This window comes from Triturus cristatus, chromosome 3_1 (assembly GCF_964204655.1).
Source record: "Triturus cristatus chromosome 3_1, aTriCri1.1, whole genome shotgun sequence".
Taxonomy (NCBI): domain Eukaryota; kingdom Metazoa; phylum Chordata; class Amphibia; order Caudata; family Salamandridae; genus Triturus; species Triturus cristatus.
The window spans coordinates 754,992,581-755,136,759 of NC_140583.1; the positions used below are offsets into that span (position 1 = coordinate 754,992,581).

Here is a 144,179-nt window from a genome sequence, read left to right on the forward strand (position 1 = left end):
TGAGTTCCCCCCCACCAAGGATTTCTTGTAACCTAACATTATCAGAGTCCGTAGAATCCTCTAGGATGTTACATCTTCTTTTTCAGATAAATACTTCCACTAAACCACATTTTAGGATAAGATATCCTTTTTAGAACAGGCACTAGAGTGATTTTTCTTTCAAAATGATAAATCAATTCCTGTCTCAAAACTTCACAGACTTTTTTGTTTGAAAAGGCATATCCCACTATAATTGCTACTGTAGACTTTCATCGTCCAATCAGGATCCATCATTGTTAGTGCAATTTAATGTGGTGACTCTCCTTGAAACAAAAGACCTTATATTGATTAAATGCACAAATAATATAGGAATTGCTGCCTTAAAATACAATTGCTAAGCATGTGTTTTTACTTTTTGTTATCTCATTAACATGAAGGAATCTTCACTCACCAGGAGGAATCAGATTCTCGCCAACTTTGCAGTGGCAGGTAGTTGTAACAGAAGTAGTTGTTGACGTGGACGTTTCTGTGGTGGGGGTTGGAGAGGAAGTTGTGCGAATAGAGGTGGTAGGTGTTGCTGTAGATTCCAGAGATGTGACAGGAGATTTTGTGGTGGTCTCTGCTGTACTTGTCTCCGTAGCTGTGGAAGGAGTAGTAGTTGATTGTGTAACAATTGATGTTGTTTCCTCTGTTGATGGCATTGTGCTACTGGTGGTAGTTGTGGGTGTTGTGCCAATGGGCGTTGATGGTGCTCCTGTAGCACCAGTTGTTGCTGTGGCTGTTTCTGTGACAGCTGATGTTGGTGGGGCAGTTGTTTCTGTGGTTGTGGTTGCAGTTGTTGTTGCACAGTGTGTGGTATCACAGCATAGAACTCTCATCTTATAGTTATAACACTTCTTCACATCCTCCTCTCCAGTCTGGTCAGCATTATTACACACCAGCCCAGTTGTTACATTACACTTTACAATTTGCCCAGTTTCAGCAATGTCCTTTTCGGGAAAGTTTACAGCCCGACACTCAATATCACTTATTTTCTCTGATTTTGCACAAATAGTTTTTCCGGATGCTATTATATTTTCAAACTTTTCACTGTCACCATCATCAGGTTCTGAGGATGGCTCCTTATCATCATACCAATCAGACCATTTACAAAGTGGTTCACAAGCAGTTACCGATCGGAAAGTAGTTTCTGTAACAGCAGCTGATGAAGGTGTAGTGGTAGAGACAGTGGTGGTTTCGGACGTAGTAGATCCTGAAGTGGTTGTCCCTTTAACAATTGTGGTACCAATGTTTGTGCTAGGTTCTGTACCAGGTGTCAATGAGGACCCTGTGCTACCAGTGGTCGTGGTTGTGGTTGGCTTTGTAGTAGGTGTTAATGGTGTCCCCGTAGTACCAGAGGTTGTGGGTGGTTCTGTACCAGGTTTAGATTCTGTCCCTGTACTACCAGTGGTCGTAGATGTTTCCGTTCCAGGTGTTGATGGTTTTTTTGTAGTGCCAGTGGTCGTGGTTGGTTCTATGCCAGGTGTTGATGGTGTTTCTGTAGTGCCAGTGGTTGTCTCTGTAACAGGTGTTGATTGTGTTTCAGAGGTGCCAGTGGGTGTGGTTGGTTCTGTGCCAGATGTTGATGGTGTCCCTGGAGTGGCACTGGTTGTAGTTGGTTCTCTGCCTGGTGTTGGAGTCCCTGTGGTACCAATGGTCGTGGTTGATTCAGTGCCAGGTGTAGATGGCGTTCCTGTGGTACCAGTTGTTGTGGTTGGTTCTGTGCCAGATGTTGATGGTGTCCCTGGAGTGCCAGTGGTTGTAGTTGGTTCTGTGCCTGGTGTCGATGGTGTTCCTGTAGTGCCAGTGGTTGGTTCTGTACCTGGTGTTGATGGTGTTCCTGTGGTACCAGTGGTTGTGGTTGGTTCTGTGCCAGGTGTCGATGGTGTTCCTGTAGTGCCAGTGGTTGGTTCTGTACCTGGTGTTGATGGTGTTCCTGTGGTACCAGTGGTTGTGGTTGGTTCTGTGCCAGGTGTCGATGGTGTTCCTGTTGTACCAGAGCTTGTGGTTGCTTCAGTGCCTGGTGTCGATGGTGTTCCTGTGGTACCAGTGGTTGTGGTTGGTTCTGTGCCAGGTGTTGATGGTGTTCCTGTTGTACCAGTGGTTGTAGTGGGTTCTGTGCCTGAAGTTGGCAGAGCCCCTGTAGTACCAATGGTCGTGGTTGATTCAGTCCCCGGTGTCGATGGTGTTCCTGTGGTACCAGTGGTTGTAGTGAGTTCTGTACCTGAAGTTGACGGAGCCTCTGTAGTACCAATGGTCGTGGTTGACTCAGTTCCCGGTGTTGGTGGGGTTCCTGTAGTACCAGTGGTTGTTGTGGGTTCAGTGCCAGGAGTTGATGGTGCTCCAGTGGTACCAGTGGATGTGATTGGTTCTGTGACAGATGTTGTTGGTGTCTCTGTTTTACCAGTGGTTGTAGTGTGTTCTGTGCCAGGTGTTGATGGTGTCTCTGTAGTGCCAGTGGTTGGTTCTGTGCCAGGTGTCGATGATGTGCCAGTGGTACCAGTGGTCGTGGTTGACTCTGTGCCCGGGATCAATGGTGTCCCTGCTGTACCAGTGGTTGTAGTGGGTTCTTTGCCTGGTGTTGGAGTCCCTGTGGTACCAATGGTTGTGGTTGATTCAGTGCCAGGTGTGGATGGTGTTCCTGTGGTACCAGTGGTTGTGGTTGGTTCTGGGCCAGATGTTGATGGTGTCCCTGGAGTGCCGGTGGTTGTACTTGGTTCTGTGCCTGGTGTCAATGGTGTCCTTGTAGTGCCAGTGGTTGTGGTTGGTTCTGTACCTGGTGTTGATGGTGTTCCTGTGGTACCGGTGGTTTTGTTTGGTTCTGTGCCAGGTGTCGATGGTGTTCCTGTTGTACCAGTGCTTGTGGTTGCTTCAGTACCTGGTATCGATGGTGTTCCTGTGGTACCAGTGGTTGTGGTTGGTTCTCTGCCAGGTGTCGATGGTGTTCCTGTTGTACTGGTGGTTGTAGTGGGTTCTGTGCCTGAAGTTGATGGAGCCCCTGTAGTACCAATGGTTGTGGTAGATTCAGTCCCCGGTGTCGATGGTGTTCCTGTGGTACCAGTGGTTGTGGTTGGTTCTGTGCCAGGTGTCAATGGTGTTCCTGTTGACCCAGTGGTTGTACTGGGTTCTGTGCCTGAAGTTGGCAGAGGCCCTGTAGTACCAATGGTTGTGGTTGATTCAGTCCACGGTGTTGATGGTGTTCCTGTGGTACCAGTGGTTGTGTTTGGTTCTGTGCCAGGTGTCGATGGGGTTCCTGTTGTACCAGTGCTTGTAGTGGGTTCTGTGCCTGAAGTTGATGGAGCCCCTGTAGTACCAATGGTCGTGGCTGACTCTGTCCCCGGTGTTGATGGTGCTCCAGTGGTACCAGTGGTTGTAGTGAGTTCTGTGCCTGAAGTTGACGGAGCCTCTGTAGTACCAATGGTCGTGGTTGACTCAGTCCCAGGTGTTGGTGGGGTTCCTGTAGTACCAGTGGTTGTTGTGGGTTCAGTGCCAGGAGTTGATGGTGCTCCAGTGGTACCAGTGGATGTGGTTGGTTCTGTGACAGATGTTGTTGGTGTCTCTGTTTTACCCGTGGTCGTAGTGTGTTCTGTGCCAGGTGTTGATGGTGTCTCTGTAGTGTCAGTGGTTGGTTCTGTGCCAGGTGTCGATGATGTGCCAGTGGTACCAGTGGTCGTGGTTGACTCTGTGCCTGGGATCAATGGCGTCCCTGTTGTACCAGTGGTTGTAGTGGGTTCTGTGCCTGGTGTTGGAGTCCCTGTGGTACCAATGGTCGTGGTTGATTCAGTGCCAGGTGTGGATGGTGTTCCTGTGGTACCAGTGGTTGTGGTTGGTTCTGTGCCAGATGTTGATGGTGTCCCTGGAGTGCCGGTGGTTGTACTTGGTTCTGTGCCTGGTGTTGATGGTATCCTTGTAGTGCCAGTGGTTGTGGTTGGTTCTGTACCGGGTGTTGATGGAGTTCCTGTGGTACCAGTGGTTTTGTTTGGTTCTGTGCCAGGTGTCGATGGTGTTCCTGTTGTACTAGTGCTTGTGGTTGCTTCAGTGCCTGGTATCGATTGTGTTCCTGTGGTGCCAGTGGTTGTGGTTGGTTCTGTGCCAGGTGTCGATGGTGTTCCTGTTGTACCAGTGCTTGTAGTGGGTTCTGTGCCTGAAGTTGATGGAGCCCCTGTAGTACCAAGGGTCGTGGCTGACTCTGTCCCCGGTGTTGATGGTGCTCCAGTGGTACCAGTGGTTGTAGTGAGTTCTGTGCCTGAAGTTGACGGAGCCTCTGTAGTACCAATGGTCGTGGTTGACTCAGTCTCAGGTGTTGGTGGGGTTCCTGTAGTACCAGCGGTTGTTGTGGGTTCAGTGCCAGGAGTTGATGGTGCTCCAGTGGTACCAGTGGATGTGGTTGGTTCTGTGCCAGGTGTCCATGGTGTTCCTGTTGACCCAGTGGTTGTAGTGGGTTCTGTGCCTGAAGTTGTCGGAGACCCTGTAGTACCAATGGTTGTGGTTGATTCAGTCCCCGGTGTTGATGGTGTTCCTGTGGTACCAGTGGTTGTGGTTGGTTCTGTGCCAGGTGTTGATGGTGTTCCTGTTGTACCAGTGCTTGTAGTGGGTTCTGTGCCTGAAGTTGATGGAGCCCCTGTAGTATCAATGGTTGTGGTAGATTCAGTCCCCGGTGTCGATGGTGTTCCTGCGGTACCAGTGGTTGTGGTTGGTTCTGTGCCAGGTGTCGATAGTGTTCCTGTTGTACCAGTGCTTGTAGTGGGTTCTGTGCCTGAAGTTGACAGAGCCCCTGTAGTACCTATGGTCGTGGCTGACTCTGTCCCCGGTGTTGATGGTGCTCCAGTGGTACCAGTGGTTGTGGTTAGTTCTGTGACAGATGTTGTTGGTGACTCTGTTTTACCAGTAGTTGTAGTTGGTTTTGTGCCAGGTGTCGATGATGTGCCGGTTGTACCAGTGGTCGTGGTTGACTCTGTGCCTGGGATCAATGGTGTCCCTGTTGTACCAGTGGTTGTAGTGGGTTCTGTGCCTGGTTTTGGAAACCCTGTGGTACCAATAGTTGTAGTTGGTTCAGTGCTTGGTGTTGATGGTGTTCCTGTGGTACCAGTGGGTGTGGTTTGTTCTGTGCCAGGTGTTGATGGTGTTCCCGTAGTACCCATTATTGTAGTGTGTTCGGTGCCAGGTGTTGATGGTGTCTCTGTAGTGCCAGTGGTCGCGGTTGATTCTGTGCCAGGTGTTGATGATGTTCCAGTGGTATTAGTGGTCGTGGTTGGCTCTGTGCCCGGGATCAATGGTGTCCCTGTTGTACCAGTGTTTGTAGTGTGTTCTGTGACTGGTGTTGGAGTCCCTGTGGTACCAATGGTTGTGGTTGATTCAGTGCCAGGTGTGGATGGTGTTCCTGTGGTACCAGTGGTTGTGGTTGGTTCTGTGCCAGAAGTTGATGGTGTCTCTGGAGTGCCAGTGCTTGTAGTTGGTTCTGTGCCTGGTGTCGATGGTGTCCCTGTAGTGCCAGTGGTCGTGGTTGTTTCTGTACCTGGGGTTGATGGTGTTCCTTTAGTGTCAATGGTCGTGGTTGTTTCTGTGCCAGGTGTTGGTGGTACTCCTGTTGTGCCAGTAGTTGTAGTTGGTTCTGTCCCTTGTGTTGATGGTGCACCTGTTGTACCAATGGTGGTTGTTGGTTCAGTGCCAGGAGTCGGTGGTGTTCCTGTCATACCAGTGGTTGTAGTTGGTTCAGTGACAGGTGTTGATGGTGACCCTGTCGTACCAGTGGTTGTAGTTGGTTCAGTGCCAGGTGTTGATGGTCTCCCTGTCACACCAGTGGTTGTTGTTGGTTGTTTTTCTGTTGTTGTTGGTGTCCCTCTAGTGCCAGCGCTTGAAGTTGGTTCAATGCCAGGTGTTGATGGCATTCCTGTCGTACCTGTAGTTGTTGTGTGTTCTGTGACAGGTGTTGATGGTGTCTCTTTAGTACCAGTGGTAATTGTTGGTACAGTGCCAGTGGTAGTTTCTATAACAGCTGATGTTGATGGGGCCCTTGTTTCTGTGGTTGGCCTCCCTGTTGTGGATACTGCTGTTGTGGCACAGTGAGTGGTGTCACAGCATAGCACTCTCATCTTATAGTTATAACACTTTCTCGCATACCCCTCTTCAGTCTGGTCAGCATTATTACACACCAGCCCAGTTGTTAAATCACACTTTACATTTTGCCCAAGTGCAGCAATGTCTTTTTCGGGAAAGTTTACAGCCCTACACTCTATATTGCTTATTTTCTCTGATTTTGTACAAACTGTCTTTCCTGATGCTATTATATTTTCAAACGTTTCACTGTCACCATCATCAGGATCTGAGGAAGGTTCCTTCTCATCAAACCAATCCGACCATTTGCAAATTGGTTCACAGACAGTTGCTGGTGGAGATGTCATTTCTGACACAGTGGTTGTGGAGGGAGTAGTGGTTGATTCTGTGATTGTGGTAGTTTCTGAAGTTGTAGATGGAGGTGTGGTTGTTTCAGTAACAATTGAGGTTGTACTAGTAGTAGTTGTAGTTGGTTCTGTGCCTGTAGGTGTTGATGGGGCCCCTGTAGTTTCTGTGGTTGTGGTTGGTTCTGTGGCAGAACTGGTCGTTGATGAAGGCGTAGAACCACAAGGCACATAGGAACAACATAAAAAGCTGACCTGGTAATTGTAGCACTTGGGTGCGGGTGTCTGATCTTTGTTATTGCACTTAAGTCCAGTGTGAGGGGTGCATTCCACTACCTGACCGACTTCTTCCAAAGAGGAATCTGGAAAATCTGCAGCTCGACAGCGGACTTCTTTTGGCGTTTTACAAACCTTCTCCCCCTTTTCTTCCATTAACTCTAATGTCTCATAGTCTCCATCATCAGGTCCTGACCGAGGGTAACTATGATCAAGCCATTCAGTCCAGCTGCACACCTCATGGACACAGACGGTAGGAGTGGGTGGTGCTGCGATGGGCAGAGAAAAAGACAAACAATATTACCTATTATTTTACTCATTGAGAAAAAGAATCACATGTCCTTTATGCCAGAACTTTACATGGCACTGTACAATAATTGAGAAAACTAGTTGAATCCAACCCTTTGCATGAGTAAGTCAATTGGCATAAAATACTGATAATTAAAAATCTTAATGAAAAATTCAAGTTGGAATACATTGTAGTGTTATTTTTCCCACTTGCTGCAGGATTCAAGTGCAGCTGCAGTACCAAAGTAACTACATTGCCTCAACTATTCGCAATTTTCCTCAAGTTCTATAGAATAAAAAGCTATCCATCTCACTCCCACGTTTAATAGTTGGTGTCTCTGCAGTGACCCACAAATATTGAGTCGGGTAGCTCCAGTAGGCACAATGATTCTGGTACTGATGGTGCCTGCTCATAGGAAGTCACACAACCTTTGCTACAGAATGACTGCCCTCTGATAAGAAGGGGGAATCTTGAAACCAAACAGCGCCTGCAATGCTAAAGTAAGCAAGAGAATGGCATCTTAAAGTTTACTGGTGCCAAAGCAGGAAATTACTCAGAAATAACAGTCTCTGTGCCAAACCACTGCCATGAACACCTCCATAGGGCCATCCAGCTCTATTACTGGTCCTACCCACTGATCCCACCAATGACTAAAGGAAATCTAAATACCCTGACCACAGGAGCAATTTTATCAGAGAGAACACAAATAACCTACCGCTGGTGTGCGAGGAAGTGGCCATGCCAGTGGTGAAGGTGAAGGCTGTGGTGGGTGCTGCGGTTGAGCATTCTGTAATCTGACGGTTGATTGTGCCATTGGCTGCACAGGTTGCTAAAAAACAGCCTCCCAGGTTATCTCCTGTTCGGTAGATTTCTTCACCATACTTGTACTTCTTGCCATCGTAAGAACAAAAACAGGCTGAAAAACCAAGCATGTAGTCAGAGAATATTCACATTTCTAGGAAGTCCAGTGCAGTAGCAAAAAAAACTATACTGCGCATGCGACCCTTGTCCTCTTACCTGTAAGGTCGTAGTTGCATTTCATGTCATTGCCAATGCACGTGCTAGTTGGAGAGAAGGTAGACATGAGTTACAAGCCTCACAAATGTTCATGCTTTGTTACTTTTCAAGCAAAAAATGTAATTTTGTTGCTAGCAGCCACACACGCAAACGCATACACATTTTAATCAAACAAGTAAACATGCAGAGGTATTATTTTCCCTCCATCTCAGAATTCAAGCATAGGTCCCAAAGACCCAACGAGAGGGCTATCACTAGGCAGGAAAACCAAAAATTATGATTGTTAGAAATGGGGGTCTCTAGTTGGCAATGGCTGGCCACTGTCCAAGTAGGGACCCTTCTTCCTAAGTCAGAGTAAGCGGGCTACACCCTTTGATAACCCCTGCTCAACCCTGTGGTAACATAGCATGAGCAGCTAGGCTTATCTCAGAGGCAATGTGTGAAGCATTTTTGACCATACACAGTAACACAGTAAGAACACTACAAAGGGACACCACACAAGTAGTTATAAAAAATAAGTATCTTTATATATAGATTTAACACAAGACCAATAACAGGAAAAAGCCACAATACTGAAAAATAGGATTAATCTTGAAATGCTGTAAAAATAGTTCAAACTATGCAAAGAGGAGTTCAGTTTAAAGCAGTGGTCTCTGCGACCCTTTTACTCACAAAATACCTGGATTCTGTAGCAAAGCAACCAAAATGTCGCTAAGAAGTTGTAGCGATGATTTTCTCACGCGTGACCAGCGATGCGTTGAATCCTTGCCGCAAGGGAGGATGATGCGCTGATCTGTGTGCAGGACAAAGCGACAAACTTCTCCACGCTAAGCCGGCGATGCGTTGAAATCCTTGCCGCGAAGGGAGGATGATGCGCAGAGCCTGTTGCGTGTGCGATCTTGTTGCGATGAAAAGAAATGGCGCCCCGCGAGGGAGCGACGATCCTGATGCGATGCGATGAAAATGGCGAACGCTCGGTGTCCACGCTGCGATGTCATAAAGCGATGAAATCGATGCGATGATCTTTGGTTAGCGAGCACTTGGAGGCCCGCAAACATGCGATACGATAATCTTTGGGTTATCGAGCATTTGGCAGCCGTGTGATGTGATGATCTCCGGTAGCGAGCACTCAGCGGCAGCAGCCCGATGATTTTCCTTACGCTCTTCAGCTGCGGCGGCTCGCAAACGGGCGTTAGCGACGATTTTCAGCACTCTCTTCTCTGCAGTAGAACTAGAGGCCCTGGTACTCACAGGAGCCTCACCTGCAGATAGAAATCCTCGCTGGGAAGAAACAGGAGGCTGGTGGTGGAGTCTGATGTGCCTGATACTCCAGCAGGAGGCTAGCTCTCTTCTAGACCTTGGGTGATTGCTGTAGCAAGATAAAATAAAAGTTCCTTCAAAGTCCTTTTCCTCTTCTTCCAAGTCCAGTAGTAACCACTGCAGGCCAGTCCAAGAAACAACACACAAGCACAAGGACACTCCTCTCCTGCAGATTTCTTCAGTTACACGGACAGAGGTTCCTCTTGTTGTCCAGGAGCAATACAAATTGTAGGGGTTTTAGCACAGATATTTATACCCCAAAAGTCTTTGTTCTCAGAAGCTACAAGCCACTGAACCCAGCCAGAACCATTTCTCCCCAGTCCTGGAGCACTTTGTTTACCAGGCTACATCCTTCCTTTCAGAGTGCAGGGCAGAGACATCAGATGCACCACAGGAGGTGGAGCCAGCATTGTGGAGGGAAGCCACAGCCCTATTCAGGTCCCAGGTGCAACTCCTCCCACCCATCTAGATGCAGATCTCTCTATTCACCACTGGGACAACTCACCCTGTCTCCTGGAATTCCCCAGCCCTGTCACTCCAAAACCAGACAGCCAATACACATAACAGCAGAGCACACTGGAAGGCTTAGGCAAGAAAATACCTACTTTCTAAAAGTGGTATTTTCAAACACAGAATATAAAAATAAACTTCACTAAAAGATGTATTTTAATATTCTGAGCTCAGCCATACTAAATTCGTGTTTCTACCATGTTCTTTGGGTCAGTTAGGACTATAGAATGTAATAGTCAAACTGCCCATTCTGGCCTATGGAGAACAGGTAGCCTTACAGTAGTGAAAAAACAAAATTGGGTGTAATTCACTACCAGGACATGCTACACACAGCAGGGCATGTCCTATCTTACACATACAATGCACCCTACCATGGGGGGACACATGATGCCAAGGGAAGGTTCAGGGGCTGGGAAGTGACACACTTTACAAGCTGCTTCTGTGGGTGGCGCAAACCAGCGCTGCAGGCCCACCAGCAGCATTTGGTTTACCAGCCCTGGGCACACACAGACCATGCTACTAGGGACTAAAAGGCAAACCAAATAAGCCAATCATGGATATACCAATTCACATGTCATATTTACTAAGGGAGAGCAAATGCACTTTAGCACTGATCAGCAGTGGTAAATAGCCCAGAGTCATAAAACCAACAAAAATAGGTTAGAACAAATCCAGGAGGAAGGCAAAAAGCTTAGGGATGACCCTGCAAAAAGGGCAATTTCCAACAATGATGATTACCGACGAGGAAATAAAAGAAGCCATCAACTACTTATCCAGGAGGTCACATACAATATAATTGCCGTGTTACTCATTCCCCCTTACCAAGACATGCAGTTTTCCACACTGGGGATCTTGGACCCAGGTCTGTAGAGGTTGCCATGATTGTCATAGCAACCACAGTTAGCAGTGCAGGCCATGTTCTGCTCATCGAAGTAGGGTCGGTCCTCTGGGCAGCTGGGGTAGCAACCTAAAGATTTTCAGAAGACAACAGATGAAAAGAATGAAAACACAAGGGAACGGTGAGATGGAAAAAACATAGCTTTCAATTTTTTTCGAAACCCAGAGTCGAGCTGGCAGGGAGGATGGCCTTCATACTGCAATGTTGTCTCATTTTTGAAAGGCTGTTATTGGAGGAACTGAAATTTTAGCCATCTTTCTTGCTCCTTGCTTGTAAGCATCCCTGGCGGTATAAATCAGATTTGAACTGGCATCTGGACAAATGAGAGATTTAAAAACAATTTGGTACCTCAAAGAAGAGCTAAGAACGGACAGGAATGTGCCAGGGTAACCGGCTGAAGCTTTCATGGTGGAACTCCATATACCTTTCCCCCATGATCAACAGTATTTAGACTTTAGAATGGTTGGAGAGAACGAATATTGTCGCTGACATATCTAAGGAAAAAAGCTCTACCTGCCCACAGATTTCCCCTGTCAATATGTTGGGCCTCCACACACCATAGTCTCTGTTCTGGAGTCCGACCATGGCAGGGCTCTTAGCTTTGAACCCCAGCACAAGCCTAGTTTGGGAAGACAACTTACAAACTTCTCTCCTTTGCATCCTGACTACGTCTCTACTGTCCAGTATGGACTGTTTCAAATGATCATAGCTGCTGAAAACAGAGCAGAAAATGGAAAAAGTCTAGTTTGTTTCTCCCATACCTTCCAAGCCGGGCAACTCATAAAGGCATTTTCCACCAGGGTTGGTGCAGGTCTTCATGCATGGGGCACCGCATGGTTTGTAGTGCCACTCACAGTCCCCATCTGGGTTGTAGAAGTCGCAGAACAGAGCTGCAGAGAGAAAGACAATGGAGCACCTCTTGTCTTTTATGTATTTTGCTATTTCAACAATGTTTTTTGAGCTGTATATGGCAAGATACATGCAACTTGATGCTGCTGCGAGGGCACAGACTAGCAAAGGCCTGACAGGCACAATGTACACGAGGGAGCGGGGTGAATGTTTTAGCAAGTTCGGCATCCATAGTTTGCCTGATTTTGTCTTACAGTATCTCCTTGCATTAGCCGATCCCATCTGAACATCTTCCTTTGTACATTCTCCATTGCTATATGCAAATGTGACCCAATTCATGTCTGGTTACTGAGGGATAAGCTACCTGGTTAACACTAGTTGGTGCTAAGACTTAGATCCCTGGCTGGCGTTTCCCTGGAAGCAAACTTTAAAGACTTCACCAAAAATACTCAAAATGGATTTATAATCTGAGTATTCTAGTAACCTAGGAGTTGAGTTACAGTTTTCCAAACAGGGTGCTCGCGATATGGTTCCCTATCTGTCAAACTGATGGCCTCCCACCCTTTTTAGGGTGTATGATGTGATGTCCTTTTTTTTCTCCTTCCTTGCCAGGTAAAACCAGGCAGGGAAGGACAGAAATAAACAAAAGATGAACCCCATATCGAGAGAAAAAGGCCGGGTGTGCAGGTTATTAGTTTTTGTGTTTTTCAATAACAAACAATGGGAATTTTTTTTGTTAAAGTTTTGTAGACTGCTGTAAAAACCACCAGCAGCTGTCCACCAAACCTTTTGTACCTTAACAGCAACTGCTATAACAGCAGTCCTGTCAAGATAGACAGACAGACAGACAGATTATCCAATCTCATGACATCAGTAAACCCTGGGTAATTAGGAGTTGGTGGTCCGATTTCATTATTGTACAATCTAAATGTAAAATTAATGTGAACTGTAGAGATCTTGTGCAATGTCTAGTCTCAATTGACACACATGTATATGAAAACTAAAAAAAAATGTTTCTTTTTTTCTGGAAAGTGCCATTGAATGCAACACATTTTTCTCCAATACATCTTAACATTTCTCTCAATGTAAGCAACATTATCTCTCTCTCTCAATGATTTATGCTGCAACTTCTCTAGCTCTGATGTTTTTCAATTGCATGTTCTGTCCATGTATACGTACGGCATATATTTGGCGTTCTCCAGTGGATGCAAACTCCAACCTCACTGCAGGCCTGAGCGTAAGCGGCAACAGCCGTACAGAAGCACTCACAATCTCCTCCTGTGTCGCAAGCACAGGAATCAGTCACACAGGCCTCGTAGTATTTGCTTGGGTCAACCTGTGATTAGAAAGAAACACAAGAACTGGGAATGGGAGGATACAATGCGTACACCCTATCTAAACTTTCTGAGTAGCAGAGAAAGTAAAAAACTTCTAAGAAGAGTTGTGCTATGGTATCGCAGATAGAGATAATAGTGTGGTTACAAACACACCAACCTGGTAGGGGAGTCAATGTGTGTTATCAGATCACTAGAAATCCTTCAGCTTGGTGGATGGTTTCAGTGGTAACGTTTTTATTATACATAAAGGGGGTTGTGACTTGATACGCCAAGCATAATTGTCTCTCAAGAACCGGACAGCGTTACCTGTGAGTGACATGTTGAGAATGCGTCGCTTTTGATGATGCTGCACTGCTTCTGGGACCAAGCTTTTCTGTACGGGTTGGCAGTATAAGCGTCCTTGGCTTCCAAGGCATCTGGGCAGGTGGGATTGGCTTTCCAGCTGTTCCCGAATTCAAGTACATCGCCAACCACAGACTGGCTTCTGGTAGTGAAGTCATTGATACCATTCGAATCAAAGTTGCCACAGAGACCACAAACCGTGCCCTGTGTAAAGAGCCAAACAAGTGTAGGTTATTAGTCTTTCATCACAATCATTAACAAATCAAAGAAAAAAAGGCTTGCAGGGAGGTTTGTGCCATACCCAATCCAATGCCCCAAGGCACAACATTGCAGTCACAGAGACTGTTGCTTTTTCGTGGGGAAGGGAAGTTAGAAAAACCATTTAACCTAAACCCTTGGAGGTATTAAGCTACTGAAGGGATTATTGTGTCCTCCGAACACATGTAGTGTCCTTTGATTAACTCCGCACCTTAAATTTTGAACTGAGCTTGAGGAACATGCTGGTCTTCTTGTCCCACATGAGGGCCATTCCATGCTTTGTCTCAATCACCATGTAGATGCCCGTGGAGCGGACGTTGTAAGGCATCTCCACCGTGCTGTCCCTTTGCACCACATCGATGTGTTCCTCATGCAGGATCAGTTCATTGCCCTGGAAAAGACACAGGCTCAATTAGGTGATAGGCAGGTCAAAAAACAATCTCAGTTTGCACTGACGACCAATGAGTGTGTGGCTTTAGCAGTAAACTACTCCATCTCTGTGTTTCACCTGTTAACATATGCAATAGTGTGGAGTATGCTGTTGGACTTAAGCTATTTGCCAGAATGCACGTTTGACTCATCTATATCTATCCAATGAACAATCAGAGTCCTTGAATGACTATTAATGGAGGATGTCAATTTTCAGTGCATGAAACCTGGCACTCCATTCGTGCCCAAATGAGAAAGTGAATGAGAGCTGGCAGTGTAGCTTTCAATTTCCGTGCCCAATCAAGGTTCTGTATCTCACTTCTATGGCTAAGAGGGGTAGCTCAGACTTCAGGCTCAGCCTCAATAATGTCCATTGTGCTGGCTCTCTAAGCAATGAGAAAGATCCTCAGATTTAATGGCTGTTCACTCCTCGGCCTCCACGCTAAAACGTACGGAAGGATGTCAGTACTTAGAGGATTGAGGGTGGCTTGCAGAAATGTGGACAAGGGCAGCTGTGCTGACGTTACTGAAGCATTATGCAAAGATCCCTGGTCTTCCAACAGATGGGAATTGCTGTAAATCCAAGACGCTGAGCAACAAACACTGGTGCACTCAACGTCATGATCAGTCATATTCTTAACAGAGGCATCATGGAAGAAACCCTTTCCTAGACAGAACACATGTGGGTTAATCAATTCATTCAGAGCAATTGCAACTCTTTGAAGCAACAGGGAACAGATCCTTTTCACATCTTCAACCACACAATTTAATCAAGTGTGTATTTATTGTGGTGATGCTAGAGCGATATGTGGCTTTAGTTTCCAGCTAGAGCTCCATCCGACATCCAGACATTTCCATTCATACGCAGTACGCGCTACTCACCCCGAGGAAGAGCCGAATGGATTTGGAGCAGGTGGTGCCAGTAGTGCCGCAGGGGATGTTCTCGGTGATCACTCGGAAGGTGCCAGCAGTGCTGTTGCCACAGTAGTCCTGAGGAGAAGGATATTGGTATTGATTTGCAATGATCCTCAGCAGGTGGCAGGCTGCGAGAAGGGGCCTTATTAGAATACTTCATAAATACCTGAGCCAGGGTGTATTGACAGTCCCCGTTGAAGCTGAAGCGCTTGCTGTCGAACGTGATGTAATGTCCATCGCCGTACACAGTGCAGGTGCCGAAGCAAGGTTTGTCAGTGCATTGCCACTTCCGGTTCTTGCAGGTGCTGTTAGCAAGAAATCCTCTCATCAATCAATGAAGCAGTGCAGTCGAACAAGTGCACCCTTCTCATGCCCGCAAAACACATTCCATGCCCCATGCTTTAGCGCTCTTGGACGCAGCTTGAAATGCAGGGAGATATTTACAAGAAAATGTCAGAGTGTGATGTAATGCCAAATTTGGAATTGCCGCATTCAGACATTTTCAAAATGCAGGGATGCACCGTATTTACAAAAAACTGTGCACCCCTGCGTTTCACCTAGCGCTGGCACTAAAAAAGCTGCCTAGCTCAAAAAATCACATAAACATTCTGCACATTAACAGTCTTTACAGGTGATTTACCATTTCTATGTGTGCTCCAGAGAACAGAACACATTGAAAGAGCAAAATACGAGGAGAAATTATTAATTTCTCTTCGTATCGCCATCCTAAGACCAGGTTTTACCTGGCCTAAGTTTTTGGCGCTTCCACATCGTTGTAAATATGGAGCGGCGTCAAGAAGCAATGGGTGTTGCAGTGGAATTCCCACTGCAACACCCATCGCCTGCCCCTTTGCAGCAGCGGAATACTGCGGAAAGGGGCATATGTACAAGGTGGCATTAAGCCATGTTAGGTGGCTTAAAGCCACCATGTAAATCTGGGGTATGGAGAAAAGCCACCGGAGCGTCAGAAAAAGTGATGCTCTAGCGGCATTAGGGGCTTGTAAATATGCCCCTCAGAGTTATTTTCTAGATGCAGCAGATTGACACACCTGCCATTAGGTAACTAGTCTCTTTAGTTCAAAATACTGTTTCAAATGTATCAAACACTGAGGCACACTTCAACATTTAAACCTTATTCGCTACCTCAGTTGTCTAATTACAACACCATCCTTCCCATCTCTTTTTAGCTCTTTGAAGTGGAATATTCTGATTAAGCACTGGCCTCAGCTCCAGTGCCTATGAGTCTCATCCTGGTCACTTCTTGCTCCAGGTGGCCCTTGATCGCAGCGTGTGTAGCAATGAGGGCTTACTCAAGTGAAGCAGACACAGGCAACGAGAGGGGACAGAGTGCATATATTTAGATGTGTTTCTTTCTTCATTATCCTCATATGACATGGAAAGGGCTTGCACCTTGTACAAAGGTGGCCTCTTGCCCATCCGTTCTGTGGCTTCTATCCGTACTTTTCTTTAATGCAGGAGAGTCCCATCCTCTGAGGTCACTCTGATGTCTTCCTCTTTACAGCAGAGGAGCACAACGCTGTATTTATCTATTTCATAACATTTAGACCAGCTGAGCTTTCTGATCTTTTTTGATTGGATTACAGTGCATGTGTCTTCTGTGAAGTCTGCCATCTTTCCTAATGCCCAATTTTATAATGTCAACAAACTGTTAAACTAATCCTTGAACACCACTTTTTATCCCATCACTTGATTAGTAATCGCCCTACATTGAGCCATGACCTACTGAAAGTATAATCTTTTCCAAGCAAGAAACCACACGCCTTCTTAAGAATTTTTGGCTTAAATGAGTTAATCGATGCTTTATTCAAATCCTAACATCCATCTTCAAGCTGCCTGTGCCCTTGACTATTTCCTACCACCGTTCAATAGATCATGATTTCTCCATGACATTACACAGCAGAGATATCCAGCACTGTTTCAGAATGCGCCGATCCATGCCTAAATCTAGGGTGACCGCTGACTGCACAAATGATTTCAATTTAGGTTCACGGCAGATACATATCATAGAGGTATTCATTAAATATAATAAGATGTTGGTCCTTTGGGAACCACTGCAGACAATCCAGGAAATGTGACCTGGCTCCACGTCTTTTGAACGAAAGATGCCAAGTGAAAAGCTATACCATGGCCCCAACCCAGGTGGATCAAAACTGGTCAACTCTGGTGTGGCTCAAGTAAACTACACTCTCTTTCTTTAAAATATGTGCCATTTTGTACCAGAGGGCAAAACGATTTCTTGGGCATGATTTTAACAAAGCCCTGTTGGTTTGCATTAAATCAGTGATCTTTAGCAAAAGTAGTTCACTTGTATTACCCCATAGGGCCTGTTCTATTAGTCATTACTTGCTTTCTCTTGGTGGCGGAGGAGCTAGAAGGCATCATATAAACACAAGGTGTAGGAACGATGTCTAATGGAGCCTAGACATGTTTAGCTCGCCCACAGGCTACGCAAACATTCTTCTCTGGGCTACAAGAGTTATTGGATTATCAGGCGCCACATCTTAGGCTGCTGCAAAGGACCCAACTGTCAAAGGCGCTGTCTGGGGACTGTAGCGAGACGTCTCCTAGGGCCCATTTTCACAGCCAGGACCTGCACACGAGGAGTAACACACAGCGACCAGCCCCAGCTTCCTCTTCCCAGCCTGAGTCTATAAAGGATGGTGTGCCTGACAAGCGGTTGAGTGGCAGTGCCTACCAGGTGTTGCAGCTGACGGAGATCTCCTCTCCAGGTTGGTATTCAGCCTCATTGTGGAGGCAGGGACAGGCTTCGGCCTGGATGCAGCCACCTCTGCCGTCGAGCACCCTCCCCTCTGGGCAGACGCATCCGGACACGCAGTGGGTGCTGAACTGTAAAGTCAAGGAAGAAAAGGCTGTGTTAGCAGGGCCCAGGGCAGAGAAGCAATAGAGCGGACATCCGGTGCTGGAGGAGTCCACGATAAACGCATCACAGTCTGCAAACATTTCACAGCCATTAGACAAGTCGTGGTTCCGGCGTCGTGTGCTGAACCTTGAGACCTTGGGCCATTGGACAACAACATGGAGGGTCTTCCTCCCCCCCGTCCAACGTCTCCAACAAAAGAAAAGAACAGGCGCAGGCAAAATATTGTTTTAAATCAAACCATCCTCTCCATGTCTCCCCAAGCCCTCGCCCTGTGTGCCCCCGAAACCCCTTCACCCCACCCTACAAGACACTCACGCATTCCACGTCAAACGTCTGACAGCTCTTCTGGCACTCGGAGCCCTTGGCGTTCGTAGAAACATTTGCGCAGTCAAAGTACACCATGGGGGCCTCGCATTCTGGAGGGGGCGACAAAATGAGAGGCGTGTGAGATATCGGCATGTCTCACTTCCGGAAATTATGCTTTCCAAATCCCGATTGCTCAACGAGACGGTGGGTTTCTAAGGACACAATTTAGCCGAAGTCAGAACCCGATATGCAGAGGTGAAGCGATGGAGATTGACACAGGAGTGTCTCGGCCCCCCCTCTACTGGTCTGCTTGCCTAGCCTGGGAAATGAACCTTTTCTCCACTGATGAATCTGTGACCATAGATGATGAATTAATAAGCAAAGACGTGAATACATTGTACTCAATGGGAGAGGAAAATTCACCCCAAAGACAGAACGAGAGAATATTATTAATGCTAGTGGTACAGCATTGGGATAAGAGAGTGCCAAAGGGCGACAAACACGGATTTTGATTGCAGTTTCCGCGGATTGGCGGTGAAGATTACCTGGCTCTTTAACTGTCACTCCCAAGCAGCTGACCTTCCCCTGTGAGCAGGTGCTGTGGAGAAGAAAGGAGGAAGACATCAAGGTGTTAGACAAGTGTTCTACTTGTTCTGCTTTCTGTGAAATGTTTTTCCTTTTCTTTTTTGGCGGTTCATCGCCACCTGGTGGCTAATGTCAGGAGTTTCTTTCCGGAGGTCTCGTGCTTATCATTTACTGATTACATTCACTGGTTGTTGTTTTAGCACCTGCGGGTGCTGAACAGAGTGGTTTTGTTTTTACGTTTAGCAGCATGGGGCACAGAAATCAATAATCATCTCACATGTTTATAAGACATCTTAAAATAAACAACTTCCTGATCGATTTTATTTGCAGATAAAAGAAATATGTGTATTTTTCCATGTCCTGGTGCAGCCTGCGCTCTCATTCATGTTTAGAAACTGCAAACGCACAAAAAGCACAACAGCTGGAGTCACAGAACTTGTGTAAAATAGTATTAGATGCCATGTATTTTCTCTGCAGGAGGCTGGGTTGCCGAGGCTGTCCTGCTGGATTTTCAAAATGCATCCTTTGCTTGTGCCCAACCTCTAGAGCTGGCTGCCCACGCAGGATGCATGAATCTGCACAACTTCTTGTAGTGGACAGCTGCACTGCTGCAGAGCTATAGCTCAAGATGTGGCTGCGCGCGCAGGACGGTGTGTACCTTGCCACGAGATTTATGTAATGTGGTTGTAAGCAATGAGTACGTACGTGTTGGTGAATCAAACAAAGGCATTACACCTGCTAATCCAAATATTGAGTATCACCTCTTCCCATCTAACTCGAAGTCCTACCTTTGCTGGACGGTTTTTTAAAGGTACCCACAGGGACACAAGTCCTACGACCGTCCTAAGGGGGACTTATCATATGCAGTTAAAAAATGACGACATAGCAAGTCACGTCATTGCCCTTATAATAAGCTTTACTTAAAATCTCAAGTGTCTTTCTTAAAGCAACAGCAACTTGACATGATCACAAAGCAAAAAAACAAAAAGAACATTTTTGGTTTTACTTTTTTACAAATCACGTATTTTTCCACATATCAAAGGTGCCACTGAGCTTGGAAATGGCAATGTTTTTAAACAGACAGGTGGAACTTGTCAATTAAATTTTTTAAACAGCTTTTAGTCACTAAACAAAATATGCTGGATGTATGTTTTTTAATATTAAACTGGCTAAGAGTGCACGTTTATTTCCTGATTATGTTCTTAAGCTCGCCTCTCTCCAAAGCCCAACAGTGCTTTAAACTTGCAGTTTGTTAAGCAACACCTCTCATCATCGAAATAAGGGGAACGAGTCCCCCTTTCTAAAAGTAATGGCGGGGGAACTCCACAACCCTGAGTCAACACCCGACGTCTGCCCTGGGCACCCAGCTGAGACTAGTTCTGACCTAGACAGGAATGGCAGGACCCTTTTGCTGAACTCACCAGATAGCCTTGTTTTCGTGCACCACCTCCCCGGGTGACATGGAGGAGGCCTGGTAGTAGCAGCCGCACTCTTCGACCTCCACACACTTGCCGCTCTCATCCAGGTACATGCCTTCTGGGCAGATACAGCCGTAGACAGGTAGTATCTTTACACCGCAGGAGTTGTCGGGCTCGCTGAGGGACCGGCAGGTGGCCTGGCACGTGTGCGCGGAGTATGTGTAGGTCTGTGTCGCAGGACAGTCTTCACTGTACTTGCCTTGGCAGAGGAGAGGTAAACAGGAGGTTACATCTCACAGGCCCAAAAGTTAAACCAGCGCACGTCAAGTGTATGGGAGTCAGAGTGCTGTGGCAACCACAATGCAGAGCATGGCTAATTCATCATGGCCGCCGATACATATATATATATATATATTTTTTTTTTGTGTTATATCCTACTAGTGAGGTGTCATGTGTACCCAAGCTAGGACCCGAACAGTAGCAGTAAGTTTTATTTAGTTTCAGACCCCCTCCCCCACTCACCACATATCTCGCTCCTCCAGCCTTCTAGGAAGACCCCCTTGGCTGCGCATGCGCGCACGTAGGACGAGATGGCTGCGCACATGCAGTCCTCAGTCTTCTCACAGTTACAAGTGTCGAACATGCAGTTCTGGGAAGAAAGAAACGCCGTCGCCCAGTTAGAATTCAACACATCAGGGTGTTTAAGCCCCACGTTATTTTTCACCATAATTAACTACTGCTTCGCTCTTGTGCTCCACGGGTCTTTGGTTCGCCGATAATCACGGGCATGCATTGTTATAAGAAAACAAGACTATAAACTCAACACATTACTCTAAAATCCTTGGGCGATGGCCTGTAATGTGATGACAACTGTAATTTAGAATGATTCAAAAGCTTTATGGGCACAACACCAAGATGAGACACGTGACACGAAGTGTGAAAGTGACCGTCTGTACCACGTCCCAGCCTTACCTGCGTTCTAGTGTGCGCTAAACTCGCATACCTGATGTGGGCTGCATGCTGGCAGTTCACCTTCTGCGGAGAGAGCCCACGGCTTACAGTAGAATCTCTAATGTTTCCTATAAAAACCTCCCTCGTTTGTATTCTTGTTTGCTGCCAATTGTGTTTAGAAGGGGCATGAACCAGCAGTGCCAACTGGTATTCGAATGCATATTTCGCCTTGGGTAGGGCGTGCACTCGTATTTATAAGCTTCAAATTTGTACGACAAAACTAATCATCTCCCTTGCTCAAAAATTACCTTGGAATGACTGGAAGTGGAGTAGGGCAAGATGGCGGCCGCTTCAGTGGCCGGTTAAGCTGGTGCTCTTCACCTCTGCAGGCTTACCGATGCGTTTGAGTTAATGGCGACCTAAGGTACTCAAGCAGTCCACAGACAAGGATTAATGTTGTAAGATACCGCCGGCGCTGTCTCTGTCGATCGTTTCCCGCACTTCCTCGGTACTTTTTTCGAGGCTATCCCGCCCTTGCTGTGGAGTCCTGTGAGCTGAGACGTGGAGCCGGCACCGGCGTTTACAGCGTAACGGCGATAACAGCGTTTTCAGTGCTTTCAACGTATATAGCATTTCCGCTCCGCTGGGTGCCGCGTTTACTTGCAGATGATGGCAGGAAAGAGTCTTCACCAGCGGTCTGGACGGAATAGAGGCAATGTGCAACCGACTGGTACCCCGGCAAGAACGCGGCAGATGACAGCCGGTGGGAAACCGGTGGAGAAAGCGGAGAAGGGGGGAGAGGGGCTCGTGGATGCCTCAGACAAGCGGCAGGAGGTAAATGGTGCAGTTAACTCATCCAATGCGGCTACTGTGGTGGTGGAGGCGGCGGGGGAGAGTACAGCAGTACAGCATATTCCTGCAATGTTTAAACTTAAAAATATGCCTCGAAAGGATCGAGGTGCAATTAATGATCCTCCCCCAGTGGTGGTTGGAGCACAGCAGAGCGCAGATACTCAGAAATCTCAGCAAATTACTCAATTGACATCAGCTACTCTTGCTTCAGTCAGCCCGGAGAGTGGGATTCTGGGTGATGTAGTCCTGGAGGGGGTAAACCAACTATCTGTACAATTGGATGACGAGGAGGTGGTGCCACAAGCGATGCAGCCTGGCGACAAGGGGTTGCTGAGAGAGCCGCCCGCAATACTTGATAAGGTTTCAATCATGGAGGATTTTTTCTCATTATCAGATAGGTCCTCGAATGATAGCGCAGTACAGGACTGGCTCGATGGGGCTAATTTGGTGGCAGAGGAAGAGGTTCTTGAGGGCGCTGCAGAGTTTTCGGTGCAGCCCGGTATGGAGGTTAGATCTGAAACCAGGAGAGGCTCAGAAGCATCGTCTACATGGGATGAACGGAGTTCGCCTAATTTTGCCGGGGGTGCTACATTGGGTGAAGTTACTTTATTGGAGAAGGGTCAAGTAACAGAAAGAGATCCAGCATCTGGGGAGATTACATTAGCTACAATCTATGACTTAATAATGACGCACAGGGCTGAGACTCAGGCTGGTCTAACTCGCACTCAGAATGCCTGTAAACGTTTACAGAATGGCGTGAGAAGAGTCGCCAAATCATGTTCGGATATGGCTATAAGGATGAACGAGGCAGAGACAAGGATTTCCACCTTGGAGGATGAGCTAGGGGCTCAGAAGAAAGCTGTCGAGTCCCTTAAAGCAGATAGGGATGATGTACATTTGAAAGTTATTGTTCTTGAAAATAGATTTAGACGTAAAAACCGGAGAGTATTGGGTGTGCCGGAGGGGAAAGAGGGATTGGATCCAGTGAAATTTGTGATCGAATTGTTAACAGAAGCCTTTCCGGATCTTGGACATTGGGAGTGGCAAAAAGAGGTTCAAAGGGCACACAGATTCCCTTTTGTGCAGAAGAAAGTGCAAGGTGTAGATTACCCTAGGGCTATTTTGATCTCTTTGAATAACTTTCGTGCAAGAGAAGAACTGTATGATCTAGCACGACCGAATAAACGGAGAAAGGCTAAAGGGTGTGAATTTTTTGTCCGGCCGGACTTTTGCCAGCCTACAGTTGAGCAACGCTGGAGGCTTAGACAGCTTATCCCGATGTTTCAAGCTAAAGGGTTTCAGGTGTTCCTTCAAATTCCGGCTAAACTGAAGGTGGTCAGGGGTGGCCAAAGCCAGTTTTTTACATCTGAAGTCAAGGCTAAAGAATATCTTCAGTCAATTTAAGTACTTTCTCCTCGGCTACTGGACTTCTAGCTGTATCTTTTTTTTTTTTTTTTTTTTTGCTATTTGATGTAGGGTATGCTATTGCATGTTGGTTAATGGATTGAATAATGGATTTTTTGACAATTATGGAGATATAAGGACATTTAATTGACTTTATTATGATTCTCTGTGGACTCTTGGGTTACAACATTTGTCAAGTCATGGACTTTTTCTTTTTTGTTTTCTTCTATACGTTTCTGTATCTGTAAGCTGCAGAGGAGGAGGCTGGGCATCAAGCTTTACCATCACTAGGGAACAGGTTTTCCAATGCCTCATGAGGGGGGTAGGGGGTGGAAGGGGAGGGGATTAGGAAGGATAAGGGGTGGGTTTGGGGTAGCTGGGGGGGTTAGGGTTCGGGGGGTTTTGGTGGGGGGGTTGGGTGTAAAGGATTCTGCGAGGAGGAAAGACTCTACGTTTAATGTGAATGTTAATTTGTTTTATTGCAAAAAAATAACCATACAGCACATTGTCGATTTAGGCGCTAGAGGACAGCAACTGTATAGTGACTCATTAAGTTTTCTGATAAGAATCATTTGGTTTAAGAAATTTTGTCACATTAAAATTGCTTTCGAGTCAAAACCTGGAAATGGGAAGGATTCCAGATGAGGAAATTAATATGTTGTACTTTAAATATATGTAGGCTGAACAATTTTAGGAAAAGACAGGTGCTAGCCGGAATTATATATTCTTGTTCATGGGACCTGTTATTTTTGCAGGAAACTCATATAGCATGGTCTAATAGGGCCTGGCTTAGTTCTTTTGGACTTGATTTAATAGCTTGTACATCCCAATCAGTCAATATAAAGGGAGTGGCAATATTAGCTAAGAAAGGATTGTTGGAAGTAAGGAAGCAAAAGGTAGATAAGTTGGGACGGTGGGTTATGGTCGAGGTAGTTATATCTCAGCAAGTTATTACACTCTGCTCAATATATGGGCCAAATTTGGATGCTCCGGATATTTTTCAGGAGATCAATTCAGAACTCTCACTGTATCCACAACCTATGATAGTTTGTGGCGACTTAAACATTCATCTTCCGTCAGGGTTTAATCTGAGATCGGTTGAACCTTATATGGGAAGGAAGCCGAGCGGGTTTAGGGGTTTGCAAGCATTTGTCCACGACCAAGGGCTTTATGATGCCTGGGTCGAGTTGAATCCAGGCCAAGATGGCTACACATTTTTTTCTGCTCCACATCAAAAGATGGCACGATTGGATTATTTTCTGGTTTCTGACGCTATTTTATCAAGGTCAACTATTAAGGTTTTACCTAAAATAATATCGGATCATAACCCGGTTATACTGGAATTTGAGTGTACTGGTTTAATTTCTATGACTAGAAAATGGACGTTTGATAGAAGGCTCCTTCTTAACGAGGATTATTGTAGTTGGATGAAGAAATGGATTCTTGAATTTCTTCAGATGAATATAGGCTCAGCAAGGGTTGATATTGTCTGGGATACATTGAAGGCGGGGGTGAGAGGGGAGACACTTAGGTTCGCCGCAAGGAAACACAAAAATGATCGTTTGAAGTATCTAAAGGTTCTAGCGGCCCTATCTCGGGTGGAGCAGAGGTTAGTTCAGGAAATAAATGTTGGGGGTAGGGTCAAGGAGGTGCAGGCGGAAGTTGCTGCCAGTCGAGCGAAAATATACCAAGGCTATGCAGATGAGGAGGCAGCAAAGTATCAGGTACACAGGAATCAATGTTATGAATATGGAGAGAGGGTCGGGAGAGTCCTAGCTAATAGATTACGCCAAAAGGAGGCGTATTCCAGGATAGTTAAAATTAGAGATATGGATGGAAAATCTGTAGAGACTCCGTCTCAGGTTCAGGATGCCTTTAAAAAATACTATGAAACATTATATATGGCTGAGTCAGTTTTGAATCCTGAGAGTTATCTCCATAAAATGCCTTGTGTAGGCTTAGAGGATATGGATAAAGACTTAGAATCCCTTTCTTGGGAGGAGATTAAAAGTGCAATGCTTTCATTAGCTCCAGGGAAGGCGATGGGGCCCGCTATGATTCCTCTGGAGTTCTACGTTAAGTTTAGGGAGCTCTTAGAGGAGATAATGATGTTAGTATTTCAAGGGGCGTTTGATGGGGTACCCCCAGCGTCCTGGTCTCAAACAGTAATTGTGGTCTTTAAAAAAAAAGGGAAAGGACCCTCATGAGCTGTCCTCGTATCGACCAATCTCTTTAATCAATGCTGATAATAAAATCTATTCGAAATGTTTGGCTAAAAGATTGGGGGTAGTTATCCCTCCATTAGTGTCATTATACCAACATGGGTTTATTGCAGGGAGGGGGACTACGGACCATGTTAGACGGGTTATCTCTATATTTGACTGGGCCCAGGGGATGAGTGTTCCTGTTGGGGTGGCCCTTTTGGACGCTGAAAAAGCGTTCAATAGGGTCTCCTGGGAGTTTCTTTGGGCAGTGATGAGGTGGAAATCATTCCCTGATGGCTATATACGGGCGATACGCTCAATGTATTCCACTCCGGGGGCAACAATACGGCTGATCGGAGAGGAGTCACAGAGGTTTTCGATAAATAGGGGCACCCGGCAGGGGTGTCCCTGTTCCCCACTTTTGTTTGCTCTATTTATTGACCCTCTCATTTCTAGTCTGGAGGCCGACCCGAAAATCAGTCCAGTAATGGCGCATTCGTACTCAGTTAAAGTCCTGGCATATGCCGATGATTTGGCTGTTTTGTCTAGTGATATGAATAAGGCATTGCAGAGAATTGAGGTTATTACAAAAGAGTTTGGGGCAGTGTCGGGTTATAAATTAAATCTGAGAAAAACGCAAGTGCTACACACAGAATGTGGATTAGTATCTGGGATGGAGGTGGTTACAGAGGCAACCTACTTAGGGATAACTATCTCACCTCAGATTCAAAGTATCCCAAAAAGGAATGTGGAGCCGATGATTGTCTCCGTTAGCCAAACTTTGGAGCGTTTAGATCGGCTGCACTTGTCACTGTATGGAAGGGGTAATGTGCTGAAAATGTCTATTTTTTCAAAATTTTTGTACCTCTTTCGGGCTATTCCAATACTTTTTCCTAAATTTTTGTTTACTAAAATAGAACGAATGTGTACACGTTTTTTATGGGGTTATCACCGATCTAGAAGGGCAATCAAATGGCTTTATCTCCCAACGGAACGGGGAGGTTTGGCTCTCCCAAATTTCTATTCATATTACTGTGCAACGCTACTTCAATTTATGGGCGTTTTGGTCTATGGTCGGATAGCGATTTTGGATGTCGCTTTCTCACCCTCAATATATGAATGGTGTCTTGGTGATTCAGCACAAGGCTTATTGCTAAAAATTCTGGAGCCGAGCTATTACAAAAAAACTAAGTTTAAAATTGTTCAGGCAGCATATTCAGTCTGGAAGGGTTTAGGTAAGCAGTTGCATATTCCGAGTATTTTATGGGATACACCATTAGATTCGATGGGTATCTTACCTGTGATATTTCATGACGTAGTTATGCGGAGGTGGGCCCAATATGGTATTAAAAGAATTGGGGATCTGCTGGTCCAGGCAGAGATGACCTCGTTCTCAGCTTTGCGAGGGAGATTCGGGGTTACTAATTCAGATTTTTTTAAATATCTGCAGCTGAGAAGCTTTCTTCAGGGTGCAGTCACGGGGGGTAGATGTCAGACCCGACAGATTCCAATTTTGGATTTAATAAAACAGAACTCTAAAATACGGCAAATCTATATGGAGATTATGGGTATGCAACGGGATGATATGGCTAGACAGGAAGCAATATGGAAGGAGAAACTGTCGGTTACTAATTTGGAGTTAAAATTGGTAACACAAACTGCTGGCTCTATCTTGTTGTCTGGCAGCCTTAAGAGTCAGTCATATATGGCTCTGTTTAATTTGTATTATACGCTACGCCGGCAAAGATAGCAAAATGGAAGGGAGGGAGGGGCGACAAATGTGCAAGATGTGGTTTCTTCGCAGCAGATTCAATTCATATGTTTTTTTCTTGCCCTGCTCTTCAGCCACTGTTACTAGAGATTGAGGGTTTTATGACGCAATCTTTGGGAATACCGATAATTATTACAGCAATTTTGGTTTTGTTTGGAATTGAATTTGAATCTGTCTCAGACCCGATGGGTTCTGTGGACCCCCATAGAGGTTTTAAGTTTATGTGTATGTCGGTTCTGAGGCTCTGTATAACGTCACAGTAGCTTGACTCGGACCCCCCCTCTTTCTGTAATTGGAGGGCGAAGATAATCTCAATATATAACACTGAGTCAGCCTTGTATAAATTAAAAGGTCTCTCAAAGAAAAAATTAGGGGCTCAGATATGGGAGCCGATAAGAAACTGGATACAAGAATGATGGCCATTGTATGCTCTTTTGTATGTATTATTTTGTTTCTTTGGTGCTGTGTGTAGGAGATTCTCATATATTCTTGTTTTAATATCTAATGCTTCCTCGCTGATTCAATAAAAAATAAAAAAATAAAAAAATTAAAAAAATGAATGACTGGAAGTGATGTCAAGCTCATAGTTGTGTGGCATCAACTAAGTATGCTGGCGATAGCAGAGGACAGCAGGACAGCGGAGGCCAGCAAGACATGGCGACTATATGGACCTGAAAAGCTAGGGTTTGAGATCCCAACAAACTGTAGGATGAAAAGAAATTACTCTCAGCCATTGCACACCAGCTGAGAATGCCAACCTTGGTTTGACTCACCACGCTAGATCAACTCACCGTCTCGAAAGACGTTGGAGCCAGGAAAGCGTGGCAGGGTTCGAAAGGTCCCAATGGGTCTGACAGCATCTCGCAGTGGTGCTGAGCATACTCGGCTGCACATAGAAAGAAGGAAAAGAAGGGGTTATGTCCCAGATACGCGCATTTTAGGCAACAGCCACTACCAAGCCACGTCAGTTCAGGTGCGTATGGCTGGCGGTGTTTGACACTGTGTGTGAAGATGGGGAGGTTGAGTGGAAGTCAATGAATAACCAGCACAGCTCAAGAGGTGACATGATACACACATAATGGCAGCATTTGAAAACCACTCAATGTTTACCTTCAGCTGTTAACATTGATAAAAAACAATTTTGTCTCACACTTGGCATACATGGTCGATGTCTATATAGCCTGGCACACAGAGTGAGGATGGTCAAGAAGTCAAAAAGTCACGTGTAGCGAACTGAGTCAGAGACACTGGTGACAGTGCAGAGTAAGAATTCATGGAACGGCATATGCTAGCAGAGATCAGCCTTCCACCCCACAACCCCGGGGGGCCTCTCTGTAGGCATCACATGATAACATTTATGAGCCTAGGAGGTGCCAGTTGATCACAGCACAAAGGGCTCCAACCTTCCTCCTTTAGAGATACAATTTTTCAAGACTACACATACCGTTCTGTACACTGGAGGCACACGGATCCTCATGGATGTTTTTCACATTGGGACAGTCACTGTGTGTCTTCCAGTTGTTACCAAAAGAAGCGCCAGTGCCCTCCACCACTCCGCTCAAGGTTTTGAATTCATCGGCTTGATCTTTGTTGAAGTTTCCGCAGAGACCTTTTTGAGAAAGCAAGACACATTTAAAGTGCAGTCCCACAGGTGTTGAGAAGCGGTCAGTAGATGGGTGAATGAGCTTCATATCAAGAGCAGAGGGAGACTTACCAGAGGTCTTCCCCTCGAAGTGTGGCTGCAGCCGGATCCGAACTTGCATAAAGGGCTTCACTTCGATCTCAACCTGGAGGCCAACATTTGTCTCCACAATTATAAAGAAGGAAGAGGGCTGCAACACGGTAACACCATCTGAGGGCACAGAATGCGACTGATCAGGAACGATAGAACACAGCCTTCACACCTTGCATGCAAGTCAAGCAAACAAAGAAAGCCAAGAGGAAGCCAGCAATCCAGAGATAGGTCTGAACTAGAAACTCACCTGAAACAACAGGCAGCTCTGCATGGACCATGTTCATGAGTACAGTGCAGTCTGGCCTGATGAAGAAAGTCTGTAGATTGGAAGAGCAGAACACAAATCAGACCAGCCATTCACCTTCTCTGGACTGATCTACACAACACCAAAGCACCATTTGCTCTAGTCGAAGGCAAGGGGGCTTCACGTAGCCCACTGCAAAATCTGGGAGTAGATTTATATGGAGGGATTTGGCTAATCTGTCAAACATGATCCCATATGCCAAATGTCAACACTAAATGAGAGCGCCCTTGTATTTATTCAAGCAGAGAGCCAACCTCACCATCTGAGATAGGCTCTGGCAACCAGATCTCCCTCTTTAAAGGGATTGGCACGTCCAAACTTAACTAACTTCCCAAACAGCTCAACCAAAAGCATTGTTGTGTCACGTGAAAGGTGATATTGTCAGGGGATTTAGAAAACATCTCATTACTGTCTAAAACGCCTGTTGTTTTATGCAATAAGGCGCGGATGGTGGATAGCATTTCAAGAGTAGGAACGTCTCTAAACTTTTGGAGAAAGGCAGATTGAACAAGGCACATCAAAATGATAGGTATGAGAGTTGTATGTTTACTACTGGGATTTATTCTGCGTCATCCTAAATCCACCTCATTTATTCACTTAGTATTTATGAGCACCTCCCTTATCTTCCCTTGAATCTCTTGGACCGTCTTGTCACCTCTTTCCCAGCTATTACCTCCATAAACACACTGCAAGGCTCATATATGGGGTTCCTTCCCCACCAATGCAGCGATCTGAGTGTCACTGAAGGAACTACATGGATGGGCAACAAAACTACCAAGTGTCTAGAGCTTTTATACTGCATAGATGGAAATCTTATCTAAGTTGTATCATCTACGGCAGTGTTTCCCAAACTGTGGTCCGCGGACCCCTAGGGGTCCGTGACACATTCCCAGGGGGTCCTCAGGCAGCAGTTTTAAAATAACTGCAAAGTTCCTTGTATAATAAGAAGTTTTTGAGCAACAATAAAAGTGTCAAGATAACGCCAGTGATTAATGTTCCTGCTGGAGAGCGATGAGAGTTTTGTCCAGTGGCAGCTTTGACTTATCTAATGTAGTACAGAGGGTTAATATGCCTATTGCAAAGAATGTGTACCTGCATTTTTAACAAAAACTGTGTTTTTTCTGCATAGGTCAGTGGGTTACTGCTTTTGTCACATAGATTCTTTAGTTACTGTGCAGTTTATAAGTGACAATCGTGATCTAGCACAGTGACCTATAAACTGGCATCAAAAAGATGTTTGCAAACTGCATGATACAAGTTAGTAACTTATGTTTTTTCCCAGTCTTTCATTATCCTGATGCTGCTAAAAAGGTTTATTTGAATGGAAATAAAGTTTTATTGTTAAAGTCAATGCTAACCACTGTGTCATGACCTGAATCCTGAGTTTCTTTAAAAATGCCTACCAGTATGAATGACATGTGAATCCTACAACTTGTAGTCACCTTTGCCTTATGTAACATTTTCTATACACTGGTTTACATGTATAATTCATTGTCTCTATAGGGCAGATTTACAAGGAAACTGACTCAGTAAGTGCTGCAAGCCATTTGGCTGTGCCGCAATTAGTCACTTTCAAAGCACAGGGATGCAACATATTTACAAAAATGTGTTGCATTTCAGTGCTTTCCCTTGCGCTGGTGCACAAACTGCTGCCATGCGCCGGCACTGGCACCCTTGCACCATGGTGCAAGGATGTCTGCGTTGTGTGGGGATTGTTTATGTGCAGGTAGGGTTCCCATTCTGCACATAAACAATCACTAGAGGGGATTTCATCTTTCTATGCGTGCTGCAGAATGAAGCATGCATAGAAAGAGGGAAAAAACGAGGAGAAATGAATACATTTCTCCTTGTTGCGCCTCCCCACGCCTTCCCTGGGGAGGCGTAGCATCCAGACACATTTCCAGATTTACAATTTCTCGTAAATCTGGAAATGTGTCTGGTTTCATGGGAACACTCACAGCAAAACCCATGGAACGCACCTTTCACACAAAGTGCTGGGTGCAAAGGGACCATATTTACAAGAACAGGAAAAGTCACACAGGGTGACTTTTCCTGTCCTTGTAAATATGGGGCACTAAAATGCGCCGCCGGAGCATCACTTTTTGTGACACATCAGTTGCGCAAGGGCTTGTAAATCTGCCCCTATATGTGTGTGTTGTAAAGTGCTCTGACATCCTACAGTGGTATGAGAGATGCTATAAAACAAATGAAATGCATGTGACAGAGGGACTATGGAGAGATTAGAGGCACTGTTGGAGGGTGATAATAAGGGAATCATTGAAGAACCCCAACAAAGATTGTCGAATCCTGGGGCATAGTAAGGTCATCATTTACTATTCTTTAAAAGCTAATACAATTCAATATATAATGATAAATGTGTTGTAGAATGCACTATTGTTTCCTAAATTTTCTTTGGGGAAGAGCCTCCCAAAGCCCCCTTTGTAGTGGTTAGGCTCACTCACTGCACTTGGTGTGCGCCGTATGGGGACTGGTCTGAAAACATTTGCCAGGGCTGCTTAGAGTTTCCAGTCTGACCCTGGCAGGAGCAGGAGCCTCATACTGCGAAATAAAACCAACCATTTAAAAGTTAGTCACGGAGATGCAGCACCAACCTTCCCAATAAAGTTTTTTGCAGATTCTTTCAATATAAAATACTAAAATCCTTCTTAATTCGAATATTTGTTTTGTGTGCACACCTGTGTTTATTTTTTCCGAATTACTGTTTTAATGTTTGAAATTTAAATCATTCAGATTGCTTGGGGGTCCCCGGCTTCCAGTGGTGACTCAATGGATGGGGGTCCTCAGGAGTCAAAAGTTTGGGAACCACTGATCTACGGGGTACTTAGACTGCATGCTAGCTCTGGGAAAGGTAGAAGAGAGAGAAAGAAAAGAGAGATAGAGAGAGAAAGAATAGGTATTTGGGGTTTCTGTGGTTGTCTCATGCCGTACAATTAATCCATCTATGCATTAACATTTATTGATATCATGAATACTTCTTTTGAGTTCCCTCATGACCATTCAATACGCACAAAACCTTGATGCCCACCTTAACATTTACTACCCACTATATTGTGGAGCCACTGGAACTTTGGTGTTTGGAACAAGGGGTAGGGACCTCTCCTCATATCATTTAAGGAAATCATTAGTGACATCTCTGTTGCTTTCTGAAGAGCATGGTGTGTCCTGCAATTAGTAACCAATTTGTTTTCACCCAGCATCTCATTAAAATTATGCTCACATCTCTGCCACTCACTTCTCTCCTTCCTCACTTATGACCTTTGCCAGTAAGATGTAGCCACATACCTTGTCTCCTCCGTTGAGGCTGATCGAGACACTTTTCATGCAGGTCTCGCTCTCCGTCCTTCCACACATGCGCATCTCTGCCATGACACTGAATGAGTTACCAACGCTATCCTAGGAAAAAATGACAAGCGGCGGCATTAATGACTTCCAGTGGTTGCAACTGGATAGACAGACAAATCAGTGGAGTCCCTGGTGCCAGAGCCACATGGACCACTAGGGTGACAGGTTCATAGCCACACAGCTCTTGGCCTGGAATGGCTATAATAGCATATCATCAGGAGATTGGACTTGAAATGTTTTTCTTTACAGTGCTCGTGGGATGTATGAGTTTATAACAGAGGTATTAAGGCTTGAAAGGTTTATATCAGTAGGAATTATAGTATGTAAAGGTCTATATCAGTAATATTGAAGGCTTGTAAAACTTATAGTAGGACGATCCATGTCCTGGCGGATTTATGATGCCAGGACCCATGGTCTTGAGGGTTTTTTATAGTACAATTAGAGGCTTGCAATGTTTACCTTACTAGGGTCACTAGTATGAATAGATTATAATGGTAGGAAGCCAGAAAATACAGGTATATGTGAACAGGATCATGGAAATGAACAATATAATGCAAATGCTCTTGTTGCTTTAGAATACAGTACAACGAGATCCCCATTCATCCCTCACACACAGCAGCATTACCGGAATTGTCTTTGTGAATTACCTTGGCCAGCACGTAGCCACAGTCGCCATGGAAGTTGTAAAGTGTCTCATCAAAGGTGCTGATGTGAGAGCCTCCATCGACTGAACACGTCCCAACGCAAGGTAGTTTCTCACATGCCCACGTCCCTCCACCACAGGTGCTGCGCAGAATCAGTAGATTTACAAATCAGAACACATGATATGGCTCTGGACACCTTAACTTGGATACTGTTTGTCTAGCTTGCACACTTTCATTTGCTGCTATGCAATTCGAGCCCTCTTTGACTCCTTCCATCAAAAATTCGCGTAATGGACCATGAAATGCAGATTGCCCAGACATCATCTCAAAGACCACATCTTTCTTTGAAAGTCATACTCTGTAACCTACCAAGATCTAACCTGCTCTGGCTCCTCTACTAATCCCGACAACCAACAGTTTGGACTCACATACCCCTCAACTAATGATCACACCTAACTTCTACTAATTTAATCTACCACAAAGAAACTGGACTAAATGCATGCAATGGTTTCCTTGAGAGTGCAATACTGATCATCCCACTAATCAACTATAACCAATCACCACTGGATTGACCACTGACGTTGGGTTCAGGAGCAATGTGCTGCCCAACATGAAGTGTGCCAATGCTATATAAATTCAATTGCAATATAATGCAATACAATTTGGATGTATTTGTACTTGGAATACTAAAGTCGACAGTGAGAAATTGCTTTTCATAAAAAAAAGAGGAACAGTAACAAATGTAGATGGGTGCCTCAGTGATGTAAGGTAAGATTCAAAAATCAAATCCAATAAGGTAGTGGTGTAAAAATGCTTTTTGGGGCAAATAGGTTTTTATTTTTCCATATTATTCACGTGGTTTGCAGAGTTTTCACCTTTCCTTTCTCACACACCCAAGAGCATGTTTTCCACGATTAATATCATTCATGTACTAATACAAGACTCAATGAGTTTTTCATTTTACGCTCTCTCATCTCCATCATTTTCGACTTGATCTCAAACCTTGTGTTGTTTTTCCAAGCGAACAAAATTGCAAACCAGTGGACCAGACATGGCAAAAGTCACACATTTCCTAATCACATACAGGTAGCATCCTTCACACATCTTGTGTTTTTGGTGAAAAAGTAAGCAGAGATCACAAGAAGAGCCTGTGCAACTTCCCTTAAACAAAGGAATGGAAGTGGGATTAAGCAGATGAGATGGGAGAGCGAGAAGTAGGGTGTGAGAAGCAGAGCAAAGAGACTGTGAAGGAACTTTGAGTGTTGCAGCATCAAATGGACTCCAAACGATGACCACCATTGTATTAGAGAATGCGATAGAGTATCGAAAATCAGAGATGCCAGCAGATTAGATATGAGGCTTTGTATGTGCAAAAGAGCGTCAGTCAGAAACAAGGAAGCTTGATCAGAAATGCTTCAGGAGCATGAGCCAGATCCAGTGAAAGGGAAACATTGGAAATCTAGGGGAAAACAAGGCTTTGCCGGTAACCCATTGCTCTTTCCAATTTAAAACCAGGGCCTGGGAGGCCGGCTTGCCGGTAGTCTTCCAACATCATGCAGGAGAAAGGAAAGGCAGGTTATTTACCATCTCTGACAGGCCGTTGTGTAATTGGAGCCCAGGGCATATGTCTTGCCATTGAAGATGCAAGGGCAGTCCTCCTGCTTCATGCAGCCGGAGTTGGTGATGTCATCGTACACAGTTCCTGATCGTAGACAAACGATAAGACATGATGGACCCTACAGAGGAGTATGTGACGGTGCCAAGAGGATGCCTATCATGTCAAACCATGTCCCTTCTTTCTACTTAACTGGGCCTACAAAAGCCCCAAAATTAAAGCTAGATGGGTATATATATTTATTTATTTATTTATGTGTGTGTGTGTGCATGCGTGGGGGTGTGTATACAGTACAAAGCGGTGAAGAGGAAGAAGCAGTATATCTCTTTTATACAACATTATGATATTCTAATTCACCCAGTATATCCTCGCGACTCTCTCTTTTATTTGTATTCGGGTCATCTTGGTCATATCTCAATATCTCAGAAGTTGAAAATAGAAACATGCAGAGTGGATGCCACACCCCCCGGGGTAGCTACACTGAAGTACAAACGACCATGAAACTAGAACTAATATTTCCTCTGCGGTGTCCGTATCTGCTCTCCCTGCTGCTTCTGGCCTTCGAGGCTTGTTTCGGATGTAGACAGAGGCCCTCTGGAGTGGGTCTCCTCAGCAGGGGGAGCTAGCGTTTGCAGGCTGGGATTGCTTAACAGGGTCAGGGAAAGCCCCGGTGTGCTGAACCCTAGGACTTCAGCTCATCAAGAGCACTAAAGCAGCATAAGGGCGAGAGGGCGGGGCAAAGCCCGGTGTAGCGCATCTCCACATCCCCACACTTCTGTGGACGATCACCTACCTGCGGGGCAGAAACATCCGTCGGAGCAGTGGTCATCGCAGAGCGCAGACTGCTCGTTGTTGCTGCAGGTGTCCACGCAGGGCAAGCTGCACTCCTCGTAGTCCATGTTGAAGGGGCATGTGATTGCTAGGAGGAGAACCACAACGAGATGTTAACTCTTTCATCCACGAGAACCGTGGCCAACTGCGCGAGGCTCACACCCTCCCCTGCTCCATGGTGCTGGCTCTGCAATCAAGATCCTGTCACCCAACGGGATAATTTAATGCAATTGTATCACACAACACCTAAAACAGTGGTATTTAGGGGTCCTCCAAGCCCATGAAGATAAACTTGTTCGTCCTTCATTGAGAGGGCTGAAATGCTACCCTGGCAGAGCCCTTGTTAACCGCTGCTGACCCTGAGGAGTCACAATAAGCATCACAGTGTAAGGCACAGTGGCCCATCTAATTAGGAACATCTGAGATTTGTTAAATTAGGGGTGTGAACTGGAGAGACTGCTTGGTGTCTGAGATCATGGAATCCCGCAGTGCTACATGTCAGCTATGTACGCTGCTATTTTCTGGTCATCTTACGGGGAAAGAGCGGTACTAGAAGACAGTTTTGCTCCTCTCTTGCTTTGGAACATATAAACCATCATACAAACAGAACAATCACTGGACTGGAATACTAAATACCTTATTGCATAGATATGTGCTGAGCATGCTCAGTATCCATATTCAGTATGAGTAAATCCAACGAGGGTCCCTAGAAGACATCAAATCATATACACACCACGCCAGGCCCAGTGGCACCTGTGGGGTGTGAGGGATGAATATAGCAGATAGCCGGGGCTGGTTCCCAGCTCCATTTGGTCTAGCCCCCTTGGGCCCCATCACTGATGCTGCCAGATTTTCTGAGATTCGATACAGTAAAAAAAAAAGGTACTGTACTTTTCCACACACAATTTGTCAAACACACAGTTTGCCCAACTAGCCCACATTTGCTTAAAATGATTAGATATGACTTTGTTTGCACCTGTGCTTCTCTATGTCTAGATGTATACACACCTATACAAACCATATACTATTCACTATATACAGTGCTAGATTTAAACATTTTAAGAAAACATGCACATATATACGCATATTTATAAATATATATAAATATATATATATATATATCTTTATCCAATGGTCCAAGCCTTTAGGAGTCACTCGACAGCTTTCCCATTTCCTCTACATGCTGGAAGGAGTTTGGTAGCCTGCCTACAAGAGACTTCCCTGCGCCAGATGAAAATAATAGCCAGCCCCTGAAGAGAGGCAAATCGGCCTCGAAACGCGTAGGGCTACCAAACTCCTTCCAGCATGTAGAGGAAATGGGAAAGCTGTCGAGTGACTCCTAAAGGCTTGGACCATTGGATAAATATATATATATATGTATATATATACATGTATGTTTGTATTTTTTCTCACCACTTAGTCTCAATTCAGTAAAGAGCAAGCAGCACTGTAGGGCTAGACTTTCTAAACATTTATTGTTTCACCATTAGTACAAAATTACAGGGACAGTCGACGCGTTTCGGTGCTTGCCTACCACAGGACCATATATATATATATATGTATATATATATATATATACGTAAATGTGCATCAAACCTGGAAGTCAACTGTGGAAATCAGGACGTGTGTGTGTGTTCACACAGTCTTTAAATTAGAACTTTGTAAGTGGCCCCACCAATTTCATCTGTGGCCCAGTTTTTGCCCTGCCCAAAAAAACACTTCTAGAGACACATCTGATCAGGCCCTAGTGACCTCTTGCAGGACGCTATCGTATGCATCCTGCCTGTCTCTGACTCAGCTCAGTAGTCTTAGATGTGCTACAAGACTATGTTTATATCTCAATCCAATCTAGAAAAGGTTCGCTATGCCAGGCCTAATCATCTACGTCATTCTACATTACATTGCTTCATTGCTCTACAACGTGATGCTGACTCCCTTGCCAAAACATTACCTGGGGAGACAGCGGCCAGGCGCTTCTCCTCAGCTGCCTCGACAATTACATGCCTACTGCCTGCTTGCTAACAGCAAGGCCCATCCAGGAGAGCCACCTACTTCTCTGTGGGACACTCATGTTCAACCATCTACGGGCCCAGGAGGATTCTAGTTGTATGCAGAGAAATATTGCACTCCTAACCTGAACTATTTACTCTTTCCAGTGTCTTCCACGTCAGTCCTTCCACAAAGGAAATACCCACTAATGCAACCCTAATGCGCCTCATGTGAGAGCTTTTTGGTGCTATTTAGACCCAGGGCTGTTGAAACAGTGTTTCATATCAGGAAGTCAGAGAGCCTGAGCAAGCCAGGGCAAGCCACGGCTCCAGGTGCTCTTAGGGGGATAGGCAAGCCGTTCCATGAAAGCATGAGGTTACAGATTCTGAAATACCTCGGTCAGTGAACACTTACGGCATAGATCTGCTTTCCTCCAGTTCAAAGGCTTGCTGCCAGTATGGGAGCACTGCCGGGAATACTCGGCGAAGGTGTTGCACAGGCAGAAGGACTGCGACTCGTTATTGCAGCGGCACAGGTCCTGTGCACAAGCCTCAACGTATGGTTGGACATGGATGGCAGCGTTGCAGTCAGCGAAGGCACTGGAAGTCAGGATGGATTCACAATACTCGACCTGCTGAGGCAAAATGGAGTAGAAATTGTGAAACAGCATGGATAGTGTTGACACCTCCTCATTCGTCTGGAGCACACTGATAAACTGCAGCTCTTTTACAGTACTTCTAAATGAGGCAGAATGTGAAAGCAGCAGGCATGCGCGTCATTGGCCTCTGGATTGGAACATGTAAGTAGCACCGTGAGGCAAAATGCATTCTACGCCAAGATCCAGTATGTGCAGAGCCCTCTCCATGTCTGACTGTGTGAACGATGAACTCTTTAGTCTGCAGGTTTGGAAACCGGACATGGATTCCCAGTCAGTCCTCAAAACATGACATTGTGTTGGAGATGGCCTCTAGGATATGCCGTATTGGTTCAGCCTGGATAACTTAGGTTCTGATTTAGATATTTGAAAATATGTCACTCCGTCTCAACGGTGATGGATTTCCCGCCAAAATATGAATCCCATTATATCCAATGTCACCGTTGTGACAGAGTACCCCATCCGCTAAGATCTAAATCAGGCTCTTAGTCATGAAAAACTCATACAATGGAGATTTGGAAGGAAACGTCAGGGGTTCAGTTTCCAAGGGCTCTTAAATGCACTTCTGCCAGAAGTCAAGGTTATCGTTATTGGTAATTGCCATGAAAAACTGGTGCATCGGTGTAAGCTATATATAGTTGACCCATGCATGGTTTTAAAGCACGTTTAGGTCTGCATCTGAGACAAGAACATTACCGCTAGGCATACATGTGCATTGTTCACTTGTGCTGCAAAGATGCTAGAAAAAAAAACGCTTTGGGAGCAATGCTTCACACTTACGTGACCGGTGCAGTTGTTGAGAGGTTCAATGATCATATCTTCACACTCCTCTGTGGGGTCGTTCAGCTTGTGAAAGTTCCCATACTGTTGGGGGGTCATCTCGAATCCTGCAAAAAGAAATGTGGTAAAAGGTTTAGTGTCTCCATTGCAGTAATACATTTATCACTCCCGCCATGATACCCATGGCTCATTTTGTTCTCCTATGATACAATAAAATCATGTGATTGGTCTTCCAACAGCCACACACAAACACAGAGGGCAAGCATTCTAATATACACTTTGTTGTTAAGGTTAACTTTCAGGTTGTTCGATGCCGGAGATGTTCTCCATAGAATAAAATTACAAACTGTCCCTTGATAATATTTATGCTCGGATCATTATTCAGAGCTTCGACTTTTAGTCCAGGCTGATCCCATTCAATGACAATAAAGATTTAAGATTGCAGACTAATGTAATCCAATCTAGATAATGTAGATTCCAGCATCATTCTGTTTTGAATACTATTAGTACAAATCGTGCCAGTATAAACACATTCTGTGAACTTCCTAAGAGGCACAAGCATTTGATTTTCTCTCTACAACTGGAGGAAAGGAAATTGTTTCTGATCCTTACCATTCACAAGGAACTCGTCCTTTGAAATGTTGTTGAAGTTTCCGCAGAGCCCACAGGTTGTGTTGGCATAGTTTGCACCTAGCTCAACCTACAAAGAAGAAAGAAAGTTGTAGGATCATCTTGTGTGTTGTTTATCAGAAAAAAATGTGTATTCCTGGTTAGAAACATTGGGCTGCAATGACCGAGGAATTCCGCTGCTGCATGATCCACCACAATGCTCAATGGTAAAATAAGAAACTTTGAGGAAAGAGCATTCGATGAAGATGATTTGTGCTTATTTATTTACAGTTTGATGGAGCTCATTCACGGGCTGAAACTTGCATTGGCCTTTACTGGTGCGACTGGAGGCACCACGAAGGCATCCACAGTACATGTCTTGTGTTTGGCTGATCCTTCCTCTGTAGTTTCCTATCAATCTTTCATTGTTCTATTTCACCATACATGAAATACTAAGGCCAGTAGTATGATGGCTGAACAGGGGCCATATGGGCCACATTTGAGCTCATGCTTTGGAAGACCAAGCAACATTCATCAACCCAAACAGGAGCACGAGGCAGCTCTCCTAGTTCTAAACAAATTTACTGCAAACTTGATACTTGGGATTTTCCTGCTTCATCTGTGTTCTTTTCAACAGTGCATTAGCTCAGTGATACTCCGGAGCTTTACATGCGGCCCCCTGGTCAACAGTAGCACTGGGCTGCTGTTTACTTGACTCAGCATTATGATAAATAAACAGTCAAGCTTTATTTAAGCGTCAATTGAAGTTAAAGCAAGGAAGTAACTAGTTTGTCCTGCACTGCTTAACTTTAGGAAGACCTTCATTTTAAAGATATCTTGCAGCAAAAGCGTAAACATTTGATAAGGTCTCTACAAAAATAAAAAAGTGTCTTTTATTAACATGCAGAACCGTTTCACTTTAATACATCAGATGATATCAGTGCATTGAGAAGTATTTTCTTTTTAAGTGATAGTTTTCAAACAAAAATTCAGAAACATTCATTCTTTCCCCTCAGCCTGAAAATAATGCCAATAGAGAACTAAGAGGCAAGTCAGTTGTTATGTGCACTCTTTGGGTGGCCTGACTGCCTATTATACATAAACAACATTATAGTTTATTAAATCAAACACAGGAGAAGGTTTTACATGGTGCAGAGCCTGAAGTCATGCAGTTTGAGCAGGGCCGGACAGAGAACCCAAAGCAACCCTGGCAATTTTGTTGGACTCCCTCCCCCATCCCCCCAGGTGGGGGGGGGGGGGAGGCAAGCACTAAGCACTGCTGCTTAACCAAACCAGCCCCCAGCACCGCTGCTTTTGTTACTGGGGGGGTGATATTGCAGCATCACTGCAAAAGCATCCCCCAGAAACACAACTGGCCCCCAATGCTCCAAAAGCAGCCCCCACCCTTCCAGCCTCCCGGGCAAATGCCTGATGCCTGCTTTGGCCTGATTTTGAGGTTCTCCTTTATGTGATAATGAAGTAAAAGTAGGGAAAGTGAAATAAAACAATTGCTAGGATCACGCAATTTGGTAAAGTGGAGAAGCCGGGATAAATCCCAGGTTTTCTAGTTTCATATTATGCAATTCAGCCACTAGATGAATGCTTTGCTCCCTCTATACTCACCATACTGCCAGAACCTCCGCCAAATGCCCGCTTCATTCATGACTGCCACCATGCTAGCATCAATGCTGCCCTCGGTCACATCACAAACCAAACTTTGTGGCACCAGGGAAATTGTTTGCGAGTACCCATGCATTAGACGGTGGGGGCAGCTGTGGTTTCCTATGGTAAATGAGCCAAGACACCTTGGTGCTTATGCTGTAGTGAGCATTGTTAGACTAAAGGAAAGGTGGCACATTAGCAGGGAGATGCATTGACAGGGCCTGGGTTATTCTCACAAATGAAGAAGAGAAATGCCATGAGCGAGTACTTTCCAGCTGTCAACGCTAGACTATCAGGAGGTACTGCAGGTTGGGCTGATGCGGCTTGGGAGAGGTCAGTTTCTGTTCCTCTACTGAAACAAAACTCTGTACTGTCAGTCTGAAATGAGATGTATTGACAGAGCTTTGTATGGGTCCGTTGGCTGGAATAGCAGGAGTGCCGCATGTCAGGATAGAGACCGTTCTGCAGACCCAGGCGAGTTAACCCAAAGCCTGAATAGAAGGCATGCAGCAGGTCAGGCAAGAGTGATATGGCAGAGCAGTGTGTGTTAGACCCACTTCTACAGAAGGGGGTGCAGAAAGAAGCAACTGAAGTGCCTCAGCAGAACAGGATCTGTGACCCCAGTGGGTGCATCTGTACAGGACTGGGCTACTTTGCAGGGCTGCTGGCATTATAGGATACACTGTGAGAAGTCTGACCTGAGTCAGTATCATTATCAACATGAGTGTTGTATGCACTTTTCTGCCCTGGTAAAAACACAATGTGAAAGGAAGTGCAGATGCCTAAACACTGTTGTGCAGTTCAAGTCAAAATACAATGCTTTTTACAGTTGTGCTTGTGTTGGGGTTGATCTTATTCTGCCCTGCAGTATAGAGGCCAGTGCTCATAGGATTTCCTTGAAAGTGATGCTTTACCATGATGGCATCTTCTTCGTTCCACATGAAGTCCATTCCTTCCTTAAAAGCCACGCGCAAGTAGAGGCCGTTTCGATCCATCTGGATCCCTGAATGGCTGTATGGCAACTCCGTCCTGCGGAGGGAAGGAGTAAAGGAGATTTAGCATGAATAATTTTGGCTGTGCAGATGAGTGGAAGCCAACGCTTCATAACTGACAGTACAAGAAGAAACAGACAATGATCCTTCAAGGCGGATGGGCAACACAGACCAGGCCAGCCTTACAGACCAACCTGAGCGCAAGATTGGAGTTAGGAGTGGCCACACACTCTGGAGTGGTCTGCTGTTCTCCAGGGCATGCCTTCGCTGGAGCATGGAGACGATCTCCTAGTTAGATAAATACACCCTGAAGGTTTTGGTGAAGGATGTGTGATTCTGGGCTAGGTATACCTTCAGGTAAAGGCTTGGAGCAGGGTGAGGTTTGTGAGAAGTTGCACCTTTGGAGGATGGAATGAAACGGAGGTTAAATCTGGAGACAGTATCATGGTCGTAACAATATTTTTCTGACTGTGGTGAATTTTTCCAAACACTTATAGTTCATCTGAGCAAAACAAAAACTCATGGAAACAGTCCGGAGTTCAGGACAAATGGTTCAGAACAGTTTCTGAATACCATGAGACTCTGCAAGGCTTTCTAGTTGAAAACAGAGAGTCATTGAAGGCTAGGCAATGTTGGCAAAAGTCCATCCACCTCCACGCAGCCCTGGAGCGCCAGATTTTAGGATGGCCTGGGCAAGGCGAAGCGCTATCATTATGGCGGTCGCGCCAGACCCCGGCTGTGAACTGGAAGCAATTTAAGTGCTTCCGGTTCACACGAACGCCGGACGTGGTGGAGGACTGGTTTAGACCAGCCTGCCTGGTGGTCTCACTGCCCCCTCTTAAAAGGGGGCGGTGGGTGCATGTTAGAGTCGGGGATCTCTGGTTGGCGCAAGGTTGCCCTTGTGTCAAGCAGGAACCCTCTCCTCCACGTCAGGGCGCAGGATAACCCCTCGCGAATGACCCTTGCTCACCCTCTAGGTGCGTGGCGTGAGCAGCCAAGGCGATTCCTCAGGCGTTGTTGGTTAAGCACTTACAATCGTACACACAGTAAATACATCAATCCCCCCAGAAACGGACACCAGACTTGGATATATATAAAAATACGTTTCTTTATGTAAAAATAAGGTATATATATCTCAACAGACTTATCACAAGACCAATAACGTTTTCGCTAGGCCACCAGGTTATACAGCAGGCGAATGTTCTGGGTTCGTAGTTTCAAATGGATACTTTGTAGTCTCTTTACTTGTAGTTCCAGTACTCACAGAGATCGACTCCTGCGAACGGGGAAATAAGGCGTTGCGGGCCCCGAGCCCGATACTGGAACTTCTTTCGTGATGTGGAGAGTCGGCACAGGTCGGTGCGACTCTCAGCTTGGAAGTGTTCTTGGGTCCTCAATCAGCAGGTGTGGGCACGTAGGCAGGCGCGGCCAGCGACCCTGTAGCACGGCGGTGCAGGAGGGTCTCCACAGCGGGGGCGGCGCGGCCTGAGATGTCCGGGGATAGCGAAGCGGGGTCGCAGGGCACGGTCAGTGCAGCTGGATGACCCGGCGTAGATCACAGTCGTCGGACGGCTTCCGGCAGGAGGGGTGATAGCGCGTTCAGCGCACTCCAATGGCAGGCGGTGACAGGGATGCAGGCGGCCTGGCCCGGGGACAGAGAGCGGCTCGGGACGGAGCGGGGCTCTCACGGGTTGGAGGCAGGCGAGCTTCTGAGTGTCACGGCCCTAGGAGGGGCGATGAGGGGCGCAGTCTCTTTTCCAGCGGGATGCACACACGGCTCGATTTGGAGGACGAGCAAGAAGCACAGAGAACCCACTGTTCCTGGGGTTCAGTTCAGGGGGCAAGCTCAGATCAAGCCCTTGGAGAATGTTCAAGCACAAAGTAGCAAAGTCTTTTCAGTAAGTCTCTTCCTCTCCTCTCTCAGCAAGGCAAGCAGCAGGCCAGCTCCTCCGGCGTCTTCTTCTCCTTCTAGTCGGGCAGAGGTTCTTTGTGGTAAACAGGATTCTGATTTCTTAGGAGCCAGGCTCCTACTTTTATACACCAATTCTTTTGTTCTTTAGCGCCAGGGGGCCTAGGCCTGGCTCAGTCCAGTTCTGGAGCACTCTGTTATGGTGACTCTGCTCTTTCCTTTCAGCAGCAGGGCAGAGACATCAGCCGCCCCACAGGGGGTGGCGCCGGCTTTGTGGTGGCAGAGCACAGGTCTATTCAAGAGTCAAGGTGTACTCCTCCCACCCATCCAGGTGTAATCTCTCTACCCACCACCTGGCAGCCAACCTGTCTCTGGGGATCCCCCCACCCTGCTCCTTACTGTTGCCAGGCAGAACACATACACACAGCAGAGGCGGACTGAGATGGTCAGGTCAGTAAATACTAACTTTCTAAAAGTAGTATTTACAAACCCAGGATATTAAAATAAACTTGACTACAAGAAGTATTTTATCATCCTGAGTTCAGGCATACTAAACTTGACACTCTACCATGCTCTCTGAGTCCACTGGGGTCACAGCGTTGGCGGGATCCCAGCAGCCCATTCTGGCCTATGGAGAGCAGGTAGCCTTCAATAGTGAAAAACGACAAGGGCTGTAATTCACTACTAAGACATGCCACACACATCAGGGCATGTCCTACCTTATGCCTACAATGCACCCTGCCCTCGGGCCTACCAGAGGGGTGGCTAATATGTAGGTAAGGGAAGGTTTAGGGACTGGCAAGTGGGGGCACTTGCGCAGTCAGCGCGACGGTCCCGGACCGCGCACAGGGTCTGCGGTGGCAGACCCTAGACACACGTTACAAGGCCGCTTCCGTGGGTGGCGCAACCAGCGCTGCAAGCCCACCAGCAGCATTGGCATTCACAAGCCCTGGCACCCCTGGTGCACTTTACTGGGGACTGACAGTGAATCCAATAAACCAATCAGGAACATCAATTACAGGTACACTTTACTTAGGGAGCACTTGCACTGCGGCACGGATTAGCCGTGGCGCAGTGCCCTGAGCGGACAACACCAGCAAAACAGTCGAGGCACACCATCAAAAAAGTGGAAGGGAAACTCACGCCAAGGTGCCAGGTCTAACACGTGTCCCCTCCAGCTGAAATGTGGGGAGAACTACCCTTGCCCAGGGGGTTCCTCGTCACTAAGGCGGAAATACCTGGACAGACCGTCAGCGTTGGCGTGATCTGTACCAGGACGGTGTTCCACCGTAAAGTCCATACCCTGTAGGGAGATGGACCACCTCAACAGCTTCGGGTTTTCACCCCTCATTTGCATCAACCATCTGAGGGGCCTGTGGTCCGTCTGAACCCGGAAGTGAGACCCAAACAAGTAGGGTCTTAGCTTCTTCAGCGCCCAGACCACAGCAAATGCTTCTCGCTCAATTGCACTCCACCTACTTTCCCGTGGAAGTAACCTCCTACTGATGAAGGCTACGGGTTGGTCCCAGCCCTCCTCAGTCATCTGTGAAAGAACAGCCCCCACACCATGCTCTGAAGCGTCTGTCTGGACTAGGAATTCCTTGGAGAAGTCAGGGGCCAAGAGCACGGGCGCCGTGCACATGGCAGTCTTCAGGGTGTCGAAAGCTTTCTGACAGGTGTCAGTCCAAATCACGTTCCTGGGCTGCTTCTTCGAAGTCAGCTCTGTCAAGGGGGCAACGATCGTTCCATAGCCCTTGACAAACCTCCTGTAGTACCCAGTGAGCCCCAGGAAGGCCCTCACTGCGGTCTGCGTCTTGGGGGGTTCCCAAGCCAGGATGGTCTCAATTTTGGGTTGCAAGGGTGCCACCTTGCCACTCCCCACTTGGTGTCCCAAGTACACCACGGAACCCTGCCCGATCTGGCACTTGCTTGCCTTGATCGTGAGGCCTGCTCGGCGCAGCGCCATCAACACTTCCCAGAGGTGGCGCAGGTGTTCAGGCCAGGTGGCACTGAACACTGCGATGTCATCCAGGTAGGCGGCACTGAACGCATCCAGCCCAACCAGTACCCGGTTGACCAACCTCTGAAAGGTGGCAGGGGCATTCTTCATCCCAAATGGCATGACTCGGAACTGGAAGTGCCCATCTGGTGTAGAGAATGCTGACCTCTCTTTGGCCCCATCGGTCAAGGCGATCTGCCAGTACCCAGACGTTAAATCAAACGTACTGAGGAACCGGGCAGCCCCCAGCCGATCAATGAGCTCATCAGCTCTGGGGATGGGGTGCGCGTCAGTCTTCGTGACTGAATTGAGTCCTCTGTAGTCCACACAGAACCGGAGTTCAGGTGTGGCTCCCGGCGCAGCAGCTTTGGGGACCAAGACCACGGGGCTGGACCAAGGACTGCTGGAGGACTCAACCACCCCTAGCGCAAGCATCTTGGAGACCTCCTCCTTAATGCAAGCTCTGACCCTGTCAGTTACCCTGTAAGCCTTGTGCTTCACAGGTAAGCTGTCTCCTGTGTCCACATCATGGACGCACCAATCTGTGACACCAGGAACCAGGGAGAATCGGTCGGAAAATTGTCCCAGCAGGTGGCGGCAGTCTTCCTGTTGTTCAGGCGTCAGGGTGGGTGAGAGGTTAACTCCATCCACTGACCCATCTTTCTCAGAGGCCACTAAGAGGTCAGGAAGAGGCTCGGTCTCCTCTTCCATTCCATCATCAGTGGCCAGCAGCATGCCCACTTCGGTCCTCTCTAAGTGGGGCTTAAGGCGGTTAACATGTAGGACCCTCAAAGGGTTCCTGGGAGTCTGCATGTCCACCAAGTAGGTGATAGGACTTTTGCGCTCCACAACCTCAAATGGACCTGTCCACTTATCCTGAAGTGCACACGGCTCCACTGGGGCCAAGACCCACACCTTTTGTCCAGGTTGAAGCTCTACCAGAGTGGCATTCCGGTCGTACCACCGCTTCATCTCCTCCTGGCTGGCTTCCAGATTTGCCTCAGCAAGTTGCCTGAAACGCCGAGTCTGGTTTCGGAAGGCCAGCATGTAACTATATACATTCTGGGGAGGTTTCCTGGGAGATTTCTCCCAGCCTTCCTTTACCAAACTCAGAGGTCCTCTTACCGGGTGACCATACAGAAGCTCAAAGGGGCTGAATCCTAGAGACTTCTGTGGCACCTCTCGGTAAGCGAAGAGCAGGCATGGCAAGAGGACGTCCCACTTACGCCTCATTGGACCGTCCAGGCCCATGATCATGCCTTTGAGGGTTCGGTTGAATCTCTCAACCAACCCATTTCCTTGGGGATGGTAAGGAGTGGTGAACTTGTACGTTACCCCACACTCCTTCCACAGGGATTTCATATATGTGGATATGAAATTGGTCCCCCTGTCGCTCACCACCTCTAGAGGGAATCCCACTCGGGAGAAAATTCCCATCAGTGCCCGTCCCACCACGGGGGCCGTCACTGTCCTCAGAAGGATGGCTTCAGGGTACCGGGTGGCATGGTCCACCAAGACCAGGATGAACCTGTTGCCCAGGGCTGTCTTGGGGTCCAGAGGCCCCACAATGTCAATACCCACTCGTTGGAATGGCGTACCGACCACAGGGAAAGGTTGCAGAGGAGCCTTGTGCTTCCCTCCGCTCTTACCACTTGCCTGGCAAGTCTGACAGGTTCTGCAGTAGGAATCGGAATTCTTATGCATTTGGGGCCAGTAAAAGTGGGTGACAAGCCTGTCATAGGTCTTGTCCATCCCCAAATGTCCTGCTAACGGCACATCATGAGCCAGCCCCAGTAGGAAGGTTCTGAACTTCTGGGGTACCACCAGCACACGGGCTGACCCAGGTTCAGCAGCCTTAGGCTCGGAATACAGGAGGTCACTCTCCCAGTACACGTAGTGTGTTTTGGCCTGAACACCATTGGCCTGGTCTGCAGCCTGCTGCCGCATACCTACGAGAGAAGGGCATTCTTTCTGCTCCCTGCAGAATTCCTCCCTGGAGGGACCTCCTTCTTGCTGCCAATGGGTCAGCTCAGGCAGATCTCCCAGTTCGGCAATCTGTTCCCCGGTAGGCTCCAGAGCATCCCCCTCAGGGTCTACTTCCTCCTGGGCCGTGGGAACTTCGGGGGCCGGTTTCCCGCGCCTCCTGCGCCTTCTCCCTAAGGCCGGTTCCTGGACCTCTCCCTCAGGCTCCAGGACCCTCTCAACACCCCTACTGGCTGCCATGGACCGTGTGGTCACGCACGCCCAGTCGGGTAGACCCACCATCCTCAGATGCGTGGTCTTCTCCACCTTCTCCCAAGGGGAACTCTCCAGGTCGTTCCCTAGCAGACAATCTACAGGCATGTCCGTTCTCACAGCGACTTGTAGAGTACCAGAGACCTCCCCCCACTCAAAGGGAACTTGAGCCATTGGACAACGACTCTCTACGTTGTCAGCATTGACAACCCTACAGTAGGCATTGGGTACAATCTGCTCTTGAGACACCAGGTGTTGCCTCACCGAGGTCACGCTGGCTCCTGTATCTCTAAGAGCCTCAACCTTCTTTCCATTGATGGTCACCACCTGCCCATATTTCTTAGTGTTAGAGGGCAGGTAGGTTACAGGGACCATCTCACTGTCTTCTAGCGAGACTAGGGTCATCTGCCCGGGACCCCCACCCTCCTGGACTGCTACCTCCTCCCCAAAGTTAACACTAGCTACTTGCCGGGGTGGAGCACCAGTGGGTGCGGTCTTACCAAACAGGCGACACTTAGGATCAGAGGCAATGTGACCCGGATCACCACACTTATAACAATTGAAGGGCCCCTTTGGAACAGGTCTACCTGTCGGGGCCCCGTTCTGCTGCGGGGTTGGGGGAGGCTGAGAACCCTTCTGCTGGTTCCCTTGGGAATTACTTTGGGGGCCTTTTTGGAACCCCTTCTGCTTACCCTTGTCCCCCCCACTCTTCTGCTGGGGACCCTGCCCACCTTTGGCGGAGTCTCCCACTTGACCCTTGTGGACCCTGGTGCTGAGCCAGCGGTCCGCCTCCTCAGCAAGCTTCCTCGGGTTGGACAGCTTGCTATCTATCAGGTGCTGGCGTAGCTCAGGAAAACATTGACTGGACAAGTGCTCCCATGCAATTAAATCAAGCAGCCCTTGATAATCATTCACTTTGCTACCCTTCACCCAACCATCCAGCGCTCTGCAGAAAAAGGTCACATATTCCACATACGTACTCTCAGGGATCTTCTTGGTCTCCCTGAACCTCTGTCGATATAGCTCCGGAGTTAACCCATACCTGGTCATTAAAGCTTCCTTCATATGGGGGTATGAGGTTTGGAGATCTAAGGGTAAATCTAACAGTGTGTCACGCCCTTCAGCAAGGAACCTTCCCCACAACCCCGCTCCCCAGTCTTTCTCAGGGACCCGGTGTGAGGACATGGCCACCTCGTAGGCCCTAAACCACTGCCCTATGTCATCCTTTCTAAAATACTCCTTTACTACATCTTTGGGGATGTACACCTTGGACTCTACCTGCGCTGGTGGAGTGCTGCCACCAGAAGGAGCGGTGTCCAAACTTTTCGCCTTCAGCTCCAACTCCTTCAATCTGATATCATGATCCATTTGGCGTTGTTGTGCCTCCAGGGCCAACTTCTGCTTTTCCATTTCCATCTGTCCTGCCAACTTTGCCATCTCCATTGCATGCGCCCTGTCTGCTGCCCTGTCTGCCAGCTCCTCTGGCGACCGGACTCTGCTGGGCTCCTCGAGATTGTCGGGTGGAACGATGTCCCCCGCATTCCGTGGGTCTCGTGACTCCTTCCAGGCTCTCAGCGCCTTGAGGTACTGGTTCTTCTTCCTGAATCCAGCATGGGGAACTCTGAATTTTACACTGTAGCCTTTCAATTGCTCCGTTGTGTAACCTTCCAGTCTCTCCCAATCCACCTCATCGATTCCAGAAATCACAGAGAGTGCTCTCCCAGCGGAGTGTGAGCCAGGCATGGTTGCAGTAATGGCAGATGTCTCAACAATTAAAAACCTGTGGCTGCGTTATTTGGTCTGCTCTCACTATCTGGTGATTAATAATTCACTGTATGCAAATTACAAGTGCAAATCCGAAATCCCACCCGCTGCCAACAATGTTAGAGTCGGGGATCTCTGGTTGGCGCAAGGTTGCCCTTGTGTCAAGCAGGAACCCTCTCCTCCACGTCAGGGCGCAGGATAACCCCTCGCGAATGACCCTTGCTCACCCTCTAGGTGCGTGGCGTGAGCAGCCAAGGCGATTCCTCAGGCGTTGTTGGTTAAGCACTTACAATCGTACACACAGTAAATACATCAATCCCCCCAGAAACGGACACCAGACTTGGATATATATAAAAATACGTTTCTTTATGTAAAAATAAGGTATATATATCTCAACAGACTTATCACAAGACCAATAACGTTTTCGCTAGGCCACCAGGTTATACAGCAGGCGAATGTTCTGGGTTCGTAGTTTCAAATGGATACTTTGTAGTCTCTTTACTTGTAGTTCCAGTACTCACAGAGATCGACTCCTGCGAACGGGGAAATAAGGCGTTGCGGGCCCCGAGCCCGATACTGGAACTTCTTTCGTGATGTGGAGAGTCGGCACAGGTCGGTGCGACTCTCAGCTTGGAAGTGTTCTTGGGTCCTCAATCAGCAGGTGTGGGCACGTAGGCAGGCGCGGCCAGCGACCCTGTAGCACGGCGGTGCAGGAGGGTCTCCACAGCGGGGGCGGCGCGGCCTGAGATGTCCGGGGATAGCGAAGCGGGGTCGCAGGGCACGGTCAGTGCAGCTGGATGACCCGGCGTAGATCACAGTCGTCGGACGGCTTCCGGCAGGAGGGGTGATAGCGCGTTCAGCGCACTCCAATGGCAGGCGGTGACAGGGATGCAGGCGGCCTGGCCCGGGGACAGAGAGCGGCTCGGGACGGAGCGGGGCTCTCACGGGTTGGAGGCAGGCGAGCTTCTGAGTGTCACGGCCCTAGGAGGGGCGATGAGGGGCGCAGTCTCTTTTCCAGCGGGATGCACACACGGCTCGATTTGGAGGACGAGCAAGAAGCACAGAGAACCCACTGTTCCTGGGGTTCAGTTCAGGGGGCAAGCTCAGATCAAGCCCTTGGAGAATGTTCAAGCACAAAGTAGCAAAGTCTTTTCAGTAAGTCTCTTCCTCTCCTCTCTCAGCAAGGCAAGCAGCAGGCCAGCTCCTCCGGCGTCTTCTTCTCCTTCTAGTCGGGCAGAGGTTCTTTGTGGTAAACAGGATTCTGATTTCTTAGGAGCCAGGCTCCTACTTTTATACACCAATTCTTTTGTTCTTTAGCGCCAGGGGGCCTAGGCCTGGCTCAGTCCAGTTCTGGAGCACTCTGTTATGGTGACTCTGCTCTTTCCTTTCAGCAGCAGGGCAGAGACATCAGCCGCCCCACAGGGGGTGGCGCCGGCTTTGTGGTGGCAGAGCACAGGTCTATTCAAGAGTCAAGGTGTACTCCTCCCACCCATCCAGGTGTAATCTCTCTACCCACCACCTGGCAGCCAACCTGTCTCTGGGGATCCCCCCACCCTGCTCCTTACTGTTGCCAGGCAGAACACATACACACAGCAGAGGCGGACTGAGATGGTCAGGTCAGTAAATACTAACTTTCTAAAAGTAGTATTTACAAACCCAGGATATTAAAATAAACTTGACTACAAGAAGTATTTTATCATCCTGAGTTCAGGCATACTAAACTTGACACTCTACCATGCTCTCTGAGTCCACTGGGGTCACAGCGTTGGCGGGATCCCAGCAGCCCATTCTGGCCTATGGAGAGCAGGTAGCCTTCAATAGTGAAAAACGACAAGGGCTGTAATTCACTACTAAGACATGCCACACACATCAGGGCATGTCCTACCTTATGCCTACAATGCACCCTGCCCTCGGGCCTACCAGAGGGGTGGCTAATATGTAGGTAAGGGAAGGTTTAGGGACTGGCAAGTGGGGGCACTTGCGCAGTCAGCGCGACGGTCCCGGACCGCGCACAGGGTCTGCGGTGGCAGACCCTAGACACACGTTACAAGGCCGCTTCCGTGGGTGGCGCAACCAGCGCTGCAAGCCCACCAGCAGCATTGGCATTCACAAGCCCTGGCACCCCTGGTGCACTTTACTGGGGACTGACAGTGAATCCAATAAACCAATCAGGAACATCAATTACAGGTACACTTTACTTAGGGAGCACTTGCACTGCGGCACGGATTAGCCGTGGCGCAGTGCCCTGAGCGGACAACACCAGCAAAACAGTCGAGGCACACCATCAAAAAAGTGGAAGGGAAACTCACGCCAAGGTGCCAGGTCTAACAGTGCAGGAACAGTCTTTTGTTCCTCGCGCCCCCACCGGAACACACCCGGACCATCGGCGGCCCATAACTTGTTTTCCCCACCCACCATCCCCTAGGGCAGGCAGTTTGACTGTGCATTACAGGAATAAGTGTTGTGCTTAACTTTTTGTTGCTGGTATCTGTGATATGTTTCAAAGTGAATTGTGATATGTTTGGCAATTTGGTAATAAAAGTGTGTGTTATATGATGATTTTTGTTCCAGGTAACTTTAGTGGCATGCGTTTGTTAATATTTAATGTGATATCAGTTCAGGATCATAGTAATATGTGAAGTTTATAGGTCTATGTTGCAAGTAATTTTGTCGTATTTTAGTAATGTTTCCCTGGTCAGTGGTAGGGTCATGATTGGTTAGCATAGTCTTTGGCCCTTAGCGGCCAGCACCATGTAACTCCAGGGGCAGTGACAGCCGGTCAATAGGCTGTCGGGGTGCGGGGGCCAGGGGAGTCACTCTTTCCAGTAGGCCAGTGGCCACCCTCGCATGCGCATCAGGGCGCAAGTATGCAGAATTACAGCACCCGTTTATGGAGTTTAAAGCTTAGGGCGTAGGGGGGGGCCAGGGAAAAGTATCCGTCCGATATGCTGTACCCCCTACACAAGCTTACTCTGGTGGAGTAGTATTTGTAGCTCTACCAGGATCTGGGGCTGCCAGTGCCCCCATTATGGAGTCAAGGCTTAGGGAGTAGGGGGGCCCGGGGGAAAGTATCCGTCCGATAAGCTGTATCCCCTACGCAGGCTTACTCCGGTGGAGTAGTATTTGTAGTTTACCCAAATCTGGGGCTGCCAGTCATTGACCTTGCCGTAGGCTCTAGAGGGGACACGCAGAAAGTAAAGTATCTACATTTGTAGATTACGTTAGGAGTGGAATTTGTATTAGAGCATGTTAAAGTTAGACAAGTGACATGTATCTATCAATGCATCTGGACTTTCTGCGTAAAGTGTACATAATAAAAATGAATAATTAATGTTTTTTAATATGTAATAAAATACGGCCGGGGGGTCACTCCCCCAATCCAAGAACAGTGTGGTTAGAAATGCTTGCCATGGGGGGGGGGAGGAGGTACCCATCCATCCAAGGGCGGATTCAGGGGTTTTCTTTGTTAAAAAATGGGTATTAGGCAAGTACCAGGCCATAATACAACTATCTTTGCAGCGAGTGAGAACCATTCTCCTGAGCACACGTTACCACCAGAGACAGTTCTGTACATCATGACCTGCTATTTCTATTCTATTGCTCACCAACGTGGTAACAGGCTATTTGTATTATAATCATTGTGGGATAACGAGCATCAAAAATGTAGGGGCACGTGCCGAGCATCCCATTGACAAATGTGTACTGAATACGAGACTGCACAGGAAGCACCTTCTGCACCCCAACAGCCGATCTCTGCGGGAAACCTCCTGTCAGTGCAAAAACCTCTCAGTGCCAGAGATGCCCCCTTTCTTTTCTCATGAGAATTAAAAGTTTTTTATTGAAACACAAGGCTTGTTCTAACCTCCTTTTGAAAACATCTGAAAACCTGCCTCTTTTCATCTTAGAATCCTTGATTCTGAGCTGCGCCGCTCTTGCCAACTCATCTGTCCTGCAATAGCGCTTTGGCACCTTTGGGTTTTAGTGTGCTCTAATAAATGTTATCCCCTCCTATCCTATCCTTGTCATTGTTCTATGTGTAAAGCGGCGTATGAGCTAGCAGAGTTTGCCTCAGATGACATGGTTGCATGATTCAATTGCAAAATAAAGCCTTCTTCTCTATCTCTGTAGGGATTGAAGGCAGCGTAGAGACCAAGTGGAGAAGCTCCAAAAATAACTGAAAATTGGAATGACAAACTAATTTCTATGCTTGTGGACTCAAAGTATCTCATCAACATGGCACCAAGGAAAAACTGGCATAGAGAGGACGGAGTCCATGAGGAATCAAAAAGCAGCAGGTGAGACTGAAAAAAAGGTCAACAGAGGCTGGTCTTCAAACTCTTATGTTTCTGAAAGTCATACTTTGGGTGTGAAAAGTCTGCAGCCTAATAGCCATGAAAGTGGCATTACTGAGGAAGTGGGCAGTTAGCCGAGTTTCTTTATAGAAACCAACATCTAAGTGTCAATGTGCTGAGGGAGTCATTGAGAGTGGGAACTTAAGGACAACAGACAATTGGATATTCTTTTTGATTTAGCAGATTAATATGTCACACAGGACTATTTTCTTCCTTCCACTATCAACAGTGAATGTCTTGTTTACTCTTTCAAACCTTCCTTTGCCGAGTGGGGCTTGCTGACATTAACCCTTGGTTGGACAGGTCTCAAATCCAAGAGGGATCAGAAGGAGACACATGCTAATTTAGTGATAAAGCACAACTAAATTTGTTGTTTGCCTCCGATTAGCTGTAGACTCGAATTATTAACATGCAACTTGAGATGTTCACCCAATTCTGGCAGTAGGATAGAAACTTTCCTCACCTCCATTGCAATGTAAATTAGGTAATAAAATGGTTCCCTACAAGAACACCTCTTTTCCTTGCCCCCCATAGTACCACTGGGAACTCAAACATACTCTTCGTTGTTGACTATCACGGTTGCATTCTTCAACTGGATGACCACGCCCTCCAGCACCATTGTGATGCGGGTGATAGTGGGAATGTTGTTGACCACCTCGCGCCGGATCTGAATATTGAAGCTCTCATATGTGCTCTTGCAGTTGGAGGCCAAGACGTAGTTGCAGGTCCCCGGAAAGTGGAAGACGTCACCATCGAAGGTCTTGAAGTGGGAGTTGCCCCATGTGCTGCATACCTGGTCATTGTGTGCCTCAATAAGAGCTGTGATTGCAAAGCAGAGCATTAGGCAGGTATGGCACAATAAATAGTATCTTAAGGACACGTGGTGGCATTCTGTTTGTCTGTCTCAACAACTATCTACACATCTCTGCTTAGAAACATTCACCAGCGTTTCCAAACCAGTAGCTATGAATTGTGTAACATGGTTACTAATGCTTAGGCCCAGCACCACAGTGGATAGACCCCTCAATGCAATGAGTTACACTTCTAGGTACCTAATTAACAGGAAACTAACTCCAGTTAGGGCCCTAAGTACAGAGAGCAGCAGCAATCATTGCAGGATACAATTCAACGCGCTTATTTGCAATCAGCAATTTCTGATCACAACAAATCTACCATTGATGAAGGATCTCGACCTCTAAGTCTGTATATCTGTTCAGCTATGCCTCTATCAGTCTGTCTCCAGCAGGAATATACATTATTTACTACCTCGTATACTTGTCTCTTCCTGTATCTCAAGTCATAGTTTAGTTGTCTATCTATTATCAATCAATCAATCAATCAATCAGATAATTTGTAAAGCGCACTACATGCCCGCAATGTTTCATGGCGCTGAAGGGTGGGGAGGAAGGGGGTGCTGTTGCTACTGGTCGAACTGCCAGGCCTTGAGTTGTCTCCTGAAGGTTAGAAGGTCTTCGGTTTGTCGTAGGATGAGGAGGAGGGTGTTCCAGGTCTTGGCTGCGTGGTGGGAGGAAGGATTTGCCTCCGGCTATGGTTCTACGGATGCGTGGGACGGTAGCCAGGGAGAGGTCTGCGGAGCAGAGTTTCCTGTTGGGTACGTAGAAGGAGATTTGACTGTTGAGATAGGCTGGGCCGGTCTTGTGGAGTGCCTTGTGTGCGTGGATCAGGAGCTTGAATGAGATTCTTTTGTCGACAGAGAACCAGTGCAGGATCCTCAGGTGGAGGGTGATGTGGTCGCAGCGCGGGACGTCGAGGATCAGGCGTGCAGAGGCATTCTGGATTCTTTGCAGTTTGTTGATGAGCTTCATCGAGGCTCTGGCATAGAGGGTGTTGCTGTAGTCGAGTCTGCTGCTGACTAGGGCCTGGGTGACTGTTTTCCTTGTGTCTGTCGGGATCCATCTGTAGATTTTGCGGAGCATACGGAGGGTGTTGAAGCAGGAGGAGGAGACAGCGTTGACTTGTTTGGTCATGGTGAGTTTGGAGTCGAGGATGACTCCCAGGTTGCTTGCGTGGTTAGGGGGGTGTCCCCAGTGATGCGGGCCACCAGGAGTCATCCCAAGCTGAGTAGTTGGGCCCGAGGATGAGGATCTCCATCTTGTCTGTGTTCAGTTTAAGGCGACTATACTCCATCCAGTCGGCGACGGCCATCATTCCCTGGTGGAGGTTGGATTTGGCGGTGAGGGAGAGGATCAGTTGTGTGTCGTCGGCGTAGGAGATTATATTGAGATTGTGATGTCGGGCGATGTGTGCGAGAGGCACCATGTAGACGTTGAACAGCGGGATGCCGCTGATGATCTCGGAGGCTTCGGATCGGAACGGGGGAAGGCAGACTCTCTGGGTTCTGCCGGAGAGGAAGGAGGAGGTCCAGTCCAGGGCCTTGTCTCGGATCCCTGCGTCGTGGAGTCGTGTGCGTAGTGTGCGGTGGCAGACGGTGTCGAAGGTGGCGGAGAGGTCCAGGAGGATGAGGGCCGCCGTCTCGCCGTTGTCCGGTAGGGTCCTGATGTTGTCTGTGGCGGCGATGAGGGCGGTCTCGGTGCTGTGGTTGCTGCGGAAACCTGACTGGGAGGGGTCCAGGATGCTGTTGTCTTCGAGGTAGCGGGTGAGCTGGATGTTGACTATCTTCTCGATGACCTTAGCTGGGAATGGAAGCAGGGAGATGGGCCGGAAGTTTTTCAGTCCGCTCGGGTCTTCCTTGGGTTTCTTCAGTAGGGCCTTGATCTCGGCGTGTTTCCAGCTTTCAGGGAAGGTCGCGGTCTCGAAGGAGAGGTTGATGATATTGTGTAGGTGGGGTGCGATGGAGCTGCAGGCTTTGTTGAAGATGTGGTGTGGAAAAGGGTCAGACGGCGAGCAGGAGTGGATTGTGCCCATGGTCTTGATTGTGTCTTCGATGCTCACGTTGGCTCAGGTTGTCAGGGGGTCGTAGTCGGTGGGGTGAGTTGGGTCCGGTGTGTTGGGGCCTGTTAGGGTCATCCGGGGGTTAGAGATATCGTGGATGTTGGCGATCTTGCGGTGGAAGAAGGTGGCGACGGAGTCGCACAGGGCTTGCGACGGTGGGATGTCGTTGGCTTTGGAGCTGGGGTTGGAGAGTTCCTTCACGACGTTGAAGAGCTCCTTGCTGTTGTGTGCGTTGTTGTCGAGGCGGTCTTTGAAGGAGGTCCTCTTGGTGGTCCTGATGAGGTGGTGATGGTTGCGGATGGCGTCTTTGTGGTTGCGCTGCTGCCCAGCAACTTCTCGCTGTGCCATATGTTCTCCAACTTCCGACGCTAGGAGTTCCGGGGTGAACCAGTTGGCTCTCTTGCTGGTGTCTTTGAGGGTTTGTTTTTTCAGTGGGGCTAAGGTGATAGCGCAGTCGTCCATCCATCGTCTGAGGGTGTGCGCACCATCGTCGGGGCTGGAGGGGTTGGTCGGTGGGTTGAGTGCGAGGTTTGTCTGTAGTTGTACTTCGGTGATTTTGCCCCAGCAGCGACGGGGGATCTGTAGGGTGCGGTGATGAGCGACGGGTTTCCGGAAGGTGAAGTGGATGCAGTGGTGGTCGGTCCAGGTGGGTTCGGAGACGTGGCTGAAGGAGACTTGTGGGCTTGAGGAGAAGATGGCGTCGAGCGTGTGTCCGGCGATGTGGGTCGGTGATGTGACGAGCTGTGCCAGTCCGAGGTTGGCGAGGTTGTCTATCAGGGTGGAGGAGTTGCTGTTGTTGTTGTTCTCCAGATGGAAGTTCAGGTCTCCTAGGAGAATGTAGTCGGTGGAGGTCAGTGCATGCGTGCTGATGAAGTCGGCGATGGCGTCGCAGAATTGTGGTCGGGGTCCGGGTGGTCTGTAGATGAGGGTGCCTCTTAGGGTGGTCTTGCGGTCCATGTGGATCTGGAAGTGCATGTGTTCGGCGGTGCTGAGAGTGTCGTCGGTGTTTGTTGAGACCTTCATGGTCTTCTTGTGGACGATGGCGATTCCTCCTTCGACTCCGTTGGTGCGGTCTCTGTGGGCGATCTTATATCCGTCGGGGATGGCTATGGCTATGTCTGGGGAGAAGGCTTAGTTCATCCAGGTCTCGGTCAGGAAGGCGACATCTGGAGATGCGGTGTCAAGTAGGTCCCAGAGCTCGACGGCATGTTTGCGTGCGGAGCGGGTGTTGATCAGGATGCATCGGAGCTGGTTGTGTTTTGTCGTGGCGGGTTTCTCTGCGTCTTCAATGCAGGAGAAGCTGCAGTTCTGGCAGGCGAAGGGACCGTGGGTGCGCTTCGGGGTGGTTCTGCAACAGATAGGGGTTCGTCCTGGGTTGAGAGCGATGAGGGTGCTGGCGTCGTATCGGAGGTGGTTTTCATGGCTGGTGCGGGGGCCAGGGGTTCTGGCTCTGGGCGCGGTCCAGACGCGGACGGGTGCAGACGGGCTTGCCTAAGGCATGCCCGCTGCGCGCGTCCGCCATTTTAAGGGGAGGTGGGAGGGAGGAGCAGCTGGGAGGTGGGAGGCAGAGGTCAGCGAATGGGCGTGGGGCCGCAGGGGCAGCAGCGGCGGGAACTGCGAAACAAATGGGTATGGAGGAGCAAGGAACGAAACGCAATATGGTCACACAGGGAAACAGAGAGCGAAATGGGCAAACAAGGAAACAAAAGGTAAAAATGGGCACACGAGGAAACAAAAGTCCAAAAAGGGCACACGAGGAAACAAAAGGCAAAAATGGGCACAGTGGAATAGAGGGCACAAGGACACTCAAGCGCTGGGGGAGCTGCAGCGGGGGGGGCGACCTACCTGGCAAGGGTCGCTCTACAAGGTATATCTCTACATGTCTAGTCATCAGACTGTTGCTGACCCTCCACTCCCATGTTTTGTTGGCCACCTCTGTTCAGACACCTCCTTTTGAATGGAGACTCGTATTTTTAGCAGGCATGCATAGATGCTGCATCACACTCTCTCCTCCTCTTGGTCTGAGATCCCAGCTGAAGTAATGTAGAACTAGCAATGTCCACCTACAGAGCTTGTCATGTGTGTATCTTTTGAACTGCTTATCTATTTCGATCCCTCTATCTCTCTCTCTCACACACACACAAACTCTCTTTCCATCTCATCCATATATTCATAAGAGATGAAGTCTGGGTCTGACTGCTCTCCTCTCAATGTCCTCACCCAGCCAGTATTAAATTCTGGGGACATTTGGGATGTTCCAAGGTGGCCATCACCAAGTACTTACGCTTCGGTATCTGCCTCAGAGCACCACGAGGAATTCCTCCAGATGATACTACAGAAAAAAGAGAAACATATAAATAGTATTAGATGCAGCAAAAGTCACTTCTGGGAAGTAAAAAAATGAAGTGCACCCAGATATGGTGGAAGAAAACAAAATGAAACCTAGTCAACAAAATGATGATATTAATGAAGAAAACAGGAGGGCCTTGCAAATGCGTGAGGGGCATATTTTCCGCTGTGGGCAACTGTTGTTCTCGTAAGCAAGGCCAATGTCAGTCGTTGGCGTTCGGGGTGTATGGTGTTCTACACATCTGGGACTCCATGGTTTCTGAGACCAAGTGTCCATAGCACTATTTGTCAGCCTTGGCACTTCAGCACTTCAGCACTTCCAGCAATGGCTTTGTACTGAAAGCTCATCACCAACATGTTGTGATACCTACACTGCTTTGGCGAACTAGAGTTTTTGCCCTATTACGCACAGTAACACCTACATGTTCATGCACACACACATGCACTCACATACACAAACAAATCAACATCAACATCATCTTTGTAACTTTAATTAGCACCATTTCCACTAATGCTTTGGGGACGATTCGTGCAGACTTCATAGCTCCTTACAAGTAAACATATCTCAGCAGACAGGATTACTGCCACCCACATGCCCGTGGCTCAGCCACAACACCAGTTGTGACGTAACTGGTGCATTTTTATCCTTTCATCAAAATGCCATTGGGCTGAAAAGATTCTTTGGAGCGTCACAGTCGGAATTTATCCATTTTATTTATATATTTTTTTTGTAAAACGGAACTTATTGAGCATCTAACTAGTTTTCCTTTATTTTTTTTATAAAGTATTGCTTTCCAGGTGGGACCCTTCAGATAGGCAAGAATAATGAGCTCTTGCACACCTGTGGTGCAGTGATGACAGAGGAAGGAAGGGCAGGCTTTAAGAAGCTATGCACTAAAGGCGTTCTCATAAATATGTCAAATGCATTAAACTGGTGCCTGCAACTCATTACAGAACTATGTGCCATATATTAAGTGCTCCAATTAAGTGCCCTAAATCAGCACCATGAGTCCCTGTGTACTATTATATATAAAATAAAAAAACAAAAAAGATAAAATAAATGTTTTTCACTCAGAGAGACATGAAGGAAACTTCCCGATGCCATTCCCACTCACTGTAAACCACGCGCGCCTGGTGCTAATCAAGCTTACAAATAATTCAAAACAAAACATAGGCAAAGTGCCCGTCCTAAGCGTGTTTAAAATGTGTGTTTTTAACTGACGTTGAGCAAACAAACCGCGTAGCCTGTGTCTTTGTTGACGATTGGCTGGATTTAAAAGCTCAGGGAAGAGTAAAACACTCGCCTTTAATACCTGTCCTGATAGAAGCAGACACGCAGGCAACAGTGCGTGTCCGCACTCCGCAGGGATGAAACGGATATCCGGCATCTGTGGGGTGCGGCAGTGGGGGAAATGAAGAGCGAGCAAAATCACACATACCTTCGTCATTCTGGTGGCCATAGTCGGAAACCTCTTCCGGGTCATCTGCCTGCAGGACGCCCGCCTCCGTCTGCGCGTGGGCTGCAAACAAGCACAGGAAGAAAGCGTAAATCAATGCGACCACGCGCCCGGCGGTAACTTTGTTACACATTAAATAAACAATCAAAGAGTTCTTACATTCTGTTCCTAGTTACTCTTCGAAACCCCAGTGTGGTCCATTACGACTCGTGTGTATGCCCTACACTACCCCCTACATTTAAATCAAGAGCAATGAACAAACCATTGACCAGTTCAAACGCCTGGGTAAACACAAGGAACTGGTGGACTGGACCGAGCGCTGAAACTTTTCAGACACTCACCACCATCACAGATCTGGGTTGAATCCATCATCGTTCTTTAGCTCACTTCACCACCCTAGTTCAGACCCAGCTATATGCAAATCAGTCTTGACCCTGTGCCTTTTGGGAACAGTCCAGCCCGTCCTGCCAAGCCATGTCTTCCCTGTACCGGAAACAAGCATCCTGGGACCAGTTTTGGTGTAACACCCAACGCTAGGGTAGGGTGGTAAACGGGAACTTCACGTGCAGTTTAACAGCCCTCGCAAGCTTCCTGCCCAGAGTGGAGGCCCCTAAAACCATCATGAAGCCTTTTAGTGACATACCACACCCTGCTGCATAAAGTTATGAGTATTTCCACAAGAAATGAAAGTCAGGCGGGGAAAGAGACTCCTTAGGTGTGTTTTTTTCAGTTTTGTGTTAGCTGTGGTTCTTCTCTGAGTATCTGGCTGATCCCCCGAAATCATAACGGGAAGCAATACAATTTCCAACCCTATGTTCTTTCCAGGAATTCCATTTTCTTTAAATGACTAAGTTCATGGCCGCGGTTCATAATGGATTTTAATTAGATTACATACAAACACTCCACGGTGGATTCACTGCACTGCAGCACTTCCAGAGAATAGACTAGCACGTCTAACAGATGATCAGTGTAGGTGCGGGAATCCAGAAGAGCCACAGACGGGTGTGTGTGGATCCAAGAGGGTCTTGGCTAGATGTGTGGGTCTTGAGGAGGCCTGGTGCAGTGCAGTGTCCACGAGCGAGTGGAGCGCGGTGTGTGAATGTAACAGGGCTCTAGGGCAGTGTATGTGCGTTTGTGTGAGAGGGAGATTCGAAACACCATTGGAACATGCACTCAGCGTGCCATGTCCCTTCCACTGTACAAGCCACAGCAGAGTGACCATGTCTGCTCGGTTAACATGTATCCCTGCGTGGACACTGATTCTGCAATGCTAGCCTTGAGCACAGCGGGGAGACCCGGTCTCTGGGCCTTTGTAACAAACATGTCTCTTACCCTCTAGAGTGCAATGGTGACTCTAGGAGTGAATTTTGAGAGGGGGCTCACATTTGGCCACATATAAAACCTGGTGGGGCCTTCTACAAAGTCTGTCTATATATGTGCTCATGCACTTATGTACACATTTGCTTAAAACTTTTACATATGACTGGAGGTATGGGGTGGAGCAGCCAAGATGGAGTTTCCCATCTCAGCAACCCTCTTCAGCTCACTTCTACTTGCACATTCATCGTACTGCGCCTTTCTTGAAATATGCGACGTTCAGGCTGTGAAAGCCAATTCTTTTGTTCCGCACAAACTTCCTCCTCCTTTAAATCATTAAGGGCTGGCACCGGATCAGGTGAAAGTGCCTGCAGTGCCAAGTTGAAGCCCCCTGGATAGCCTATTAGGGCTGGAAAGCCTTTCTCTGTACCTGGCCAGCATTGAGATTTGGGAGCAGTCTGTGGGTTTACTGGAATGCCTGTAAAAGACTTTAGGCAGGGCTTTGAGTGGGCCGGGTTCTGCAGGTGATCAGAATCAGCAGACTTCTAACAAGCATTGGTAAATACATCAGGTTTCACCTATGTGATTAATGATACGCAGTTTGTTGTTGTAAGTTGTAGCTTGCTGAGTTGTTGTACAATATAAGTTACAGCAAGTCTGTTAAAGTGGTATGGCTTGTTTATGTACAAAAAGGCAATCTATTGGGCTGTTAATTATGCAATAGCAACATTATGTGTTTAGAGGTGTTCTGACAACTTTTTGACCCAGTGCCACTGCACCTGCTGCACCATTCAAATCTTGATCCTGTTGTCTGCAAGATAACTGCACATGTTTTATTTTTTTATTTTATTTTACTTAAGGAGTTTTATATAGCGCTGGCTGGACCTGGGTTATCGGAGCGCTTTACAGCAGTTTTTCGCAAGAGTCATATAATAGAGCTTGTTATCTTGTTATACATATTGGTTTGGAAGTCCAAGTGTGCTGTGCAGTATTGAGGTAGTACGTGCCTCACGCACTACCTCAATACTGCACAGCACTCTTGGACCTCCGAACCTATATGTATAACACTGTTCTACTATATGACTCTTGCAAAAAACTGCTGTGGTTCAACCCAAGACAACGTGCACTAATCGAGGCTATCTCAGGACTCACGTACTACCTCAATACTGCACAGCACACTTGGACTTCCAAACCAATATGTATAACAAGCCATGGTTGTTGCTTATTCATATTATGCAACTAAGAACAATTGACAAAGCCAATAGTCCTGGCTTGTTTCTTGTCGTAATATATATCTGGATGCGATTACAAAAGCAGAAAAATACCAGTCGGAGGGCAGACTATGCTAAGCACAGATTTTCAGCTTACTTGTTTCGAAACCATGCCCTTAATGACATGGGCCATACCTCTTTGGCAGACCCCTACCCCCCTTAGTTTTTTCATCCCACTTAAAGCCCTGTCTTAGGTGGTCCTGTAGGGGTTCACTGTGCACCAAGGTTGGGGCACCGCACTGCATGCACCCAGAGACTAGGGTGCCCTATCCGCCCTGCCTGCTATTGGGCACTGAAAGCCAGAGTTCCCACTTACAGACTTTCACCCCCTGTGATTTTTCCTCTACGCTCAGCACTAATAGGACGACTCTGTGGTTAATGTACTTGATACAACAAATAATATGTTCGTTAACAGCAACACAACCAAATGTAGGTGGATAGTCAGGGAGTTAATGAACCGACTGCCTCGATTTGTATATAATAGGCAGATTGTAGATTTTCATTCTTCTTCTTGGGTTTAGGGACTAGAGGCAATTCCCTTTGCATTGTGTGGAAGATAAATGAATACTGTTATATGTAGGTCGGGGCAAAATTTCAAGTACCCTAGTGTATTTTGCATAATTACAGAATTTTCGCGTTACATTTTACGAACGGTCAACCAAAGCAGGGGACCATGGCAATGTATGACTCGCACTTGAGCCAGTAACAGGAGAGATAATACAAAAGGGGAGATGACCAGCTGCCCTTCAACACAAAATCAAAGTGAGGAAAGCTGCTAAACCTGTGGTTCACAGAGCACGTCCTGTAACTTTTCGCTTGAGAGAAATCCTCAAAAGTGAACTGGATAAATTGTGCGACATGGGCGTCATCCAACCCATAGAAGCATCCGAATGGTTGGCCCCCCTTGTTCTAGCTTCTAAAGCCAATGGTAAGGGTATCCGCATCTGCGTGGACCTGCGCAGTCTCAACGAGAACATCTGGGTGGAGAGGTTTCCCCTGCCTAATATAAACGAGATGTTGAGCACTATGGGTAAAGGGTGTTTTTTCTCGGTCATTGACCTTTCGATGGCCTACCATCAGGTTGAGTTACACCCAGAATCTAGACCTCTGATGGCATTCTCATCGCCGTTCGGGGCCTACATGTTTATCAGGATGCCGTTCGGCCTTGCCTCAGCGGCTTCTATTTTCCAAAAAGTAATGCAACATGAGTTGGAAGGCATCAAAAACACCCTCTGTTTTCAGGACGATATACTTATGCATGGGTCGACGGAGGAAGAACATGATGTCATGATGAGCAAATTATCTGAAGAGGTTTCTTAGTATTTTTTCACAGCGTTCAGTGGCTGTCTGTTCTCTATGAACGGACTGAGCATCTCCTGTTAGTTGTTAAGTACTGATTGGGGATTGGAGGTGTGTCAGTCCATAATTAACTCCCCTGTGACCCCTATGTACATTGTGTTTTTGGTCATGATGTCATCCTCAACACAGTGTGCCAAAGGTTGTCCGGAGCAGGATTAACTGTGAAACTCGACAAATGCAAAATCAAAGTGACCTCGGTTGATTATTTGGGTCACACCATATCGAAAGATGGTTTCAAGCCAAAGTACAGCCTGATTCAAGCCGTCAAGGATGCTCAGAACCCCTCAAACAAAGATGAGCTGAAATCATTTCTAGGACTTGTGGAGTACATGTCCAAGTATGTAAAAAGTTTTGCAGATCTATGTGACGGTCTGCGTGAGCTATTAAAAAAAGACAAAGCGTTTGTGTGGGAGGAGAAACACAGCATGATGGTAAAGTCAATAAAGGAACGTATCCTAGAATCACCCGCGTTAGGATCGTTCGACCCACGGAAAAAAACCATCCTTACTATGGATGCATCCAACAAAGGGTTGGGTGTGATGCTTTCTCAAAAAGGAGAGGGTCAAGATACTATTATAGCATTTGCATCACGGTCCCTCAACTCGGCAGAAAAGAACTATTCAGTCATTGAGAGAGAGGCGTTGGCGTGCTTCTGGGCAGTGAACCATTTTAAATTCTTCTTGTGGGGGATACAATTTGTCATACACACTGACCACAAGCCTTTGACTTTCATGTTCTCGTCCAAAAGTGTGCATAACAATTCTCCACGCATTTCAAATGGGTTCTGGGCCTAGAAAACTACTGCTTCAAGGTGGAATACCTCCCAGGTCCTGAGAATGTAATTGCTGATTACCTGTCCAGGTCTCCACTCTTGGATTATTCGAGCGAGGAGCAGCTAGATGTTCCTATTTTAGCCATGCATCTCCCTTCATTAACTAAGGAAGAGTGGGATGCGAGAGTGAAGGAAGATAAAGATATGGGGATCCTCAAACAGTTCATCCTCAATGGTTGGCCTGAGAGTCGCTCACAGGTTCCTGATTCGGTCAAAGACTTTTGGGAGGTGAGGTACAAACTTTCTTTGCTGACAGATGTGATACTTCGAGGGAGCAGAGCAGTTCCCCCCAAGGATCTGAGGAACAAAATAATCGACGTGGCCCATTTGGGTCACTTAGGCAGGAGCCTCACGAAGAACAAGGTAAGGGGCTGCTTTTGGTTCCCAAGAATGGACTCCATGATTGAACTCAGAGTCAAGGAATGCATTAGCTGTGCAAATAGTGACAAAAGCAAAATTACACGCAATGCTCCCTTATCCCCTGTTGAAGTTCCGGAGGTTCCATGGACCACATTATCGGTTGACATCATTGGTCCCATGGATGTCCTTGGTACTCAAAAAAGGTTTATGTTTGTTCTAGTAGATTACACCTCCCACTGGATAAATTTTAAATTCACATCATCTACCACAACGTGAAACCTCATCTCATTTTTGAAGAGTGTTTTGTGTACGAGGGTATTCCAGCCACATTGGTGACAGACAATGGGGTGCAGTTTACCTCAGAGACAATGAAAACATTCTTGGGGGATAAAGCATGAAAAAACTGCACTCTATTGCCCCAGAGCTAATGGGTTGGTAGAGAGGGCAAATCGGTTAATTAAAGACCACATTCAATTGGCCATCACTAGTGGGTTCAATGTCGAAGATTTCTTAAGAGAGTGCATCTGGGCATACCATACCACTCCCAATCTCATCACAGGAGTGTCTCCCTTTGTTTGCTTGAGAGGTAGGGAACCCTGTACCAAAATGAATCCACATTGGTTGGGAGGTGGAGAAAGGGCAGTTCCTGATCTGATGATGAGCAAAGAGAAGATTTCTCAACACCAACGGAAGTACAAAGGTTGGTATGACCGGAGACATGGGGTCAAGGACCAGGAGTACAAGGTTGGTACCACAGTGGTAGTTAAGAAACCCACACATGTGCAACCGGGTTTAAGCACGTACCATGCACCCCAATGTGTGGAAAAATATGGAAGGAATGTGGTTCGCCTAGATAATGGACAGACTTGGAGTAAGGACAGAGTAGTTGTCTCATCTCAACCGTAAGGGACTGCATTTCCCGTGTTTCCCCATATAAGGAGATGTGTTGTAATCTCTTATGTATATCTCATGATGGTACAGTCCATGCCTCCCTCCCTGCCTGCCCTGTTGGTACGGCTCAGCAGAGAGCGCACCTTAGAATGTTGGCTATGAAGTGTTCTTGACTTAGGAGAGTGGATGATCGGAATAAACAGGTTCTCTTCTCACCTCGTTCTGGAGGTTCTTTCTTCAATATAACACATTTGTTATGCAAAATTTACAAGCTTCAACATCGCACATTTTGCTTATTTACTTGTTGTTCACAGTTACAATTTACTGCGAACATGCAGTCTTCTGCAAATACACAGGAAGAAAATGAGCACAAGCAGCTTTTGCTTTTTGCACTACTTTTGTTAGCGTGAAATGCATTCTCATGTCAAAAATTGATGCAAAGACACATTTTGTGCTAAAATATAGTACTAAATGATAGATTTGCATTCCATGCATTTAAGCAGAATTTTGGAAAAACTAAGCATAATAATGCAAAAGCAGGTATGGAAACTTCGCACACCCCTAGTTGTCATTATGTGGTGTCCTCCATCTTGGAGTAGGCTGTTTGTCCTAGGTTGTAATTGTGCAGCGCCTGTTGTGTGAATTGTGACTCCCACCAAATACCCTTTGCTGTTCAAACCTTGGGCAAAGCAGGCTGTGCTCAGATGAAACAAAGATCAATTTCAATGTATTTCGTTTTTTGGGAATATATTTTAGAATCAGAATACTGTCAATTGACGCAAGCCTTCCTCATCCAAAGAGGAGGACGACCATGAGCAGCCGCCATAAGACCTTTTGGTGCGGTCAGACAGGGAACAGAATAGCACATTAGAGGGGTATCTCTTCAGAGGGTTTCTCGTTCTCTGGTTGCTTAACAGGTTTTTTCTTTGCCCATTATTATGTGTGACCGCTAAGCATATCCTCGTCAAAAGACATTGAGGGCTCAGAAAAAACAATGCAAGTTTCACTCGGCTGTAGAGACCTGGTACAAACCCGTAAAGCTGTTCAAGCTTCGTTCACACTTACAGATCTAGTACAAGCCAGAAAGCACCAGCTCAAGCTTCACTCATACATATTAATCTGCTACATACAAACTAGACAGCATGAGTGCAAGCTTCCTTCAGACATGCCTACCTGGGACAAACCTGGTACAAACCCGTAAAGCTGTGCAAACTTCGTTTACACTTACAGATCTAGTACAAGCCGGAAAGCACCAGCTCAAGCTTCACTCAAACATATTAATCTGCTACATACAAACTAGACAGCACGAGTGCAAGCTTCCTTCATACATGCACAGATCTGGTACAATCCAGACAGGAACAATGCAAGCTTTCCTGACATATACAAAACTGGTACAAACCAGGAAACAGTAGTACAATCTTCTCTCACATTTATAAATATGGCTGAAACCAGACAACCGCAGTGCAGGCTAACCTCACACAAAGAAATCTGTCACAAACAGACTCTGCTAGTGCATGCTAGTGCACTAGATACTTCACTCTCTGCCCCTAGGACAAGGTTTATCCTGCGTTTGGCATCTGTTATCCATGACCAACTCCTATGAGAAATCATGGTGTTCGGAGTAAGCCAGTTCTAAGCGATGCTCAGTAATCGCGCTTCCATGACCTCCAAGAGCTGGCTGCTGGCTTAGAGCAGGGACTGTCCAGGAAAGCACTGGTGATCGGGCACTGAAACTTACCTGTGGCCTTCTGGAACGAGAAGTCAGCACTTTCTCAAGTGGAAGCAAAAGGATGGTAGATATTATTATATCATGTGTCCTGATGTGGGTTTGCTTGAAGCGGGCACCTTTTGCATAGCCTCCACCATACTTTGATAAGGGTGATTTTGTATTTTTTTTTCATTTTCTCTTTCATACTAGATAGCATGCTTCCGAGCACTCCTATTTTCAGCAGGTTAAGGGAAGTGCGGCACAAGGACATCCAGTGATGTGACCAGTATGCCCATAGAAACCCAGCGTGCCTCAACACTAACACAGAGCAATGCTCCCTCTGCACTACCTCGCGCTCACAGGATATGCTGCAACTCGAAAGGATGGCACCCATCGCGATGTGTGTGTACAGACCGTTGAGTCCACTCCCTGGCGCCTTCCAAGCACTCTCCTAGTCAGGAAACTTGCAGTTGTGATTTCGGTCACACTTTAGGATGGTGCAGGCGTCCACGTTCATTCATTCATTCATTTAGGATCACAAAGTGTGTTGAAGTGGTAAAGCAGCATTGGAATGCATATTATTAATTCCACCACCAGTATCTGCGCTCATAGGTCATAGCTCTCTTCCTATCCCTTCTATTACAAGTCATAGATTTCCTTACTGTCTCGTCACGTGATCTCGGGGGTACCCTCCATGATACATGCCGCACAGACCCTGACAGCAGTTTTGAGGGAGTGCTACCTGATAGAGTTTGGAGCAGGAAGTCTGCATCATGACCATCGTAGCCATGGCCTTCTACACCGCCTCAGAGCGTGGTATTGGAGCTAAGTCAGGTGCTAGGGGATGTTGTCTCAGGGTGAAGGAGGCAAGGTCTCCATAACAACCCATCTCTTGCACTCTCTCCAGACAGGTCCTTCTTCTGAAGTGTGAGGTGACTTCTGTCTCTATGAGCACTCATTCCATGGACTCTCAAGAGGGATGAGTCCCCAAGAAAGTGAGACAATCGACATCTCCAAAACTCATCTTTCCTTAGGCTCTCAAGATTGGGGTGCACACACACTCAATTCAATTCAATTCAATTCAGCTTTATTCGATTAAAAGAAACATTAATCATAAAAGCGTAAACACAATACATAAAAAAAGCATTAAACATGATTAAATTAGCAGCTGATTTCTTGACTTAAAAATGAATTTTACACACACTCATTTCTTAGGGACCCGAACTGGATATCAATAAACCCGCTTGGACACTAAACGTCCCAAACATATTGGAATACAAGCCTCACTACTGAGACACATACACATTTATGAATAAATAAAAAAATATTAAAAAATAAATAAATATATATATATATTATATGTATAATTTTATACTTACATGAAAACAAAAATATATATCAATAAACCACAAACACGTTTAGAAGCTTGATTGTGTAGATACATATATACATCTTCACACATCCAGAAATTCTAAAAACTTTAAGCGCTAAAAAGTGGACTAACAATCCTTGGTAACTGAAACAAAGCTCAGGGCTCCAGATACAGGTCCACAGTGGACTGGGCTAGAGAGATAGGCTCTTACCATATTGCTGGAAGCAGGTGGCTGCCACTATAAAGATCCATACGGGCAGCGGGACCCCCCTACCTGAGCCCATCCTTCTTGGAGTTTGGTAGCTGGTACCAAACTGGAGATGTCTGGGGAGTTACGATTCTCTTGGGGCTGACAGGCAGGTTTTATAGAAGAAGCCCTTGGCTCTGCCCCAAATTCCTGCACTCGCCCTGTCCAGGGGAGTGTCTTGCAGCTAACCAGTTTACCTGGGCAAGTAAACAGAGGATGCTGAGGGAGGCCGGGCTTCGCTGGCCTGTTTGAGATTTGGGAGGGGATCTTACCAGCATCACCCGAAGACAGACATCGCATGAGATCGGAGCAGCCTCCGCCCTGTTGCTGAATCACTGCACATCCTGGTTAGTAGCAAAGAGTCCAGGATCTCGCAAATCATATTTTCAACATGGGAGAAAAGGGTTTTTTTCACGTTGTATTTAATTTTACACCATCAATGTGCCTGCGTATCCGAACGCTTCTGGGGTCTGAAATTATTGTCAAAAGTCTTCTTCAGGGCTGAGCAGCTTTTGAGAAACTGGAGAGAGAATTTCCCTAAAAAACCTTTGAATTATTCATAGTTTCTGCGCCTTGCACTTGTGCGGCGACTCTCTGTTAGGTATTATTTCAAGAACTCCAGCTTCCAAGGAAATCTCAATCATGTTTGTGTGCCCCTGAGCTGGCAACTCACAAAAGGGATTGTGAGAAAAAAGGGAACAAATGGAAAACCGAGTAAAGTGCATCGAGTGGAATACTTGCATCCAATTCATAAAAGCAAATAGTAAACTGTACTACTAATGAAATGCAAAATGAATAAAGTTCGCTGACAGACCCGACAGAGGGAATTCCACCCTCGGTATCATATTGTCCACCTCCGACAGAATTCCTTCTAGAAGAAACAAAGTCCCTCAGGGAAGTAGTGGCTAGGGCCACGCTTAGCAAACCAATCTAGAATTTGGGGACATTGTGCACTTTTGCAGACAAAGAATGCAAAGTGTCAAGTCAAAACAACAAGTAGCACCTAATTAAATGACAGAGGGTACCACACTGAAATAACATCAACAACCTGGAACAACTTTGAAAACACAATAGATGCTGATCTAACTAATGAGTTCAAACCTCATATTTTAAAACTAGGCTTGACAAAAGTTTAATTAAGTCGGAGTAATAGGAGCAATTTCGATAGTTCTGCATTACTCTTGTAATACGAAATTACCACATTTACACGATTACGCCCATTCGTGTAATTAAGAGTAATTTGGGGCAAAAATCCTACTTCAAGGGCACAGGAACAACAAACTAAGAGAGGGCAAGTGGCTGCTGACTACTGCTGTTCATGTTCTGTTGCATTTAGTGGTATTTTCTCAAAGCAAAATGCATCCTTCAGTCCATTTGACATGCAAGCGTGTATTTTGCGCAAAGAAAATTGTGCTAAATACTGGATTACACTCCTCCTTAATTATGCATAATTTTGCAGTAATTCCACATAATTTTGCTAGGGAACATTGTTCACACCCCTGCATAAAACACTTGTGTGTTACATGGTTTTTTAAAGAAATATCATCTGTAATATTCAACCAACTGCATTGTCATCAACATATCACTTGAGCAAGTGACACAGTGCTCATTGGAACAGCCATTAAGCGTATCCTTACACACACTGTGTAAAAAGGGTCCCTAAAAAGCCAAAGGAAGAAACGTTCCATTTACCTACTTCATTACACTGTCATTTAACGATTGGTCATGTATGACAACTGGGTACCTACAAAAAAACATTGTAGAACTCAAAACCTGAGAGGTGGAACAGAGTCTATAATTTATACTCGACAAGCTTGAGAAGCAGAAGGAAGCTTAGAGATGACTGGCAGCGTTGCTATTTCTTGGTTTGTTGGTCACCTTTGATACAGTATCTGACACTACTACACTCCTTGATCACTGAGTGATTCTAACTACTAGCTCATGCAGCTGAAATGGCAGGAGTCTTATCTCCTAGAACATTCACAGCCAGTAAAACTTGGATTTTTCTTTTCTTATCTTTTTCGTTGCTGACGTGGTGTGCCGAAAGGATCCCTACTCATCATACTTTTTCCTAGCCTTGCTGATCGAGGGACTTACTTTGTATCTGCAGATGGTTCTCAGCTCATGGTCCTCACTGAAGTGGCACTGGAAAGGACTGCACTTGAATATTCTAACTATATTCATCACTTTCAGGAGGATGAACATCAATGTATGAGGTCAAACAGGTGAAAGTGCAGATCCTGGTGTAGAGGCTGGACACTAAGAGCCGGCTCCTGCTCACTTAGCCAGATACCCCAGGGGATGGTCAGGGAAAGGCCAATAAGGACTCAAACCCATAGGATATGTCTAAAAATTACCTCAGCTTTAAATCTGAAGCAGACAAGATATCTAGTCACTGCAACTGTTGTCTTATTGTTGGACACACAATCATGATTTACCTCAAGAGGAATGAAAGGAGATGCTTTTCAGGGAGCTTATGTTGGTCGTCTGACCTGTTTGTAGGTCCTGGAGGAAGCTGGAGGAAGCTCCTACGTATTTCCAATGCAGTGGCTCCCTAAAATGTACTGAAGACTTCCCAGGAGGAAGTCACATTCAAATGGTTTGCTCAACAAACATTTTGAATTGAGTAAATAAACCACCAAAGTTTTGCCAAAGCAGGCATGGAAAATTACAACAGTCGCTTCACCCTTAGTATGGCAGACGCACCTTAATTGTGGTCTTGGAACCCTTTGGCGGATAGAACTCCATGTCAAAGGCTCACATTGGCAGAGTATTAAAGGCTTCATCGATATAAGCACAGTGCTTCACCCAATTCTAACCCAGCTACCAAAAGTTTGTGGGTCAAAGGGCCATCACTGATTTACAGAGGTGGTACTGCTCCACCAAAACTCTAAATTAGACCATGTGTGATGAAGAAGCATGTATTAGTGAAAATATCAGTGCACTTTTGCTTTGTGCAACTCATTGGAGGGGTGAGGAGTTAGTCACCTTGAGGGTTAAACATTTGGGAGACACTTTTCCCTTTGAAAGGCAGAGAAAGTTCTGGTACTATGGGGTACTCTGGCTGAGTCAAGAAATCAAAGGAATTCCATAGCCTTCTCTTGGATCTCTGGTGAAGGTTAAGACAACATTGTGTTGAGATATGCAATATTGAAGCATCACACTCTACATAGTTGACAATGCCCTTTTACTCAATAACATAAACGCCCCTTGCCTCCCGATCCTGCTCGACCTCTCTGCATCTTTCAACCCTGTCAACCATTCTCTGTTAATCCACATCCAGAAAACTCACATGGGCTTCACTGGCACAATCCTACAATGGTTCATTTTGCACAGCATCAACTAACAGCAAATTGTTAAGATGAGGCCTATGAGATCCCAAATCCTCCCGTCACCTGTGGAATCTCCCAGGGCTCCATCCTGTCACCTATCATTTTCAACGTTCTTAGGAAACCTTGGGACCTAGACTTACGTACAGCAACATCAAGCTCCACCAATATTCTGATGACACCCAAATCTCTCTCTCAAAATCTCTTTTACCAATGACATAGAGGGACTCAAAGTCAGACTCAAACGCATCCATACATCGATGCCAACAAACCTCATCATGTTAAATGCCATGAAGTCTGAATTCCTCCTACTTGCAAATAACAGCAACATCAAATCCAGCCTCTCACTCAGATAACACACTGCGAAGAAGACTAAAACAGACTGGTTGCAACTCTCTCTCCTCAAAAAAGTAAAACCTTTCCTTCCAGGAGCTGATTTCATCAAGGGGCTAAATAAATACAGTCTTATTACCATCATATTAAATTATCTATTCTGGGTCCCTCTGGAAGCCTAGTTCATCTTCAAGATCAGTTGGCTCACTTACAAGGCTCTTTACACCAAGAAACCTGTTATCCTAGCTAACCAGCTAAAATATCTCCAAGTCAGTGCCAGGTGGGAAGCTCCAACATCATCAGATTAGAGACTAAACAGTGTAAGAAGGAGAAAATAAGCCTTCTCAGCCTGTGCCTCAGGATCTGGGACAACATACCCTCCAACATCAGAGCAGCACCAGCCCTCATACAATGTAAGAGGAAACTGAAAGCTCGCCTTTTCAAGGAACACTAACTCCAAAAAATGGACTTCTTAATCATTCAAGTAGCTCTACTCCCTCCATTTGCTCCTCCCCTGTATCTCCATTAGAGCTTGACCCATCCCTGTACAACACTACGTTGCTAGATAGCTAGGTTGCATCTTTAGAAATAACAAACATATAACCATTCATACATGTAAATGCAGGGAAGTAGAAGGAACAGACTGCCAGCTTGCAGAAGCTGACCTACTTTCCAACATATATGGTGGGGTGATGCCATCTACAAATCCAGCTGAACTCAACTCCACATTAAAGCACAGGAGTAATCCATCAATTTTAATGGTATGGTGTCCCTTTGACCTATACTGACATTTCCACATTGGCAAATAGCTTGAGATTTGCACAAAGAAAAGAGTTCACAGAAGAGCATTCACAAGCAGGTGTTCATAGAGATACTTATACTCAATCTGAGTCAGTATAAACATGGAGAGCTCACAGAGCAACAAAACATCAGAACAACAAGAAGAAGATTGCAAGTCAGAGCTGCCCGTGTGTAGGCCTTGCCAGAAATACGAAAACTCTGCAGGAAAACTCCAACACCATTGCCCCCCAGTCAGGTTGTCACAACGCTACTATTGATAGTGTGTCAAGGTTTTATTCCAAACTCCCAGGATCGGTGCGTTGCTCAAATGGGTCCACCTCTCAATCGCTTCACTCTATGATGCTATAACAGCGCAGAGGGTAGGAATGATTAAGCGAGGGAAGGAAAGGATGGGGACAGCTGGAGGGAGACCTACAACACAAGAAACACAATTAAAGGCCTGTCACACTTCCTGTAACACATATCTAAATACACATAACATATACTGAGCAGTAACTACCTGTAAAGAAAAAAAAAACTTGCATTCTTGCAAACCAATTCTTTGATGAAGGTATCGTATCATAGGAAGGCTCTTTATATGCAAAAGGAGAAAAGACACCATATCACGAGTTTCAACACACTAAGGGCATACACAACTCACACACCACGCTCACTCAGACTGTACCCACCACAATGATTGTTGGTACTTGCATCACAGAGGGGGTTGAGCATAACTCACACCAATGCCCCTGCTAGGAAGAAGGATCACAAGAGCCACATAAAGTCTTTAGTAATACTCATCATCATAACGAAATAAACTGTACTGGCATTAACCTCTCATGCCTAGCACTCTACGGCTGTTGAAGCACAGCAAATGTCATGAATAAAGATTCCACTAATAATTCACTTCGTATGCTTAACCACCATGAATCAATCTTCCATAAACAGTACACGTTGGAGGTATTAACTTCCCTACCTCAACATGATTGTCAAATGCTAAGAAAATGAGCAAAGCGATCCAAATTACATCCTCGTGAAGTAACAACATATGCCCCCAGAGCGTTGACAACGTCACCCTTACCGCCTTGCATGCTAGCATCCAAATGCCAATGATTCACTTTAGCGTGGGTCTTCCTCTCTGCGGCGTCTTTACCAAACAGAATTCGCGGCATCGCATCGCTGCTGCCGCCCTGCATAAGAGGCTTCTGGGTAGGTGCATCATGAGTGCGCGTGCGCGCCTACTCAGAAGCAGGACACCTGGGAAATCTAGGTTTTGGGGCGCGAGCGAACGCTGCCACCACGCTTGCCTCTCGCCCAGAAACTATTGTTGGTTTGACCTCAAGTAGGTGTGACATAGTGTCCCCAATGAAAAGTAGGGGCCCGAAATGTACGTGTTGTTTTAGAAGGGGCTGGAAGACCCTCCATCTTCACAGTTTGCACAGTTATTCTTCAGGATATACAGTTCCGATTTTCATAAATGGAGGAGCTGAGCACCCAAAAGTCTTCAGCCAGGCACATATCAAGCTGATTGCAGGAAGAATAAAGCCCATGGTATTTTCACTCTTATTTTTGGCAATCTTCCCAGGGGCATAGCATTGGAAAGTAGTGGAAAGAGAAGGGAATGTACGTGTTTTTTGGGTTTTCAATGTTGAACAGGTGCGCCCCGCGCCTAGGGGAGGGCCGCCCTTAGTAGATCCACGGGGCTGAACCTCCTCCGGGGCCCCTGGACAAGGAAGGGGTTGTCTGGCTGAGGTGATGTCATCGTGAGGCACAGTGAAATGAAACCTAGCAGAAACTAAACGTAGCGGGTATTTAAGGCTGTGCCCTGGGGGGTTTGGTTCTCTTTGTCCCCTCGGACCACAACCTGAAGTTTTACATGTAGTTATGGTGAGTGATTAACCGCTTCTGTGCGCAGGACGGCCAGGAGCCGTCCTGTGCCACGGTGCTCGTGTGCGCAGGGCGGCACCCGGCCGTCCTGGCACATGGCACCAGCAGTCCCTCTGGTGGAGGCACCAGAGGGATTTGTATTCCTCTCCTGTAGCCTCGGGAGCTGGGGAAGAGTTTCCCCAGCTCCCGAGGCCCCCCCTGTTTCAGCGAAATGGCGATCGCGCTCACGTCAGTCATTGAACCGAAACCAAAACTGAAACGAGCCTTTAGGCTCATTTCAGTTTCACTTTCTACATGCTCAGGGGGCTATCTCAGCCCCCTGAGCACGTAGAAAGATGACAGGGGTATCATTGGAAAGGGAAGAATCTCCCCTTTCCAGTGGATCCCTACTCGGGGATCACCACAGGAATGTGATCCCCACGCAGGGATCCACCACTAGTCACCAGGGAGGGGGGAGCGGCACTTTGGGCAAGGGCCTTGGTTCCCCCCAAAGGATATATTGGCCATATTCAGTCTTTCTGCCTCCCCGGGGGGGCAGAAAGCACACTTGATGCCAGGGATTTTTTATTGGCATATGTAATTAGAGTGGGAGCTGCCCAAAACGGGCATGCCAATGCCTCCACCCCCTACCACCATTACAGCCTTTCTGCCCCCCTGGGGCGGGCAGAAAGCCCACTTGATGCCAGGGATTTTTTTATTGGCATATGTAATTAAGGTGGGGGCTGCCCAAAACAGGCATGCCATAGCCCCCACCCCGCCAAAATTACAGCCTTTCTGCCCACCTGGGGGCAGATGGGGCAGTAGCCCCCAACATGCCCCCCCCGGTGGGGGCAAAAAACCCAATAGATGCCAGGGATTTACTTTGGGCAATTTGAATTAGGGTGAGGGCTGCCCAAAACAGGCATGCCAATGCCCCCACCCCCACACAAAAATGACCCTCTGCCAAAATTACAGCCTTTCTGCCCCCTCTAGGGGACAGATGGGGCAGTAGCCCCCAATTTGCCCCTCCCCGGGGGACAGAAAGCCCACTAAATGGCAGGGATTTGCTTCTGGCAATTTTAATTAGGGTAGGGGCTGCCCAAAACAGGCATGCCAATGCCTTCACCCCCTCTCTACAAAAATGGCAGTGGCCCTCTGCCCCCAAGGGAGGGCAGAAAGCCCACTAGGTGCCAGCAATTATGCTGACTTTTTTATGCGTGGGTCTGGAGGCTGCCCAAAATGGGCATACCAATTACCCCACCCCCACAAAAAATAGCCAGTCTTTCTGCCCCCCTTGGCGGCATATCGGGATGAACCCCCCTCCCCCGATTCCCCCCCAGGGCGGCAGAAAGCCTACTAGGCACCGACGTTTTCTTTAGCAATGTGCCTACCTGTGGATTTTGGGCCTCAATTTGTTTTGGGCCCTTGCCTGTCGAGGGTACTTGGGCCTCCCACACGAGTGAGGCACCATTTTTATTGGGAGACCTGGGGGAATGCTGAGTGGTAGGAAATTTGTGTCAGCTCGGTGATGCCACAACTTTCCTACACAAAAATGTGTGGAAAAAATGATTTTTTCAACTAAATTTGAGGTTTGCAGGGGATTCTGGGTAAGAAAACGTTGGGGAATCTATGCAAACCATACCTCCTTGGAATCCCTAGGGTGTCTAGTGTTCAGAAGTTTGTGGGTTTGGTAGGTTTCCCTAGCTGGCTGCCGAGCACGGGGCTAAAAACCCAGGTGACCCACCTTGCAAAACCAGGTTGTTTTGTGATAGGCAACTTTGATGTCGCCTCAATACATTTTTGGCCCTTGCATGTAGTGGTTACTTGGGCCTCCCACACAAGTGAGGCACCATTTTAATCAGGAGCCCTGGGGGAACGCTGCGTGGTAGGAAATTTGTGTCAGCCGAGTGATGCCACAACTTTCCCTCACAAAAATGTGTGGAAAAAGTGATTTTGTTCAGCTATATTTGAGGTTTACAGGAGAATCTGGGTAAGAAAACGTTGGGGGATCAATGCAAGCCATACCTCCCAGGAATCCCCTGGGTGTCTAGTTTTCAGAAATGTGTGGGTTTGTTAGGTTTTCCTATCTGGCCACCGAGTACAGGGCCAATAACCCAGGTGAACCCCTTGAAAAAACAGGTCGTTTTGTGATAGGCAATTTTGATGTCGCCTTAATACGTTTTGGGCCCTTGCTTGTCGCGGGTACTTGGGACTCCCACATGAGTGAGGCACCATTTTTATCGGGAGACCTGGGGGAATGCTGGGTGGTAGGAAATTTGTGTCAGCCCGGTGATGCCACAACTTTCCCACACAAAAATGTATGGAAAAACTATTTTTTTCATCTAAATTTGAGGTTTGCAGTGGATTCTGGGTAAGAAAACATTGGGAGATCCATACAAGCCATTCCTCCCTGGAATCCCCCGGGTGTCTAGTTTTCAGTAATGTGTGGATTTGGTAGGTTTCCCAAGCTGGCCGCCGAGCACGGTGCCAAAATTCCAAGTGACCCCCCTTTCAAAACCAGGCTGTTTTGTGATAGGCAATTTTGATGTTGCCTCTGTCACAGGGTGAACTTTTATGTTCTCGGGGCACTGGACGAGGGCGGCTTAATTTGAGGGGGTGCCTCTACATAATATGAGAAAGCACACGTGTAAACGATAGGAATTAAATCAGTTTTGTCTGCACTTTATTACAAGGAAACCACTTCCAACATGAAGTGAAAAGACACACTTTAAACTTCAATAATGAGCCTGGGAGTCTTAGCAAAGACTGGGCATTTAAAGACACATTTCTGGAATGAAGAACAAACTCATGCAATGCAAATATATTTTAGATCAATGGAAATGCAGAAAAGCAAGAAAGAGACAATTTCAAAGTACAATAATCAAATATAGCTTCAGCCAAAGATGCTAGATAGATGGCTGAAGGGAATCACACATGCGTCAGTGACCAAAGGGGTCACTTCTGCGAGGTAGTTTGACGAATGGACTGGGGGCAGATCATTTATGCTCTTTTAATGAGTAACCATTGACCACAAAATCATGACATTACCAGGTGTTTTTGACCGCAGAACATGACGCACTTTGGTCACTTCTCAAAAATATTTAGGAACACAGAAGTGACACCCACACTACAAAAAAGTTTCCAAAAGGTCACTTGATGTTTGACCATGAATCATAATGAACTTGAACATCTACCGAACAGGATTTGCATCACTTCAGGGACATTTTTATATGTTTACAAGAGTTCCTCTTAGCTTGAGGAGTTCCGTGTTTTTGTAGTTAGTTATCTCTCAATAGGTGGGAGAAGTGACAAACTCATCTTGTGCAAGGAGAGAGTGGGGGCTCGAGGGAGCTGGTGCTTCGCTGAGGAGATTTCTTGTGAATTTGTCAGAGAGGCACAGGGCCTACTTTACAGGGCCAACTGAGTGGGAGGCCCAAGTACCCGTGAGAGGCAAGTGCCCAAAACATATTGAGTTGAAGTAGAGTCTAGTTTTACCGTATAAATACCTTAGCCTATTCCTACCCACACCTGCCCACACCTTAGACCCTAATAAGGCCCTACCAGCTAGCATATAGAAATCTGTTAAATTGTGATGCCACAACTTTCCCAGCTTGGCAGCTAAATTTGAGGTTTGCAGTGGATTCTGGGGAAGAAAATGTTGGGGGATCCACGCTAGCCATACCTTTCTGGAATTTCCCAGGTGTCTAGTTTTCAAAAATATATAGGTTTGCAAGGTTTCCCTAGGTGCCTGCAGAGCTAGGGTTCAAAATCTACAGCTAAGCACTTTGCAAAAAAGGCTTCCTTTTCACTGTGAAAATGTGGTGTGTCCACGTTGCGTTTTGGGCTGTTTCCTGTCACGGGCACTAGGCCTACCCACACAAGTAAGGTACCATTTTTCTCAGAAGTCCTTGGGGAACTCGGGGTAGGTGGAGTTTTGTAGATCCACACAGATTCCAGAACTTTCCACCACAAAAATTTGAGGAAAATGTGCTTTTTCTTTCTTTACAAATTTTGAGGTCTGCAAGGGATCCTGGGTAACAGAACCTGGTGGGAGCCAGTCAAGTCACCCTGTCCTGGATTCCCCTGGGTGTCTAGTTTTAAAAAAATGTATAGATTTGCTAGGTTTCCCTAGCTGCCGGCAGAGCTAGGGTTCAAAATCAACAACCAGGCACTTTGCAAAAAAAGGGTCTGTTTTCACCATGAAAACATGTTGGGCCCGATTCACAGAACTAACTTAAGACAAAATCCTAAACTTACTACCATTTTGGTATTCACAGAAGGCACTTACTCATTTCGGTATTCACAGAAGTTAGGACTCTTAACTTTAGGACTCCTAAATGCCTTCTGTGAATACCGAAAGTCTTAAAGTTAGGATTTTTCTCAGTTTAGGAGTAGTAAAGTTAAGACTCCTAACTTTAGGACTCCTAAATGCCTTCTGTAAATACCGTAAGTCTTAAAGTTAGGATTTTTCTCAGTTTAGGAGTAGTAAAGTTAGGACTCCTAACTTTAGGACTCCTAAATACGTTCTGTGAATACCGAAAGTCTTAAAGTTAGGATTTTTCTCAGTTTAGGAATAATATAGTTAGGAGTCCTAACTTTACTACTCCTAAACTGAGAAAAATCCTAACTTTAAGACTTTCGGTATTCACAGAAGGCATTTAGGAGTCCTAAAGTTAGGACTACTAACTTCTGTGAATACCGAAACGAGTAAGTGCCTTCTGTGAATACCAAAATGAGTAAGTGCCTTCTGTGAATACCAAAATGGTAGTAAGTTTATGATTTTGTCTTAAGTTAGTTCTGTGAATCGGGCCCGTTGTGTCCACCTTGCGTTTTGGGCCGTTTGCTGTCGCGGGCTCAAGGCCTACCCACAAAAGTGAGGTACCATTTTTCTCGGAAGACTTTTGGGAACGTGGGGTGGGTGGAATTTTGTGGATCCATGCAGATTCCAGAACTTTCCACCACAGAAATGTGAGGAAAATGTGTTTTTTTAACAAATTCTTAGGTTTGCAAGGGATTCTGGGTAACAGAACCTGGTGAGTGCCAGTCAAGTCACTCCACCCTGGATTTCCCTGGGTGTCTAGGTTTCAGAAATTTATATGTTTGCTAGATTTCCCTAGGTGCCGGCAGAGCTAGGGTTCAAAATCTACAGCTAGGCACTTTGCAAAAAAAAGGATCCGTTTTCACTGTGAAAATGTGGTGTGTCCATGTTGCGTTTTGGGCCATTTCCTGTTGCGGGCACTAGGCCTACCCACACAAGCGAGGTATTATTTTTCTTGGAAGACTTTGGGGAACGCGGGGGGAAATTTTGTGGATCCACGCAGATTCCAGAACTTTTCACCACAGAAATGTGAGGAAAATGTGTTTTTTTTTTTACAAATGTTTAGGTTTGCAAGGGATTCTGGGTAATAGAACCTGGTGAGAGCCAATCAAGTAACCCCATCCTGGATTCCCCTGGGAGTCGAGTTTAAAAAAATGTATAGGTTTGCTAGGTGCCGGCAGAGCTAGGTTTCAAAATCTACAGCTGGGCACTTTGCAAAAAAATGGTCAGTTTTCACTGTAAAAATAAAGTGTGTCCACATTGCGTTTTGGACCATTTCCTGACGCGGGCACTAGGCCTACCCACACAAGTGAGGTACCATTTTTATTGGGAGACTAAGGGTAACTCAGAATTGTAGAGCAACTGTTATTACCTATTGACTTTCGATGCATTTCTGCCTTCCAAATGAAAGACAATGGGGCAGATTTATGTTGCACTTGCGCCACTTTTGCGCCGCCGTTGCGTCACTTTTGTGACGCATCAGCGGCGCAAATCCTGCACCATGGTGCGGGGTATTTACAACGTGACGCATCTGGGAGATGCGTCACGTTGTAAAGCCCTGCGCCACATGTAGGCGTTCCAGGGCAGGTGGGGGCGTTCCGGAGCAGGAACGCCTCCTAAAAGTGGCTGAGTGAAATCTACAAGATTTCACTCAGTCACTTTTAGGCCCATGCTGCGTCAAAACCCTGTGCCTGCTTGAAGCAGGCGTAAGGATTGACGCAGCATTGTACAGATAGGGCCCCCAGAGCATTGCTGGAGCTGCGTCGCGCTTGCGACGCAACTCCAGCAATGCGCCACTTTTACGGCACAGATGCGTCACACATCTGTGCCGTTTTTGCCTCATGGTGCGCCACATTATAAATGTGGCGCATCCATGGTGGCGCAGCTGTGGCGCATAATAACTGGCGCATCCCTGCTGATATGCAGGGATGCGCCAGTTATCATAAATCTGCCCCAATGTGTATAAGTCTCATGCTAGTATGGGTACTCACAATTTCGGAAATGTGCAAATATCTATTATTACTTAACTCTATATTTTGTTCCAATTTCAGAAATACATAGGTGTCTTTCATACCGATTTTTCCATGAATATATTTTCCCAAATGAATTGCTATATACCCGGAATATAAGGAAAAAACATTGCAAGATGCTGCTCAGTTATTGACTCTGGGTTCGTCGGGTTCTTGGTGAACCTACAAGTCCTATATATACCCACAACCAGAAAGGTCTAGTGGATGTAACGGTAACAGCTGTCACAATTCGAAGACGTTACAGGTGAAAACGTTGGCACAAATGGCTGTTTTTTTCAATGAATGTTAAATTTTTCCTATATTTAACTGTTAGTTTCTATAAAGAAACCTTGATGGATCTACACAAATGACCTCTTGCTGAATTCAGAATGTTGTCTACTTTTCTAAAATGTATAGCTTTCCAGGCTCCATTATTGTTTTCATACCCATTTCTACCATTAACTGGAAGGAGGTTTAAAGCACAAATACATTTCAAAAATAGGCTATGTCCCAGAAAAATGCCATAACTGTGCAAAAAATGTTGGTTTTGTGACAAATGTCTGCTTGTCCCTGAAAGCTGGGAAGATGGTGATTTCAGCACCACAATCCCTTTTTTGATAATATTTGCAGGGAAAAAAACAGACACTTTCATCTGCAGCCCTTTTTTCCCCCAAAACATTTTTAGCTGTATTTTGGTTAATGTTTGGGTCCCCGCCAGGGAAAGCCACAAACTCTGGGTCCCTTTAGCATCCCCGTGATGTTAGACAAAAAGGATGCAAATTTGGCGTGGATACCTTATGTGGTCAAAAAGTTACAGGGGCCTAAGCTGAAGTACTGGGTATTTTAGACCCAGCGGTGCAGGGGCACACACCCTATGACTTCTGGGTTCATCCTGTTCCAGACCTACAGAAACACAGAGTCTTCTGGGTGAAGTCAAAGAATCGTTTATTGGCTGCAGACCAATTACAGGTATCCTAGAAGTACAACAGCGTGTATGTTCTCAGGAGACTGCTGAAAATCATAGAAACGGACTTCATCTTAAATAGGCTTTTTCTGGCCTCAAGCATACATTCCTAGGTTTTATGATACGGCCATATACAAGTGTACATTTCAAAAGAAAAGGCAGAGTCATGATGACCATCCCACATTCCAGTTCGGCCAGCCCACAATGATTTACACAGTAAGGTTCAGATCCCACATCGGATGTAAACAGACCCCCCAATAAACATGAGCATCTCCTGTTTTAGGAAACAAGTCATAAAGCAGGAACAGCCAGGTGTGAAAGAGATTAGCCAGGGGCTTGTGTAGAATGAAAGGGTTTTATGACGGGTCAAGCCCTGATGCTAATCACAGGTGGACGGAGGAAGGGGAGCTCGTGAGACCAGTTTGACCCGGGGCAGCAGAGCCAGCTGCCCAGGTCACAGAGAAGTCAGAGGAGAAGCCCATGTACTGTGAGGCCCGTATTTGCTCCATTATAGCCTATGTGAGGGCAATGACAAGATGGCCACTGCTTCCAAAATGGAACCCGCGTAGTGAAGCAGAATAACGTGTACACAGTGCATTCATAGCTAGAACGATATATAAAGCACTCGTACATGCCGCATTTACCATTTGCGGTTTGCTAATACCAAGATAGACAGGGGTAGGGCCCTGTTCCCTACGCGGTCACGGAGATTAAAGTACGACAGACCCTCCTTTTGCCCTTACATAGGCAATCACTATACTCATCTTAATCCGAGTCTAGGTCAATGTTCACGAAGTCATGGAGATGTTGCTGTAGCATCATCCTATTACTTAGCTCGTCCCTCGATACAGGTTTCCTTACACATAAGGTAGCACAGAGGCCGCATATCGCAGGAGCACACTGTATACACAGACAGAACAGGAAAAGAATGGCTAAGATCATTCCAATGACCATTAGAACTTTCCAACCCCAGGCAGATATCAGTTCCCAGAACCACCCCACCAGTGACCAATCTCCTTTATCCACGTGTATGGATTCAGATATTTTATGGAGTTTGGAGATGGCCTGATACACTGTTGGAGCGTTATCTGGTATGAAAATGCAGCAACTGGATTGGATAACCTTGCATACCCCACCGCGGTCTGCAAGAATAACGTCTAGAACCATGCGGTTCTGCAAAGTCATAAGGCGATCCGCTTGGAGCTCAGCTGTCAGATTACCAAGGGCACCAGCCGTTACATTGACAGTGGACTCAACCACACGCGTCAGCTGTCTCAGGTTCCTACTATTGACCATAGGTCCCCAAAACGGCAGGAAACCCAAGAAGAAGTCTCCCGCTTCTTGACCCGCAGTGTCCTCCTTACTAATCACGCCTCTCACAACTCTGGTCTTGTGATAATCGGAGGCAGCAGTAAATGTTGGCGGTAGTAAGTTCGCAATATAACATGTGCCCGAGAAATCAGGGGGCAACCGTGTATATGCTCGGTCATTGCAGATGAAATATGTACCCTTGGCAGTCAAAAACGCAGGGGAAAACTGTGACGGGAAAGTGTACGTTTCAGTACAGTCACTTCTTCCCAGTTGAGCTCTAGGATTCTGACCATTACCCTGTAAGCAGAACCGACCCATGTGGGGTACGACGCAGATTGGAGATGAGATTTTTCGCTGTCTTTCACCCAGACTAATACTATACCCCGTCGCGTTCCATCCTACATAAGGTCTCAGCTCTTCTTTGGGAATGGATGAGTATGCATCAATATCCCTACTCATATCGGCAATTCCTTTCATCAAAGCCTTATTATTGGTGATAGGTCTGATGGAACGCGGTTGGCGAGGGGAGTACGTATCTAGAGCATAGAGAAACATGGTCTGGAATGCCCATGACGATCCACTGTAACTATATGGCAGCACCAAATAAGGAATACCCTTGTTAATGGTATGTGGCATTAACCCACACACCCAGCAATTGGTCGTATTCATTACTAGTTGGTGCTGGTGCAAGAGCTGGATAAACGAGTTATTTACGAACTCCGATCGTCTGGTCTGTTCGTGTTCAGGCAAAGGGTGAAAAGAGTGAGAGGAGGCGGTAGAAAGAGGTATAGGCTGTTCAGTGGGTGCAATGGGCTTTTGAGCGGAGAAAAACACAAATCCTACGATAAACATCATTATGCTACACAGTGTAAAAAGGCACAGAAATACAAAACATTTACTTTTTACAATTCTACACATCCTTGCGTTAAAGTTCATTTCCTCAATCGGTCTCTCCATCTTAAAAAACTCCATCCTCTACTCGGGCCGCTCGCGGCGGATGAGTTTCTTCTGCTAAGGAGTACGCCTGTCAGTCCAGGGAAACGCCCTAGACCAACCAGAACCGTTGACCTAACATCTTCGGCCTGTACCCCAAAGTCTTGGCACCGCGACCCTGCGGCAGAACCCGGATGGTGGTTCGAAAAACAAAAATCAAGAAAGTCCTTCAGATGGGAGAGCAAAAAAATGTCAAAAAGGAAATAGTAAGGAAAATCTTTATTTGTCCATGGGCCTTGGTCTCAAATTATAGCGGAGACGGCCTGGTGCTGTTTGGTCTTGGAACAAAAGTTCAGGCTCAGTGGTGTCCTGTCGATTTGATGGCGGCACAGCTTCCTGCAGAATATTGTCACTCTCTTGGTCTGAAACTGTGTCTCTTATGCGTGCGTCACTGAATGGTACAAAACGAGGTACAGTGTCTGCTTCAGAGTCGGCGATACCCTCCTTGACCCACTGGTCATATGGCAGAGGCAAGGGGACTACTTTGCAGTGGGTACCATGGATCCAGTGCTTCTTCCCTTTTACTCGTACCGCTGATCTCGTTGACAGAAGCACAAGGTGAGGGCCGATCCAGCGAGGCTCGTCGTTGCTCTTACGCTGGAAATTTCGGATCAGGACCCACGAGCCAGGGTTGATAGGGTGTCCAGGAGGTTCAGAAGCTTGGGGAAGAGTATCATGTACCTGTTGGTGCAAAACACGCAGTTTAACAGTCAAATCATACAGGTAATCGAGTAGTACTGGATGCTCAATCTCACTAAACTTCGTAGGCCTCGGTACACCCCATACGTTGGCCGGGCGGCCAAAAACGACCTCGTAAGGACTAAGTCTCACTCGTGAGTGTATAGTCATTCTGGTGGACAGGAGTGCTAAAGGCAGAGCGTCAGGCCATTTAAGACCGGTGCTCGCCTGAATTTTGGCCAGCTTGAGCTTTAAGGCTCCATTGTAGCATTCTACTAGTCCAGCTGATTGGGAGTGATTTGCAGCGTGTAACTTCTGCCTTATGCCTAAACCTTCACATACATTCTTCATCACTTTACCCACGAACTCACTTCCATTATCACACCACACCATTCTTGGCATTCCAAACCTAGGGAAAAATTCCTTCACAAGGGCTTTGGCTGTGGATAGGGCAGTGTTATCTTTCAGAGGATAAGCCTCTATCCATTTTGAGAAAGCACAAACAACCACCAGTACATATTTTAGGTTGTTGCATCTTTCCATGTGAATAAAGTCCAGCTGCAAAACTTCGAATGGACATGATGGGGGTGCAAAGTGACCGGCTGGAGTTGGGGTTCCCCTACCAGGGTTGTACTTCAAGCATACCATGCAATTCTTGACCACATTCTCTGCACACTTGGGAATCCCAGCATTCTGCCATACTGGAGCCAACAACTTACAAATTCCTTTCGTACTGATATGTGCCATTCCATGTGCCATAGTAACCACTGGAAGCACATATGCATCAGGCAATAACCATCGCTTATGTTCTGTCAGATCAATCCAACAACCATTCTCATCCAACTTACCCATACTTTCTCTCCACTTGCTTAACTCCTTCTCTGTGGCTTCAGCTTGAAGCGACCTCACACTCTCTATTGTGTTCTCACACATTCCCACATCATCAACCCATCTTGCGGGGCCTGCAACATACATTCTAGTCTTCACATTCTGTGCTGTTTCTTTCGCGGTCTCATCAGCAAACGCATTCCCACGTCCAACATCATCTGTGACTTTCCTGTGCGCACTGCATTTCATGATCGCAACTTGCAACGGTAGGGTCAGTGACTCAAGGAGATCATTCACCAACTTGCCATTCTGGATTTTAGCTCCATGCGACGTCAGGAACCCACGCTCTTTCCACAGTCGCCCAAAATTATGAGCCACGCCAAAGGCGTACTGGCTATCTGTGTATATATTCACTCTCATTCCTTCAGACAACACGCATGCTCTTGTGAGGGCGATTAATTCTGCTGCTTGGGCCGAATTATGTGGCACTCGTGCAGTTGCCACGACCGTGTGTAAAGTCGTGATAGCATATGCAGCAGTCGTGTCACCATTAGGGAGCTTAAAACACGAACCATCAACCCATAAAGTACCATCACACTCAGTTAGGGGAGTATCTTTCAGATCTACTCTTCCTTTTGTCTCTTCCTCTGTTCTGAACAGACAGTCATGTTGCTCAATCTCATCTGAGTCTGCTGGAATTGGCAACAACGTAGCTGGATTCAGCGTATTGCATCTCTTTATGTGTATGTGATTTGCTAACAGTGTAAGCTCATAGCCTGACAATCGCGCACTAGTCAAGTGTTGTGTCTTGGTCCTATTTAATAATGTGTCTACAGCATGTGGCACCATAACGATCAATGTGTTGTCCATTACCAAACCAGCAGATTGTCGGATAGACATTGCTGCAGCAGCTGTCGCTCTCAGACAGCTTGGCAATGCCCTCGCTACAGGGTCCAAGGTTGATGAAAAATATGCGCATGGGCGCGGTCTGTCGCCAAAAGGCTGTGTTAACACTGACAACGCACATCCATCTTTCTCGTGAACATACAATGTAAAAGGCTTGCTATAGTCAGGAGTGCCCAACACAGGTGCTGAACACAATGCATTGCGCAATTCCAAAAAACTTTTCTGGCACTCTTCAGACCATGGGATAGGATTCGGTGTGTCTTTGCATGTTAATGCTAACAAAGGTTTTGCCAGCAAGGAAAAACTTGGTATCCAATGCCTACAGTATGAAGTGATGCCCAAGAAAGCACGAACTTCTCTCTGTGTTTTTGGCACACTCAACTGTGCAATGGCTTGAATTCTTTCTGGGGTCAGTTTCCTTCCCTCCTTCGATAAGAGATGACCTAAGTAGGTCACTTCTTGTCGACAATATTGCAGCTTAGAGAGAGACACCTTGTGATGGAAAGCGGATAAATGGCGCAACAGTGACAATGTGGCTTCTTTACAGATCTTCTCAGTATCCGCGGCAATTAATAAATCGTCCACGTACTGAATCAGGATAGCGCCACTAGGTAAAACAAGTGCATCAAGCTGCGCTTTCAAAGCTTGACTGTATATGGATGGACTCTCACAGTAGCCCTGGGGAGCGCGTTTGAAGCGGAAGCTTCGGCCTCCCAGACTAAAGCCAAAAATGTCTCTGCTCTCTTCTGCAATTGGGATGCTAAAGAAAGCATTCTTTAAATCGATCACTGAAAACCATGCAGCAGAGACTGGAATCATTGTTAACAAGGCAGTTATATCAGGGACAACCGGAAACTGTGGCACAACAATCTTATTAACCTCTCTAAGATCAATCACAAATCTGTAAACAGGTGGCTGTGAAGGGTCCGTTCGTTTTAAGACAGGTAAAATCGGACTATTGCAAACGTTGCCTCTTGTTTCTTCAATCACACCCTTATTAATCAAGTCGCTGACAATGTCTAACAATGCTTTCTGGCCTTCATTAGAGATTTTGTACTGGGGAATACGCGGCAGTCTGACATTAGCCTTTAAAGTCACCACGTATGGCGGTATCTCCAAGAGGCCCACATCATTGGGACCAGTAGCCCAAAGGGCATCCGGAAGGGATGACAATTCAGGTGGCATTGTATTTTTAGACAAGTACATTGGGGAAATCACTTTCTTGCCTAATGTAAATTGTACTCCTGAAGGAGAACAATACAGTGTAGCGTGCAATCTTTTCAACAAATCTAATCCCAGCAAATTCTCACCACAACCTGTTGTTAGGATCAGGGGCGCTTTCAGCTCGCAAGATCCAATAGAAAGTGACATGGGACTAGAAATCGGGTTCCTAACTGGGGCGCCAGAAAAACCTACTGAAACATTTATATCGCCAGACAAAGGTGCGCCAGAGAGTTTTGAATGCATGATTGAACTCTTTGCAGCACCAGTGTCTAGCAGAAAAGGCTCCGTTACATTTGCTGTAGTCACCTCAACATACGGTCCACTCTGATCCACTGGCACTGAAACAACTCCCTCTCTCTGTCTATGGCTGTCCTAGTAATCATTATTCTCTGCATCGCCATACTCTGCATAATAATCATTATTATAATACTGAGCCGTATTACTAGTCGCGTTAGCTTGCTGATCAAAGCTATTAATGGCGCTTTGAGGCGGAAGAGGACGCACATTCTGGGGAGCATTTCCTCGCCCTCTGCCTCTAGGAGCTTGCTGTCCACCCCTACCTCTTGCGCCATACGCATTACCGTTCCGCTGCATTAATTTAGGGCAACTATATTTATAATGACCTTCCTCTTTGCAGTATGAACATTGGTTGGGACCTACAGGGACACGTGGTTGATAATACCCGTTCATTTGCTGATTGTTCTGAAATTGTTGGGGTTGGTGATAGACACCTTGGGGTTGCCTATAATTATTCTGACCTCCACGTGGCGGATAGGCCTGCTGTAAAAGGACCTTTGTCTTTAATTCCTTCGTTTTCTTTTCTGTTCTATCTTTCTCGTCTTTATCTCTATTTTCATAATACTGTGCAGTAGCCAGTATTTGCGCTGAAGAGGAAACAGCCCAAGAACTTTCTGAATCTTTCAAGTTTTTACACAGGTCAGGAAGTAAATTCTGCACAAACTTATCCACAAATAACCGTTGGCCACCCTCAGTACTCATATCCTGCCCACTGTGGTCAATAAACGTTTCTTCAAACCTAGTGAAGAAGTCTGACACTGTCTCATCTTTCTTCTGCTTACATGCAGATAACTTGTCCCAATTTACGCGCATCGCAGGCATTAGTGTCTTCATATACGTGATGATTCTACCAGGCAGTTCAGCTACTAAAGGTTCTGGTTTCGCGCCACCAGTTTGTCTAGCATCAGCAGCAATAATGTTAGCCCATGTATCCCCTAGTTCTGCATCGTGATCTGCATTACGGATTGACCCCCATAGGGGCTGTGGCACAACATTACCAAACAACATGTCTATGTCGGCCAGATTCATAACGCATGACCCTGCCGTGTGTGACAACTCTTTATAATAACCTGCTGGGTTTTTACGGGGATCAGGTAAGGACTGCTTAAGCGCTAACACCTCAGAGCGCTTCCATGGAACATGCACCCAAACACGCTGGAAATGCGCTGGCACAGCGGGGATACCGGCACCAGCTGCAACTGCTTCCTTCCATACCGGGGGAACATCTCTCATGGGGTATTGTCGCGCTTTTACCTTTTTCCCCACAAGGACATCTTGTTCAAACAATGACTGTTGACAATCATCATTCCTGAAGGACAATACAACCGCAACTGCTTTATCTACCTCGCGGTCCACAATTATACCAGTTCCAAAATCAAACCTCACTCTACACAATTCCTGCGGGCTCGGATTTTTACCACTATCCTCCAATTCTTCACAGAGAATTTCGCACATTTTCTCAAACACATATCTCTGTTTTGGGGCATCCCACTGATGAAAAACGCTGACAACTGATTCCACATCATACAATGAAGGGAAAACAATCCATCTGCGCGCCATGCTGTCTATTACCTTTTTCTCATCAGGGTTAGGCAATTGGCTACGCAATTGCTTACGCTGTAAACTAGGAGTCGCACCAGACGAATCAAAGAGAGGCGACATTAATGTAGTAACCACATTAGCTAAGCGCTGTCGCGCTGAAGGAGAAGCTGAGGCGAAAACAGGGGGAAAAACAGAGGGGAGAAAAGAGGATGTAGAAACAGGTACTGGAGTGGTGCAAGGAAGAGTATCAGGGGAGGCTGTCAATATGCTAGGCAAAGTCGCAGGAAGCGCGGGGGCAGTTGGAAACACAACTGGCAGCCCTTGAGAGGGCTGCGCTATAGGGATAGGAGCCGGCTGCAAAGCAGCTGGCGGTAGCGGCAAGGCTTGCAGTATATTAACTGGAGGTGGCATATTCACAAGCTGGGGAGGTGCCGTGGCATTTTGAGCATACGGGGGCGGCGAACTCAACAAATGTGACATCAGGGGATCTTTCTCCTTTTCTTCTAACTCAGTCTGCTTAGAGTGTGGTAAAGCTGGGTAACATTTGTCGATCCCTAACTTACGCTGCCTGTGCAATTGCTCATTCATCTGCTCCTCCTCATTGTCTTTAAATTGTACAGCTGCTTGCATTACTGTCATACCTCTCTCTCTTTTATTCTTTTTCGCTAGCTTAATTTCCTTTTGCTTGGCTTCCTTTCGCCATAAGCGGAAAGAGTCAAACATCGCCGGCCGGGCTTTCTTCTTAAACAATTTAATTTCCAAATTATCTAAAATATCGGTATCGAAACTACCATTTTGGGGCCATTTTAAAACACCGTCTTTCCTAGTGTAGTGGATCCATACTTCGTTATATGCAATAGGGCCTACGCCATGTTTTACATAGAGCTCATAAATTGGAGTTCCAACCGGAGGAACCGGACATGATTCCTCTAGCTGGAAATCTTTTCCGCAACCCAAACAGAATAATCTACCAAATATTCCAGAACCAGGCATCTTCGCTCACTAGTCTAGATCCAAACGTCAAAGGATTATCGATTACGATAGTCTCGTGAATACACGAGTCCTCTGGCTTTGGCGTTTGCAAACTCCAAATTACCAATTCAAACGATCCCGAAGGATACCAAAACAAATGGGAGACGCTCCACTTATACTTAACTGAATATTGCTGATCGATGGCGTCACCAGAAGACTCTCTCGATTGTTTCGCTCTCTCAAACTCGTCAAGGGTCCAAAACAGGTCGATTAATCAGGGCAGCAGTCCTTCGTAGCCGTCGGGACGCGGAGAACCTCGCAGAAAAGACTTTCGGACCACGTCGACATGCAGGGGTCGATGAAGTGGCGGCCTTCCTCCGGAATTTCCACACGAAGCTCCTCACGAACCTCTGGCTTGGACTGGTACCGCTGAAATCGTCCCGAGTTGGGCGCCAAACTGAAGTACTGGGTATTTTAGACCCAGCGGTGCAGGGGCACACACCCTATGACTTCTGGGTTCACCCTGTTCCAGACCTACAGAAACACAGAGTCTTCTGGGTGAAGTCAAAGAATCGTTTATTGGCTGCAGACCAATTACAGGTATCCTAGAAGTACAACAGCGTGTATGTTCTCAGGAGACTGCTGAAAATCATAGAAACGGACTTCATCTTAAATAGGCTTTTTCTGGCCTCAAGCATACATTCCTAGGTTTTATGATACGGCCATATACAAGTGTACATTTCAAAAGAAAAGGCAGAGTCATGATGACCATCCCACATTCCAGTTCGGCCAGCCCACAATGATTTACACAGTAAGGTTCAGATCCCACATCGGATGTAAACAGACCCCCCAATAAACATGAGCATCTCCTGTTTTGGGAAACAAGTCATAAAGCAGGAACAGCCAGGTGTGAAAGAGATTAGCCAGGGGCTTGTGTAGAATGAAAGGGTTTTATGACGGGTCAAGCCCTGATGCTAATCACAGGTGGACGGAGGAAGGGGAGCTCGTGAGACCAGTTTGACCCGGGGCAGCAGAGCCAGCTGCCCAGGTCACAGAGAAGTCAGAGGAGAAGCCCATGTACTGTGAGGCCCGTATTTGCTCCATTATAGCCTATGTGAGGGCAATGACAAGATGGCCACTGCTTCCAAAATGGAACCCGCGTAGTGAAGCAGAATAACGTGTACACAGTGCATTCATAGCTAGAACGATATATAAAGCACTCGTACATGCCGCATTTACCATTTGCGGTTTGCTAATACCAAGATAGACAGGGGTAGGGCCCTGTTCCCTACGCGGTCACGGAGATTAAAGTACGACAAAGCGCGAACTACCCCAAAAAGCCAAAAAAAGGCATAGCACATGGGGTAAAAGGCCTAGCAGCGAAGGGGTTAATATCACTGGACCGAATGCACTTACACAGAATCATGGATTGCAATTTTTGTACAAAGGCATGGCAAGGAGGAAAAGATGCACAGAATACTCCCCAATTCTGCAAGAAGAGGAAGCAACGAGTGGAAGCTTGATAGCAGTATGGGAGTCATTTGGTCACCCCCAGAGCCTTACGGAACAGAGCCTCTTGTGGGCAGGGAGATGAGCACATCTGCCAGGGTAGACAACCAACACAAGGTGTTCTCCCCAAAGGAATGACCCCAGGATGCACAACAAAGAAATAGTTAGGGGATTTCTTTTTTTGCCTTTTGCGTTGAAGAGGGGGCAATTGTAGGTGAGACAAAGCAGAAAGACTGCTTTTTGACATACAAAATCTGTAGTCACCTGTTTGACTGAGGTCTATTGGCATGTATGTAATTCTCAAATAAAAAGGGAATTCGGTACACGATGTGACATTAGAATCATGACTCAGAGGAGTAACTGTGAAGATTCCACACAGCATGGCTTCACCGTGTACTGAGGGTGGAAAGTGAGAATTAAAGAGCCTGGCTTCAGCAGAGCCCACCTCAGAGGTACATTTTAATCAGTATGTGTTGTTTTATGGAGCATTCTTTGTTGGCATAAACATAGGCGTGCTCCAAGGAAGGTTTATGTTTTAACCTATTGCAGCCCTTCTGAATCAAAAAATGATCTACTCATCTGAGTCCCACAGGGGTACGAACCTAGGATAAGGATCCAGCTGGCCCCCTTCATCCAATCTACCCTCACCCTCTACAGCCCCCAAGAAAGTTCAACGACCTGCAAATGACCCTCAGTCACTGCAAAAATCTTAGTCATTCGATAGTAACATCTTACCCTCTGTGTCCCAATGCTTTCTATCAGCCACCCTCAGCTGTTCTTTGAACACCTCAAATGCCACCAGAGACCTGTGCCATGACGAGAGACAATACCTCTATGCACTCAGAACCTCTCATCCAGGACGTAGAAATCTTTGTTCTGCTATGAAACATTTCCAGGAGGCCTTTTGAGATCCGCAACCTGCCACTAGACTCCCAGATTCTCTCTTACGACAACCCCTGAGCACTCTCAAAGACCCCTAACCAGAACTTTGTGACCTCTATTAAGCATTTGGACATCCTCAACTGTCCATCTGACACCACCTTACAGTATTCAAACAACCCAAGTGTGCTCTCAAGTGTGCTCTTAGAGATCCTAGGAGAGCGCTCAAGCACCACCATCCTGCTATTAGATTACTCAGAGACCCTCAGAATCCACCTACCCTCAGCTGTGCCTTAAACACTGACGATTGGCCCTCATAAACTATTGGTGTGCCATCAGATCCATTCAACATACCCTTAAAAGGCACTGAGCTTTCCTTTGGCTAGCCAAACACTCCACCAAGCAGCCCTTAGAGACTCTCAGTGCGCCATCAGAAACTTTCAGCAGGCCCTGAAGTACTGTGACCTGTTTTAATATTGGTTTCAACTATTAACCCCTTCGGTGCTCATGACGGAATGGTTCCGTCATGACCCACGGTTGAGCTGTGCTCATGACGGAACCATTCCGTCATGACCACGCCCGCGCAAGATTCCGTCAGCACAGCGGCGGAATCTGCGCAGCATCGAAGGGGTTAAGCCGTACAAAATGGAACAAACCCATAGATTACAATATTTAGACAATCAAATTCTCAAACATATAATAAATCGTGCACAATTAAGAAGAATTTTCATTTGGTTAATAAAATTCAAGCATACAATAAAATGTGCAGAACTCATGGGTATAAATATCAACCATGTCTGGTCAATTTCCAGGCTTGAAGATAAACAAAGAAATCATCTGCCAGAGGCAGAGTGACATAGCCTCGCTACAACTCCTTGTGTTATGCTTTATAAGGAGGAGCTGAAGGACCTACCTCCCTGTAATGACCTGCGTGTCATAATGTTCTATTCCCCACTTGGTCTGTAGAGTTCCTCATAAGTACATTCTCTTCCTTCGGAGTGTGAGAGATTAGGAGTATGAACTGTGGCACAGTCTCATGGCATCCTAGTTTATAGGTGAAGAATGATGTGCTGGTTTTGTTGGTGGTCCATCTTTTAGTACAGGCCATGACTGTCAGGTTTCAAAGTCTGAATTTTAGGTAGAGTCCATTTTTCTATTAGGAAATAAGGTGGTCAGATATGGCTCAAAGGTGATCGATGGCATAGTGTGGAGATACAGCCCTAAAAGACAGCCTCCCTTACAGGATTGAACATCTGGTATTCTGTGTCACTTTTTGATTATCTTCAGGCTCTTTCTAGATATGTTTTATTTCAGAAAACTGGGGAACCCATGTCTTTTAGGGTTGTGGATATGTAAAGCCAGCAAAGTTTGTTAAAGCCTTGGATTTTAAAAATGTCCGCAAATGCTTTTAGGGGTAGATTTTCAAAAACGTCGCGCAACGCAGCGCAACCCCTCGCGAGGCTGCACTGCGTTGCACAAAAGGGAGGGAGAAGGAGAGCACCATATCTTCTCCTTTCCCTTGCGCGGGCGCTGATTTCAACTGCCGTGCGCCATGCACACACCTTAGCGCTGCAGCGCTAGGGTGTGTGCATGGGTGTAGCATAGGTTTCATACAGGAAGGGCACCCTTCCTGTACAAAAAACTATGCAAGACACGATGCAAAGCTTTTTCCCACTTTTCATACGTGCTGCAGAGTGCAGCATGCATGGAAAGTCAGAAAAGCATGGAGAAATGAAAACATTCCTCCTGCTAGCGCCTCCTTTGAAGGGGCATTAACTTTTGGCACAAAACCATATTTACAAATCTTTGTAAATCTGGTTTTGTGTCAAAAGGCATGGTTGGTTGCATGGGAATGCCCATGTACCACCCATGTCACGCCCCCTCGGTGCAAAGAAACGCAAAGCAGTGCTTGGCACTGCTTTGCACTACTTACAGGGGATTTCAGTGCAAAACAAGTTTTGCCATAGAAAGAAAATAGCAAAACAAAAATTTGCGCTGGTTGGCATCACTTTTGTGATGCTAAACCAGCGCAAAAGTTTTGAAAATCTGTCCCTCGGTTTCTTAGTCAATGTTTGTAAGTCCATAGCTTGGTGCAGTAAATATTGGCCTGACTGATCTGGGAATCAATGCCATGGAGGTCCAATTCGACCCTCGGTCAAAATGTAGGAGATGTTGAAAAGATCTTTTCCCTACCTTTTGTAGATTTCTAGCCTTCAGGTGGCCCCATAATTCCTCTTCATAGGATCCAACAGCTATTGCTTTTATTTGATAGGTGTACATGACAGGGTCCATGGATCTCCTGCCACAGGAATTTGCAAAACGGATAATTGCACCTGTGCTTTGGCAGATAGAAGTCTCACTTTTGGAAATATATTCAGCCCAGGGTTCAAGTTATAGTTGCTTGAGTAAACTATAACTAGTGAATTGTCTTTTGAGTTTAAAATATTACGATTAAGCCGAAATTTTCACCTAACTATAACATCACTTTGACCTTTGGTTTTTCAGTGAATATATCTATTCACTGAAAAATGTCCAACCCCTCTATGGCAACTAATCCCTCACCCCACATTGCCTTGCAGCCAACGACACTGGTGCTCAACTACCCCTCTGTGCCTGAGCCATGGGCAGCGGGGGATTGGAGGGGGTTTGAGCGCAGGGCAGGGTTGACATTTTAAGTAAGACAAACGTACTTACTTTCTCAAAGGATCAGAACACCAAAATATTAAAAGTAGGCCTTTTTGATTTATGAAGGGATCTTTATAGCAACATGTGTAAAGCACTTGTATTGTCTTTGTTAAAATGTGAACAATAGTTAGAATGAAATGTATATCTTTATAATTCTCACAGTGCAATGTTTAATAAAAGTGATTATAATAAAAATGTATGAAAGTTTAATGAAAAAAATACCAACAGTTCTTTGAGAGTTTTTATAGCATTTCAAACTGAAAAATGCAGCCATAGAACCCTTAATAAGTTGGCTCTGCACTCCAGCTAAAGAGCATAGAGCTCCAGCTAGGAGTGCTTAAAAAACATGGCAAACTCTTCTGTGTCCATGGATTCAATGACCTAGGAGACTTACTGTATTTTTTTTCTTCTGTTGCTGGGGGGCTGCAGCACTCCTTGAAGCCCACCACAACATTACAAAATGCTTTTTGGTGCCCCTGCGCCTCCTAAGAGCACCACCAAGCTGATAAGAATATTTTAAATGCCCTTGTAGAAGATTATAGGGTTCTCCTTGCAAGGATCAGTGGAAAATAAATGAGGGGCTCCTGACGCTCATTTACTATTCATTTCTTTATATTTATTATTTTTTGGGTGTGTTAGTGCCCACCTTTGTTTTTAATTATTGCCTCAGACAACCTTTTCCAGCCTTTATAGACCCCAGGACCCCATTTTGTTTCTGATGGGGAGGGGATCATGCTACCCCCTTTCCAGACACTTTACAGGCCATGGGAGCCCCATCTCCCAGGCCTGCATTATTTTAATAGCACCCTTGGGACCCCAACCCATAGGGCCTTTTCTTTTATGGGGAGTGGGGCATGTGGCCCCCTACCCGACCCTACACTTCAGGGGACCCCATCCCCAGGGCCTAATGTGAGTGCACCGGTGTCCACCCTGGGCACCCACAAGACATCACATTGGGGGCTTTGGGGTGGCCCAGTCCCTGTCTGCTCCCCACATGCACCTATCCTGGGTGCAGTGGGAGCAGGTTTTTTTCTCTGCTCCTGCCGGGAGAGAGCGATCGGACTTTCCCTGCAAGCAAGAGAGTAGGCAGGGAAACAAATGTCTGCTTCCACCCGGATGGAGCATTTTTGCAGCTCCAGGTGGGTGGGAGCAGACAAGCTTTCCCTGCATGTGCACTTGAGGATGGGGGAAACAGTGTCCAGGGAGTGAGCTCCCTGGGACACAGTGATAACTGACCCAAAGGCATTGGGTCCCCGATGCCTTTGTTGGCTCAGGGCAGGGGGCTGCCTTGTTTTAAAATAGTGGCCCTTGGAATGGCAACGCCAGGGCCTTAAGAGGTTCAGAAAGGGGAGTCATACCTCTCCCCTTGGATAATTATGGAAGGCCCCATGGGATGGGGTCCATGGGGATGTAATTGGCTTGGGGGGCATGTACCCTTTCCCCTTTCATTAATGTGAAGGGCCCCAGGGTTTGGGGTCCCCAGGGCTGAAATCGGGTCTGAGAATAGTCCCTATGCATGATCCCTCCCCAAAATAGTGACCCCTGGGACCTCGCCCTCCGTGAGTCATAGAGCTCAATCAATGGCAGCCGGCATTTTTATTTCTACCATTCTGTGGGAGTGCCATTGCGATTGTGGCAAAAAATAATAATTTGCCCCCTTATATACCTTAATTTACTCATTTTTAGGACAGGGGGAACTCTGAGCTAGCTCCTTCTGGTCCTTCACTCCCCCTTGAGTGAAACGGCTGAAGGGGGGACCCTAGGTAAATCAGAAAACTCTATTTTTCCTTTTTTGAAGTTGTGCTCTTTCTCTCTGTCTCCACAGCTATGAACAAGGCTCCACTGATAGCTGGAACGCGTGGATAAATATAAAAATGTAATAAATAAAAGAATGAGAATCCCACAGGAGTGCCAACATGATTTTTTGATAAAGGAATATGATTTGTGATATTCCTACACACATATATATCTATAACTAGATGGATATATATTATCTATCTATCTATCTATCTATCTATCTATCTATCTATCTATCTATCTATCTATCTATCTATCTATCTATCTATCTATCTATCTATCTATCTATCTATCTATCTATCTATCTATCTATCTATCTATCTATCTATCTATCTATCTATCTATCTATCTATCTATCTGTATTATATATGTAATATATATGTGTGTGAATATATATATATATATATGTGTATATATATAAATATAAATATATATATTCACTGAAAAAACTACAGGTTTCAGGGATGTTAAAGTAAGAAATTAGCATTTAAAAAACCTTTGAAATTCACTGAAAAATACATAGGTTTCAGAGACATTATAGTTAGTTGGACATTTCACTCATACAATACCAGTGAAATTTGGCCATTATAGTTAGTTCAGCTAACTATAACTCACCCCACAGCAATGCACTGCTGATGACATCACATATTACATCATTCATGACATGGTCAGTGACATCACTGATGACATCTCAAATGACATCACTAATGACATCTTCCAGTGAATAGTGATTCTGTTAAGTTTAAATATGTTTTAAATATATGTCAATGTGTATTGAAGAATAAGTGGGTGTATAAATGTCTGAATGTATCATTTAGTAGGTGCGTGACTGTCTGTATAAGTGAGTGATTATACGTGTCTTAGTGAAAGCATGGGCTAGTAACTAAACTGTGTAAATGTCTGTATCAGTCTGTCAGTTGGTATGTAAGAGGCTCCATGGGTTTGTGAATAGCTACATGAGTGTCTGTATGGGTTATTTATTGGTTGTCTTCACTGAGCGTATGGGTTCTAGAGTGCGTCTGTGAGTGGCTGTATGGGTGGGTGTGTGTATGGCTGTGTTGGTGAGTGAATGGATGTCTCAGTAGTACATGTGTGAGTATCTAAATGTGAAAAGCAGTATATTTGAGTGTTGGATTATAAAAATGACTATATGTGAGAGTGAGTGATTGTGAGAGTGGCTGTATGGATGAGTGTGTGCTTGTATCAGTGATTGTATAAGAGAGTAAGTATGTGTTAGTATATGTATGACTAAGTGAGGTGGTGTGTGTGTATAACTGTTTAGTGCATGACTGACTAGGTGTGTGAGTAACTCTATCGGTGAGTGGTGGTGTGTGAGTGTCTCTATAGGTGTGTAAGTGCATATGATAGTGCTGTATTGATGAGTGACTGCATGTATGAGTTACTGTATAGGTGAATAAGTGGATGTGTGTGTAGACCTAGGAATCAGTGAGTGGGTTTGTAGTAACTGGTATTGGTGTGTGTATGGTTTCGAAAATGGAAGTCTGTATTTTAGAGTGGATGTATCAAATGTTATATTAGGTTGTGAGGAGGTGCATCTGATTATCACATGGGTGATGTCATCAGTGATGTCTCTGACCATGTCATGAATGATGTAATATGTGACATCATCAGCAGTGCACTGCGGGGGCACGAGTTATAGTTTTCTGAACTAACTATAATGGTCGAATTTCACTTGTTTTGTACGAGTGAAATGTCCAACTAACTATAATGTCCCTGAAACCTATGTTTTTTTCAGTGAATTTCAAAGGTTTTTTAAAAGCTAATTTCTAACCATAACGTCTCTGAGACCTATGTTTTTTTCAGTTAATTTCTAAAGTTTTTTAAATGCTAATTACTAACTATAACTTGCCTTAAACCTATGGTTTTTTCAGTGAATTTTAAAGGTTTATTAAATACTTATTTCTAACTATAACGTCCCTGAAACCTGTGTTTTTTTTTAGTGAATTTCAAAGGTTTATTAAATACTAATTTCTAACTATGACGTCCCTTAAAACTATGGTTTTTTCTGTGAATTTCAAAGGTTTTTTAAATGCTAATTTCTAACTATAACGTCCCTGAAACCAATGTTGTTTTCAATGAATTTCAAAGGTTTTTTATATACTAATTTCTAACTATGACGTCCCTTAAACCTATGGTTTTATCTTTGAATTTCAAAGGTTTTTCAAATGCTAATTTCTAACTATAACATCCCTAAAACCTATGGTTCTTTCAGTGAATTTCTAAGGCTTTTTAAATGCTAATTTCTAACTATGCCGACAGAGGTAGGGCATGTGCAGAATGAGGAAGAAAGGCGCAGAAAGGAACAAGGGTAATGCAGAAAAAGGCAACAGAAGACCAGAACGACAAAGAAAGGTGTAGAAAGAAGAAAAGGATATGCAGAAAGAACCAACAGAGGTGAAAAAAGAGGCCTTGTTGCAAAGTCATCCTGTGCCCCCAACTTTTTCCTGACGGGTACTGGTGGTAACTGACCCTGACGAACCAGACCTAGAGCCAGTTCCACGCTAAAAGACACTTAGAATACAGTGAAAACACCTACATACAATAGGGTACGCTATGGGATCGGGTACCCCTGTGATTGGCATGACCTCCCCTGTAAGGCCCTAGTATATAATAGGGCAGGGGGTTAAAACTACCTCTAAGTCAGAGGTGCAGAACCATGCTACTTTAACTACTAGTCACGTTTGCAGAGTGGTAGAGAAAGGGTGCTGGACTTCGGACCAGCGCTCAAGAATTCCACTGCGTAGGACTTACAGGAGGTACCAGGAGGGTTTCTTGGCCCCCAAAGTCCCTCAGGAGTCACTGCTGGGGGTCTTTAGGGGCCAACGAACTTATCTCTTACCTCCAGTAAGCCCCACACAGTGGGATTGCTGAGAGGTGGACACAGGCCACGCCCCCTTTCTCCACCACTCTGCAAGCGTGCTATCTCGCGCTCTTGATTGGGGGTGAAGTCCCCTTTCCTCATGAGGGTCCCTGGGGGCCAACTAGCCCACCAGGTACCTCCAGTAAGCCCCACACAGCTGGATTGCTGAGAGTGGTCTGAGGCCACTCCCCCTTTTTACACCACTCTGCAAATGCGGCTCCTGGCGCACTGCTGCTTGGGGGATGAAGTCCACTTGTGTCCTGAGGTCCTGAGGACACAAGAGGACCTCATCGCACCACCAGCAGTGAGCCAAGAGGAGCGGTTGCAGAGTGGTGTAAAAAGGGATGTGGCCTCTGCAATCCAGCTGTATGGCGCTTACTGGAGGTACCTGGTAGGCTAGTTGGCCCCCAGGCACCCTCAGGAATGAAGGGGTATTAATCCCCCAACTTAGAACGTGCCAGGGGGGCACATTTACAGAGTGGTGCAGGGAGGGGGCAGGGCCTCCAGCGAGATGCCTGCTTTTCTTTTTAATATTTTTTTAGACGGGTCTGTGTGGCACCCCTTTCTTTTAGTATATATATATATTTTTAAACGGTATTGGGACAGCACGGCCCCCATTCCGAGGCTAATAGCCTCCTTTTTAAAATGTATTTATTAGGAAGGAGGGCCATGTGGCCCCACTTCCCTATGCCACTTCTGGCCCCGGGGACCCCATCCCCCGGGGCCTGCCCATAAATTGCTCTTTGCCAACTTCAGGGTACCGCTAAGTTCACATGATATGTTGTTGGTCCTCTTCCTTCATTGCCAGCACTATTGCACGCTAGAGCCTGATATTGCCGAGCACATCTATGGTTACCACACTGAGTCACCTGCTAACAATCCTGAGACTAATTATAAGAGGACTTAATGCTTCAGCAAAAAGATCAGCTCTACTATCCTTTTAAAGAGATTCTGGTAGTCAGATTTGCTTCTTGTATAAGACACACTTAAAAAAAAGACTGGCGTGCCTACGAAACAGATGGTTCCCACATCAGTATTTTTAATCTGATTGTAGGAAGGAGGGAAAGTAACTATTCAGTTGTCATCCTCATTCACAGAGGAGGTCAAGGAGATAGTTGTGGACTTTAATGGAATAGCATTGGTGCTTATACTGACCACGGAGACTACATTGTCATCATAGAATCTATTTATGCCACCATGTCCTTGATTTCACAATCCCCTGACAAAGAGTTAATACTGGGCGCTTATGTTAATGTGGTTATGGAGATTGCTATGGATAGGTTTTGCATTGAGAAAAGGGCACACTGGAGAACTCTAGTGGATTACTAAAGAATGGCTAGATAATCTTGGCGTAATAAACATTTGTAGAAAGACACATGTGACAGAGGGACTTTATAATGTATTCCTCTGAGCACCATACATATGCTAGATTAAATTGTTTCCTTGTTTCATCCTATATTATAGAGCATGTTGTTAAGAGTACAGTACAAGTTGAATAGATCTCAGACTATTCACTGGTATGTTTCTTTCTTCAATTCCCGTGGTCTAGATCGAGAACAGAGCAGTGGTGGTTAGGAGATAATCTGTTGTGCAATAAACATAATTTGGAATAAATCATGGAATCCCCAGAGTTCTTTATTAAGGAAAATGATAGAGAAGAAGCTCAGGTCTGTATATTATAGGACAATTTAAAAGCTTTCATTGGGAGGCAAATTATCTCCCCAGCTACTAATATTAACGGAAGACAGGAAATGAGGCCTGGTATTGGAGAACAGGTGAAAGAAATGATGCTGGTTCATATGAGAAGAGGGGCAACGTGTATCACTTAGAAGAAGCCTGTGCACAATTAAAATTATTAGATAAAGACAAAGCTGCAAATACATTCCTTTGAGTAAAGCAATCTTATTATGGGAAACAGGACAGGGAAACTATTCTCCTAAATTGAGGATTAAGGCTAAGCAGGAAAGTAAATCCTTCATTAAAAAGACAGCTGGGATTTCATTCACTAAAAAACTGAATCAGGCAGTCATTCCAAGAATATTACAGAACCCTAGAAATAGAGGATAAAGGGGATGAGGATGCAGCATAATATTATATGAAGGGTGCTACACTTGCACACCTAACACCAGCTCGATCAGAAACATTGAAAAAACCAGTAGACACTTCTGAAGTTATACCTGGGATTATTAAATTAAAAACGCTACAAAGCACTGGGCCATGCTGGATTTACAGGCATGTTTTATAAAACGTTCTGCTCTATACCGTCTGCTCTTCTTACACACCATTATAACTCCTTTGTTGCTGATTCTCCAATAGCTGACTCCATGAGGGAAGCCTTGATTGTGGTTATCCCAAAACCGGGAAAGGACCTAAAGCCATGTTCTTCCTTTCAACCAATTTCCTTGATGAATATGGACGTCAAGATTTTCACAGAAATCTGATGAGCCGTTTGTGACCACATATGCAAGGATGTATTGACCCAGATCATAAGGAGTTTATCCTAGGAAGGAACACGTTGGATAACATCAAGCAAGCACTACACTTAATTGACTAAGTACATAGAACCCATAAGAATAATATATTTCTATCTTTTGATACTGAAAAAACATTCAACAGGGTGCACTGGCCATTAATTATTGTGGAAGACTCTTGAGGACTATGAGTTCAGACCCCAATATATAGCATGGATAAGTAGCAATTATGTGGACCCATTGGCTAAAGTATACGTTAATGGTGCGACCTCTGCTTTGTTCCACATTGAAAGAGGCACAAGACAAGGCTGTCCATTGTTCTGTCCTTTACTACTTTATACATGGAAACACTGGCAAACACGGTTTGAGCTAGCCAAGAAATCAAATGGGATAGTCATAACATAAGGAGAACGTCAAATGTTTCTAAATGCAGAAGATGTATTATTGGCCAGTGTTCTTGTTTATGTCTCTCTCAGACAAGCTGGACAGATTTGACTGGCTTCAGGCTTTTAAACAAACCTGAAGAAATCCCAGCTTTTAAATCTATCACTTCCAGCTGATTACATACCTTTCCTCAGTCCTTGACTGAAAACACATTACTTAGCTAGGGGTCAATATAAGATTCCTACTGGAGAAAACACCCTGAGTAAATGGGAACTCCCATTGTCTCTTTGATTGAAATTGCAGAGGCAGCATAGCAGAGGCGTTTTTCAGCTAGGACACATTGCTGCATCTAAAATGACTGCTCTTTCTTAATTCATATACTGGCCTCAAACTCTCCCTGTGCAACCACTAAAAGAGATCCTGGGTGACCTCAAAAGCACATTGAACAGTTTCATATGGGGCAAAAGACAGTATGACTTCCCTGTCGTATAATGTATGCATTGCCAAGTGAATGGGGCCTGGGAGTTCCTCACATAACCAATTATTATTATCATGCTGGCCAGATAAGATAACTGATCGAATGGTGGAGGGCAGAGACAGATAAAGCTTGGTGTTTTGTAGACCAGATAATTGCTGGGGTCCATATTTGGAAGATGTAAGGTAAGGTGAATGTTTAGAATGCTGCTAGTCATACATGAGGATATACAGGTGCTGAGTAGGTGAGTGTAGGTGTGTGGTGAGGCTGAGCCTGAATAAAGGCAATCTTGATGGTCCTCCAAGAAGACTAATTGAAAACGAATTGAATAATCAAGTCTTCAGTTTCTTGCGTGGTTCAAGAAGTGAGGAGGAGGTCCTGATGTGTTGGGGGAGTTCATTCCAGGATTTAACGGGTTGGTAGGAGAATGATCAACCTCCGGTTCTGCTTCTATGGATGCAGGGTGTGTGTAAGTTACAGCGCTACTGAGAAAAGTCTGGTGAGGTGGTGGAAGTGAGGCCAGTGAATAAGGTTTGCAAGTTCCGTGTTGTTTGGTGACTTGAATGTGGGTGTGAGAAGTTTGAACTGGCAGCACTTCTAGATGGGGAGCCAATGGAGCTCTATGAGGACTGGCGTGGTGTGGGTTTGATGCGGGAGTAAAAGGATGAGGTTGGCGGCGGCTTCTTGGATGCTTTGAAGTCTGTGAAGGATATCGGTTGGGATGCCGGCATAGAGTGCATTGTGTAGTCCAATCTGCTTCTAATTAGGGCCTGTATGATGATATGTCTTGCGTGAATAAGAGCCACTTGAAGATTGTATGTAACATTGGTAGGGTGAGGAAGCATGAAGAGGTAACAGTATTGACCTGGGGTTTCATGGTGAGGTTGGTGTTCAGGTTGAGGCCTAGGTTCCTATTGTGGTTGGTTGGGGTAGGTGTTACTATTCCTATTCCAGTCTAAGCAACAGTAGGGAAAGTGTTGACTTCCGAGGGGTGGGATTTACTATTCCCATCCTAAGTATGCAACAGTCAGGAAAGTGTTGGACTTCAGAGGAGTTAGATTTACTATTCCTACTCCAGTCTAAGTACAGTAGGGTTAATTGTTGGACTTCAGGGATGACATTAACTATGCCTACTCCAGTCTAAGCAACAGGAGGGAAAGTGTTGGACTTCAGAGGGGTATGATATACTCTTCCTACTCCAGTCTAAGCAACAGTAGGGAAAATACTTCACTTCCAATGCATTACATATATGAAAAACCTATTAATGTAGAAAAAATCTTAAACTCATAATATAGCCACATAACCATTTATAACATATATATATATATGTACGTATGTTATATATTACCTACCGGCGGTCGCCAGTAGGTAGTTATAGTAAGGACCGATTATCCATAGGAAATCCGCAACATTCTCCTTGGAAAAACTTTGGCGCCGGTTGACGAATCTTCGCGAAATGTATATATATTATCTACTGGCGGTCGCCAGTAGATAGTTATAGTTAGGACCTATTTTCCATAGGAAATCCACAACATTCTATTCCCAATAAGTCTGGCGCCGGTTGATGAATCCTCGCGAAATGTTCCAAACTTTTGGCCAGCTCCGCTCCGCTCCTACCCTGGAAGTTTCGCGGTGATCCGTCAAGCGGGGGCCGAGAATAAAGGGGGTCCCAAAACGCATTTTCCCCATGCAATTTCCCATAGGATCTGTTGTCACAGCTACAGCCCGAACCGCTGAACGGAATGACACCAAATTTGGCAAAGAGGTAGTCCTCAGTTCAGACTCGTGCCTTTTGCATAAATGGTGTGAATCTGTTCAGTAGTTCCTGAGAAAATTAGGGTAAACAAGTTAGTGATATCTATGGCCGGGGAGGATCCGCAGACCCTACCCGCACCGTAAGCGCACCCTCCCCGAACCAAGCCCGCACCCTCCCGATCGCGCGCTGAATGCTAATTGGCTATCGAGTGACTGTCTACATTCGAAACCAGGAACTGTTGGCGGCCATTTTCTGCCTCGGTAGAAGCGAGGCTTAAGAAGCAAGGGGAATAAGTGTGTAAAACATATAAAGGGGGCAGAGTGGAAATACTCTGACCCTCTAGAGGTGCTTAGGGGGTCCCAGAAGGACCTCCAGGGGCACCCTTTTTTAAAAAAAAAAACGGCGAAATGCACGCAGGGTGCGTGCATTCTACCGCATTGGGTGCACGGATTCTCATGCATTGGGTGAGCGGTTTCTAACGCATTGGGTGCGCGGATCCAAGGAAAAAAAAACTGAAAATTTTGGGAGATAAACATGAAGCTTAAGTGATTTGTTCTTGAGTGGCTCTAAAAAGAACCGTTGTGTTCAATGAGATTTTTTGGTACTTATAAGTAAGTACCTATACACAGTCTAAAGTTGTTGAGGAAGACTCTGTTTCCTTCATCAGTAAAGTGTACTCCATCTCTCCTATACATCTCTTGCATATGAAAGCGCAGATTGTTATTGTAAATGGACCCCATTCTATAGTCTCGGAGAAAAGCAGAAACAGATTTATTCACATGTTTCCTAGCTTTCTCAATTCGTGGACAAAAATGATCGGACCAGTTCCATTTCTCCCTTTGGCATATGTTAGAATACACAAAGGCAGTTTTGGTAAAAAGTGAAATCAGTTCTGCAAAGGTGTCCTTCATAAGCATTTCCAGACCTACCCCAGTCAAAGTGCCTAGGTCATTGCCACCACAGTGCACTATTATGAGGTCAGGGTGTTGGATATGCATGAAGAATTTCACCAATGGCATCAATTGGTGCCACTTTAACTCTCTCTGTCCAATCCATTTAAAGTATACATTTGGCAAACTTAGGTCTTTGTGAATGCCTTTGTTTTCTGCATACCTTTGGCTCCAGAAAATATAGCTGTGTCCCACAATCCACACTCTGAGCATTTTGAAAGGAGTTCTGGATGCACTCAGATGGTCTCTGCAAATGAAATGGCAGTGTGGAAAGTAAGATTTTTCTAAAATGGTGGCTAAGATGCAGTTTTGAAAAAAGACAAGAAATCATTGGTTGTTTGACAACCTTCTACACTGAAAGGTAGGGAGCATATTTCTGGTTTTTAAACGTATGATTCTTATTGGTTAACAAAAACTGATTGTAAGGAACATTATATATGATAAGCTGATATGTTGAAAAGTCAAGCACACTTGCTGTCTTGATTAGCAACATTGTGTGCTGAACTTGTGACCTGTGTGCTCAGTACAGTGTTCCATGACCTGTTTCTATGGTAACAGGCAGAAGGCAGATTGGGGGGAGGGTTCAAATTTATGTCATTTGGAAAGGGTTGAAATGTTTAACCAATAGAAAAGTGTGTTTGGTTTTGAATTTATGTGGGAAGGAATGTGATTTGATGTTTACATGTATATGTGGGGAAAATGAGAGGGAAACTTTACCATTCTTTGGTTCTGCTGACAGGTGCACAGTGCAGAGATTCTGTATAAGAAAATCTGGTGTGTGACTGATATTTGGTGTGTGACTGGTATACTTCTTAATCTACAAAACAACTTGAAAGGTGAGTTATTTAATTGTGAGGGTATGTATGTAGATTATTTTGATTTTAATCAGACTAATGTATTTCTCCTGCTAAAGTGTAGGGAGTACTTTTTTTCTCTACAATCTTATTGACAGTGTGTGTGCATGTAGAAACCATTCTGTGATAAGCATTTGTGTTTTTCATGTGGTTGCAGACAGATAACTGTGCTGTTTTTAGATTTTGGTAGAATTAGAAACCGGTCATTGTTTATGAATTTGTGAAATTAGTTATGTTTCTACATTAAAATGTAGTACTCCTTCTAGATGAAGAAATGTGTTTTTGTATAGTGCAAGGGATAGTGGTTGTTGTCTAGACTCACACTGTGAGTCCGTGTGCATTTGGGAACCACTGTGAGAGAAGCATTTGGTAACATTGTGTATTTGGTGACAGATAACTGTTTTAAAACCTGTCATGTTATCAAGTTTTAGTAGCATTAGAAGCCAGTATTTGCTTATGCATTGATAAAATGAGTCATGCTTTGAAACTAATGTGCTGTACTTTAATATATAGATTGTGCGTAGTCTCCTTACCCCTTGCACAGTAGTGAATGAGTTTTGGTAAGCTGCTAGGGATAGTGTTTCTTGTCTAGAATCACACTGTGAGTCTGTGTGCATTTGGGAACCACTGTGAGAGAAGCATTTGGTAACATCGTGTATTTGCTGACAGATAACTGTTTTAAAACCTGTCTTGTTGTCAAGTTTTAGTAGCATTAGAAGGCAGTTTTTGCTTATGCTTTGATTTAATGAGTTAGGCTTTGACACAAAAGTGCAGTCCTGAAATATGTAGATTGTGTGCAGTTCCCTTACCACTTCCACTGTAGTGAATGAGTTTTGGTAAACTCCTAGGGATAGTGGTGGTTGTCTAGAATCACACTGTGAGTCTGTGTGCATTTGGGAACCACTGTGAGAGAAGCATTTGGTAACATCATGTATTTTCTGACAGATAACTCTTGTCATGTTGTCAAGTTTTAGTAGCATTAGAAGCTAGTCTTTTGTTGTGCATTGATAAAATGAGTGAGGGTTTGACACTAAAGTGCAGTGCCATGTAGTATTCTCTTCACTGCACCAGAACTGAACATTTAAAAGTTTTACCCAGGCACTGTCCTAGCAGTAGTCTGATGATTTAGTTTCCAAGTACTCATGTTGTGAACCATACATTACCACATAGATTGCTTCAAATGTCTGTGCAGTATGCATGCAGTCTTCTGACATACTATACACTTGTCTTTCACACCTTCAATTCCCTACTCAGTATCCATATAGTCCAGCAAACATCCTGTCACTCCCTTTGCACTCCTCTAGTGACCCATTAAGTACCAAGTACTAATCCATTCACTGTGTCAAAAGCCAACCACTTATAAATTCACCCAGGCACTCTCCTTGCTGTACTCTAATCATTCAGTCAGTACCCAAGTATTCATGCAGTGAGCCAGGCCTTAGCACATAGACTGCTTCAAATGCCTATTCACCATGGATGCAGTCCTCTAATCACCTACACAGTTGTTTTTCACACCTTCAATTCCCCAGTAAGTATTCATTCACTTCCAGCAAACACCCTGTCACTCCTTTTGTACTCCTCTAATGACCCATTCAGCACCATGTACTAATCCATTCACTGTGCCAAAACCCAAACACTTATAGATTCACCAAGGCACTCTCCTTGCAGTACTCTAATCATTCAGTCAGTGCCCAAGTATTCTTGCACTGAGCCAGGCCTTAGCACATGGACTGCTTCAAACGCGTATCCACTATGCATGCAGTCCTCTAACCACCTACATACTTGTCTTTCACACCTTCAATTCCCCAGTCAGTATATATACACTCCAGCAAACACCCTGTCACTCCCCTTGCACTTCTCTAGTGACCCATTCAGTACCATGTACTAATCCATTCACTGCGCCAAAACCCAAACACTTATAAATTCACCCATGCACTCTCCTTGCAGTACTGTTATCATTCAGTCAGTACCCAAGTACTCATTCAGCGACCCGGGCCTTAGCACATGGACTGCTTCAAACCCCTATCCACTATGCATGCAGTCCTCTAACCACCTACACACTTGTCTTTCACACCTTCAGTTCCCTAGTCAGTATCCATACAGTCCAGCAAACACCCTGTCACTCCTTTTGTACTCCTCTAGTGACCCATTCAGCACCATGTACTAATCCATTCACTGTGCCAAAACCCAAACACTTATAAATTCACCAAGGCACTCTCCTTGCAGTACTCTAATCATTCAGTCAGTGCCCAAGTATTCATGCACTGAGCCAGGCCTTAGCACATGGACTGCTTCAAACGCGTATCCACTATGCATGCAGTCCTCTAACCACCTACATACTTGTCTTTCACACCTTCAATTCCCCAGTCAGTATATATACACTCCAGCAAATACCCTGTCACTCCCCTTGCACTTCTCTAGTGACCCATTCAGCACCATGTACTAATCCATTCACTGCGCCAAAACCCAAACACTTATAAATTCACCCATGCACTCTCCTTGCAGTACTGTAATCATTCAGTCAGTACCCAAGTACTTATTCAGCGATCCAGGCCTTAGCACATGGACTGCTTCAAACCCCTATCCACTATGCATGCAGTCCTCTAACCACCTACACACTTGTCTTTCACACCTTCAATTCCCTAGTCAGTATCCATACAGTCCAGCAAACACCCTGTCACTCCCTTTGCCCTCCTCTAGTGACCCATTCAGTACCAGGTACTAATCCATTCACTGCGCCAAAAGCCAACCACTTATAAATTCACCCTGACTCTCTCCTTGCTGTTCTCTAATCATTCAGTCAGTATCCAAGTACTCATGCAGCGACACAGGCCTTAGCACATGGACTACTTCAAACCCCTATCCACTATACATGCAGTCCAGTAACCACCTATACACTTCCCTTTCATATCTTCAATTCCCTAGTCAGTATCCATACACTCCAGCAAACACCCTGTCACTCCCTTTGCACTCCTCTAGTGACTCATTCAGTACCAAGTACTAATCCATTCACTGCGCCAAAATCCAACCACTTATAAATTCACCCAGGCACTCTCCTTGCAGTACTCTAATCATTCAGTCAGTACCCAAGTACTCATGCAGTGAGCCAGGCCTTCGCACATGGACTGCTTCAAACGCCTATCCACTATGCATGCAGTCGTCTAACCACGTACACACTTGTCTTTCACACCTTCAATTCCCCAGGCAGTATTCATACACTTCTAGCAAACACCCTGTTACTCACCCAGTGTGTTTCCTTATACTACTGTAATCATTCAGTCAGTTAACCAGTGGCGGTTTTTGCGTTGGGGCGGTGGGGCGTTGCCCCACTTAATTATTTGTGTACGTTTTCGAGCGCGCCACTTTAAATTATTAATACCATTTCAACTTTCAAAGTTGAAATTGTATTAATAATTTAAAGCGGCGCGCTCGCATCACTCGCGGCTGCGGTGTCACGTCACGTGACAACAACTCGGCCTACATGTCCGTTAGGCAGGGCAGGGGGCAGGCAGCATTGATTTTCAATGGGGCGCGGCCTCGTACAATGTGCGCCGTGTGGTTACATGGCGTGCGCGTGTTGGGTTTGGCCGGCTGCCTTTCCTCGGCCAGGAACCCAGCATGCGCGTAGTGGCTTTGATACAGCAAGCACAAGGTGACTGGGGGAGGGGGCTAAAACAGCAGATCGCAGTAGGAGCAAAATGAGCGGCGAGTTTGCCTGCTCATGCCCATCCTACGACAGCAGCATCTGCGTCCGGATTGGCTGCTGCAGCCGAGGGGTATAACTTACTTGGAGTTGGTTGGAGTTGGCACTTGGCACTGCATTGCAATCCGCAGGGGTGGGAGGGCCCGCCCAGTGCCTAACGTAGCAATGGCCAATCAGTGTCATGGTTTATTATTGAGCCATGCAGTGATTGGCCATTGTGCCGTTGCTGGGCAAATTCCTCTCACTCTAGCGCGTGGAGAGAGTCGACAAGAGAGACTACTAACTAGACTGTCTGTGAGACACCGTCCGTTCATCATTCATCGAGAGTAGACATCGTCGATCATTTCTTGGATCGGATCAACTGCTCCCCATTTTCTTTAGCTACGATAAAATTACATTCAAGGTAGGCGTGAATTTACTTTAAAATGACTGACGTAACGTATGTAGCTTGCGCGCAACACCCATTGGACTCACAGGGCTTCAGCCCCCCCCCCCCCGTCGTGTGTGGCAGCCCGGGATGAGACACCTTCCCGGGCAAAAAGGCAGCCGCACCCGAGCATTTCACAGATCTTTAAACGACCATTTGCATGTTAATGAGGCCTCGCTGTTGTTTCACCCCTTCTAAGAGCCCCTGCAGCTCCACTCTGCCTATTGCTTAAAGTTCAGCCCCCCCCGAAATTTTTGCTGAGCTCCCCCCGAAATTTGGCTCTAGTTGCGCCTCTGGAGCTGAGTGACGTAAGGTATGTAGCTTGTATAGTAGGAGTTACATTGGTGCCGCCTACGGGTGTAAAAGAGGCAGTTTTGAAAGTCTTATTACAAGAGAACTCTCGTGAGCAGGCTAGCGCGAACGAGCAGGTCAGTCCTCTCCTCTAGCCTCTACTCCATATCCCCGCCGCAGTACTGTCTGCATCTCCAGCCCAGCAGCCCTTGCACATCACACTACTAGTTGCAATGCAAATGCAAGCACAGGTAGTGTGTGTGTGGCACTGGCAGTGGTACTACTACATACCAGTAAAGATGGCACCCCTATTGGGACACCTTTGACCCCTGCACACACGTCCCCCGGGGCACGCTGCCTACTTTCCAGCGCCTTTTGTACTATCGCAATGAGACGATGGTGTCATGCGCCGCTTCTTCTCACTGAAGGCCTCGCACAAGCCTCCACCCTGCCCCCCGCCTTCCTAGCCTATATAGCCTTCAAGGGTCTGCGTGCGTGCTCACTTCTGGCTGTCCGCGGCTCATTACATGTGCCCCCCTCCACTAGTCTGTCTGCCCGTGAGGTCCTTTCATTTTATGTCTCTACCTCTCTCTATTCAGCGTCGTCAAGACGCCATTTTCAGCTGATAGCGCGAGGCCTGGGTAACGGAATCACTCCTTTGGACTGCTGATAAAGGGGCAGCTTTGGGCTGTCATGAGCAGGCTAGCGCGAACGAGCAGGTCAGTCCTCTCCTCTAGCCTCTACTCCATATCCCCGCCGCAGTACTGTCTGCATCTCCAGCCCAGCAGCCCTTGCACATCACACTACTAGTTGCAATGCAAATGCAAGCACAGGTAGTGTGTGTGTGGCACTGGCAGTGGTACTACATACAAACTAGTACGGTGTGAGAGCGCGAGGCCTGATCTGCGCTGCTGCGCAGTAGTAGCAGATGTGCGGCCATGTGCGAGAGGCTGGGGGTATGCTGTGGACTGTGGTACATCGGCGATCAGGCCTGTGAGTGTGAGCGAGGCGAGCGTTACATTACCGTTAGTGTGATCTCTGCTGTAGGCCTGACTGGGGTGGCAGTTGGTGCGTGTGTGAGAGCGAGGTGTGGTCTCTGCCTGTCACCTGTGTGTCTACGTCTAATAGCAGTGTGTGTGAGATCAGATCAGTGCAGTGTCTGATTGCAGGTGTGAAGGATGCTTGCTGTGTGTCACACAGTATGGGTTCGTGATCATGAATCACGCCTCAGTAAAACTGCTTTATTCATCAGAATAACGGGGTAGTTGAGATGTTTTTTTAAATCCCATTCAGTAATCAAGTCTTAAAATAACTCAGCTTCAGCTACGATACTCGAAACTTGTGAAATGGGGAGGTGTGAGGAACATGTGAAGGGTACCACTTTACTGTAGAAGAGAAAATGCTGATTTCACCTGGCAGTGCAACACGCTCGCGGCGTGCTCAGTTAGTATGTGCTAGTTTATACTCTAATGCAGAGCTCTGCTCAAGAACCTCACAGACGATGATCATCACTCAATGCTAGTGTGAAACATGGCCTCTATGAATAGCTCTGCCAGAGCTCCTCATTTCTGCCCTCAGTCATACATGATGGCCCAGGCATGACTCCTCATAGCCCCACCTGACCTGAGACTGAGAGATCGGTGGTGCAGCACAGCACTACCGATGCGTCTCCGCCATGACCCAAGCACCTCACAAATCATCCCAGTGCACAGCACCACTGTTGTTACAAATTACAAACCCAGCTCTGCCAATCCATCTCAACTGTGTATTAGGCTACCTGGCATTTAAACACCTGGCCCCATATACCTCCACCAACTCACAGAACTGAACCATAGACCCCCCTGTAAACATCACACCAGTGAAACGACAAATAGCTCTGCAAGTGCACCTAAATAATGAACAATAGCATTCCTGTCTTTCTAGGGCTGAGAATCCCCTAGACCTGAACCTCAACGTCACCGGCACAGACTTCTCTTGTGTCAGCAATGAGGCCCCACATGGCTTCATCAATGTGCCACAGCGTTCAATACCCAGTTCAAAGGGACTTTAATATTCAGCTCCATCAATCTGTGGCCAGCTTTCCAAAACGGAGTCCTTGCAGGTACCTACCCTAGTCAGTGGCTTCTCATTTGGATCTGCGGCATCAGATCTTTCATCATATACTGGCCCGTGTGCTTTACACAAGGTGCACCACTGGTCTGGTTAAGAAATCGCATCAATTATTTAAGCACACTCAATCATTTCAGATACTGTTGTGCACAATGGATCCATATCATATTAAACATAAAATATCACACAGACAAATGCAATATACCTTTCATTACAGCTCTAGTTCACACACATCTTTTTTAGGTTAACAGAACTCTGCCACAATTGTCGGTCTAAATGTAATTGTGCCATTGTAACACATCAAAGTTGTATATCCGTGCTGTTGCACTTGCAGTTCAGTACGTGTCGGTGCCCTCTGCCCTGCAAGTGAGAGCAGGTGACTCTTATTAAGCGCCGAGAGACCTATAGGTGAACGTGTGCTTTACAAATACACATGTTATGTTAAGTTATGTTACTTAGAAACCTGTAGGCTTTGAAACACATCAGTGAGGAGGCAATTAGTCGACAATGGCGTCACCACGCTTCACTAGCAGCAGTGATCACTTCACGACTTTAGAAATTGTATACAAAAAGCATTGAGCTGGTTTCTTGCATGTCGTTTACTTTGTATGCAAGGCCATACCTCGCAAACAATTTTCACGCATGCAACTGCTCAGGGAAGTTTGCATATTATGATAATGTACGGCAAAAGGAGATTTGGCAAGGGAGTACCTATATCCTCATTTTCTTTTCTGGACGCATCCCATTTTCCTTTAAGGAAAACGGACTGCATTTAAAAAGTAAAAGATTGCTTTATTTAAAATAAATGGGCATTACAATAAAGAATAAATTACACTCACAATAGCATATTTTTGGGCATCTATTGCCTGGATCGATTCCGAAACAGATTTCTTAACATTCCAATTGTCACTAAGATTTCGACTCCTATCTTAACAAATAAGACAATCTGTTCAGCTATTGGCCTAGAATTCGTGAAGAACTGCATGAAAAGTTACTCACAAGAAGAATGATTTTCTGTATTTTTCCACTTTTAAAAATAAATACAGACAAATAACACATTGGGGTATAAGACAATGTGTATTGTGCAATAGGTACAACTTGACACTGAAGTCACAGGATGAATCTGTTTTATGTATGATCCGAGGCCTGTGGTTCTTTATGATTAACAGTCTATGTGTTTGGGTGACACAACTACATTTTGTTATATTTGCTTTTCAGCATCTGGTAAAGCCTCAAAGCAAAGAAGAAGAGGCATCAACCTCCTTTGCTGCACTTGCGCCTCTACAACAGTCAACAACCCCAGCGTTTAAGGTAAGGAAACCGCTGCTGTATTTTACATTCTAGTAGTTAAGGGCTATGTAAGTTGTCTACATGGTGGGTGGCCTCCACATGCACCGAACCTCATACGTTGTACTTGATTATTGACAGGTAAAATTAACATTGGTAACACCATGAATACAGTAGAGCAACTACTTGCAAAGCCGTTCATTGGACTGAAACGTGAAGATAAACTAATTGTAAAACAACTAGGACCCCACCGGCCAGACCTAAACCTACAACAAAGTTCCCAAGACAGAGGGAAGATTTACACACGTTCTTTCTCAAACACCTGGTACACAAAAGTTGATTGGCTTACAGGGTGTACTTCAACAAATACTCTGTTCTGCTTCCCCTGCTTGCTGTTTGGTGGTGAAATTCCTTGGACAAAAAAAGGAGTGAAAGACTTGAAACATCTGTCAGATAAAGTAAAGAAGCATGCACACACAAAAATACATATGGAAAACCTGACGAGACTGGGAATGTTGGGAGACACACCGATTGAAGCCCACATAAGCGATGCCTACCGCAAAACAATAAAGAAACACAATGAAGCAGTTGATAGGAATAGACACATACTATCAAAAATCATTGATTGCATTCGTTTCTGTGGTGCTTTTGAACTGGCATTACGAGGGCATGATGAATCTCAAAGTTCCGCAAATCCTGGTATATTCAGAGGCCTTGTGGATTTAATATCAAGCATAGACCGTGAAATGGAAGCACATCTAGCAAGTGCTACAGTCTTCAAGGGCACCTCTAAAATAATACAAAATGAACTGCTTGAGTGCATGCTAGAGATTGTAAAAAGCAATATCGTGCAAGAGTTGAAAAACACCGACTTTGTGGCTATTCAGGCTGATGACACCACTGATGTGGCCACTAAAACACAGTCTGTACTGATCTTTCGGTACCTTGACAATGACAGCAGAGTTGTGGAGAGGTTCTATGGTTTTACACATTTAAAAGACTCTAGTGCAGAAAGCATTTCTTCAGCTATTCTACAAGAACTAAACTTGATTTTTCCAGAGCAGCCTCAAAAACAAAAACTGATTGCACAAAGCTATGATGGTGCTGCAGTAATGAGTGGAACCTCCGGTGGAGTACAAAAAAAAATTAGAGATGTGTACCCTAATGCCCATTATGTGCACTGCTATGCCCACCAACTTAATCTGATTATGCAACAAGCAGTAGGAAAGATCTCTGAGGCACAGATATTCTTTATGGATGTAGGAGGAATGGCAGCATTCTTCTCACGTTCCCCCAAAAGAACGGAGGTACTTCATACGATCGTCAACAGAAGGATTCCAAAGGGAGGCCCAACTCGTTGGAATTTTCACATACGTACAATCAGCCTAATATACCAACATAGGGTTGACCTTGAAAAATGTTTCGACACCATAGAAGCCAATGATGACTTTGAATATAAAACTCGGAGTGAGGCCCGTGGCTTTGCTAGAACACTGCAAGACAGGGAGTTCCAGTTTTTGCTGTTTTTGTTTCATGACCTAATGCCTCATGTTGACGTACTATATGAGAGGTTACAAAAACGTGAAATAGATACTGTCTGTGTGGAAAGAGCTACCACTGACTTTGTCACCTGCATTAACAAAGTCAGAGAAGGGGTTGACAATTTAGATAGCAGACTGCCAAATGATTCTACTTTCTCCAACCGCAGAAAAAACATCAGCAGTCTGGTCCGAATTGCAAAAGAGATATGTGACACTATAACTGTGCAGGCAAAGGGACGTTTTTCTTTTACAAACCATTTGGTCAGTGCCACGTTACTGAAAAGTGATTTGTTTGCAAAATATGAAAACTCCTTCCCTGAGCAAGCACTGAATAAGGCTGTGGAAGCTTACCCTATGCTCAACAAAGAGGATTTGAGAACTGAATTAACTGTACTCTACAGTATGAGTGTATATCGGCAGGCCACTGGTGCAATTTCTTTGCTTGCTTTGATTCGGAACCTTAACATGGAAAAGTCACTTACAGAGACAGTGGCTTTACTAAAAATAGTCATAACCACTCCAATGACAACAGCAGAGGCGGAACGATGTTTTTCCACTTTGAACAGAATAAAGACATTCTTGAGGAACACCATGATTCAGGAAAGACTGAATGCTTTAGCTATGCTCTCTATAGAGAGAGACCTAGTTAAGAGAATACCAGACTTTAACATTCAAGTTATTGAAAAGTTTGCTGCTCTTAGAGATAGACGTGCTGATTTTATCTACAAAAAGTGAACAATATGTTGAATGCTGCTAGTTTGCAACCAGTTTAATTATTTGTTAAATAAAAAGCATCTATGAGGTACTCAGAAATGCATTGTATCGCGAAGTCTATTATGAAGCTTTGTGGTTATACTGAATAAGCGTCTACCTATGTTATATGACATCTCTATTAATGTAATAACTGCACTTTCACAATTGCTTTATTAACCTCCCTACTCTCTCAAATTTGCTTAAAAAGGCACCATTTGCCCACTCATTTTTCAAAATTTTCTTGGGGGGAGAACCCCCCCAAACCCCCCTTAGATGGTTCGGGCTCGCTCGCTACGCTCGCTCGCGATGGTGAAGTTTAACAATTGTTTTACGCCTCACCACTTTCAAATGTCACCAGCCACCACTGCAGTTAACATGTAGTCTTTAGTGAGGTAGGCTTTAGGGCATGAACTGCTTCAAAGTAGTATGCACTATGCATGTAGTGTTTTAACCATTGTCACACTTGTGCTTCAGGGCTATAGTTTTTTAGTCAGTTTTTATATAAAATGTGTTTCTACAGTAATAAAATAGTATAAATTTGAAAGTTATTAATATACATTTATTTGTGATTCTTTCTTACAGATACTGTTTTGTTCAACGTTAAAATAGAGAAATCATGCCAGAAAAAGAAAGAAAAAGAAAAGAACAGAGACAGGAGGATTACTTGAAGAAACATCAACCACAAGTATTGAATGTACAAGATAATGTGGCTAAAAGGAAAAAATCTTCTGGTAAGATTACAAAGCAATTTATTAAAAATGTTTATAGGACCAAACAGAATGTACATAATGCTGGAACTACTGAGAATTTTTCAAGTAAGAAAAACATTCAAAATAAGAGGAAAAGCAAAAAAGCTAATGGGCAATCAAAGGAGACAAAGTATGGTAAAAGAAGTCAAAATCAGTAAAGGAATTACACAAAAAAATATTTTACAAGAGAGTAGTGCATAATTTGCTGAAAGATGTGAAGAAATATAAAAAGAGAGCTTTATTTTATAAAAAGAAGAAGCATATTGAAAACATTGTGGAAAAGGCTTTTGAAAAAAAAAGGAAACTGTTTATTTTCGTATTAAAAATAATTCAATCACTAGATAAACCAATCCATGTAATGAAGGCCAAAAGTAGGAGGAAAAGAGTTATTAATGAAAAAAAAATTGTGATTTTTTTTGGGAGAATGGAAACACAGTTCCAGTTCAGAGCCTTTTTTTAACGAAGAGAGTTATTCACAGAGCGAAAAATTATTGTATGCAGTTGACACCAGTGGTAGAGGTTATGAGGTTAGAGACGGTTGTCCAATTGAGAAAGAGAAAATGGTTGAAAGAAATGCAGAAGAAGTGATAGCTGATGAAGTTTTAGGGAGATGTGCTAAAAACCCTGTGTACAGTTGGGATTGCAGTAGTAAATGCAGTGTACGACAGGAATCTATTGAAAAATTATGTAGTTTTTTACGAGCCTATACTAAAAAAAGTGTAAAACAAAAGATTAAGCTGTTGCAAGGACTAGACCCCTGCAGAGTGAGAAAACATACTGGTTTGCAAGGTCATTCTCTGGCTTGTCTTTCTAGGAAAGTTTGTCAAAGTGTTTTTCACCATTTCAGAATGCTGGCAGTACATCATACTCAAATGCGGAAGTTAGTGAGAAGGTTGTATTATGCAAAATATCCAGCACTAAAGTTAAGTGAGTTGAACAGTGCTCTTTTGCATGGGTCAGTATCAGATGTGAAGCAGGTCTGTGATGATATTGAGTTTTGTTACTTTGGTCCTCAGCAAGAGAGTGAAGAAACTGACACATTAGTAGAACAAAATGTTGAAGACAATGTACAACCCGTAATTACAGAAAAATTTGAGGATGAAATCACAAAGTTTAAGGTAATTTCAGGTGAAAGACCAAATGTTTCTTGTATTTGATGTCGGCGAAGTCAATATAAAAATCAGACTAGGGGTGTCAATCTGTATTTAAAAAGTGAAATAGAAGATAATGATAAGTGGATGGAATTTGCAACTTATTTGTTGGTAGAGGATTGTTTTGATTTGGGATCTGAGCAGCGTATTTGCAAATATTGTTATAACAAATTAGATGAGAATAAAATGTCTGCTAGAACTGTTATATAATAATCTAGAGTTGGTTGCTATTCTGATAGATTTAAATACGTATGAGTCTATTCTCATACAATGTGTTCACCCGTTTAAGGCTATTGTTCGTATGGAGCCCAAAACAGGTAAATTACCTCCATCAGAGTTGCAAAGAGGATTGAAAGGAAGAGTTGTGTATTTACCGTTAGATTTAAGGAAAAATATTGAAACTATTGGTGTAGACCATGCAGAAAACGAGCCACTAGTCATTCTAGTTAATGGTGTTCCTACTAAGAATAAGAAAATTTGGCAAGAGTTAGTGGATGTTAGAAAAGTGCAAAAGGCATCATTGTATCTGTTAAAAAATATTGAGTACTATAGAAATGTGTTTGTTGGAGAAGAAGAAATAGATTTAGCAGAAGATACTGAAACAATAAGTGGACAAATAGAAAAAGTGGACATGTCCAGATGTGAAGAGATCTATGACCATTACAGTGTACATCCACTTCATTCCAAAGAGGTGATGGGGAATACAATTGAGTTGTTTCAAATGAAAAAAGCAACAGGAAGTCCCATGAGTGTATGGGAAGAGAGCTTAGAAGCTCATTGTTTCCCGCAGTTGTTTCCAACAGGAAAAGGTGGACGATATGATGAACATCCTGTGCAGATTCCTGCATCTGAATATCGGACAACAAGATTATATGCAGAAGATCCAAGATTTCGACAATGTATCCCGTATATGTTTCATCTTCTGTTTGAAAGTGACTTGTCTGGACTTTCATATGCAGTAAATCACATATTAAAAACTGGAATGCATCTTCAAAATGTAACTGCAAAGGATTTTATGGATAAAGTGCATCAGAGAGATGATCATTTAGAATCTCAGTTGATTAATCTGATGGCATGTCAGCGTGGGACTAATGAATATTGGTACCGTCGACATGGAGAACTGAAATGTATGCTACGGAACTTGGGAACTCCTACATGGTTTGTTACACTAAGCTGTGCTGAGTATGCTTGGGAAGATTTACTTGAATTTCTTCGAGAGGCAAATTCCAATATAAAAAATATTGAATACAACACACCGGGAGAATTGTGCTCTTTGGATCCTGTCAATGTATGCAGATATTTCGATCATAGATTTGAAGCTATGATGTCTTTCACCTGCAATAAAAAGAATCCTCCTCTTGGAGAAGTTGTGGATTTCTTTCGGAGAAAGGAGTATCAAGCAAGAGGTGCTCCTCACATTCAGATGTTGTTATGGATCAAGGACGCCCCCAAATTTGGAACAGACTCAGATGAAACTGTTTTGTATTTCATTGAAGATTATGCTACATGTGCTCTTCCCAATAGCAGAGAAGATAAAAACTTAAAACAACAAGTCTTATGATTTCAAAGCCACAGGTGTGGAAAATACTGTTGACGAAAGTACAAGTCAAAGGATAAGTTCTATACCAAATGTCGTTTTGGATTTCCACATCCTGTATTATCCAAAGGAAGAGTGAACAGTTTTATGTCAGCTATGCAACATACCATCACAAGAAAGTCTCCGAAAAACACCTACAACTTAAGAAGAAGCGAAGAATCGAAATACATAAATGACTACAATCCAGTTATTTATCCATGTGGAACGCTAACATGGATATTCAGTATGTTGCGGACAATTCCATTGCTGTTGCTCGAGATGTAACGTCTTACATTACTGAATCAGAAAAGACTGAATTGAAAGAAATGTGGGAAGAGATTTCTCACGAGGAGACTCTAAGTAAGAAATTATACAGTTTCAGTTTGACGATGTTATCGCATCGTGAAATTGAAGCATATGACTGTTCAGATCGGTTATCATCTGCAAGTCTATATTCCAAAAGTATAAGAATCATTTGGGTGAGTCTAGGTCTTGCAGGAATGCGAAATCGGTTACTGAAATCTGTTCAAGAAATTGAATACTTAGCAGAAAATGAACCAGAAAGTACAGATATTTTGAAAACAAATATGTTGAACACATACTACCCAAATAGAAGCCATCATCTTGAGAACATGTGTCTCTATGAAGAGCAGCAAAACTACACTTTTAAACGCAATACTACAGAGAACATCAACAATGGAAAATATGGAGTGATTGGTTCCGAAGGATGTCGGGTGAAACAAAGGAAAGGAAAGTAATTAATCACAGGAAACTGAGTTGCGACACTGCTGACAAACGGGAATTTTACTATTTAGCCCTTTTGCAAATGTTCAAACCATGGCGTTCAGAACTGGAATTACTTGGAGATTTTCCCAGCTATGAAGATTCATTTAATGCTTCTAAAGATAGCATACAATGCAGTGCTTTCGCAAATTATGTCAAAATGTTGAATGATGAAATTAATGAAGAAGCTACAATTGCATCTGAGATTGCTAGAGACAGTTCTCAAGACAGCCAAAGTTCTGCTGCACTGAGTCAAGATCCACTAGGACAACCAATTGTTGAAAATGAAGGTGCGATTGGAATGAATGAGGTGGAAACAGCAATGTATCAAGCTCAAGAAGATGCAATACATTTAGGAAACTTGGAAGAACAACTAAATGTTGAACAGAAACAAATATATCAGCAAGTGAAAGAGCTGATTCACCATGGATTACTTCATGAAAAGAGAGGGTGCTCATGTACATCATTTCAACCTATCAAAATGTATGTGAGTGGTCAAGCTGGAACAGGAAAAAGTTTCTTAATTAAAGTAATTACAAGTTATCTACAGAAAACAACTGATTCGCATTTGTCTTGTGTTGTCACTGCTCCAACTGGGTTGGCAGCACATAACATTAAAGGAATTACTTTACATCGGTCACTAATGCTGCCAGTAGAGCATGAGAACATATTGGAATACCACAAGCTATCTGGAGAAGCTTGTTGTGAAGTTTCAAGAGTCCTGAAGAAAATGAAACTTCTCATTATTGATGAGGTGAGCATGGTCTCAAACTTGATGCTTGCCTTTGTGCATTTAAGAATGCAGCAAATTCTTAAAACAGAGTATGACGTGTTATTTGCAGGAAAACACGTCATAGTTTTTGGAGATCTACTGCAACTGACTCCGATAAAAGGACAACCGGTATTTAAAACACTAGCCCATGAAGATACCAGAAAGTCTCTTGGCAGTGTTGGTAATGTGAACATTTGGACTCATTTTGAATACAGAGAACTGACAACAAATATGCGACAGGCAAATGATGCTGAATATGGAAGTATTCTTCAAGATATAAGAATTGGAATTCTTTCAAAACAAGGAAAACAAGCTTTGGAGAGTCGATTACTTTGCAATGTCTTTCCAAATGAAAATGCAGTTCCTGCAAAAGTGTACGTGGAAATTGCTAAAAAATAAATCAGTGATTTGCTTAATGCCAACACTGCGTGAGTGTTCCATATTCAACGAAGAATTATTGAACTTCAGAGGGGTATGATATACTATTCCTACTCCAGTCTAAGCAACAGTAGTGAAACAACTTCACTTCCAATGCATTACATATATGAATAACCTATTAATGTAGAAAAAAACTTAAACTCATAATATAGCCATATAACCATTATTAACATATATATATATATATATATGTATGTACGTATGTTATATATATGTCATTTTATTACCTACCGGCTGTGCTGAGTATGCTTGGGATGATTTACTTGAATTTCTTCGAGAGGCAAATTCCAATATAAAAAATATTGAATACAAGACACCTGGAGAATTGTGCTCTTTGGATCCTGTCAATGTATGCAGATATTTCAATCATAGATTTGAAGCTATGATGTCTTTCATCTGCAATAAAAAGAATCCTCCTCTTGGAGAAGTTGTGGATTTATTTTGGAGAAAGGAGTATCAAGCAAGAGGTGCTCCTCACATACATATGTTGTTATGGATCAAGGACGCCCCCAAATTTGGAACAGATTCAGATGAAACTGTTTTGTCTTTCATTGAAGATTATGCTACATGTGCTCTTCCCCATAGCAGAGAAGATGAAAACTTAAAACAACAAGTCTTACGATTTCAAAGCCACAGGTGTGGAAAATACTGTCGACGAAAGTACAAGTCAAAGGATAAGTTCTATACCAAATGTCGTTTTGCATTTCCACGTCCTGTATTATCCAAAGGAAGAGTGAACAGTTTTATGTCAGCTATGCGACATGCCATCACAAGAAAGTCTCCGAAAAACACCTACTACTTAAGAAGAAGCGAAGAATCAAAATACATAAATGACTACAATCCAGTTATTTTATCCATGTGGAACGCTAACATGGATATTCAGTATGTTGCGGACAATTCCATTGCTGTTGCTCGATATGTAACGTCTTACATTCCTAAATCAGAAAAGACTAAATTGAAAGAAATGTGGGAAGAGATTTCTCACGAGAAGACTCTAAGTAAGAAATTATACAGTTTCAGTTTGAAGATGTTATCGCATCGTGAAATTGGAGCATATGATTGTTCAGATCGGTTACCATCTGCAAGTCTATATTCCAAAAGTAGAAGAATCATTTGGGTGAGTCTAGGTCTTGCAGGAATGCGAAATCGGTTACTGAAATCTGTTCAAGAAATTGAATATTTAGCAGAAAATGAACCAGAAAGTACAGATATTTTGAAAACGAATATGTTGGACACATACTACCCAAATAGAAGCCATCATCTTGAGAACATGTGTCTCTATGAAGTGCTGCAAAACTACACTTTTAAACGCAATACTACAGAGAACATCAACGATGGAAAATATGGAGTGATTGGTTCCGAAGGATGTCTGGTGAAACAAAGGAAAGGAAATTTAATTAATCACAGGAAACTGAGTTGCGACACTGCTGACAAACGGGTTTTACTATTTAGCCCTTTTGCAAATGTTCAAACCATGGCGTTCAGAACTGGAATTACTTGGAGATTTTCCCAGCTATGAAGATTCATTTAATGCTTCTACAGATAGCATACAATGCAGTGCTTTCGCAAATGATGTCAAAATGTTGAATGATGAAATTGATGATGAAGCTACAATTGCATCTGAGATTGCTAGAGACAGTTATCAAGACAGTCAAAGTTCTGCTGCACTGAGTCAAGATCCACTAGGACAACCAATTGTTGAAAATGAAGCAGCGATTGCAATGAATGAGGTGGAAACAGCAATGTGTCAAGCTCAAGAAGATGCAATACAGTTAGGAAACTTGGAAGAACAACTAAATGTTAAACAGAAACAAATATATCAGCAAGTGAAAGAGCAGATTCACCATGGATTACTTCATGAAAAGAGAGGGTGCTCATGTACATCATTTCAACCTATCAAAATGTATGTGAGTGGTCAAGCTGGAACAGGAAAAAGTTTCTTAATTAAAGTAATTACAAGTTATCTACAGAAAACAACTGATTCGCATTTGTCTTGTGTTGTCACTGCTCCAACTGGGTTGGCAGCACATAACATTAAAGGAATTACTTTACATCGTTTACTAATGCTGCCAGTAGAGCATGAGAACAAATTGGAATACCACAAGCTATCTGGAGAAGCTTGTTGTGAAGTTTCAAGAGTCCTGAAGAAAATGAAACTTCTCATTATTGATGAGGTGAGCATGGTCTCAAACTTGATGCTTGCCTCTGTGCATTTAAGAATGCAGCAAATTCTTAAAACAGAGTATGACGTGTTATTTGGAGGAAAACACGTCATAGTTTTTGGAGATCTACTGCAAATGACTCCGGTAAAAGGACAACCGGTATTTAAAACACTAGCCCATGAAGATACCAGAAAGTCTCTTGGCAGTGTTGGTAATGTGAACATTTGGACTCATTTTGATTACAAACAACTGACAACAAATATGCGACAGGCAAATGATGCTGAATATGGAAGTATTCTTCAAGATATAAGAATTGGAATTCTTTCAAAACAAGGAAAACAAGCTTTGGAGAGTCGATTACTTTGCAATGTCTTTCCAAATGAAAATGCAGATCATGCAAAAGTGTACGTGGAAATTGCTAAAAATAAATCAGTGATTTGCTTAATGCCAACACTGTGTGAGTGTTCCATATTCAACAAAGAATTATTGAAACTGGAAAATGAAGAAATTGTAAAAATGGAAGCCATCGATAAAATACTACATTAAGGAATCACTATTATTTTGACGGAAAAGTTGAGATCAAAACTGGATTGTTTAGAAAAAAAAATATCTAAAACTGCTGGTTTAGAAAAGACACTATATGCGTGTGTAAACTGTCAGGTAATTTTAAGGTGTAATTTGGATGTAGAGAAAGGTTTAGTTAATGGTGCAATGGGTAAAGTGGTGGATTTTGTGAATTATTAGAAAAAAGATGGAATTTAATTTTTAAAAATTAAATTTGAGCAGATTGATGAAGTTAAAGAAATTGGTCGTTGTTCAGTTCGTTTTTTGCTTGTTAAAGATTTATATGTCCGTAGGAAAACATTTCCATTTTCTCAGGCATATGCACTGACTATTCATAAATCTCAAGGATTAAGTGTAGACAGTGCATTGGTGAACATTGGATCTACTGTATTTAAAGAGGGTATGGCATATGTTGCTTTGTCGTGAGTCAGAACATTATCTGGTTTGTTTTTGATTGATTTTGATGAAACAAAGGTTAATGCAGATGCAAACTGTGTAAAAGAGTATAATAGGTTAAGAAGGGTTTATGCTCCAAATTTAGGTCAATATCCTGTATTTGAAAAGCATGTGGTTGGTCGAAAAAGAAGGTTAGAGAATATCTGTTCTGAAGGTGTGAAGAAGGGAAAAGAACAAGATAATGTTGTGATTGCAGGTAAAAAGAAATTGAACACTGTTGAAGAGATTGTTGGTTATCAGTTTGAAAATAGTTCTGGTGTCAACTGCTATGCTAATGTAGTGGTCAATGTTGTTTTTTATCTGAATGGTTTGCAAGAACAAATTATGCAGAATCAGGAAAAAAGATTTTGTTCTCTGTTGCATTCTGTTTATGAAAAATTGACAACAGATAGAAGTAAAATACAATCTGTTTCAGATTTTCGTAGTCTTTTGGATGTGTGTTCTGGTTCTACATAATTTACACAAAAACAAGATGCTCAGGAATTTTTAATGTATATGCTTACCATTTTTGGAAATGAAGGTGTAGAAATAGAAAATATTCGTGGCCTTTCTTACAAATGGGAACATCATTGTGAAAATTGCATGTATACATGTAGCACCAATGTAGACACTGAGAGATTTCTGTATTTAACATTACCAGACTGTAAATCAGTGTCTTTCAATAAATTAGTTAAAGGTGCAAATCAAAACATGGAGTGTAGCCAATGTAAATCAGAAATGTTATCCACATTATTCTTAACAAAATATGGAAAATACATAATTTTAATGATGCAACGTTGTACAGCTGACGGAAGAAAATTTGATACTTTAATAAAGCAATTTGTAGCAGCACAACTATCAATATCAGGAAGGACTTTTGTAGCAATTGGAATAATTTTCCATGATGGTCCTTCCACCACATCTGGACATTACACTGCCTATCTAAAATGTGAGAAAGGCTGGACACTTTGTAATGATTCCCAGTTGGTTTTTAAACAATGTTTGCCTAGGGAATTACAAAATTCCTACCTAATATTTTTAAAGTCAAAGTTTTAGGAAGATAATTCACTCTCTGAGGAATTTATTATTATGATTTAATAGGACTACCATTGCACAATTTACATAAAGAAGGAGTGCAAAAATACCATTTGGCCTCAAGGAAAGGTATATTTTTGAATTATGGACTTTTTGGTGGTCATTGATTCGGTGAATATTTTAATGCAGCAATATTTACAGTTTTTATAAGTTAAAGTTATAAAATTTTGTTAGCCGTAAGCATTTCATATATGTGTGATTTGTATTTTCTGGTATTTTACTGAGAATAGCATGTTGTTGTTTTTTTAACAATCTTTCTGATTGTTTTTTTTTTCCCCTCTGTTAAGTGATGAGTACGATTGAAATCACTATTTTCTAGTGAAATTCAATATATTCTGAGAACAGCAAAAAAGGTAAACAAATTACTTGTGGAACTTATGCTGTGTTGTTAAAAATGTATTTTTACATGTTATAATTTTTTTTTTCTTTTACAGATCCAAATAAAATAAGCAATTTATATGAATTTAGATTGCAATGAAAATCTGAAAAAAATGTATACCATTTTTTATTTTTATTACTGTGAAGGTAAGTTTAACTAAGTCTCAATATGCAGAATGAGGAGGTCTGCAAGAAGCTACAAAGTTGAAATACGTTTGTAAAAACACTCTGTTTATACCTATGTAGTTTTAAAATCTGATATCATGTGACATGCAAAAAAAGAGATTTGAGGGGTTCATAATATTTCCCATTGTAGCTATTGAAGGACCGCAATCATTTCAATCATTCTTCTTTGAACATTTTTGCAGACAAAACTCTGTGCTTATCTTCATTCATTCTCAAGGAATTTTAAAACTGGAAATATGTCACTTTTGTAACATAAGATTCTCAAAAAAGGAGGAACAGGGGCTGTTTATAATAGGTCCAGCATACATAGCCCAGGTACAAATGAATAGATATGAAAGTATGCAGTTCCTAGAAAGAGCTAATAGTGAGTAGAGAGATGTACGTGTCCCCGAAGTCAGGAGGAGAGTTCTCCTTAAGGAAAAAGACCCTCACACATCCGGCAAACTAGCTGTCATATGTCGTCAGCATGTGGCCCAGATGTCAAGTGTCATCATAGGGTCTGCTCCGAATCGGGGCGGCGCTGCAATCCCCGATCGGCGACCACAGTGGCGCCTTTTGGTGGAGATCTTTATTCCATAGTTGCCGGTGGGTGAATGCAGGTGAGGGCCCTAAAGTGAAGAATTGTGTGGTGGAGGAAGTGTATTAAAACTAAGTAGTGGGAAACCTAAATAACAACGTTTATTAAATGACGGGGGTCCCACTCTTAGAGTAAAAACAATAAAGTGCGTAATATTCCAGTTAAAATGACTTTTTTACGCTATGGTCATGTGTGGTCAACATGTTTCTTGCATTAGTTAAATAACCGCAATTCTTCAGGACCAGGTGATTCACACACTTTTTGGTAGTGGTAGTGACTACTATGGCACTTACCACACGTACAGCACCCTAATAAGTGGTGACTAGTGGAGGTGAGGTACAACGCCTGAAAAAGAAAATACAGGGACACAAACATACATGTAAATAACAATCGCATTAAGACAAATATTGTAGATCTCATCTTAAAAACTGCAACCAACAGTTGTCATGCAATGTCAATATTAACCAGGTGTTCAGCTATATGGTGGTGCTAAGTGAGAACACCCTTAAGAAGTGGACTAAAAGTAGAAAAAAACCGGTTTTATTAAAAATGACAAGCCCACACTGTGGTGAGTGCTCTGGCAGAAACTACAGATTGCCCGATGAGGGGGGTACGCAGTGGCAACAGAACAGTGGTATAAACTAATTGGAAAAAAACACTCACCCTCGAATGCAGGGCTACGATATCCAACGAGCTGGCGCTGGATGCAGACACCGGATAGTACAGTGTCCTATTGATACAAAAAGCGGCGAACATAAAGGAGAAAGAGAAAGAGCAGCCGCGAAAAGTTGTGGTGAGAACAGTTATATCACATAAGGCACGAGATTTTTTACCGGCCTTATCTTGCTGTGATATATATACTTTCCTTCTGATCTTGGGTAAATTGACTGCCCCAATTCTTAGATTAACCACATACTCAACCATGGATGATTGCCAGGGTTTGAGTTTTGGTGATGACATAGCTGCAGAAATTCTACGAACCCCTTCTCTTTTGGGGCCAGATAATAGTTCCACTTCTGGAGCCCAATCAGACGACCTTATGACTCTTACTGCACTGAAGCGGGAATGGCTCAAAATCACACTGCATGGAGCCATGATGACGGAATACCTGAGGGCCAACATCGCCCCGAATGGGTTAATTGTAAAAAATGTTCCCCGCCTTTTTCTTGAAGATATGATCTTCAAAAAGGAATGGTCCCTGGTGTCATGGAAATGCACCAGGGATTGGTTGATTCTAATTATCAATACATCTAAGAGACTAGCTGATGCACTGTTGATCAGAATCCAAAGTGCGGAGGGGGCTGTCAAAGTCTCCCTAACCACTGCAATTTTCAAAACTAAATTGTCTGAAATTAACAATGAAATAGCAGAGAATAAAGAATTTCTAATGAAACAGAAAATAACCAAACTGCAAAAAGACATAAAGAAGTTCGACAAGGAAAAGGTCTACCCTTACCTGAAGGCGGATTATACATCAACGCTTAATAGCTACTCTTCTGAAGAGGAGTCTAGTGGTTCTAGACGCAACTCTAATACGAGTAGCGACTCTAGTGGGGGCAGCTTCTCCCACAATCGGAATAGACAGAGACAACAGAACTATTCCAACTACCCCATGATCCCGTTCCAGGGACAATATCAATCGACCCCACCTTTTTGGCACTTCCCTAACTTCCAATCTGGTCCCCCTCTGCCTCCTCCTTTCTTTCAGCAAGGCCCCCCTTTTTTAGGCAGAGGTTGGGGCAGAGGAAGAGGGCGGAGAAGAGGAGACGACAAGAGAGTGCACTGGCAGGATCAACCTTCAACATCCATGGAGACCAGGAGCCAAGCCAAGAACAAGAGACGTTAGTTGTTAACCTCTCCCCCCGTACTCTAGATGACACAGAGAGGCGGGTACTTCAAAAAGGTCTGGGCTTCGTACCTACACCAAAGGTCGATTACTTCAAAGAAATGTGTGAGATCCAGGCCTTTTTTCGCAAAGTACGTCTCAGGGCATACTTTCATGATGGACCAGAGGGTCAATGTGAAGACTCTGGCCTCCATAAACCCTCTACTTTCACCCCACACAGTGGGATGGTCCCCAATGAGGTGTTAACTTACGAACAGGCTGTTCTTAAAGATTGGAAGCAAGTCAGACCTGCTGCTACTTTCCACAATATCACCAACGAGGAAGAAGCAGCGCTACGGTCACTTAACGATGACCCCCTTATCACCATCAAACAAGCAGATAAGGGAGGCGCTACGGTAATCATGTCAACCAGTGATTACCGCACTGAATGTGAACGCCAGCTTCGGGATAGGAAATACTACACTCCCATCCAAGAGGATCCCACCAACAGGCTCAAGACTTTGATTACGAGCATGGTCTTCCATGCCGAAACCCAGGGCTGGATCACGAAAAAAGAGGCGAACTTTCTAGTCACTAGCGAACCTAGAATTCCTTACTTCTACTGTCTCCCCAAAATACATAAGGGCACTAATCCGATCCCAGGGAGACCAATTGTATCCGGGATTGGTTCCCTGTTGGAACCCCTTTCTCAGTTTGCCGACTACTTCCTTAAACCATTGGTCCAAGGCACCCCCTCATTCCTGAGAGACACCACTGATGTACTCAGGCTTTTAGAGGACACCCAACATCAGGGAGAAGTTGACTTCCTCATCACCCTTGATGTTGAGGCCCTCTATACAAATATTCCACAGAGGGCCACACTGGATGTTATAGAGGATGTACTGAGTAGTCGAGAATGGATATCACCCACCCCCGCCCTTTTATCATTGAATGTGCAGCTCTAGCTCTAACAGAGAATTTTTTTGAGTTTGAAGGCCAATTATTCCATCAGACACAGGGCACGTCGATGGGGAGTACCTTTGCCCCTAGTGTGGCCTGCCTCTACATGGCAGCATTTGAGGAACGAGCCATTCACAATGAATCGAACCCTTATAGAGCTAACATCCTATTGTCGAAGAGGTTCATTGATGACATTTTGATCCTCTGGAAGGGGGATCAGGCACACTGTGATGAATTTTGCCAATGGATTAATACTCTGAATCCATATTTAAGATTTATGAGTACCATTTCTGACCACCAGCTTCCCTTTCTGGACCTCCTGATCATACTAAACGATCATCAAATGAGTACCACACTACATCGAAAACCCACTGACAGAAATAGTCTATTACATTTTAATAGTTACCATCCTGGGGCACTCAAACAAAATCTACCCTTTGGTCAATTCCTCCGTATTAGGAGGAATTGCAGCTCTGTCACTGACTTTAAAAAGGAGTCCAAAACCCTTACGAATAATCTTCTCCAGAGGGGCTATCAGAGCCGGGACATCAAGAGATCCTATAAACGTGCCCGGAACAACAATAGGGAAGGGTTACTTGAACCGAAAGAGAAAAAAACTGATGACTGCCTTACCTGTGTGATTACCTACACTCCTAACTCATCACAACTCAAGAAAATCATCAATAAACATTGGGGTATCCTCCATACCGGGGAACTTACAATACCGAACCCCCGTTTTGCTTTCAAACGCACTACTAATTTGAAGGAGAGACTGATACATATGAGACCCAAACTACCAATGAACACCACTCAGTCTACTTTATGGAACCTTCGACCTGTCAGGGGCCATTACCCTTGTGGTTCCTGTGTGGTTTGCCCTCTCACTAAAATAACGAAGGACATCGAATTTCCCAACGGGGTCACGTGGGAATGCAGAACGCACACTAACTGTAACACTGCTTACTGCATTTACCTGATAACCTGCCCGTGTAATCTCCCCTACATAGGGATGACGACGAGACCAGTGAAGACTAGAATCATTGAGCATCGGAGTAATTTCCGTTGCAAGAAAGTGAACACTAGGATGACAAAGCACTTTTGTGAGAAAAATCACTCTCCAGATTCTTTTAAGTGGGTAGTTCTCCAATCCTTTAAAAATGTTACCATAACAAGATTATTCACACTAGAACAAAGGTGGGTAATGAGATTATCATCTCATATTGAAGGATTGAATGAAGACATCCCGTGGAGTAGCCTCATTAATATCTGACATGGTAGACCATACCACCATTTGTCTGTCTTTAGTGGATGTTCTGAGCTTGGTTGAGACTGTGACACTTAGACACTACACCACAGTAGCCTTTTGTCACTAGGTACCCTGCGATACCTTTACGTCACTGTTGGACCCGGCCTCGTGGCGTGGTCCTTAACCCCATGGATTGTGCCCGTTCCCCGGCCCGGCCTTCACGGGCCACCCTTCTGAACTGCACCGAGGCCCTTCATCCTGAGCTGCACGAGGTCGCATACCCCTCGTGGCTCCGCCATCTTGTTGGCATCCACGTGACTCTGTGCACCAGCCAGCGCGACCCCGCTCAACCCGGCCTTGACCCCAGCGAAGCCCCGACATCGAGGCACCACGAACTGACCAGGGGGTGCCGCAGGAACCCTTCATCGCCCCCGGCGGAGGACAGTATCAATGGGACCCCCAACTGTCCTCCCCTCTCGAGGTGTGATCGCCCTGCAACTCCCTTGGGCCTGGCGCCTCTCCTGCTGGGCGTCTGGCCACCTCCACCCGGCCTCTCCGCCCCCCCCGGGCGCCTGGGTCCGGACATCAGAGGGCTCCAGACCTATATCTGGGGCGACCCCGCCACAGATCGGCAGTTGTATCCCGGAGTCGAGAGCCCTGCTGATTGAATCGCGGCTGACCCTACGGAGAAGAACTCTTGTCGGAACCATCACGAGCCCTGCTGACTGCGTCGCGGCTCCTTCTTGTGAACACTTTGAACCACCTGGAACATCGGAGCCCTGCTGACGCTGTCGCGGCCCAACCTCGCTGAAACCTCCCTCGGAGCCCTGCTGACGACGTCGCGGCTCGAGCTGAGCAGAAACCATCTTGAGAGCCCTGCTGATTGAATCGCGGCTCTCCACGAACTGTACGCCGGAGCCCTGCTGACGCCGTCGCGGCTCGACCCCTCCGAGATCCGGAGGTCCTCCAGCTTGAGGATAAGAACTGGGCCCCAGGTACCCTCGTACCGCACTCCTGCCAAAGACTGTCCCGCTACCCCTACCCTTCCAAAGAGACCCTGAGACTTTTGGTGGATCCCTCGATCCCTTCGTGTAAAGATTGACCTCGTAACCTTTTGATTGCTGATAAAGATTTGCTTGTCGTAAGACAACCTCCTTGAGTCCTGTGCGGTGGTGTTACTGTGCTAGTACGTGATAGGGGAAGGATCTCTCAGGAGACTTCTCGGCAGCACTCGGCTACTTCGTACAGTGTGAGGGCCCCCCTTGGTGGTCTCGCCGACTCCTCGGGGTACGCCTTCCAACATTTGGTGGCCAGCGACGGGATCCGAGCCGAACGCAGTACGTACCAGCCAGTACCCACTAGCTACCCATCCAAACGAACAGCATCATGAGCAGCCAGGAAAACAACGCGACAATGGAGTTCCAGCCCGAACGGCTGGAGGAATATACGCACAAAGAGTTAAAACAGTTCTGCAAAGACAAAGGCATTGCAACCACCGGCCTAGGTACCAAAGAGGAGATGCAGAAAGCTCTGAGGGCATGGTTGGAGGCCGGGGCAGGCCCCTCCCAGGAAGAAGGTCCCTTGCCCCTGACTGAGACCACATCAACCGCACTGACTCCGGCAACTGGAGGAAGAAAGAGCCTAGAAACCGGCCTCTCCGAAGACGAAATACGAGAGCGGGAGAAGGTCCGCTAGAGCTCGCACGACTGCGGCTGGACGGCGAACTCCAGCTGGCAGAAAAGAAACTGGCCCTAGAGCAGCTACGGCTTCAAGAGGAGATAGAGGAGAAGAGACGACACCGGGAGTTGGAGGAAAAGAAACTAACTCTTGAGCACGAGCGCAGTCTCAAGGAGCTCGAGATCAAGGCCAAGAACGGAGGGACCAACACCCCCAGTACTAGAGACACTCTACCGCCTCCCGAGACCAAGGTACATATCCCGAAAGAGGTCGTCAAGGAGTATTACAAGAATGACGACATCCAACAATGGTTCAAGGCCTATGAGGTGGCCATGACCTCTCATCGGGTGCCCCGGAAAGACTGGGGCGCGGGCCTGTGGGGGCGGTTCCTGAGTGAGGGTCGAGACACGCTGCTCCAGCTGCCGGAGGAGGTGATGACCTCCTACGATCACATGAAGGAGGCCCTGCTCACCCGCTACGGGCTAACCGTGGAAATGTACCGCCAGCGGTTCAGAGACTGCAAGAAAATCCCGGGTACCACATGGGTGGAATATGTGGACTTTTTCAGTCGGGCCCTAGAAGGGTGGATCAAAGGGAGCAAAGTAACCACCTACGGGCAGCTGGTCGACCTCATCGTGTGGGAACATCTCTCCAACAATTGCTTCGTGGAACTGAGACAGCACCTCCTCGACAGCAAAATGACCGACCCGCGAAAACTTGCCGTCGAGGCCGATCGATGGGTCAACTCCCGGGTCCCCCGGAACTCAATGGGGGAGTACCAGAGGAACCCCAACGGACCGCCACGCCAGCGCGGTGGAGGGGGAGGGCCGAACAGGAACCGAGACCCTCCCGCCGGGGCCCCCAGGAGCTCCCTTCAAGGGCCACCGCAGCAACAACTCTCCCCGAGCCTAGCCCGAAGGGGGGCGGCCCCGGCCCGACCCGGACCACGGCCACCAGTGACCTGCTACGGCTGCCAACAAACCGGACACTATGCCAGCGATCCGGTCTGCCCCCTGAACCGAAGAAACGGGGCCGGCGGGCGCCCGCCCCGACAGCTGGCGGCCGCCGCCCTGGGAGAAGGAGAAGAGGAAGAGAGGGCCCTCGACCGAGGGACCACTGAGTGAGAGCCGGCAGCCATGTCCCTGGTCTGTCTGGGTAGCCGAGAAATGGTACCCTGCACCCCCATCCCAAGCAACACCCAGAAGTACCGGCAGCAGGTCACGGTCAATGGACAACGGGCCGAAGCCCTTCGTGACACCGGCGCCAGTATCACCGCTGTCCGCTGCCACCTGGTGACCCCTGAACAGATTCTACCGAATGTACTGTGCCCCGTACGGACGGCCGACAACAGTGAAAGCCTGTACCAGATGGCCCTGGTCCCCTTCGAGTGGGGAGGGGTGACGGGCCTGCTGAAGGTGACGGTGCGCGACGACGCCCCTGTCGACTGCCTCCTGGGGAACGACTTGGAGAGTCCCCCCTGGGCTCAAGTAGAGCGACGAGAGCACCTCCGAATGTTGGGACTGGCTGACTGGGCCTGCGCCATCACCCGGTCCATGACCGCCCGGGCCCCCCGCTCATCCTCGGCCTCCGGGGCCGCCCAAGCCGAGGGGCTCACACCCCCTCCCACCAGCAGCGAGGAGGAGGTGGACACCGACCCTGGACCTAGCGAATCCTCCCCCGAAGAGATGGCTTCCCCGAGCGCCCTACCAGAGCTGACACAATGGCGACACGGAGGGGGCCCCACCCGGGAGCAGTTCCAACAAGAGCAGCAGTCCTGCCCCACTCTCGAAGGGGTCCGCCAACAAGCGTCCACCCAAACCAACGGGGACCAGACCGGCACCCACTGGGTCTACTGGGCCGGGGGCCTGCTCTACAGTGAGCAAAAAGTGGCAGAACTCGGGGCCAGCCGAGTGCTGGTGGTCCCCCTCCGCTTCCGGGAGTTCCTGCTCAACCTGGCACATGATGTGCCCCTCGCCGGACACTTGGGGCAAGACAAAACGTACAGTCGTCTGGTGACCCACTTTTACTGGCCCCGGATCAGGAGAGACGTGGACAACCACTGCCGGTCCTGCCAGACCTGCCAAGCCAGCGGGAAGACGGGGGATCGGGTCAAGGCCCCCCTCCAGCCCTTTCCAGCCGTCAGCACCCCGTTCGAACGGGTTGGAATCGATATTGTGGGGCCCCTGGACCCCCAAACCGCCCTGGGCCACCGCTTCATCCTGGTCCTCGTGGACCAAGCCACCAGGTACCCGGAGGCGGTCCCGCTAAGAACTATAACGGCCCCTGTGGTTGGCCGGGCCTTAATGGGGATCTTCTCCCGAGTGGGATTTCCCCGCGAAGTGGTGAGCGACCGCGGCACGAACTTTATCTCCAGGTACATGCGGTCCCTGTGGCAGCAGTGCGGGGTCACATACAAGTTCACGACCCCCTATCACCCTCAGGGGAACGGACTGGTTGAGCGGTTCAACCGAACATTAAAAGGGATGATCCAGGGCCTGGAAGAGCCCCTCAGGCGGAGGTGGGATGTCCTGCTGCCGTGCCTCCTGTTTGCCTATCGGGAGGTCCCGCAGAAGTCCCTGGGGTTCAGCCCGTTTGAACTATTGTATGGACACCCGGTCCGCGGACCGCTCAGCCTGGTCAAGGAGGGCTGGGAGACGAAGCCCCAAGGCGCCCCTCCTGACGTCTACCGATACCTCCTGACTCTCCGAAACCAGACCCGCAAGTTCCGAGCCATGGCCGAAGCCAACCTCGAGGCCAGCCAGGAGGACATGAAGCGGTGGTACGATCGGAACTCCTCTACCATGGAATTCGAGCCAGGTCAGAAAGTATGGGTCATGGCCCCGGTCGAACCCGGCGCCCTCCAGGACAAGTGGACCGGGCCCTTCAAGGTAGTGGAGAAGAAAAGTCCCGTCACCTACCTGGTCGACCTGGAGTCCCCCCGGAACCCCCTCCGGGTCCTACATGCTAACAGGCTAAAACCCCACTTTGCCTGGACCGAACTGAGCCTGCTGCTGGCGACCGACGAGGGGGGCGAGGACGACTCCGAGCCCCTGCCCGACCTCTTGCAGTCCAACATCCATGATGGATCGATCGAAGGTGTCCAACTCGCCTCTTCCCTGACTCCGGAACAGCGCAACGACTGCCAGCAATTGCTGCGGGACTACGCAGCCCTCTTCTCCCTCACCCCGGGGGTGACCCACTGGTGCGTCCATGACGTCGACACCGGGGAGAGCCCCCCCGTGAGACACAGAGCCTACCGGGTACCCGACCGAGTGCGGGCCTGCATCCAGGCCGAAGTAACGAAGATGCTGGCCCTGGGGGTCATCGAACCCTCCGACAGCCCGTGGGCCAGCCCTGTCGTCCTGGTGCCCAAGGCCGCAGCTCCCGGCCACCCCCCAGAGTTGCGATTCTGCGTGGACTACCGAGCCCTGAATGCAGTAACCAAGACAGACGCCCACCCGATACCCCGGGCCGACGAACTCATCGACCGCCTAGGGGCCGCTCGCTACTTGAGCACGCTGGACCTCACCGCCGGGTACTGGCAAATCCAGCTCACCCCCGGCGCCCAAGAAAGATCCGCCTTTTCGACCCCGGATGGGCATTACCACTTTCGGGTGATGCCCTTCGGAATGAAGAACGCCCCGGCCACCTTCCAAAGACTGGTGAACAAGGTTTTGGCCGGGCTTGAGGCCTTCAGCGCGGCCTACCTCGATGACATTGCCGTGTACAGCAACCACTGGGCAGAGCACCTCCTTCACATTAAAGCCGTCCTGGCCGCCCTCCAGCGGGCCGGGCTCACAATCAAGGCCAGCAAATGCCAAATCGGCCACGGATCCGTGACCTACCTGGGCCATCAAGTGGGGAGCGGGCAGGTGGCCCCCCTCCAAGCGAAGATAGATGCCATCCAGGCCTGGGAACCCCCCACTACCCAGACCGCTGTCCGGGCCTTCCTGGGCCTCACCGGATACTACCGGCGGTTTATCCGGGACTATGGGAGCATTGTTGGCCCCCTCACAGAGTTAACGTCCAAAAAGCAGCCCAAGAAGGTGCACTGGACACCCCGCTGCCAAGCAGCCTTCGACACCCTAAAGACAGCCATGTGTACTGCCCCGGTGCTGCAGGCCCCGGACTACAATAAGGAGTTCGTGGTGCAGACGGACGCCTCCGAGTATGGGATCGGGGCCGTCCTGTCCCAAGCCGATGAAAAGGGGCTCGACCGACCAGTGGCCTTCATCAGCCGACGACTACTGCCCGAGAGCAACAATGGAGCACTATTGAGCGTGAGGCCTTCGCTGTAGTGTGGGCCCTCAAGAAGCTCCAGCCCTACCTCTTTGGTACCCACTTCCGGGTCCAGACCGACCACCGGCCCCTGCGGTGGTTAATGCAAATGCGGGGCGAGAACCCCAAGCTGCTGCGGTGTTCCATCTCGCTACAAGGGATGGACTTTGACGTCGAACACCGGCCCGGCAATGACCACGCCAACGCCGACGGCCTGTCCCGCTTCTTCCGCCTTGACGAGGAGAATCCCCAAGGAGATGGGTGACTCTACATGCCTTCGGCTGGGGGGGACGCCTGTTGGACCCGGCCTCGTGGCGTGGTCCTTAACCCCATGGATTGTGCCCGTTCCCCGCCCCGGCCTTCACGGGCCACCTTTCTGAACTGCACCGAGGCCCTTCATCCTGAGCTGCACGAGGTCGCATACCCCTCGTGGCTCCGCCATCTTGTTGGCATCCACGTGACTCTGTGCACCAGCCAGCGTGACCCCGCTCAACCCGGCCTTGACCCCAGCGAAGCCCCGACATCGAGGCACCACGAACTGACCAGGGGGTGCCGCAGGAACCCTTCATCGCCCCCGGCGGAGGACAGTATCGATGGGACCCCCAACTGTCCTCCCCTCTCGAGGTGTGATCGCCCTGCAACTCCCTTGGGCCTGGCGCCTCTCCTGCTGGGCGTCTGGCCACCTCCACCCGGCCTCTCCGCCCCCCCCGGGCACCTGGGTCCGGACATCAAAGGGCTCCAGACCTATATCTGGGGCGACCCCGCCACAGATCGGCAGTTGTATCCCGGAGTCGAGAGCCCTGCTGATTGAATCGCGGCTGACCCTACGGAGAAGAACTCTTGTCGGAACCATCACGAGCCCTGCTGACTGCGTCGCGGCTCCTTCTTGTGAACACTTTGAACCACCTGGAACATCGGAGCCCTGCTGACGCTGTCGCGGCCCAACCTCGCTGAAACCTCCCTCGGAGCCCTGCTGACGACGTCGCGGCTCGAGCTGAGCAGAAACCATCTTGAGAGCCCTGCTGATTGAATCGCGGCTCTCCACGAACTGTACGCCGGAGCCCTGCTGACGCCGTCGCGGCTCGACCCCTCCGAGATCCGGAGGTCCTCCAGCTTGAGGATAAGAACTGGGCCCCAGGTACCCTCGTACCGCACTCCTGCCAAAGACTGTCCCGCTACCCCTACCCTTCCAAAGAGACCCTGAGACTTTTGGTGGATCCCTCGATCCCTTCGTGTAAAGATTGACCTCGTAACCTTTTGATTGCTGATAAAGATTTGCTTGTCGTAAGACAACCTCCTTGAGTCCTGTGTGGTGGTGTTACTGTGCTAGTACGTGATAGGGGAAGGATCTCTCAGGAGACTTCTCGGCAGCGCTCGGCTACTTCGTACAGTGTGAGAGCCCCCCCTTGGTGGTCTCGCCAACTCCTCGGGGTACGCCTTCCAACAGTCACTTTTCTGGCATACGATGTGGTGGCGAAACGGTTGCATTGTACCGTGTTTCCGCGACCACATTATTTAGTTTCTCTTGAATCGCGCAGTACCGCATTCCCTAAACAAATCGGACTGACACGCCCCTAACATCACAGGGTTACTATGACAACCCTTGGCTTTGACAACCTATAAGGGCTTCCCGCGTATTACTGCTGTTGATTTACGTGCCTCTCTGTCGTCACTTCCTGGTAGTGATGCGGCACGTTCTGTGACACGCAAATGTTAACACATTCTCTCTCTTATTTCTTCAACCGGAAGTAGACTCCGCATACTAGTTCTTCTCCCATCCATCTGACGAACCAATTGGTTCGCGTGTCCTATTGGCTGAAGACCGCTTGATAATCCCCCTGTTAGATTCGAGATACGTCCCTCGAGTCGGCGTGGATCAAGGGTAGGTGGGAAGGCGTCCCGTTCTTCGGACTTCTGTAAGTAACCTCGTGCAGGTCTTAGCGCCTGGGTCCTCACATTGTGTGGATTTATACGTTATACGTTGTCCGTGGAGCTTCAAAGGGAACTGTTCTCACCACAACTTTACGCGGCTGCTCTTTCTCTTTCTCCTTTATGTTCGCCGCTTTTTGTATCAATAGGACACTGTACTATCCGGTGTCTGCATCCAGCGCCAGCTCGTTGGATATCGTAGCCCTGCATTCGAGGGTGAGTGGTTTTTTCCAATTAGTTTATACCACTGTTCTGTTGCCACTGCGTAAATCCCTCATCGGGCAATCTGTAGTTTCTGCCAGAGCACTCACCACAGTGTGGGCTTGTCATTTTTAATAAAACCGTTTTTTTTCAACTTTTAGTCCACTTCTTAAGGGTGTTCTCACTTAGCACCACCATATAGCTGAACACCTGGTTAATATTGACATTGCATGACAACTGTTGGTTGCAGTTTTTAAGATGAGATCTACAATATTTGTCTTAATGCGATTATTATTTACATGTATGTTTGTGTCCCTGTATTTTCTTTTTCAGGCGTTGTACCTCACCTCCACTAGTCACCACTTATTAGGGTGCTGTACGTGTGGTAAGTGCCATAGTAGTCACTACCACTACCAATAAGTGTGTGAATCACCTGGTCCTGAAGAATTGCGGTTATTTAACTAATGCAAGAAACATGTTGACCACACATGACCATAGCGTAAAACAGTCATTTTAACTGGAATATTACGCACTTTATTGTTTTTACTCTAAGAGTGGGACCCCCGTCATTTAATAAACGTTGTTATTTAGGTTTCCCACTACTTATTTTTAATACACTTCCTCCACCACACACTTCTTCACTTTAGGGCCCTCACCTGCATTCACCCACCGGCAACTATGGAATAAAGATCTGCACCAAAAGGCGCCACTGTGGTCGCCGATCGGGGATTGCAGCGCCGCCCCGATTCGGAGCAGACCCTATGATGACACTTGACATCTGGGCCACATGCTGACGACATATGACAGCTAGTTTGCCGGATGTGTGAGGGTCTTTTTCCTTAAGGAGAACTCTCCTCCTGACTTCGGGGACATGTACATCTCTCTACTCACTATTAGCTCTTTCTAGGAACTGCATACTTTCATATCTATACTTTTGTAACATAGTTATTGCGCAAGACACTCTTTCATATTTACAAAGAGAGGTAAAGGCACTTTTTATACTCCATGTAAATACAACCTCATTATGCACATCAGTTTGCGTTTAAAGGGTGTTCTATAAGTTCATCATCAGTGATGTCATCAGTGATGTCACTGACCATGTCATGAGTGATGTAATATGTGACGTCATCAGCACTGCATTGCGGGGGCGCGAGTTATGGTTAGCTGAACTAACTATAACAGGGGAATTTCTAGGGTTTTGTACGAGGAAAATGCCCAGCTAACTATAACGCCCCTGAAACCTATGTTTTTTTTAGTGAATACATATATATAGATAACTGGGGGCCACTTGGGATTTGGATATACCTGTCCTCTTGTGGGACAGCGGGCTGA

The 144,179-nt window shown here is 45.9% G+C and overlaps 1 protein-coding gene across 1 annotated transcript; it reads right to left on the reverse strand.

Annotated features, from left to right (window-relative positions):
- Nucleotides 1-684: 684 nt before the first annotated feature.
- LOC146860928 (uncharacterized) lies at nucleotides 685-61,607 on the reverse strand. The gene is made up of 34 exons (XM_085646192.1): nucleotides 61,583-61,607; nucleotides 61,389-61,469; nucleotides 59,885-59,932; nucleotides 55,245-55,506; nucleotides 42,351-42,465; nucleotides 39,778-39,865; nucleotides 39,160-39,272; nucleotides 38,145-38,355; nucleotides 35,704-35,829; nucleotides 34,880-34,997; nucleotides 33,299-33,437; nucleotides 32,592-32,702; nucleotides 29,232-29,301; nucleotides 28,964-29,101; nucleotides 28,694-28,858; nucleotides 28,041-28,135; nucleotides 20,590-20,716; nucleotides 20,071-20,326; nucleotides 18,610-18,662; nucleotides 18,074-18,174; nucleotides 17,573-17,724; nucleotides 15,023-15,161; nucleotides 14,824-14,931; nucleotides 13,724-13,903; nucleotides 13,219-13,458; nucleotides 12,755-12,911; nucleotides 11,488-11,616; nucleotides 10,651-10,795; nucleotides 7,999-8,042; nucleotides 7,697-7,897; nucleotides 4,598-6,961; nucleotides 2,897-4,486; nucleotides 952-2,608; nucleotides 685-796 (listed from the first exon to the last, which is right to left on the reverse strand). Exons 1-34 carry the CDS (start codon nucleotides 61,605-61,607, stop codon nucleotides 685-687), a joined length of 9,660 nt encoding a protein of 3,219 aa, XP_085502318.1.
- Between the last annotated feature and the right edge of the window lie 82,572 nt (nucleotides 61,608-144,179).

Bases quoted from the DNA above. Each gene is read 5' to 3' on its own strand.
- LOC146860928 (XM_085646192.1), bottom strand. From the start codon at position 61,607: ATGGACCACACTGGGGTTTCGAAGA. The intron at 28,136-28,693 runs GTATGTGTAGTC...TTCTATGTGCAG, and splicing joins TGCCTCCAGTGTACAGAACG to CCGAGTATGCTCAGCACCAC. The intron at 6,962-7,696 runs GTAGGTTATTTG...TGCCCATCGCAG, and splicing joins CACTTCCTCGCACACCAGCG to CACCACCCACTCCTACCGTC.